The sequence below is a fragment of the Miniopterus natalensis genome, chromosome 7 (assembly GCF_054644295.1).
Source record: "Miniopterus natalensis isolate mMinNat1 chromosome 7, mMinNat1.hap1, whole genome shotgun sequence".
Lineage (NCBI taxonomy): Eukaryota > Metazoa > Chordata > Mammalia > Chiroptera > Miniopteridae > Miniopterus > Miniopterus natalensis.
The window spans coordinates 79494937-79637419 of record NC_142087.1 but is presented as its reverse complement, the minus strand read 5'-3'; the positions used below and the strand labels follow the sequence as shown (position 1 = coordinate 79637419).

The following is a 142483-nucleotide window of genomic DNA, read 5'->3' as shown; positions in this document are numbered from 1 at the left end:
TTTACAGTGGTCAGGGAAGGTTCCCCCTCTGATTGCTAGCACATTGGGTGGCTTCTTGCCACCAGCCTTACTCAGCCTCTTTGCTTTTTCTTTTCCTTACACCCCAACTGGGCTGCTAATTGTCCCCCTCCAGCCCCCCCCTTTGGAATTGCTAAAGCCATGGTCTAGAGACTCCCTACTCACAACTGTCTTCCATACCTGCTCCAGTGTCTAGTCTCTGCTTTATTTGAAAAATCAGTGGACACTAAAAGGAGACTTGCTTTATTTGATGGAGACTTGAAAATATCGCAGATTGTCTGGCTGGGCGTGGCTCAGCGGTTGAGGGTCGACCTAGGATCCAGAAGATCGAGGTTCAATTCCCTGTCAGGGCACATGCCCGGGTTGAGGGCTCGATCTCCAATTACTCTCTCATCATTTGTGTTTCTATCTCTCTCTCCCTGTCCTTTCCTCTCTCTGAAATCAATATAGATATATAAAATATATATATTGCAGGTCATTCTTGTCCTCCCACCCCCCTTCTTTTTCCTCTTTTGTTTGTTTCCCATTTTAAAAACTTCTTGGCAACTGGTTTTGATAGAAAGAGACCTTTTACAAAAGACCAGAAGGCATGTTTGGTGCCCAAAGCCAAGGTGATAAGAACTCCTGAGGTGTTACCCCCTCCACTTCCCCATCTTTATACTGTGCACAGGCACACACCACAGGGCTTTACGATTTACTTAGTGACAAATTTGTGATTCATCCAGTGCACAGAGCCACCCTGGTGCCCAGGGCTTTCTTCTTGGCACTGGAGATTCAACAAAGAACAAGATCACCGAGTGCCCAGACACATGTTGCTGGTGTTTTGGTGGAGAAGTCAGATTATAAAGAAAAAACTAAATACACAGCATGAATTCAGTGTTTTTAAGGATGTGTTACAGGGGAAACGAATCGGTGTTAGGAGAGTGAGTGAGTGGACAGGAAACAGCAAAGAAGATGGCAGAAGTCTGAATAATGAGGAAGGGCCAGCCATGGGATGGGGCCAAGAGCACATGCAAAGGTCCTGAGGAGGGTGTGCTTAGAGAGTTTAAAGATCCAAGAGCAGGCCAGTGCTGCAGAAGGCATGGGTACAACAAGGTGGTCAGAGAGGAGGAGGGCAAGGGCCACACCAGGGCCTATCAGCCAGGGTGGGGAATTGAGACTGTCTTCTAAGGCAGTGGTCCCAGCTGGGGCAATTTTGTCCCCATGGGACACTTGGCAATATTTGGGGACATTTTTGGCTGTCACAACTTGGGGGCAGGGAGAGCTACTGACATCTAGTGGGTGGAGGCCATGACTGTTAAAACCTCTTATCTGTGCACAGGGCAGCTCCACAGCAGAGTGAGCCAATCCCAAATGTTTCCAGTGCCGAGGCTGGGAAAGCCTGATCTAAAGGCAGCAGAGAGTTTGAAGCAAGGAAATGATGTAATCTGTGCTAAGAAAGGAGAATGGATTGCAGGGAGTGAGGATGGAGAAGGCGAGACTGGGAAAAGGAATTGGACTTGTCCAGGTGACAAGGGACTGGGGCACTGTCCTCAAAGCTGCAGAGAAGGCACATATTTTAGGATTTTTTTTATTAAAGTAAGTCATGGTCAGACATGTCTTGGAGATGCTGTATACTACATCAAGATGAGGAATCAAGCGTGAATCTTAGAGCAAGACTAGCTGGGTTCAAATCCTGGCATTTGCCACGTTCTGGCTGTATCATTTTGGGCAAGATTCTCAACCTCTCTATGCCTCAGTTTCTTTGTGAAGTGGGGATACTTCATAGTGTTAGTGTGCAGAGTAAATGAGTTAATATGTGCTGCCTGGCACATTGTGAATACCTAGTAAATGTTATTATCAAAACATGCTCCCCTTAGGATCATTACCACGTATTGCTACAAATTGAAGGCTTGGAGAAGTCCTGCAGCAAACTGATTTCCTTACTGATTTGAACTTGCTTAACCTGCATTCGCCAAACTTATTTTTTCATGAATACTCCTCATAACCACTCAGAAAACGAGAGATCCTTAGAACATATTTTAAAAACAGCTTTATTAAGATGTATTGCACATATAAAATTCACCCTTTTAAATTATACAACTCAGTGGTTTTTAGAGTGATCACAGAGTTATGCAACTATCATCACAATCTAAACTTAGAACACTTCTATCCCCCCAAAGAAACCCTGTACCTATTAGCACTCACTTCTCATTCTCTCCTTCCCTCAGTACCTGTCAACCACCGATCTGCTTTCGGTCTTTATAGATTTCCCTACTGTGGACAATTCATACAAATGAAATCATATGACATGTGACCTTTTGTGACTGCTGACTGCTTTCAATTAGCATCATGTTTTCAAGGTTCATCCACATTGTAGCATGTATCTTTGCTTCATTCCTTTTTATGGCCATGTAATTGTCCACTGTATGGATAGATCGCATTTTATTTATCCATTCATTAGTTGATGGACACTTAGGTTATTTCCGCTTTTATAAATAATGCTGCTGTGAACATTCATGTGTCAATTTTTGGGTGGATATCTGTTTTTACTTCTCTTGGGTATGTACCTGGGAGTGAATTCTGGGTCATGTGTGGCAGCTCTATGTAGCATTTTGCAGGAGAGAGGACCCTTTAAGGTGTGTTGATGTCATTTTGTCTGCTCTGTCATTTTCCTTTTTCCTCCCCCCCACCCTATCATCTGCCCAGGGTGCAGGTGAGAACTGTGCTGCTTCCTAGCTGTGTGATCTTGAGCAAATAATTTGCATGATGCTGAGCCTTCACTTTCACCCCTAAAGTGAGGAGAAAGAGGAGATGAAATTATTTATGTAAAGTGCTTACTTTAGTGTCTGGCAGTCAGTCAATTGATGCTGTGTTATTGCTGGTTGTATCTGTTAGTCTGTATTGTAAGATCCTATTGATAAGAGCATTATATATTGGTAGACGTGGTGTATCCAATTGCAAGCAGCGTGTGACAGGGATTCCTGTGCTTGTCTCCTAGGCAGGACAGAGGACAGGCACATCTTCATTCACTAGATTTTGCCAAAGGAATCTCTAAAGTGTTTGCAGTGATGTGCACTCCCAGGGGAAGTGCACCCATCCTTGCCCACCCTTGATATCACTGTTTTTTACTTTTTGACTATCTGAGGGTGTGAAACGGTGTCATCTTATGGTTCTGATTTGGGTGCCAGACACTTTATCTGGATTATTTCATTTAGCACCTACAGCCACCCTTTGAGATAGGTCCTAATAGTCACCCTGTGTTGTAGCCGAAGACCCAGGCTTTGAGAGGTAAAGGGGCGGGCCACAAGACGTGAACTCGGGCCATCTGGCTCGATGCCTGAACTCTTAGTCTTTACTCTGCCTCCCATGGAGCCCAGGGCTGGCAGATAAACACGAGAAAGACCTCAGGGTGATTGTTTAAGACCATTAAGAAATTTAAGAAACATGTTCATCCTTTCATTCAACAAATATTTATTGAGCATCTACTCTGTGCCAGGCTCTGCAAACAAAATAAAGTCCCTGTCCCTGGGGCTTACAGTCCAGCAGGGGAGACAGAGCTGTCTTCATTTAATCTGTAATAACACATAAACTCTATGGAGAAAAACAAAGCCAGCATAAGGGGCTGGACAGCATTGGGGACGATGTTTCTGTTGGGTGGTCAGTGGAGGCTACTCAAGGACAGGGCAGGGCATTTGTATGGAGACCAGAATGAAGTGAGGGGGTGATTCAGGAGGCCACCTGCAGCCAGAGCTTTCTTGGAGGAGGGAACAGCAAGTACAGGCTTTGAGAGGGATCATGATTGCGGAACAAGGAAGTTGCAGTAGGCAGAATCCTAAAGCTGGCCCCTAAGATGCTCATCCTTTGGTTATTCCCAAATAAATCTAGGTGCTGCTGTGAAGGGACTCTGCATTTGTAATTGAAGTCCCCAGTGAGCTTACCTTACAATGCAGAAATGAGCCAGGTGTGCCTAACCTAGTCAGGTGAGATCTTTAAGAGCAGAGAGTTTTTCTGCCTGGAAGCATGAGAAACATTTGATGTGCTGTTTGCTGGTTGAAGACAGAGGGAGCCATGTGACAAAGTTGTCTCAAGGAGCTGAGAGCTGCCTCCCCTTGCATTGGGCTGAAAGCCATTAAGGAAATGGGCACTATGGTCCTACAACCACAAGGAACTGGATTTTGCCCATTACAGGAATGAGCTCAGAAGAGAGCCCTCAGCTCTGGATAAAAACACAGCTGATTAACACCTTGATTTTAGCCTGAGCAGAGAAGCCAGCCACACCGTGCTGGACCTCTAACCTATAGAACTGTGAGCTAATAAATAGGTGCCGTTTTAAGCTGCTAAATTGGGTAATTTATTATACAGCATAGAATATGGCTATAGAGGCCACGTAACTAGAACAGAGGATGCAAGAGGGAGAAAGAGCAAATGAGGCCTAAGAGGTCATGAGCCAGATCCCACAGGACCATGTTGACTGTGGGGAAGACTTTGCTTTTTATGCTGAGGGACACAAAACCACCACAAGCATGTGACTTGCAGACCTCCTTGCCCTCTGCTCACACACTTGCCTTCTCTCATTCTCCATCCTGCCCAGTGTTTATTGCACCACCCCACCCCACTTCCTTATATCGATCTACTGATGTGTGTATGTGAATAGGTTGGGATGCTGTTGATTGTGAGTGATAGGAAACCACACAAACTACTTGACCCCCACATCCATGGACTTCAGGCTTGGCTGGATCTTGGAGCTCAACTATTACTTTCAGAAATCTGTGCCTTTCTATCTGTCCACTTTACTTTCTTCTGTATTGTCTTTATTCTCATGCAGGCTTCCCCCACATGGTGGCTGAGATGGTCAACAGCAGCTGTGAGCACACATCCTGCCATCTGAGCAATCTAAACCAAGAGACCTCACTTTTTCTGCATTGTTCCCCTAAAAGTCTTGGGATGACCCCCATTGGTCTACTTTGGGTCACATGACTGCTGCAGAGCCAATCATAAAGGCCAGAGGAGGTAGAATAAATTCAGTTGTCAGGGCTCAGCCATGTACCTGTTCCTGGCTGTGGATGCAGGGGTGGGGGCTGGGGAGCAGGTGGCTTCAGGCCTACCTTGAAACTCCTTGAACTGAGAAAGGGGAAGGATGGTCCTTTGGGGCCCCTAAGGGGGTCACTAGGATACTGTGAGCAGCAGAAGAGGAAACAGATGCTGGTGGGACAAAGCCAGCAGATGTCCACTAGAGTGGCCAGCTCTGTCCATTCCTCTGGTGCCATGGGTGCCTGCAGCAAAGATACAGCTTCTGCCTGGAGATTCCAGAGCCTGACACTGTTCCTCTCAGACCCCGGGCCCTTGTTTTGCCCTTGTCATCTCTGCATCCTATTAGATCTTGGCACTGGCAGTGGGAGTTGTGGAAATACCACAGAACCCTGCCTCTGCCCTGGTTGTTTACTGGAGAAATAAATAGAGAAAGAGACTCAGCTGAACAGATGCTTGGATCAGCAGAACAGCCCTGGGAGGCTCATGCAAGAGTCATCTTCATAAACAGACAGACACCGACGAGAGTAGCTTAGAAAGTCTTTCCAAGCCCCAAACAAACGAAGACCTGCAGCCAAATTCAAGGCCAGCTGGAAGGTCCCTAACCGAGGGAGGAGGAGCACCCTGGGGTGGGGGAGGGTGGAACAATGCTCAGCCTACTGCTTGTGTAGAGGATGGGGTGGGTGCCACTGGCTGCACCTTCTCTGCACCTTCTCCTTGTTACTTTTTCTTTCTTTTGTTTCTTTTTTTTAATATTTTTTATTGATTTTAGAGAGAGGAAGGGAGTGAGAGAGAAACATCGATGAACGAGAAACATCAACATCCATTGGCTGCCTCCTGCACGGCCCCCACTGGGGATCAAGTCTGCAACCCAGGCATGTGCCCTGACCAGGAATCGAACTGGTGACCTCTTGGTGCATGGGTCAACACTCAACCACTGAGCCACACTGGCCAGGCTCCCTGTTACTTTTTAAAGGCAATATAGGCCTGAGAGGACAGGTGTGCTGGTTGGTTTGGAGACCCTCCCCTCCCCGCACTCCTATAATCATTGTGCTTGGCCTTACAATGGTCTGCAGGGATATATTATCTGTCTTGTCGCCCCCCCCCCCACCAAATTCCTCTAACTCCATCTCTTAACACCCTCCTGCTGTGGGGGCTGCTCCAGCCACACGGACCTCCTTGCTGTTACTGAAATACACCAATATGCTCACCCCTGTCTCAGGGTCTTTGTACCTGCTGTTCCTCTGCCTGCAGCACTCTTCCCACACATGGAAACTTGTGGCTTACTCCCTCACTTCCTTGGCACCTCTGAGGCAAAGGACTTTTAGAATCAGGCTCATTTATGCTACAGTGACAAACAACTCCAATTCTCTGTGTCTGGGCACAACAAAGGTCCATCTCTCACGCACATGATACGTGTTGTGTCATCGCCAGGCCTCCGATACTAAGAGGCCCAGGCTGACTGAGACTCCATCTCTATCTGTGTTCTCATGATCGCAGTAGTGGTGGCCATGGGAAGGGATGTGGTAAATTACTTAGTGGCTCTGCAGTTCCACTTGGAAGTGACACCTATCACTTCCATTCACATTTTATCTGCTAAACGTTACCACCTTATTTCATGGCATAAGTGGGAGTCGTCCTCCAGCCCCTGTGTGGAGGTAGGAGCAGATGAAGCAGTATCTTCCCTACCTCATGTCCTGTTTTCTTCTGATGACCTTGAAAACCATGCCCACATACCCTGGAACTGTTTTGTTAATCCTGCATATAGAGGTGGTGCTGGAGGCTGGACAGCCCCTTGAAATGAATTATTTCATTGCCATAGCATCCCTGCCCTGTCCTGGGACTGAGGTTTATTCACCAGTGCCTGCTTTACTAACGAGCAAGTGCATTTCATTAAGAAACACTACCATCAATTCAGACCTTCTCAGTTAACTCATTAACATGTTGTCCAGACAAGGTAAATTCGGGAAAGAAAATAAATAGTAGGGTGGCAGGCTGTGGGTCTGGAGTCATCCCAGGTCTGCCACCTGTGATGTTGGGTATGTTGCTGCTTCTCTCTGTGCCTCAATTTGCTCCTTGTAAAGGGTGGGTCAGCGTTTTAGAAAGTGCTATCGACTGCCTCCCTCTCCCAATTCTCCCTGTTGGCAAAGCCCAACTCCCATCATGGAAGGTGAACCTTGCAGCTAATTTCTTGCTATGGAATCATGGGGCTCAGTGGAGGGCTTATGCCCCAGTCCTGGCAGATGACACCCAAGGGCCCGTGCACCGTCATCTTAGGTTAAAGGCATCCCTCCCTAATATAGAGCCAGACGGGAGCAAACACCGTTCACCAGGATGTTGTCACATCTGTGCGGGACACCTGGAGCTGCAGGAGCATCTTGTGACCATGAAGGACAAGCTGGCCTGCAGTAGATGGGGGAGGAAGAAGATGCCTGGGTCCTTGAAGAGGTATCAGGGATACCGATCCTGACTGGGACAGCCTACTGGGAGACATCGAATTTCAGGAGAAAAATCTGTTTTCCACATGGTTCAATCTACTTTTTAAAAAAATTGGTTTAGAGAGAGGAAGGGAGAGAGAGAAGAACGTCTACATGAGAGCAAAACATTCGTTGGTTGCCTCCCACACATGCCCCGACTGGAAATCGAACCCACCACCTTTTGGTGTGCAGGACAACACTCCAGTCAACTGAGCCACACCAGCCAGGCTCAATCCACTTTTAATTGACTTCCCTGTGACCTGCTGTCAGACATATTCTGACACAATAGTAGTCCCTGTGTCATAGGTTTCTGTGAGAATTAAATGAGATAACTATGTTTGTAAAGCACTTGGCACAGAACCTAGTGCCTATGAGCACATGATAAACTTCACCCTCAGCCGCTAGAACATAAAAGCCCTTCAACACAGTAACTGCGTAAGGCTCGCAGTAATGAGAGGCACTCACGGAGCGCTCACTCCATCTAAGGTTCCAGTTAGTATTTGGTGTGCACTGTCTCACTGAGTACTTGTAAAGGTCATTGGAGGTGGGATATTTATTATCTCCAGTTTATGTAGCAGGAAACAGTTGGGAAGAGGTTACAGAACCTGCCCCAGGGTCCCCAGCAAGAAAGTGGTGGACTTGGGACTTGGATACAGGCCTGTCTCCCAAGCTACCGACCCTCTCCCCTGCGCAGCACCACTGCTTCCGGACAGGAGCCCTGCCATTGCACATCCCAGTTGGAAGTGTCAGCAAACTCTACAGAGCAATGCTACCCTCCACCCCTGGAGATCCCAGCTTAGGGCCTTCAGTGATGTCCCTTCTCCCTGTGTCATGGTTGGGCCTGACCCACTTTCCAGGGAGTCAGGGATGAGCCAACATCCCCTCGCCCAGATGCCTCACTAATAAAATGAGAAAGTTCTTGTCAAGATGGATTTCCTCCGGGATGGCCAGGCCAGCCACGTGCTCAGCTGCTAGAGAGAGAGGACAGGCATGATGTGGCATCAGGGACTCAGCCGTGGCAGATGACACTTCTCCTTCATTCCCATGGCACATGAAGAGAAGTGTTATTTGCATGCCAAATCCAAGTTTATTGGGGGAGTTTTGATAACTTTTGATAACTTTGGGCTTCCCTCCCACGTTTCTGTTAATTTCCCCCTTCATCTGAGGCCAATCTCAGTGCAAGACCTGTAGCTGGGACATCACATGGTGCGGTGGCCTGTGCCCTCTGTGGGGGTCTTGTCATCTGGTCAGCCCACGAAGGGGAGAGCGAGGTGCTGTTCTGGTGGGAGTGGCCCTGCTGGTGGTCTTTGCTATCCTGCTTGGCTATCACCCTGCTTAATGGAATTCCACAGACTGTGGGGAAACCCTGGGTCAGAAACTGCTGTTTCTGTTTGCTTTTAAATTCGATCTCTGGCTCTCTCTTTGGATTTCCTTGGCCAACCTCAACCTGGACACTGCACAACTGATTCCCTCTGGAGAACTAGAACTGGACACTAATGAAGTCACCACCGAGTTCCCTGGGGGCTTCAGAGAAGGGAGAGAAGCTGGGAGGCCGCAGCTGAGTTCTGTCAGCCTGCACATCATGCCTCGGGCAGGACACGGCTCGTGCGCCTCTGACTCAGTGTCGGGAGGGGATTGCACACACATCTGTCTTCTTTTTCCTCTCATCCAGTTATCTGCAACTCTGAAATACCCACCCTCTTTCGCATGATTTGCAACCAGGGAAGCTGTCCATATTGTCATGTGCTTGTAAATCCCTGTCTCAATTAGTTTCTCGCTCTGTCCAGATGCTGCAACTGGGGGAGCAACATCTCCATTTTGATCCCGTGAACATTCCATCTTGGGGTTCTAGGTTCTTATGTGCTGATCACAGACAAATGACACTGGATTTTAGATTTGTGCTGATGTTTTTGCCACTCACCCAAGAGTGGGCAAAATACAGGCTTCAAGAGGTCCCTTCCCACATCCGCTAATCAGGCTGGTCAGGTGCTTGTGGGTGGTCTCTGCTGGGGACTGGTCCCTGAAAGCTAGTGTGAGGGGGTCTGGTAGACCCTCAGGCCATCCTCATCAACCATCTCCTTTGCCATTTCAAAGCCCCGATTATAACTTTTACTGCTGCTCTGTGATAGCATTTAATATGATCAAAGTCACAAATATATTGCCTACAGGATTTTCTCACTGCACCTCCCATACTAAAAATTCCACATTTTCAAACAAACTATAAATCATTTCAGCTCTTGCTCAGCTCTTTTGCTTTGAGTTACTTTCTTTTTTCTTTATATCACCCTCTGACATTGTATCCGATGCTATATCTGACCCTCATTTTGCTGCCTGTCTCCTCACACTGGGATGGAGGCACAAGGACAGAGGCCTTGCAGGTCTTCTGGCTGCTTCATTTCCAGTGTCTAGAATAGTATCACGGGACATTGCAGGAACTCAGCCAGTATTTGATCAATTGCATTAACTTACTAAATATTAATGGATGTCCCATGATGTGTGTGGCGTACTGCGGAGGACACAAATAGTGATCAAGTGCTATAATTTATGGACTGCTGGGTGTAGATGCTGTGTCTATTGTGTGTGTGTTCCCTGTTCCACATCTGTTATTGTGTTAACTAGGGAACAGTGGGGCATGTGGTCAGAAAGCTGGGCTGTACTGTCCAACCACCTGGGTTCCATTCTGTCCCCAGCACTTGCTAGATCTGTGACCTTGGACAGATTATTCAGGCCCCTCTGTGTCATTTTCCTCATCTGTAAAATGGGGATAATATTAGTACCTGTCTCATTGGGATGTTGCCCAGATTAAGTGAGGCAATGCATGTACCACACTTTGAAGGATACACTATGAAGGATACAGGCTCAGCGAAGGCAGTGTCACCAATCTTAACAGCAACCCTACTAAGCAGGAACCTTTAGGATCCTCATTTAGCAGACTAGGAAACTAAGCTAGTAAGCAGACAGAACCATACAAGACCCACCCTGCCTTCAAGGAGTTTGTGGTTTAATATTCGGGAGGAGACAACTACACAGAAAACTCTGCTATGCATTGCATTGCACTTAAAAGAACGTCCCACGCCCGCAACATGCTTCATTTCCACCACTTGGATCCCATTCCTTACAGAAGGAATAATTCCAAAGCCTGCACCAGCTCCCAAAACTGTATTTCCTGACTTCCAGAATGCCTTGGAATGACATCCATGTCTTCCCAAGAAAACTCCGTTATGCAAAGACACAAGCTGGGGTGTGACCTCAGTGTCATGTGGTGTACGTGTTTTACACAAATAGCAGGATATTCGAAGAGTGCCCTGTGAGTGGAAAAAGCTGTAGTAATACACATCCGAAGCCAGTAGCACCCCCAGTGATGGTTTAGCGTGGACGTGCTGTTCCAGCTCATTCCCAGGCTACACTCGGCTACGAAGTGTCCCTGTGTCTGTGCCATTCATCGACTGGGTTCCATTTCTGCTTTAGGAGTGCTGAGCCCAGGAACCGAGAAGACAGCATAGTTCCCATGTGCTACTTATTCCTTAGCGGAGGTGAGATGTTCCTTGGGGAAGGCTGTTTGCTGCAGCCTCACTTAAGGGAGACTCCACGCCCTGAGCAGCAAGCTGAAACCTGCCTCAGACTACAGCCCCTGAGGGGTAGTCATTACCTGACCCTGGCCTTTGAATCTTGCCGATGGTGGTATTTATATTCCTAAAACCCGGCTGAGCAGGCAGACGTGTCATTGGAGTCGGCACGTTTGATCTTGGCCACGCTCTGTTGGTTAGAAGCAGTCATAGGCCGCCCACACTCGGGAGGAGGGTTACACAGAGGCTGGGGTGCCAGGCCTCAGGGACCCTTGGGGGCACCTAGAGCTACCATGCACACTTCAGCGTTGAAGGGTTAGGGCAGGCCAAAGGATGGACATCTTGGTAAATATTTTTAATCTCGAGAAATGGGAGGTGAAAGGCTCTTTGGAGGAGGAGTTTAAAAAAAAAAAAAAGCCAGGAAAGGTTTTCACAAGTCCTGTCGCTTCCTGGGCAGGGACTGTGTGCCGAAGGCCCCTCAAGGTCTTCTCTGGCCCTGTGCTCCCTGTTGATCTCAAAAAATAAACTACCAGATACTTCTCCAGGAAAATGTGTTTATTTGGGAACAACAAAGAATTGTGACTCGGAATGTGCAGTCTAATAGCGAACAAAGTGCAAATCCAGAGACACGAAGGAGGAGCTGCCTTGTGGAGGGAGGAAGTTGGGAGGGCCGCGAGGAAGAGCCCCTCTTGTTGGGAACCTACCACCCCTGGGCAAGAGGGCCCCCCCCCCCGCGGCGCCTCCCGGGGAAACGGGGCCCTGTCCACTGGCCCGCGGGCCCAAAGGAGATGGGGGCTGACACCCCAGGATAAGACAGTGCCCGCCTCCGCTGGGGCACCACCCTCCCCACTCCAGGGCCGGGCACGGGATTTACCAGGCCTCCATCAGCACAGCAATGGATTTTCTTCACAGGAAAGTCTGAATCTGGCTTTAGTTGGCCAGATGGAGTTTTTTCATTCTCATTTCATGGGCTCTTTTGAGTCACAAGATAAAAAATAGACTTTATGATGAGTTAGCTTATTAAGAGAGAGAACACTCCTTAAGAGGCTGCTCCATAAGATAGTCCAAACTGTTTCCTTTTTATTATGAAAATTCTCAGATATAGACAAGTGGAAAAATTGTACAGTGGACATGCATATTCCTGTGTTCTAGGTTCTATAATTAGCATTCTGCTAAACTTTGTTTTTCTCAGGCCTGTCTCTCTCCATCCCTCTCTCCATCCATCATTCCATGTAATTTTTTTGGAATTGTTTCAAAGTAAGTTGCAGTCATTAGTATAAGGAAGTCCAAGTTTAAATGTTATTGTAAAAAGTTTTAGATAAATGCTGAAATTTAATAGATTAAGGTTTTATAGGATCAGGGTGGACAGTTCTATCACTCACTCATTTACATGTTTTTATCTTCACCCAAGGATATGCTTATTGCTTTCAGAGAGAGAGAGAGAGAGGGAGAGAGAGAGAGGAAGAGAGAGAGGGAGGAAGAGAAAGGGAGGGAGGGAGGGAGGGAGGGAGGGAGGGAGGGAGGGAGGGAGGGAGGGAGGGAGGGAGGGGGGGAAATATTGATAGGTTGCCTCCTGTATGTGCCTCAACTGGGGATTCAACCTGCAACCAAAGTATGTGCCCTGACTGGAATTGAACTGGAAACCTTTTGCTGTACCTGCCAGGCCACCCAGCCAGGGCTCAGTCATTTACATTTTTGTAAATGTGTTGTCATTTTCTAGGATGAGTCTATCTCCCAGTACATCTAAAGATTACATCTACCAGATTTGGGACCCAGGAATTTTAGAATAACATATCAGCATTAAAGGTATATGGCAAAAATTGCCATTCACATTCATTCCTTCACTCATTCACTCATTCAGAAATACCCATTGAGATCCTTTTAGGTGTCAGGCACTGTTTGAAGTACTAACAAGCGTCTCTAGACTAGAACAGTTGAACAATGTGTCATATGCAGAAGATGCTCAATAAATATGTTTTGGACAACAAAATGAATCTCCAAAGAACTTGCTAGCAATGACATGCTTGAATGTTGGTTGATTTATTGTTTTGTTTTGTGATGGTTTCAGAATCTAATGAGTAGAAATTCCAGCCTTTACAATTTGTAAAAAGAATAACTTGTACAAAAAGATGTGCATGTTACAAATTTGTAAGTTCTGCCATTTATCACTTGTTTGATTTGGGATAAATTATTTAAATATCTGAGCCTCAGGTTCTTGACTATATAAAGGGGGATAGTAACCCAACCTCCAGGCTTGTTCAGGAGATAAAGTGAGCCCTGCAAAGTGCTTAGCACGCAGTGCCTGCCTGTAGAAAGCCCGTGATAACACTCGCTTTAATGATACCTATCCCTGGACAGCTCTGTGCCAGCTCCTGAATTCTGAATGGCCAAGAGAGAAGGCATGTCTGAGGGAGATGGGAAGGAAAGGAAGATTATGACCCCCTATGCCTTCCGTTCCCGTCTGTTATCTCCTCTCCCACCTAGAAGCAGCCACATCCCAAGATGGAAGAACCCTGTCAGCTTGGAGCCCACAGTCTCCCTGGTCTGAGCATCTGGTAGGTCTCCCTAGGTGGCCAGTGGGCTGACACAGGGCACTGCAGGTCCTATTCCTTGCCTGCCTGCACCTCTGAATAGCAAAGTGTCTCCTAGCCCAGCCCACAGATCACCTATGTCAAAGTCACACTTGATGCACTGAGGTTCCTTTCACAAAGTACTGTGACAGCCTTTTCCAGGTCACTGCAGTGGAATTTGACCCCTGGAGCCAGGCTCTCCCCCTTTCCAGAGTGAGACTATCCCAGGGGTCATTCAACTCCCTGTGAGAGCCTCGGTCCACTCTTCCTCTGAGGAGTGCAGCTATGGCTGCTCTCATGCCATGTGTCTGTATTATTATACTGTCGTTTTTACACTACAGAAATCACATATTCTCACTGTAAAAATATTGAGACACAAATGTAGAAAGAAAATCCCTTTTCCCAGAAATGAGCAGTTTATGAAAATTCCTTTAGAAGTTTTTTTGCATATCCTGACAATATTTTTTAAGCAAAAATGGAATAACTTTGTACATATTGTTTAGTCGCTTTTTTTTCTTCTTTAACTTTAGGCACATCTTAAACATGATTCCAAATCAAGTCATTCTAACGCCCGCAAAGACTCTGTTTATAGATGATCTGTAGTACATTTCCCTCCCCTGTGGGTAGATACTTAGGTAGTTTATAATTCTTTGCTATTACAAGTACTTATGCATATATTGTATGACACCTGAGGAATCATAAAACTAAACAATGCAATTAGAAAAGTAGAATCATTGGGACAAATAATAGATATAATATTAATCAAGCACTTACTAGGTTCCAGGCATTGTCTAAAGTGCTTTCCACTTATTAATTCATTTAATCCTTAACAACAATCTATGGAAGTCACTGTTACCCCAGTTTACAGGTAAGGAAACAGAGACACAGAGAGGTGAAGTTATTGAGATCACACAGCAGGTAAAAAGTGTGTTTTAAATTTTGAGCAGTATCCAATACTACCCTCCAGCCAGATGGTATCCAAGTGCGCCCCTTCCTCTCCAACAGCTGGGCGCCGAGGACCAGCCCCCGGCTCCGGAGCGTTCACCCTATTGTAATCTTCACAGCCACCATGCGGTAGGAGCTCTTACTGCCCCACTTTACTGATGGGGAAACCAAGGCCCCATAGAGCTTCAATGCTTGCTTAGGATCACCAGCTGGTACAAGGGGATCTGGAATTTGGACATCTGTTTAATTTTCAAATTAAAGAAAATTTACATGAAAATGGTCTTATGAATTCCAGGGCCACCCAGGGGATTCCTGGACTACTCAGGTGACCTTGTCCCCAGTCATTTTCTTCGTATGTCTTACGTTGTATGTCGAGGTGGATTTGCTGTCATTTGTGGATGGTCCTGATAGTGCCTTTGGAGGTCTCTGGGGTGGCTGAGTATGATCTGGGCGCAGTGCTTGGCAGAGTTCTGTCCACAGAGGGGCAAGACTCCCCAGGGCAAGGCTTTGATGTTCCTTAGCAGGAAGGGGGTGGGGGCAGAGAATCCCTGCAAGGTGAGGAAGTAAGATGGGAGTGGCCCTTCCCCTTCCAGGGACACCATGGGACCCTCCTGGCAGTTTCTAGCACTTCTAGGGCAGCCACCTTTGTGCCCTCCCCATTGCCGGTCCATGTCCCCCCCAGAGGTTGGGACTGCTTCTCTTTGTGGCCTGCAGACATGCACCTCCAGGTGAGGCCTATCAGTAGTTCACATCTTAGTGTCAATTGCTTTACTCAGCCAATTAGATCAGCACCTTGTCTCCCAGATGCCCAGACTTCCCCGGAGGGCTTATCAGGAAGGAGACAGACTAGTTTCTGAGGGAAGGTAGCCCAAGGAGGAGTGGGGGTGACTAAGTGGTGACTGTAGAGACACAGCTGCCTTCTGGGACTCCAGGAGGAAGAGAGTGGGCCTGAACGGTAGGAGGGGGCTGTCTTCTGGTCACTTAGGAAGGCAGTTGAAATGGCTGGGGTGGGAGAAGGGTGGTTTGGAGGAAGGTGCTGGACCTGGGATGGCTTGGGACCCCCAGTGGCCTGCATACTCTCAGGTGAAGGCCTACAGCTGTCCCAGCTAGAATGTGACCCCATCCCCAGGGACAGGCTCTTTTGTGGCTCCTCTTGGGCACATCCTTGCCCACTGCCTGCCTACTCCCTTTCTACTCTCTCGGGGTGAAGGCAGCAAGCTCTGGGGTAAAGGTCCCCCCACCTCCCCTCACCCCCGCGCAATTAAGTGCAAACTGCTTGCTCACAGCCCTTTCCCCCTGTGCCTCCCCTTGAGTCCTCTCACACCCCAGCCTCCAGCTGCACCTGCCGGACCGTATGTTTCCTCCTCTGAACCTTGACACAAACTGTTCCTTCCTCCTGGAATACCTTTTCCCTGGGGATAAAGTAGAGTTACCCCTTCCTGAGGCCACATTCCCTGACTTACCCACTCACTCTGGGTCGAGTGCAGCTGCTGGCCATGGGCACCTTGGTGTGAATTTGTGAAAGATGCCCTGTGCTGTGAGTTAGGGGGAGCTGGGTGAGGGACATACCAGAACTCTCTGTACTGTTTTTGCAACTTTGCCGCAACTCTAAAATTACTTCCACATCAAGACAAGGCACCCATTCCTCCCCCCAGTCCAAGTGGGCTTAAGTTCAGGCCCCACCTGTCCCATGGGCAGGGCAACCTGTGCGACCGGACCTACTGGTCCCGTGGGTCTAGGTGTCTCCGTTGTCAGTCCTCCAGCCCTGTGTGGCCCCCACTAACACAAAGCATGGCCTGATAGAGAAGCTACTCAAAAGACACACAAGTTGATGCGCTGATAACCCCCGGTGTCAGCTTCTCAAAACTTGAACACAATCAGTTTGACCCCTAACCTACTGTTTGAAACCACTTTGCACAATATCTCTGTTAGAGTCCCCCTGCAGCGGACCCGGGGTGCTTGTTCATGAGCCCATGATGTCTGTGTTTACTGAGGACATGTGCCCAGGGCGGCTGGACAGGGGCGGGAGGAAGCCAAGCTTGGCGGTGGCTTCAGGCACAATGCCAGGCTCGGGATCCTGCGGGAGCTCTGGCCTGTGACTGGCACTCAGCGACAGGGGCTGGGCTTTTGGCCATTGGCTAAGGGCTGCTGGGCGTCCACGGCCAGGTGCTTCCTGCTTCCTGCTCCTGCCGGGGAGAAGCAGCGGCCCAGGGCTGTCCCCTGAAGGGAGTGCGGGCCAGGGGTCTCTGCGAGGCGGGGAGAGAGCACAGGGCAGAAAGGGGATCTCAGGAGGCCTGGGCAGCCGCTGGCACTTGGAGTCGAGAGGACAGACAGTCGGGAAGGGAAGTGGATGTAAGGTGGGGGACAGCAGGAATGTGCCTGAACCCGTAAGTCTGAGCTGGAGCCCACTGGGATGGGATGGAGCCTGTGTCCACTCTTGTTCCCTCTGACCATGGTGACAAGGGTCCTGCAGCAGCTGTGTGCTTCACCGCACAGAGCTGAACACAGGCCTGGCTTGGGAGTCTTAGCTGAAGGAGGAGCCAGGGAGAGGGGTCAGTGGCAGGCCCGGTGGTCACTTGGTGCCAGAGATGTCAGCCATGCATGTGGGCCCCAACATTCTGCGGCTTCACCTGCCCTCCAAATCTCACACAAGAATCTCTTTTGCGGGGCCCCCTGTTATGGGTTGAGTCGTGTCCCCCCAAAGGATACGTTGAAGCCCTAACCCCAGATCTCAGAGCATGACCGTTTGGAAACAGGGTTGATGTGGATGCAGTTAGTCAGGTGAAAAGAGGAAGTCACATTAGAGCAGGGTGGCTCGTCCACTAGGATTGGCGGCCTTACAGGGAGAGGGAAGGAAGTTTGGACTGAGACACGTAGAAGGAAGACAAGGGATGTGGAAGTGGAGGCGGAGGTCGGAGTGATGCTCCCAGAAGCCAAGGAGAGGCCGGGCCACCAGAAGCTGGCAGAGGCAGGAGGGGCCTCCCCTACAGGCTTTGGTGGGAGCACAGCCTGCCTGCACCTGATGTTGGACTCCTGGCCTCCAGACTGAGAGAGAATACATTTCTGTCATTTTAAGCCACCTCAGTTTTTGGTACTCTGTTATAGCAACCCTAGGAAATGCAACCCACCGCAGACACCCACAGAGAAGGGGGTTCTGGGAAATGTGGCCTGGCCACACGGGTACAGAGAGCCACCCCAGCCTCCTCGATGAAGGCCCCTCCTCGCAGAGGACCCCTGGGCCAGCCCCTTCCAGGTGCTTCAAGCACTTGCTGTGTCACTGGCCATTATTGTTCTGCTCCCCTGGAAGCCCATTCACTCTGTAGGGATGAATGTGCCACCTGGTTCCTTCTCTGTGGGTGCCCCAGGCCTAGAGAAGTGCCTGCCACATTGTAGGGCTTTTTGTAACTGACAGAAAGGGCAGGGGGTCACAGAGAGAGGGAAGTGCCCAGCCTGGGGTTGGCACTGCAACCAAGGTGGGCAGGAGTGGGGGCCCAGTGGGTGGGAGCTAAGTAGACTGGCACTGGTCCGAGATACCATGGCTCAGAGAAAACCAGCCATTCTCCCTCCCTCCTATGGGACAGGGGCCGAACCCTGGCTTACTGCTCCCCATGTTCATTTATCAGGACGTTAATAACCTCAGGGGTGATCGCTGGTTTGGAGGGACATCAGCCTGTAGTGGTGGAGCTGATAGGCATTTATTACCTACTTAACCATTTAATTCAAACAAAAAAGAAAAGCCTGGTTACACAAAGGTGATGAGTGTGTCTGTTAAAACCCTCTATTAAAATGATTCATTAACATGACAAAGAGCACCTGGGTCTCAGGACTCCACTGAGGTTGCAATATCTCAGGAGACCAGTGCTCTTGGGGGGGCTTCAGGAATTCAGCATTTGCTTCTCTGCTGGGGGGGGGGGGCAGGGGGGCGTGTCTGCACAGGTTGCAGTCGGGCTGCTTGGTGGGATTTGGGTTTTTTTAAAGATCCTGACCCTGTTCACCTCTGACAGCAACGCTGCAGGCTGTATTGTGAAGGGATTGGCAGTCAAAGAACCTCAGAGGTTTCCCCAATGTCTCCTTATTAAATCACTTCTAAACAGCGAAGGGGTCAGGCAAGGATGTCAGGGCTGTGGTGTCCAGTGATGGTGTGGTCACTCAGCTGCAGGCACAGAAGAGTGGATACTAAACCTGTAATGAATAGGAATGGGGAAGGAAGTGACTACAGCAGAGTCACGGACAGCTGGGGCTGGGAAGTGGCGAGGATACTTTGCCCTGGCGTGGGTTTAAATGACCATTTTGCCATGCCCTAGCTGTGTGATCTTGAAGAAATGACTTCTCCTCTCTGAGCCTCAGTTTCCTTATCTGTAAAACTGAACCTATTCCAAGTGTTGTGAAGATTAAGTGAGAGAATCCTAGCAAAGTTCTTGAGTGAGTTCATGGGCAGAGCTTAGCACACTGCCTGGCGCAAAGCAAGTACTGAGTAAAGTAACTCTGGGGCTATCTTTGGGCTGTGTTGCAAAATTTCTGTTTCAGCAAACACACATAGTGCTCTCCAGTATCAGCTAGCCAGCTTGGTACTGTTTTTAAAAAATATATAGATGACATTTATCCAGTACTCCCTTTTCTTTCTCCCTTAATTCTCACCACAGTCCTGTAGGCACACACTGCCATTAGCCCCATTTTCCAGATGAGGAAAGTGAGACTCAGGGTCAAATGACTCACCTAAGATCAGTGACCAACAAACGAGATGAGTGCTTAATTCAAACTCGAATCTGTGTGAATCTTTTTGTCTTCGGCATTTCCAGATGCATTTTGCCAGCTGGGAGAGGCGGGAAATGGGCAAATGTTTCTTAAGGAATCACATGTCCTTTATCTCATTGAATCACTTCAAAGTAGGTATTTTCTTGATCTTGATTTATAACTGCTTGCTCACAGAGTGTTTGTTAGTCTTCTGTACAAGAAGTGACTCTGAGGAGGCAGGCAACTTTGGGGGCAAACCAAGTTTGGATTCAGCTTCACTATGGAGTGTGTGACCCAAGATAAGATACCTAACCTCTCTGTGCCTCAGCTTCCCCCTCAGTAATCCTGACACCGCCTCCTCGGGTGGTTTGCATTTCATGACTTTGTGTCTCCTTGAGAGGCTCATGGTCAGGGCCTGGTACTTGTTTTCCCTGATTATTTGGCAGCAGGGGGCTGGAGTCTGGCAACGCCGATCTCTCTGCCATTGCTCAGTGGATTGCAATGGTCCACTGGAAACTGTCCACGCTGCTGACCCCACTGATAACTACTCCCTACAGCACACCTCCCTAGTTCTCTTTTATATGAAGATGAAATTCATACTTCTACTATCTATTCTAGGTGTGTCTGAGAGCAAAAATTAAAAAAAAAAAAAAAGTAATTTAAAAGCTTGGAATTCAAAACCCTCCAACCTTTGAAGCTACAGCCAGCTGAAAAAATTGTAGTCAACCGTAGTCAGTCCTGTTTATCAGGGGGAGAAAATAGGTTTGTTCCAAACAAAGCCGCTGACCAGGGAGAGGGAAAATATGATAAGTATTTGGTCAACACTTCATTTGCTCCCGCGCCTGCCTCTGAGCTGCTTAACCAGCAAGGCATCTCACCCACTGGGGCTCTGGCTCTCCCCCCACCCCAGCAAGCTATTAAGTTGAAAATAATTAAGGTTGCTAAGCGATTTCACCCCTTGAGAAACTGCTAGAAAGGAATTCTGTCATTGTTTAATTAAAAAATGAAGAAGAGAGAGAAGGGGGGGAGGGAGGGAAGGAGAGAAGGGAGGGAGAGAGGGAGGGAAGGAGGAAGGAAGGAAGGAAAGAAGGGAAGAGGGAAGGAGGGAGGAAGGAAGGAAAGGGGGAAGGGAAGAAAGGAAAACTTGTGATATGCTTAGAGGATGGCTTCTCCTGGGGGCTGGGTAGGAACCTATCTTCTTATCACAAAATGAGTTCATTTCCTGCTGAGCTGGAAAGTGGTTCCTGCCATGACCCTCCCCTGCTGCCCCACCTCTTGCTGGCACCTCTGTTTTGGCAGATGCCTCCTTCCTGCACCCAGGGGAGAACAAAGGGATTCTGCAGTTCTCTTGGCATCATATGCCAACTTCTCTACGGGCCGAAGTATCCCAGTTAGAACACTGCGCAGAAGTTCTGGACTCAAGACTGGCTCCAGTGTTTCCTGGTTGTGTGGCCTGGGGAGGCCCCTGGCTTTGCTTGACCGCAGTTTTACCTCCGTGCAAGATCGGTGGTATGCTTGTCATGCCTACCCATTTAGACTGGACCCTATGAACTGCCACTTTAGTAGGTAAGAAATGGTTGAGAATCATAATTCCATAAGGTTCCTCTACTCGAATCAGTTAAAGGAAAGATCATGGGAGTGTATTTAAGATGAGTAAGTGCTGTGCTACTTAAAGGCATTAGCTCAGCCCACAAGGACTCGCTGTCTGCAGGGCGCCCGCCCTGGGTACGCTGCCAGGTAACGTAGATACTGCTTCATTCTTGCGGTAGCAGCGAGGATGGCTACAACTGCTCCTCACTTTGTAGATAAGAACAGGGAGGCTCACGTGGCCGAAATGGCACACCCTAGTCAAATTGCATTTGACTAGAATGCACAGCCTCAGGATTGAAACCCAGGCAGTCTGGCTTCAGAACCCAGGCTCTTCACCATTAATTAATCAATCATCAATTATTTAAATTAATCCATTCACTCGATAAGTACTTTTTGAGTTTAGTTTTAAATGGGCCACACACTCTCCTAGGCATTAGGAATATAGTGATAAGGGAGATAAAGTCCCTGCTCCCATTGAAAGAGAAAGATAGCACCCAGCAGATGAGTAAAAAGTATCACAGATAACGGCGTTATCAGGAGGGAAGATGAGGGGCGGTGATGGAAAGGCTGTAATATAATGAGAAATATATATATGGTCTTTATCCCTGGTTCCTGGCACAGAGCTCCTAAAACCTTTGGAATTTCCTGAGGAATAGGGGTGATAGAAGCATCTTTTGTTCTAATATTTGGTCTTTGCCTCTGGTTCCTGACACAGAGCTCCTAAATCCTTCGGAATTTTGTGAGTGATAGGAGATTCTTCTAACCGGAGAACTCTTGGCAGATTCCTAAATAGCTTCGTGGTGGGGGCTGGTCACAGGAAAGACCAAATCTTGATTAGAAGCTTGGAACTTTCGGTCCCATCCCCCAGTCTTGGAGGGGTGGGGATGAGAGGACCAGAGATTGAGTTAATAATTGATCATACCTATGTGATGAAACCTCCATAAAAACCCCTAAATGATGATGTTTGGGGAGCTTCCAGGTTGGCAAACACATCCGCATGCTGGGGCGGTGATACTCCCCAACTTTACAGAAAAGAAGCTTCTCATTTAGGTACCTTCTCTATGTACCTCTTCATCTGGCTGTTCATTTGTATTTTTTACAATATCATTTATAATAAACCAGTGAATGTGAATAGTTCTTTCCCTGAGTTCTGTGAGCCATTCAAGGAAATTATTGAACCTGAGGAAAGGGGTTCATTAGAACCCCCAATTAATAGCTAGTTGTTCAGAAGTGCTAGAGGCCCAGGACTTGCAGTTGACATCTGAAGTTGGGGTGGTCTTTAGGGATGGAGCTCTTAACCTGTGGAATGTCCGTTAGCTCCAGATAGTTAGTGTCAGAATTGAATTGAATTGAATTGTAGGACACCAGTTGGTGTCCAGAGAGTTGGAGAATTGATTGGTGTAAGATAAAACCCACACATGTTTGGAGTAGAAACAGATCATAGTTGGTGTCAGAAGTGGGATTTGTTAGAACAGCCCTGTCTCATAGAAGCATGTGGCTTGAGAAGAGAAAGGATGAAAGGGCAGGACATGAGGGACTCTTGATTCCTGGGTGGCCATGTGGTCACCCATGGTCTGGAGCAGCAGCTGTGCTGTGATCAACTACAAAAGTAAAAGTTACCAATGGGATTCAGAGTTGCATCCAACTCCTGGGGAGCTGGTTTACTGGATGCATAAGGGATTGCAAATAATAAGGAAAAAAAAGCATAATATATAATCACTTGGTCATTGTCATCTGTAATAGCTGATGCGATATTAAAAGAGAATGCTGGATTGGACCTTGATGTTGAACAAAGCTCAGATTTCAGTCAGTCTGAGGCTGGCCACTAGCCTCAAAGCAACCCATAAAGGGAAAAGTAATGGAACAACAGAGAGTACCCCGAAGACCTCTGATCACCAAGAAGCTAGACCATGTGAGGGGAGGGCAAAGCCAAGAACCTGTTGAAACCAAGGGGTATTATATGAAGGAGTGATCTCATTTTGTGGAGTGCTATCATCAGCTTCCTGAAGAGCCTTTACTAAAACCGATTTTGAGAGTGACTAACTTGGGGGCAGTGTCCTTGGTTTGTAATGCTGCAGAGTAGAAGAGGCTATTTTGATAGGGTGGTCTGGGTGGTGATGTTTGAGGAAGAGGTCAGGGTGGCTGGAACTTCGGGGTAAGGGTTGCCAGAAGGGGGGAAGTTGTGGACTGTGGCATGGGCTTCAGGGGAGGCCAGGGAGTGGGCCTGGCCACCATCCAGGCAGAGGTGAGGGTGGCCTGGATTCAGGTGCAGGTGGGAGAACTGAGTAGAGTTTGACTCCACCTTGAAGGTACAGGTGGCGGGACCTGCTGATACATTAGGTGTGCAGAAGGGAAAGAGAAGGCTGTTGTCTTTGTTACTCCAAGTCCACAGCTAGGAAGTTGTAGCGAAAGGACTAGAAGTCCTGGCTCTTAACATCGATCAGCTGCTCTCTTTGCCATTCATTCATTTCATAAGCATGTACTGAGTGCTAACTGTGTACCTATGCCAGGCACTGAGATGGACCTGCTCTGTACTCGTGGAGCTTACATTCTCAAGGGGAAGATAGGTTTGTGATCACAAATGTCATAAAAGCCGGTATAATTACATGGGTGTAGAGAATCAGTGTGCCCCAAGAACACATGGCAGGGGGACCTCATTATTCTAGGCTTCCCAGAACCTGCAGAGGGACAAAGCTGGACCATAAAGATAGTCAGCATCTCCTGACCACTTCCCAGGGCTGGGGAGTGACTGAGTGAGCAGTTTACATCCATGATTGCATTTCAGTCTTGGTAAGAATCCTAGGAGGAAGGAACTGTAATTATTTCCCTTTTACAGATGAGTCAACCCAAGGTTCAGAGAAGGGAGTCAGGTTACCCAAGATCACAGAGCTGGCAGAGCCAACACTCAAACCCTGGGACTTGGATTCTAACTCTCTCCCCCTTCTTCTCTGTTCAAAGTTCTCTATCAGCCCCTTCTCATTACTTCTCGGAGGGAAAGAAACATGACTAATAAATCAATATGTCAAATAATAAGCACACTCTGCCTCCAGACAGTCCCCTGTGATAGAAGCAGGTGTGTTTTTTGGGAGGAGGTGAGCAAGAGGGAAACGTGATGAAAGTCCACAATTTTCCCTGTGAAGTCCCCATGACCTTTAATTACTTACAGATTTAATAGAATATCATTCCACATGATTTATTCCACTGAAAGATTGATTAGTAATACAACTTGAATTGTATTCCATTTCCCATGCAATTTAAGATGATTTAGTGCCAAATAAAGACTAACTCAAAGCCCTTCTTCAAAGACCCGCAGTCCCCTTGCTGTTGTGATGCATGGCGAAGGGAGAAACTGGGCCTCCACCAGTCAGAAAGCAACTGCTAACCTACTGCTAATCTTCCCTAACCTTCAGCCGAATGGGCGCCCGGTTCCTTCTCATCGTGGCGATGGGGTGCAGGCTCTCCTGGGTTCCCAGCCTCGGCACTATGGACATTTGGGTTGGATCCTTCTCTGTCCTGTGCATTGTAGGAGGTTGATCAGCATCCCTGGCTTCTACCCTCTAGGTGCCAATAGCACCCCCCTCCCGAGTTGTGACAGCTAAAAATGTGCCAGATATTGACACAGGTTTCCTGGCCCAATTGCTCCTGGCTGAGGACCTGTGAAGTAGACTTCACTAATATGGGGGAACCAAAGTGTGTTCTTTGGAAAAGAACAAATTAGCATGTTTAAGAATCTTACTTGCATGTGTACAGCTAAAAGTGGGGGGACTTTCTCCAAAGGAAAAATCACAGCCTTTGCTTGCTTGTCTCTTGGTCCCTAGACAACATCCTTCAGGTGCCACCCGGGAGATCCTCATAGGATGGACACTGTGGACCTTGGGTTTTAGCAGAGGTGCTGAGCGGGCAGCCTGTTGTGCCTTGTGACTGGCTGGTACATTTCGTTTCGTTTCTCCCTTCTGTGTTCTGGGTTCTGTTCTTACCAAGGGACTCCTGAGACTTCCAGATGAAAAGCAAAGTGGTCAAAAATGTGGGTTCCTTAATGCAGTCCGAGTTCTCGGGCCAGGGGAACAGATGTTGTTCCATTTAGTGGATTTGCTTTACCAGCTTCTGGGTTTTCAGATTTTAGGAACCCCTGTCCCTTCAGGATGACTGGCGTTTGATGTTACTCTGTATGTGTGTGTGTGTGTGTGTGTCTAACACTTTGTGGGCGCTAATTATGGAAATTTGTGGGACAGTCCCCTCTCACCAACCCCCTCCCCTTTTCTATCTCAGACAACAAATAAAATAGCCCAGTTCTCCTTTGCGGCAGGACCACCAAGGCTGAGCAAAGGGCCGCCAGCCCCTCCCAAGGGCTCCCTCGGCTCTGCTCTACTTGGCTCTTTCAAGGACGTCTCAATGAGTGGCCTTGTTGAGACTTCCACTAAGGCCCGGCCTAGAAGGGACCATTAAAAACAGTTTAATCCAAACAAAAGAAGTTCTGTTCTTATTGTCCCCCTGATTGCCGGTTGGATGCAGCAGCTGAAAATCTATCTGCACCAAGCAGCAGATCTGGGCTGGCCGTACTGTGGAGCTCACCCTCACAGAGATTCTGGATGGATCCTTGGAGCAGATAATTTACAGCTGAAGCAAAACACAAGGAGAGGCCTTTCTATTTGGCACAAATGTTTCCTATTAAAAGCCTTCGGAAGCCCCTGGTAACTGGAGCTCTCTTCTTCCTGCACAACTCAAGGTGATCGTGTTTACGCACACAGAGCCCCTTAAAAGAACTCCTGGTCTGGGTGCTGATCCTGTCTGTGAGGAACAATGCGATTAGACTATGAGAAAGTGCACGGAGGCAGAAGCATGTGAGAGAGGAGTGTCTTTGGGTTGATTTTAAATGCCTGCCCTGGAAGCTTTGCGGTTGGTGATTTTCTGCTGCTGAGAAGCTCCAAACAGGCAGGGGCATTTGTGGTAAACCTCCAGAACCTTCCAGAAACAGAGAGAACCACCCCAAAGTGGAGTTGTTTGTGTGTCATGGAGGATGGGACTTTTGTGGCCAGCTTTCTGGGACATCAGATGAATTCAGTGCCACCGATTCTTAGAAAAGACCACCAAAAAGAAGTTATTTTAAAATTTTTGGTTTTTTAAAATCAGATTTTAATTTTATTTTTTTTAATGTATTGCAAAGGTGAAATTTCTAGGGATGCCTAAGTTCAGAAGATCCTCTTGTTGGACCTCTGGAGTCCGCATCCAGATTTCCAGAATGGTTGGCCCATGGGGCTGTGGGCTATAGTTGTGCAGGGCCTAATGCATCTCGGGACCATTTTCATTCATATCAGGAGTAGATCTAAACAGAAGCAGTTGAAGGAACAGGTCTTACTCTTTTGGACTCAGCTTGGGGGAAAATGTGCCTGCTGAGGTCTGAGGAGGACCCTCACACACCTGAGAAACAGCCAGAAAGCTCTGTGGGAACAATTAGATAGAAGCCTTGCTGTGTTATATCAAATAAAAGCCCCAGAGAGAATTCAGCACCAGACTGAGACTGATGTCCCCAGTGTTTCTCTCCTGGTTGCTGGAGAGAACAGGAGCCTGTCTTTGTCTTCAGAGGACTTCATAAGTGCCCTCCTGGGGGAACGAAGATCGTGAGGCTCACATGAAGACCAACACCAGAGATCCGTTACCATTTCTTAAGGAATTATCACATGTCAGGCACTTCCCACGGATTATCTCCTTGATTCTTCCTGGCAACACGAGGGAGATAAATTAGAGAAATAGTTTTGTCTGTTTTACAGGGGAGAAAATGGAGACTAGGGAAGGTTCTGTAGGTCGTGCACCCTCACGCAGTTAAGTCGCAGGCTCCGCTAAACACAACTGCTGGGCCTAAGATCCTGCTCCCGGTGACACTGCTGCTGCTGATCCACCCACCACACACCAGTAGCAAGGACTTAATGCCGGAGCCAGTAAAACATTTGCTGTAAAGAGTCAGATTGTAAATAGTTTTGACTCTGCAGACTCTACGTTTGCTGTCGTAGCTACTCAACTCTGCCGTTGCGGAACGAAAGCAGCTCTAGGTAATATGGAAACAAACAGCTGTAGCTATGTTTCAATAAAACTTTATGAACTAAAATAGGTGACTGAATGTGGCCAGTGGGCTGTAATTTGCTGAGCCCTGACCTAGTGGATACAAACTCTCCATATCTCACAAGGACATTGGGAAGATGGATTGAATTAAGCCTGTGATGTGCTGAGGCAGATGCTGCCGGTTGCGGACTCAGTATCCATCCCCCCCCTCCTTCCTTCCTACCGGAATCAACATTATTCCAGTTAGAAATTCTCACTGGTTAGCCTTCCTTTCCCCTAAGGGTGTCTGTGTGATCCTAAGACAAAGAGGCTGATGAGATGTGAGAATGAGATGTGTTGATATTAGTTAGGAGAGGCTGTTGTTTCCCCTGTCCTTCCTCTTCTCATTCACCCTGCCTAGAAGGCTGATGTGATGCCTGGAGCTGGAGTAGCCACACTGCAACCAGGAGGAAGCAACCCACAGGCTAGGGGCAGCAGAGCGGGAAGCTCAAGGGGAGGGAGGTACTTGCTTTCTTTTCTGAGAAGCTGCATTAGCCTTGGGCTCCCTACCTAGATACACTTCCCACATGGGAAAAACGCCCCCTCCCCTTTTTGGTCAAGCTATTATGGGCAGGTTTCTGTTATGTTACAGCCAAATGCTATTCTACCAATTCCAATACTGAGTCCCGTGCTGGGCACATAGTGAGTCCCTACCTAATAAGTGATCATTACTCAGTGTTAGAAATGTCAGAAGGGAAATCTTTGACCTTCTTTGGCATCTTGAATGATGGGTAGGGTGGCAAGGTGACATGCTTTGGCATGGAATCAATTTTAATGCCTGTTTTCCCCCTTTAATTCAATGAGCAGTTAGGAGGCCGGGCAAGGGTGAAAAGAGCAGAGCCTTAGTATTTTTCTACCATAGTATTTTTCACACTGTCATAATTGTGACTGTCTCTCTCCTTCCCCCAAAGACATAGATAACCTCTGAATTGTCCTGTGCCCCTGGGTACTGGGACCTGAAACTCACCCACCACATGCTCGGAGAGGTTGGGATGTAGCCTTCTCACTCCCTGTAATGGTTAATTTTATGTCATTTTTGCCATATTCTGTTGGTTGGAAGTAAGTCACAGGTCTCTCCCCTGTGCCCAAGGGGAAAGGATGACACAAGGTGTGAACATCAGGAGGTGGGAAAATTAGGGGCATCATAGAGTCTCCGCCACAATAGCATTCAAGGCCCTCCCTGATGTGGCTGCTGATTAAATCTCTGAGCTAAGCTCCTAACTCTCCAGCTCTTCCCTAATGCTCCAAGCTCGGGACCTCAGGCTGTTCCTTAAACACACAAGCATGTCCTGCTTCAGGGCCTTTGCTCTTCTTGGTCTGGTAACCTAGAATGCTTTCTCCAGTGGTGAGCAGCTCCCTCCCCACTGCCTGCAGGGGTCTCTGCTCAGACACATCTCCTCCAAGAGGCTTTACCTGATTACAGTGGCTAAAGCAGCACCATTGTCCCTCTGAACCCCTGCCCTGCTTCATTGGGTCCCTTCTCTGACAGTTACATTAGGATAGAAGCTCCACAAGTCAGGAATTTTATGTAGCCCGTGTTGTTTGCTCCTGCATCCGCCACTCTCAGAACAGTGTCTGGAGCATAGTGATGCTCAGTCCATACCTGTGGAGTAAAGACAGGGTGAGCCCCCAGCAGGAGGGGCCCTTCCTCTTGAAGACATGGGTTTAAGATGAAGGGTAGGAACAAAGACAGGGAAAAGCAAACCAAGACACAAGCAAAAACCTCTGGCAAGTGACATCCATTCCCTGATTCACTTCCTACTCCGTGCCAGGTGCTGTTGTGGCTGAACAAGGCAGGTGTGACTCTGCCTGTCAGCAGGCAGCCTTTTGCCGGGAGCTGGAGAGGAAGCCAGGAACAGCCCTGAAGTGACATGAGTTAGGCTGTGAGAGGAGACATGTGGCTCTGCAAACTCCTCTGTCAGTCAGGGATTTATTGGGCACTGGCTGTGCAGAGTCCCAACACAGAAAGCATAGAACAAAGGTACAGAGGGTGCCCTCTGGGACCTCACAAACAATGAGCATGTGGCATCCAGTGCTGAGGATCTACCCACAGCCAAGCAAGGGCTGAATTTGGGGGATGGAGTGGCCACTTTTCAGTAATAAGTGCTAGTTCCCAGGGCATCTGTTGCAGAGCCCCCGCTCAGCTGGATGCTTGATCAGATCTGGTGCTGGCATCTGCTGGTTTGCCCACCGAGCATTCCCTTCCCTGCTTTTTTCTGGTGACAGCAACACCCCCCCCCCCCCGGCTTTGGAGGGACTGTTCCTGCCCACAGCGTGATTCTCAGGTGAGGCTGAAGGCTGACTCAGGGATGGTCAGGTTGCCTATCCAGAAATCCAGGTTCCATCCCCTGGTCCAAGAAGTGAGCCAAGACCTGGATGTCCTCTCCTGGGAGGGAGAGAAAGCGAGAAGCTCACCATCTCCCCCAGGGTCACACCCTGACACTGTACTCCTTCTGGAGCAATCAGTCCCTGAGTCCCCCCTGCCCTGCAGAGGAAGCCTGTCTGTGGTAGGAAATAATGAAGCCAACATTCAAACAGATGCCAGATTGAAAGATAGAGCCCCAGAGTCAGGGAGACAGGTCACCCTGTGAACCCCTGGGCCCAGCACTGCCCAGGCCTGACCTCCCTACTAGAGGCACCACGCTGACTGAGGCCTGTGTCGCTCGCACCCCATAGGCCCTGGCTTACTGTAGCAGCTCAGGGAAACACTGCGCTCTAATTAGAGACTGAGAAGCCCTGCAGGGGAGAAACCTGTTTAACCTTCTGGAACTCATCACTTCTTAAACCTACTGGACCAGGAAGCCCTTTTTCTGTGCAAACAGCTTAATGACCAGGGAGAAAGAGAAAGGGCGGTCCAGGTGATGGCTCAGCACAGGCGTGAAGGTGATACTTGCAACACCAAACTCATCTAGAAAATGGGGCTTCAAGGGGGCTGTTTGAAACCAGGCAGAGAAGGACCCAAATCCCCAGACCTTCCTGTCCGTCGGAGGGCTCAGCTCCTGAGGGACAGCTGAGTCCACGCGGGGCCAGTTGCACAAATGACTTCGAGTCACGTCCTGTTGTTTTATCTATAAAAATTCTGCCTTGGAGACAGATCCACTTTTTAAACACAGGATGGTTTTATCTGCTTGGCCTGTTTACTGCTTCATGCCAAGAAGGCTTTCTAAAGTCCCAGATGCCTTGAACTAACCCCAAGGAAGGGGGACTCAGGGTGGCCACACTCAGTGGATTTTTTTCTTCTCCTTCAAAAATGGAAATGAAAGAACCAAATTAAATTTGGTTCTGCAAATTAAATTTTCTGGTTATAAAGAGGCTTTTGAACCCCTGTAAGTCATCGTTTTGTTTTTCTGGTTCCCACCTCCCACCCCCAGCAATTCCCACAGGGCATTTGAGAATCAAAGAATATTACCCCATAAAAACAAAACCAGGGGCCATAGTGCCAGAGATGTGCAGGGACATGGGGGCCACAGATTGTGGCATTAGGGTGGGAGTGGGGGGAAGGGCGGCTTGAGGTGGCATTGGTAGCGTCTACCCTTCATTGGAGCCTAAGGAAAAAGCCTCGGACTTGGTATCTACAGAGCAGCTGCAGGAAGAGGCCTGGGCCTAAGGTGACCGCAACCTTTGCAACCTCTTTGATGTCTGGGAACATTACGCTTCCTGGTTTTGCAACTGCAGATAATTTACTGGGAGCACACTCTTCAGAGCTGGCGGGGAAGGGTCTGGCTGATGCGGACGCTGAGCTTCCAGCCAGGAGAAGTGGATCAGCACCCAGCGACACCCATGCCTGCACTCCGCTCGGGGACGGGGCCCAGGCGGGAAGTTCTGGCAGTGAGAATTAGGTACGTCGTCAAGCCTCCCCAAGAAATGTGGTATCATAAAGACACCTGCGCCCTGGGATCTGGGCACAGGGAACCACCAAGTCTCAGGAAAAAGTGGAGTTAGGCCAAGTAGCCCAGATGACCTTGGGATTCGCCTCAGGGCCTTTGCACTTGCCAATGCCTTCACTAAGGACGCCCTTTCCCTGTCACATGACTGGCTGCTTCTCAGACATCACCTTCCCCGAGACGCGCCCCCACCTGCTGCGCTCAGCCCCTCTTGGCTTCCTTTTCCTCTGTGGCACTTGCTACTCATTGTTGTTTCTCATCTGTCCCCCCAAAAAGGATATCAGGGATTTGGGGCGTCTTTCCGCTGCTCCCACCTCAGGGCCTGACAGAGGGTTACACAGTAGGAACTAAATAAATATATGTGAGTGAACCACTGAACAAGCCAAATCCCAGTGCTGCCAGGTACGAGGGTCACCTCTCAAGCCTGTGGTCGGAGGGGTGACCCGGGGCTGCACCCCAGACATGGGCCCTGAGCTGCTTATCACGCGCACTCGCTCATATCAGTCATGGCCATGTGGGCTGCACTTTCTATTTCTTTTTTTTAAAAAATATGGTTTTATTAATTTCAGAGAGAGAAAGGAGAGGGAGAGAGACAAACATCAGTGATGAGAGAGTCATTGATCAGCTGCCCCCGGCACACCCCTCACTGGGGATCGAGCCCACAACCCGGGCATGTGCCCTGACCGGGAATCCAACCGGGCCTCCTGGTTCATAGTGCGATGCTCAACCCCTACACCACACTAGCCAGGCAATGCACTTTCTACCTCTTGACCCAGCTCTACTCCCATTTTCTCAGAATTTTCTACTTCAGACTCCCAAGAGAATGACTCTGACAAGTCTGGCTAGTTGTCTTGCTCTAAGCCATGTCATGGATCACTCTGGCCAGCTTGAAATGGTGGCCCTCAGGTGACCTTCTCTAGCATAATTATCTCTGTCCCAGGAGGGGACTAGGTTGCTTATGGGGGGAACCCATGTTCATCGCCTGCCCTGCCCAAGCCTACATGAGTACTTCACACAAGACCCCAGCAAGGCAGCACTACTGTTACGCCTGTTTCCCAGGTGAGGAAATGACTTGGAGACTGACATCATGCCGTCTGCATTCATATTTGACTTCATTACTTTCTTGTAGTGCAACCTTGGAAAAATTGCTTACTCTCTCTGAACCTCAGTTGCCTCATCTGTAAAATGGGTACGACAATAATGACTTCAAAAGAATTGTGAAGATTAAATGGGGTCATGAAGACAACATGCCTGGAGACCTAGAGTATTAGCTATGTTGATGATAATGTCTGCAAGTGTGTTTTCCTTCACAGAAAAAGTGCTTGACATCGCAGCTTGCACACACACTAAGCAGTAGGTAAAATGGGAAAAGTTGGCTTTTAGGGTTTGTGTCCCTGGGACTCATGGTCTGGAAGCATGAACCCTTGAGGGAGAAAAGGAAACCACACTTGAATACTTGAACATGTGGCCTTTCTAGTCTCTATCCAACTGTCAAGGCCGCTTTGTCACTTGATCTCCCCAGTGAGGTGGGGCTGCGTGATGAGCCATCACTCAGCACCTTGGTGACAGGGTGCCAGTGACAATCCCAGCTCCTGATTCTGAGTCAGACAGAAACCAAGACGTCTGTCAGGGAGTTCACTCAGCGAGTATTTGTTGAGTGTCTACTGAATACTAGATACTATTCTGGGCTCTGTTTATAGCAGTGAACAAGCAGACCAAGATCTGTGCCCACGTTGCAGAGGGGGAGAGCCAGTAAACAATAAACATGGAGCTAGATGACATTTCAGGTGGTGAAATGTGTTACAGACAAAAGGAGAACATGAGGGCCAGGAGGATAGGAAAGGCAGGCTGGGGAGACAGAGATTTTTGGTAGGGTGGCCAAAGAAGGCTGCAATGGTGAAATGATATTTGAGCAGAGACTTGCAGGAGATAAAGGGGGGAGCCATGTGGATATAGGCAGATGAACCTTCCAGGCAGCTGGAACAGCAAGTGCAAAGGCCCTGAGGTGGGTATTTAACTACAAGGCAGAAACTAGGACCAAGGTGATGCTTCTTGCTTTACCCAGAAGAGTCCTTTTGTGTAGAATTGTCAGATATAAAATACAGGATGCCCAGTTAAATTCTAATTTCAGATAAACAATGACTAATTTGTAAATATAAGTATATCCCAAATTGCGTGGGACATACTTATCCCCAAAATTAGTCATTGTTTATCTGAAATTCCAATTTAACTGGGTGCCCTATATTTTTATTTGCTAATTCTGGCAACCTTACTCAGTGGTCATCATGTGAGCTCTGGAAATCAAAGCTGCTGGCCAGCTTTATGGAGAGGTGTGGCTGGAAGGAGCAAGGGACTCAGAATCAGGTTGCCCAGGCTCTGAAGGCTGGGGCTCCCTCCCTTGGCTATGTGTCTTTGCCATGTTCTTTGACCTCTGTGCATCCATCTCTCCTTCTGTGAAATGGGAGACATAGCATCTAATATTGGGACTGCTAGATCATTCAAGATAACCTGCAGCGACTCTGCATCAGTTAGTTGTGTCATTCCTGCTACTGCTTATCAATCTTCCCATCCTGTGTCAGATGAGCTCAAATCTGTTCTTCCCAAATCCTTTTTTTTACATGAGTACAGACTGACCTATATAGTGAGGGTGTCCAAAGGTGGAGGCAATAAAGATAAAACCCGAAGTAGAAGAAAGATAAAGATAATACCCTTTTCTTTTCCAAAGAAAAGGGTATTAACACAGAGAGGCAAGAGAAGAGAGGGCCCGATTTTGTGGGCTCTGGTAGGCTGTCTTCTCAACCCTCACTCAGTGGTCCTTGAATAGTGAATTAAGTGGAAATTCATGAAGGGCACCAACCTTGGTGCTTTTTTGGTTCGGGTCAGGGTAGGCAGGAATCCTCCAAACCCAGCAAAGCCCTCCATAAGGCCAGGGAAAACCAGTTTCGTGGAATCTGACTGGTAGATGAGTTTCCTTTGGTCTAAGGGTTCAAAAACAAATTGAGTTATTTGCCAACAAATACACATTGAAAGCTGTCAGGCACCAACCCAGATTTCCAGCTTCTCTTAAAAATTAGAACTATCAGGTGACATTGGCATCAAATTCCTGGAGGGCAGCACCCATGGGCAGTGGTATCCAGTCCACCCTGGTCCCTACCTCTATCTTCTCTGGGCCTCCTGTCCCTCGCCACCTGTCATTGTGTCAGTGCTCATGGTCCCTATTAGTGGAATTAGGAAGGAGGTAAATATTCATTGGGCCTCCCATCATGGGCCCTGCATCTCTGTATTTATGTTACCTGACTGGTGCCTGTAGGTACTTTAAGTGTATAAAGAAGGAATTGAAGAGGAGCTCAGAGGTACTCCAGGCATTTATCAATGCTGATGAGGCACCCATTCTGTGTGCTAGGCCTCTGCTGGGCCTGGGAAATACAGACAGGACCAAGACAAACTCTCCCTTTTGGTGTAGCCCAGGCCATAAGGACTCAGGCCCTTGGACCAGACAGCCTGCCTTAGAGTTCTGATTTCACCACGCAGTCACCTACACTGGCTGTGAGCAGGCTCTCTCAAGTGTGTGTGTCTCAGTTTCCTTATCTGTAAAATGGGGATCATAATAATGAGCATCTTATAGGGCCGTCACTTGAAATAGCTGGCAGATAGCTAAGGTTCCTTTGGAGCCTCAAACAATTGGCTGTTAATTCAGGAATGTAGAGCCTTGCCCTTCCACAGCCGGTCCTCAGATCAGCAGCGTCTGCACCCCTGGACCTGGGGAAAAGTGCAGAATTGCAGACCCCTCTCAACCAGCTGTCTGTGTGGGAAGCTGCATTCTGATAGCTCCCAGGAATTTACCTGCATAGTTAGGATGGAGAAGTGTTGCCTTAGGATCAAGCAAATGGGAAAAGGTCTTCTCCCAGATCACTAAACTAGCAGATGGTTACGAGCCTGGGCTGTGACTTGGAATAATGGTTTCATCACAGATGAGTTGTGTGACTTTGAGCAAGTCACTCTCAGAACCGCAGTCTCCTTTTCTGTGGCCTGAGAAGCAGAACAGGCTCCTTCATGTTGGAGAGTGATGTGGGCTGAGGCGGTGCGGGGCTTCGCAGGTGCCTGGTGGACAGGAAATGCTTCAGACTTGTCAGCCATTCTCATTCATGCCTGGGAAGGGGGAAAGGGCTCCCCCCAAAGCTGAACCAAGAGTAGTGATGCTCGAAATCAAGACAGATTTCCTCCAGTCAAGGAAGAAATAACAGTAGTAAACAAAACTGCAGCTTCTCCAAGCTGTATGGGAGACCCTGCAAATCCTGCCTTGGCCATTAGCTTGCTCTGGAGTGTGTGTGTGTCCGTCTATCTGTGTTTTCCATATGGAACTGTGGCTACTGCCACGTGTAATTAAGACTGATAGAAGCTGTTTAGTATCTTACTCCTCTGTTTAAAAAATTGTGCAAAGAAAGCCCCAGAGTGAGCAAGTGATGAGTCTGTATCTCCAGTACAAGGGAAGATTTGCCTGGAGAGCAACATTTCATTACAGGTATGCTAAAACGATTTCCTCTCCAGGGTGCATCTCTGCAGGCAAGGATTTTAAAGTCTGTGCATGAGAAGGCTCTTGGCCTCCTCTTCCCTGCTGGGGTCTGAGGCCCAGGTCATCAGGCCTTGGCCAGGTGGGTGGACAGGGAACAGCCCTCAGGCCGCCTCAGCTGTGTGTCATGGCCCTGGGGAGCCCCAGGCCAGCCGAGCTTCCTCCAGGCAGATGGTAGAAGAGTTCTGCCGATGAAGATGAGGTCCCTACCTCGCGCTGAATGTGCATGTCAGCAGAATTCTTTCCTTCTTTTTATTGCCTTTGAGACATATGCTGACTTGGTCAAAATCGCTTAGGCAAGATGTGACTGATGATGTATGAAATGAAAACTCCTTGCCCAGTGCCGGGAGGCCAGTGAGCGAGGGGTGCGGACACTCTGCCAGGGCGGGCCAGACACAATAACACCCCTCACATTTCCAGGCCATCATTCATCCAGGGGAGCGGGCCCCAGGTGTGGAGCAGACTGGGGCAGATCCGGTTACGGCCTAGGAGTCCAGCGCTGGGTGCCTGGGCTTGGGGAACCACAACTGGGGGGTGGGTGGGTGGGTGGGAGGCTGGCTGCTGGGGGAAATGGGATAGGCCCTGGGGAGTTCCTGGGCCCTGGATGGCATGGGGGAGGAGTGGCTGGGGGGACAATGAGAGCATGGAATATAAGGATTTTCCTTTCACTCTCAATACCACTCTCTGCTCTGCTTGCTTGTGTGCTGGATCTCTCAGTCAGGATAAATTTGCTTTTCTTTGCTTGGCCAAAAAGAAGACCATCATGAAACTTCTGTTGTTGTTTTTAAACTTAGGAGGCTTTCCTGTTAACATATTTTCCTTTTCATCCAGATGGTAACTAACATTTATCAAGTGCTTTCTCTGGGCCACAGGCACCTTGCAAAGTCCTTACGTGAATTGAATTAACTTCTGAATACTCCTGGCAACCCTACGAGAGAGGCAGTATTAGGGCCCCACTTATACACAGAGGTTAAATCCTTGGTACACAATTGTAAGTGGCATGGCTGGAGTGTGAAACCAGGAGGGCAGGCTGCTGCTTCCCACCCTAGACTTTCGCTAAACAATCGTGAAGCCTTTGCTGGTGGCCTCAGCTCTCAGAGCAGCATCTGATGTAATCCCCGCCAGATATTTCCTGCCTGCATGTTTGCATTCATTCATTCATTTATTCAGCAAGCAAGCAAGCAAGCAAGCAAGCATTCACTGAGGGCCTGGTGTTGTCTTGGGGACTCCTTTGGGGGAGAAAGCAGGAAAAATAAAGAACCCAACCCTCCCCCAGCATGGATCACAGGAAAGGTAAGGTCAAAGAGGGGGCTGTGGGAGTTCAGAAGGAACCTTCTCTCTTCCAGGTCTTGGGTATGGAAAGCATGTTGCCTCTTCATCTTGCATGAGAAAAGACGGCCTCCAGAGGAAGGATGGTGGGACAGGGGTCTGGGAGATGCCTTAGCCTGACACCTGTACAGCCAGCCCTCATCCACCGTGCTCCTAGGTATTGGCTCTGCTTACTACTGTTCATTCAGCAGGTACTTATGAGCACCTGCTGTGTGCCAGGCTCCGGTGGGCTCCGTGAGATGCCCGGAGGGGTAGACTATTACCCTTCCTTCAGGGCCTTCCCAGGACCAAGGGGGGGGGGCAGGACAGATGCTGACCAATCAGCTGTCATATGCAAATTGGCAGCACTAGTACCTGCCCCTCCCACCCCAGCCTCATTTGCTCCTTAAAATCTCCCCCAGAGATTTGAGAGTAGATTCAAAATCAGAGGAGGCTGCTGCAGGGGAGTAGCGTTTTAGGCTTTGAGAGAAGCAAGCGCCTTCACCCCAGCTGGAGCTGGAGGTGGCCGGGCAGTGGCAGCAGCTTTGCCCCTGGAAGGCCAGCCATGGGAGGCACTGGCAGCTCCCCGCAGCCCAGTTTCTGCCGCTCCCTCTGCAGGGCTGTGCACTTGCTGGTTACTCTGCCTGGGATGCCTTCCCTGGGAAAGCTTTCTCTTTCTCATTCCCCCAGGACTCAGGCCAGTGGCATCTCTTCCAGGAGATCCTGTTGCCACCTCCCGCCATGTCACCTTGTTTATTTCATGCTGTCACTTATCACAGGCTGAAATGGTCTGGGCTGCACACTCTACAGTGGACACCGACGCCAGCCAGCACTCCTCCGCCTGCCTCAGTAGGCCCCCCAGTACACACTGCCTTTCCCTCTGGTCTTTCCCCCTTGACCCTCCTGCATGTCCCGCTCCCCTGGCTCCAGCAGTTAAGCACACCGCACCCTTCCCTGAGAGAATCCATGGACAAGCACAGCCTCCTGTCCTACCCCAAACTGCACTTGAAGTCCCTACTTTGTGTTCCTGGCCTGAAAGCCAGCTCTGTGAGGAGGCCACTGTGTGGGCTCACTCACTGCTGCACCCTGCAGCCAAGCACTGTGCCTGGCACCAGGATGGTCCACATGACTTTCAGGGTCCAGTACAAAATGAAAGCGGGAGCCCTTTGTTCATAGATTATTAAGGCCCGGCCGGGCGTGGCCTAGGATCCAGGTGATCAGGGTTCGATTCCCAGTCAGGGCACATGCCTGGGTTGCGGGCTGCAGCCGATCAATGACTCTCTCATCATTGATGTTTCTATCTCTCTCTCTCCCTCTCCTTTCCTCTCTCTGAAATCAATAAAGATATATTAAAAAAAAAAAAATTGTGATATGGCAATAGCAGAGCATAAAGTTCAGTGTGGGGCCCTTCTGAGTTTGGGGTCTGGGCACCTACACAGGTTGTACAGTCACAAAGCCCGCCATGCTTGTCACCCAGGAAGTACTCAACAAACCTGTGCTGAGGGAAAGAGTGAATGGATGAAGGGCAGGTGGAGGGGCTTTCAGAGTGCCTTGACTGACAGGTGGGCCAAAGCCCAGCCCTGGGCACTGGATTCAGGGTCCCTTCTCAGTCTGGGCAGGCCTGTGCAACAGAGCCTGCCTGTGTGATATGAATGGCTAGGACCTGCAGCCTTGAATTCTTGCCTGGCTTCTGGCCTCTCCTGTGTCCATCCATGTGGGCCCTCAGGCTGCCATCTTTTCCAAAAGTCCCAAAGGGATTCCTGGCAGAAGCACCTATGCTCCAGAAAAGCTAGAAGACCAGGTTCCTTTGCACCAGCTCTTGGAGCTTTCTCCTGCCCCAAAGTGAGGCTTAGCCAGACCACCCTCCCAAAGGAAAGCCCATCTTCAAATTCAGCCCTTCGCCTTTCATCCCAGTGCCCCAACCCGACACTGGTTTGTGGGTTTGTTTCTGTGGGGCAGCCCCAGGAGGGAAGGAGGCATAGAGAAACATCCACCCCATGTGTCTTACTGCCACTCTGGGCAGTTATTTTGATCCTATATTTATAGATGAAGAAGCCAAGGCTCTGAAGAGCAGTAATTCACTTACGGTCCCACAGCAGGTTCCGAGTTGTCTGGGGAGCTTGTACCCATGCCCCGTGTGTACTGGGCTCTGAGTGGGTGGATCTCTATATTGTTTGTGGGATGAACAAATGAGGGGAGGGAAGAAGGGAGGCGAGGAGCTGCTGTCTGTCCAGTGAGGTCCGAGGTGAACTAGATGCAAACTGGCTGCCAGGCAGGGGCGGATGGGGAAGGTCACAGTGATGGGCTGGGGTACCTGTCTCAGGCTGAGGAGTGGCTGGAAATAAACAGAGCCCAAAGTGGGAGGAGGTGGGAGGAATTCTCCAGCTCACACGATTTCATTTATTCACTTAACAAACAATTGTGCAGCCACAGTGGCTACCAGGCCCTAGGTTCAAGGTACTGTGGGTACAGGGCAACCAAGGAAAGTGCAGCCTGGGCCCCAGAGTGGTTCATTTCCAGTGGGGGAGACAAGACAAAGAAAGCATGAATAACTCAGTAACTGCAGCTACTGAGAGGAGTGAAAATAGAACAAGTGTGTGGGAATGAGGTGGGGAAGTGACCTATGCTGGTCTCTGGGAGGGGTGGGCTCCTGAGTGGCACCTGGAGGTGGAGGAGGGCTGGCCAGCCTCATACTTCTGAAGGTAGTGCAAAGGCAAACTGGTGACAAGTTGGAGAAACACCGAGGGGTCAGAGTGGCTGGAGTACATGGGGGCAGAGCGTCAAAGGGGCTGTGGGTCCCCTCCTTCGGGGAGCCTTCTCAGATTCCCGCGCAATTTCCACACTCCCCCAGCTTCTTCCACACGGTCCGAGTCCCACCGGTCCCTCTCAGGCCACCTTCCTGTCCGGACTGCCAGTGCGGGGAGGGGAGGGCCCGCGTGGATTCTTTCCTCCGCACCCTGGTGGCGCCCGGCCGGGCGCTGGGCACCCCGTGGGCACTCGGTAAATATTTGTAGAGCGCTCAAGAAGGAATGAATGAACCCATTGGGCGCAGCTGGGGGGAGGGCGGGGCCGAGGGCAGGTGGGAGGCCGCGGGCGCGGGAGGGGCCCCTGGAAGCCCGTCCTCCTCCTCCTCCCAGGCCCCAGCGCGTACCGCTCTGGGCTCCCGAGGCGGCCTTTCGTGCGACCAAGGGCACGCAGGCCCTGGAAAGAGACCGGGGGCCCCTGCTCTCGACGCTGGAGTTCGAAAAAGGGTAGTTCGCCGCCGCCCGAGGGCCAGAGCGCGAGAGGAGCGGGAAAAGGAGCGCTCGCCTGCGCGCCGCCCGCCGCCTCCCCGCCTCGCCAGCCGCCCCGCCGCCTCGCTCTGCGCTCCTAGGGTTGCTGGCTGCTCCTCCCACCCGCGTCCTCCTCCTTGCTCGCTCGGTCGCTCGCTCGAGCTGGTTTCTTAGCCCTGCGGTGCGTCCGGGCGATTACGGGGCGAGGGGCCCCGGGGCCAGCGCCGAGCCGGGGGTGGGCGTCCGGGCAGAGAGCAGCGGGCCGGGGAGAGGCCATGTCCGGCGCGGGCGCCGCGGGGCCCGTCTGCAGCAAGTGACCCGGCGGCGTGCACCGCCGCCTGCCCCCCTCCGCCACCTGGGGCGGCGCGGGCCCGGGTGCCGGGTGCCAGGAGCCCGCGTTGCGCGTAGAGCCGGCGCGATGCACGTGCGCTCGCTGCGCGCCGCGGCGCCCCACAGCTTCGTGGCGCTCTGGGCGCCCCTGTTCCTGCTGCGCTCCGCCCTGGCCGACTTCAGCCTGGACAACGAGGTGCACTCGAGCTTCATCCACAGGAGCCTCCGCAGCCAGGAGCGGCGGGAGATGCAGCGCGAGATCCTCTCCATCTTGGGCTTGCCCCATCGCCCGCGCCCCCACCTCCAGGGCAAGCACAACTCGGCGCCCATGTTCATGCTGGACCTGTACAATGCCATGGCGGTGGAGGAGGGCGGCGGGCCCGACGGCCAGGGCTTCTCCTACCCCTACAAGGCGGTCTTCAGCACCCAGGGCCCCCCTCTGGCCAGCCTACAAGATAGCCACTTCCTCACCGACGCCGACATGGTTATGAGCTTCGTCAACCTCGGTGAGTGAGGGCAGGAGGGAGGGGGTGACCGTCTCGGTCAGAAGGCGCTTCGGAACAGGGAGGAGGGGGCCGCTTCTTACATCCAGTCCACCCATCGTCCCACTCGGGCCGTTTGCAAAACCGTAGTGCCTGGCCAAGGCTCTCCTACCCCCAGGTCCTTGAGGACCCCACGCTGTGCGCGCCCCAGGTAGGGCGAGCCAGGCTCATTTGGCCTGTGGGAGCTTTGGGGAGGGAAGGACTAGTCCTGAGACCCCTCCGGGTTAAGTTGGCGGCCGCCCCTCTGGGGCTGGAGGCGCCGGGCCGGCCGCGGCTCAGTTCAAAGCGCGGGGCTCGGTCATGTGAGCCGTGCCGGGCCGGCGCGTCCCGCGCTACCTGGATTTAAAGGGCCCGGCTCCGCGAAGCTGCCTTCCCGCCCTTTCTGGGCTCCGCTCAGCCCTACCTGGCCCTGGCATCGCGGGCGTCGCGCCCCCGTCCCCGCCTGGGCTAGCACTACCCTACCTGTCCGTTCGCGGTGCGCCCGCCCTAGCGTGCCGCGCGCCCCGAGCGCCTCGGGGGGCCCCCCTCCCGGCTGCCGGGCGCCCCCTCGCTCTCAGCTCTCCGGACTGGAGCTGGGGAAGAAACGTTGCCATTGCGAGCTTTCTATTTTAAATATTTAATGATAGGTCCCGGGCGGGCAGAATCCATTTTCAGCGTTTATCACATGTGGCGTGCAAACCACGGCTTTTGGCGATTGGGTGGCGCGGGATGGATCTCGGAGCAGACGCCGCCCGGGGCGGCTCGGGCGCTGCTCGGAGCCGGAGCCCCGAGGCCGCTGCGGGGCGCCGCCTCCTCCCTCTGCACGCAGACTCACCAGACTTACTCAAACTAACCCCCGGCAGCGCTCTGTAGGCTGACGGTCAAATATTTGGTTTCCGAGATAACACGCCCCGATAGCGCTGTTTCCTGCGCGGCTTTCATTCTGCATGTGTAACTTGCTGCGAAAATCCGAACCAAGTCAGGACAGCAAACTCACGCCCACGGGCGCCGTGTCAGCCTGGAAACAGTGATACTCAAGCGCCCCCCCGGCACTGGGGGCGTGGATGGAGGGCGCAGGGAGGCAAGGATCAGCCTTAATGCTTCCCCCTTTAGATAAGGTACCGGGGTTCCCCGGATGCCATTGTCTGCCCTTAATCATAGCCAAAAATCAAACAGTGAAACGAGTGTCAGCGAGCAAGGGGTGGGAGGTTTAGATGCCAAAATAACTTCAAGAAAGTTTAAGTTATACTAAGCAGCCTGTTAGAATGAGGCAGCTCCATATGTCCTGATTTAGGACAATCTCCAAGATGTATGAGGTGGAAAAAAGCAAGGTGCAGATCAACGAGGTTACATATGTGCTTGTATATCATCCCTTCCCACTGGAAGAAGACACCAGGAGCTGGAAATGGACTTTACTGGGGGCTGGATGGGCAAGGCTGGGGCTGGGGCTGGGGCTGGAGCTGGGGCTTAGGGAGTGGAAGCTGGAGTCTGATCTTTCATTGCCTGCACTTTTGTCTTTGTGATTTTTTTTTTTTAAACAATGTGTATTTATGATCTATCCCAGAAACTAAAGAAGAAATTCCAAATAGATGTAAATAAGTAAATTAAAGCAGAACTCTGTAGCTGTTCTGAAGCTGGGGTTAACCAGGGCCATTTCTCTGGCTGGGATTTATGACATCCCTTTCTGTTGGGTACCCATGACTCCCAGTGAATGCAGCAGGTCCCAGTAGCTGCCTTCAGAGTCTGGCTAGGGTCATTAAAAAGGTATTTGTAAGATCTGGCTTTGCAAATCCCAGGCAAAAAGTACCCAGTAGCAGGGCCAGACCTGGGTGCCCCTCCCCCTTAACTGAGAAAGACTAGGTTGCCAACTGGGTGCCCCTCAGGATGTGGGGCAGGGCTGTTCGCTCCCCTTGATGGTGGGAGCAAGCTGGGACTTGTTTGGGAAGGCCACAACTGGGTGGTTTTCCTCCTCTGGCTGTACACACACCTTTCAACCCCGTTAGTCCCATTTCTTTCATCTTGAAAGGACAAAGACCGACTTGTCTGAGCCTCTTAATCAGTCAGGCTGGCTTTGGGCTTTGTGGGACAGTCCTGACTTTCTCAGGTCTTGCTTTCTGGAACATCACTCCAAATTAGATGGCAGAGTGGCTTTTTAACAGAGTGCACTGACCTTGTTTTCTTTCTCTGTCCCTAAAACTTGAGGTAATTAGTTGGGTGAAGACCTGTACTACAGTTTGGCAGGACTCTTCTGTCGATGTTTCTAAGGCTGACCTATTTCTGCTCGGCACTGGAATAAACTGCCTGTCCCCTCCATTCTGTTGTGGTCCTGGAATTCCTACCCAGGAGGGGCTTGGGGGTATCAGTGGGGTTGGGGTGGGGGTGGAGGGACATGCAGGAAACTTGCCTGGAAGCTGAGTTTGCTGAGAGAGCACGTGATTTTCCCTTGGATTGCAAATCATATTGATCTGTAACCTACAAAGTTTTCTAAAGGTGTGTTTAGTCTCACACTTTACCTAAGCATGAGAAAATGTCACTTGTCCATATCAAACCATTGCTGGTTGTCTTGAAGGGGACCTGGGGGGCACTTTGGGGAGCTGTTGATGGAGATCTTGAGGGGAGGCTGACTTTCTCCATGGTCCCTCCTCCCTGCACCGCACACCACGCCATCCTGCAGGGCTTGGGAGACCTCTGCCTGAAGGCTTTTGCAGACCTGGTGCATTTGTTCTTCCATCTGCAGCCAAACTGGTTTTTGTTCCTATAAGTCCTTGGAATTCAAGCTCTTTGCCAGGCTGAGCGAGATCTAAACTAGAGAGGGAACTAGAGGAGAATTTATGACAAAACCAGGTGCTGAGAATGAGGACTTCAGACCGCACCTTATGACAAAGACCAGCCTGTACGATAAACCCAAACTGAGACTCCCATCTTCCCAACTTGGGCCCCTTAAGTTCAAAGGTGAGATTTGTAAACTGGTTTGGATTAACAAGCCCCGACTCCTCTGTGTCGACTTAATTTTTGGAATTCAAAACAGGCTACCCTCTCTTAAATAGTCCCCAGGCAATGTGAATTCTATAGGAATCCAAGACCCCCCCCCCCCCATTCTTTCTTTGGAGAAATCCAGCAGCTTCTTTTGGAATCTTTTAAAGAAGCTGGCTGGCATGAGGGGGTGCAGTGCGTGTTTATCTCTGGTTCCAGCCTATGAAGGGACCAACTTTGGTTAATCCTCAAAGCTAAATTAAAAAAAGAGAAAGTTGGAAACCTATCATTATTGGACTGCGGGTATAAAAGTGGCTTTTGTGAATGCAGCTGAAGAGCAGCAAGAGGCCTTGCTGTTGGACTTTTCCTTTATACCATCTGGCTATCCTTTTTGTTGACAAGTGTTTGGCATTAAGATCTCTCCTTTTGCCCCTTAAGAACAGGCCCTACCACTGTAGAGTATTAGAAAAAGATTCTGTTACAGTTTAAAAATTTCCTTCAGGGAGTGCTTGGGGAAGGGAGCATGGGCTGCAGGCATTTGCAGCTGTAACCTGGCTTGTGTTAAGATTTGGAAGGGGCTGTTCCACATTCCAGCACTCGGAGCGCCGGCCCTCACTGGGAAGCAGCCAGAGGTTAATATAGATGTCACCCAGGCTTTCCCTTCCTTCTTTCTTTCTTTCTGCAGCGCCTTCGCTCGAGGAGTGCACCAACAGCTGTGTTTTTAGTGACCCTTTCAAAAATCACTTCTTTTAAACCTCATTTCCCTGCTTCTATAAATCAAAGATCCCCCCCCTCCCTTCTCCCAAGGATATGTGTGACCCAGATTTGAACTTTTTTGATCTTCTTTGTATTTCTCTTCTGGAACTGAAGCAGGTTAGGGCTGAGCCCTGGATGCCAGCTTGGGTGGCTATTTTTAGTTTTTATTCCAGGCTTGTCATTCGGTTGGGGAGTGGCCCATGGAAGGGGTAAGGGAGGTGGCCCAGATACAGATCAATTTCAGGGCAGCCGAGGGACTGTTCTCTGAATGCTTGGAGAGGAGAAACTGCTCTGGGATACAGCTCCTGCCAGCCCCGGCTCGGGGCCTTATGTCGGGGAGCAGGCTCTCAAGCCTCTGCGAGATAAACACAGCTGGTGCGTGAGCCCTGACCACCGGAATGCCTGCGATGTGAGCGCGCATCACATGGCCGTGAACTCAGACAAGTGATGACTTCATTGCAGGGAGAGTCCGTTTGAGTTGATTGATCACCCCTATCACTTTAATATTTTTTTCCCTATTGGGTAAGGTCATATTTGGCCCATGGCAAGAATCAGAGTGTCCTAACACTCCCCCAGTCCCCGCCCTTCGTCAGCCTGCCCATCCCTTTAACCAGCTGAATATTTTGAATGGAGAGTCCTTTGCACCAGAGGGCTGGCCAAGTTCATTTTTTCGCAATCATTCTTCAGACCTGGCTGGGGGCTGTCGACACACTAGTTTTTGTTTTGTTTTGTTTTGTTCTGTTGCAAGTCTCTGCGATGCTTTGCCTTAATGCACTCTGGCAGTGTCACCGGGGTTAGGGCACAGGCAGGGATGTGTGGGACCCGTCATATATTGTCAGAAGGCATTCAAGGATTAGCCTTTAAAGCATGGTAGTGGGAGAGCCCTGCAGCTGTGTACACTTATTATAAAAGATTTAAGTCCCACTGGTAAAATCAATATATTGAATTGCATGACCCTCTGCTTTTAATTAGGTTAAATCAAACGCTCCAGTGTCATTTGCCTCCTCTCGCCTTCATGGGGTGAGGAAATATCAATATTTACATAGAAACTGTTAATGTGTGGTGAAAATGATAACACATTTAGCTTTACACACCCAAATTGCCCCTATTTGATGGATCCCAGATCAATGTGGAGTTGCGGGGTGATGTCACTGGGGTGAGGGAGGAGGGCAGTGGGCAACATCAGTGATGTTGGTCCCTTAGACCCTGGATGCCGGACTCAGGCGGGCATAGCTGTGGGCGAAGCACCTGCGGATGCTGGTCTTCCAAGAAACTAGCTGATTCTTTCATCGCCAGCCAGAAACCTTGAGATTCACTCACATCGCATCTGAAATCTCTTACCTAAGCATTCTCGCAAAATTGGGAAGTGGGCACTCGCCTCCCTGGCCGTTTTGAGTGTCCTCCCAGCGTGCTGGGTCCTTTGCACGGCAGCTCCAGGCGCAGCACTTCATTTCCGAGCTTCAGGCGCTTTTCTTTCCAGTCGCTGGGACGGTTCATAGAGGAAGGGCTCCCGCACTGCATGCCGCGTGCGACCGCGGCAGTGACCTGAACCATCCAGTCTGAGCCTCAGCTGCAGTTGAATTCTGGGTTTTGCAGCAAATGACATTTGACAAATAATATCTGACAAAAATGCGACTTGGTATTTCTTAATATGGAACAGATATTTCATAGCTAACCTTCCCCGGTGAAGAGCTGCGTGGACCCAATGGGAAATGGCAGTGCCGATGAACACCAGGGCTGCCGCGGCGAATTCTCCCCTCCCCAGCGCAGAGTGTTTATGATTTGGGGGGACATTAGGAGCTCATGAAGTTTGACACTCACTTATGTGAAACCCGGAGTAGCATGTGCGATGCCGTCCTTTCAACATTTGTGTTGGGAGGCATTGTTGGGAGCCGCGCAAAGCCTTTGCTGATCCGCGTGGAGTGGATTGAATTAATGACAACTCAGAGAGCACCAGTTTTAGGGTAATTGCTTTATTGTTTTGGAGCCAGGGTGCTTATAATCCGGTTCCTGTACAAACATGTTTAACGTGTGTTAATGCATTTCCAAACCAGAGCCTCTCAGCACAACCCTGCTTTTCATTAATTGATGTCGGTAGCATGGTACAGTATTTCAAAGGGCTGGCCAAGTATAAACTGTGTTTCCAATTTCCTTCCTTTCCTGTGTTTGGAATGCCAATGTTAATTTGTTCCCATGCAGGAGCGGGACTGCCAACTGCGGCTTTCTATAAAGGGCTTCACAGTGAAGGCTTCCAGCCCTCGCTGATGCTGGGGGCTGCCTGGCCAAGTTTCCTGACACTTTGCAGCTAATTCTGGATGATATATGGAGTGGGGGGTTGGGGGGCTTTACTGCCGTGTAACGGAAGTTCTCGGTGACAGCAGAGGGTGTGACTTGGCAGAGGAGAATGGCACGGCATCCACAGTGATTCTCTTTAGACACAGCTTAAACCCATGTGTCTGTTTCCACCAGGGTTGCATGTTAGCTGTGTGACCTTGAGCAAGTTACTCAACATCTCTGAGTTTGTTTCCTAATTTTATAAAGCTGGATAACAACTCCCTCCTCCATAGGTCCTCATGAAGACAAAAGCCGTATCATGTATGTGTAGAGTCTGGCACACAGTAGGTGCTCAATAAATGGTAGCTCTTGTTTTTATTGTGGTGGCCAGATCACTATTCACTTTGGTATATTAGTCCAAATTTCAGTTTTTAAGTACTTAATCTTATAATAAATACTGAGATCAAGCCACGCATGTTATTTTAAAGATGTTAAGAAAATGGCCCCAAAGCTGTGTGTGTATTTGCATTTCCCGCCTCTTTCAGAGACCAGCAAAGTCTGAATGAGAGCACCAAACCTGCATGAGGATAGGAGAGGATAATGCTGACTCTCTCGCTTTTAGCATCTATAGCTATTTAAAATTTTTACTACTTGAGAAACTGAAACTTGAGTGAGGGCTGGCTATAGAGGAACTCTTTGTACTGTCTTGCAACTTTTCTCTAAATCAAAAATTATTCTAAAATAAAAAGCTTTAATTTCAAAAAACCACATTACTGAAGTATTTCTTCCCACCCCTTTCTGGAAGATGGTCAAAGTACAAATTGTCTTTTCCTTCAAGGGAGTGACAAGCCCAAAGCATTCATTAACAGAACAGCACAACTTCCCCACTTTTTATGGGAGCAGGTGCAAGGCTGCCCCCTCCCCCAGCTGCTGTCAGGCTGTGACAAAGCCCTGGATGGGTTCAGTGCCTTTAGACGCCTCTGGAGACCAGAGGATGGAGAGCCCGCCTCCAGGACCGAGAGAAGGGGTGGGCTTTCTCACTCTCGGCTTCCCATAAATTCCCTCTGGCTCCTTCTATACTGTTTGAAAAATCTGACTTAGCGAGTGTTAGGTTTCGCTGCATCTTTGAGGTCACGAGTTATTCTTTCACATCTCTATCTCCCCAGAGAAGCTTTCAAGTTTCCATCTTTTGTTGTCGGGCTTAATTAAATTTGGCTGTGAATAAAAACTTGCACCGTTTCCAAAATTGAGGACTTGCATGTTTTTAAGCATTGGAGCTAGGCCTGTACTGTCTTGTAACACCAGCCTCTCTCTTGCTTTCATGTAGTTTGAAAAAAAAATCTAAGCACGTAGCATGACAGGCAGCCTTGGATGGTCCTATAATGGTCCCCGTGCTCATCTGCCTAGCAATTTAACAGCACACACAAAGGCAGGCGAGCTCTTCTGTGGTTTCCATGACTTGTGTTTTGGCCTTTGATAAAGGACTTTCTTCTTGACTGTTTTCACGTTGTTACCCGCCTGCTCTAGCACTGCCTCGCAGAATTCTCATGGATAGGAGGTGCCCAGACAGTGGCTGCATGTGTATATGAATGAGGTGAAGATGTTCTAAGACAGGCTTGCTAAATATTTTTAACTTTGCATCCCCACTAATTTTAAAAAAATTAAAATATAATTTACTTAAAATTGATTGATTGACTTTAGAAGGAGGGAAAGAGAGAGAGAGAAAGAGAGAGAGAAACATCGATTTGTTGTTCCACTTACTCATGCATTCATTGGTTGATTCTGGTGCCCTGACTGGGGATTGAACCCTCAAACTTGGCTTATTGGGATGACACTCCAACCAGCTGAGCTACCCAGCCAGGGCCTCACTAATAAATTTTTGAGTACCTACCCTAAATAGGAATAGATCGTGTAACTATTGTTTTAAGATAGTTTTTACTATATAAAATGAAATAAAAACTGAAACAGAAATTTAACTAGGAGGCACTGAAGATAAAAACAATCCAAAATTCTTTTTTCAAAATTGAATTTGTTGGGGTGACACTGGCTAACAAAATTATACAGGTTTCAGGTGCACAATTCTAGAACACGTCACCTGTACACTGTATTATGTGTTCAGCACCCCAAGGCGAGTCTCCATCCATCACCATTTATCCCCGCATTCCCTCCTCCACCTCCTCTACCCTCCTCCCCCTCCCCCGTAATCCGAAATTCTAATGTTACCTAATATACATTTTAACTAATTGATCATTAATTAGTACAAAGATTTAAATTTTGATTGAGACAAATTTAGCCAGTTTTGCTATTACTAAAATTTTCAATGTGATGCAATTTGATCTTTTAAACTAATGGTTCAACAGTTTGCCATAAGTGAGCTAAAGGTCTGGTCCTAAATTTTGATCATTTTGATCATTTGTCTGGTTAACATGTTGTAACAAAGAATCCCACAGTCTCAGCAGTTTAAAACTCATAGGTGTGTTGTTCTCTCATAGTAAGTTATAGCTCCATCGTGGGTCGGGAGAGTGCTCAGCTCCTCAGTATGATGGACCTGTCACCTTCTGAATGTCGCTATATTGTACCAGAGGAGAAAGAATGTGAATTGTGCGTGGGCTTTTAAAATCTCCACCTGGAAGTAACCCAACACTTGTGCTCACATTTCACTGGTCAGAGCTAGTCACATGGTCAACCCTGACCCAAGGTGGTAGGCGGTTACAATTCCACCCCGTGCTTCGAAGGGGAACCCCAGAAAGAACCTGGGAAATGGCCCGAGTGGCCACCAGACTGTCCTAGGCGAAGGCATATAGATAAAGAGGTGGAAATGGAACAAGTGAGTTGTTGGCTGAGTTACAGAAACAAGATCCTTACTTTTTAATCTCATCCCCCACTTATACAGAGATTGTTGAAGCTCAGCTACATTTCCATCTTCCACGATGCCCGTCAGTTCTTGAAATTTACTCAGTTGCAATTGTAATCTTTCCCTGTCTCCTGATGGACCCCTCCTGCCCCTGCCCCAAGTGCTTGCACCCCATTTTGGAGACCAGTGTTTGTAGAAGCCTCCGCGTCACTGAGGTGTTCACGTGGTTCAGCAAGAATAACCACTTCTCTCCAGCCGCACTTGTAAAATGACTCGCCTCTTTAGGACTTGTCTTTCAGCAAAAGCAAGCTTGAGCTTTGGTTCGCCCGGCTCACTACCCAGAGAAGTACGGGCACTTTCTTCCTTGGACCCAGAGGCCTTCCCGGTGCGGGCCCTTGCGCGGCTGAGTCTGGAAACTGAAGTCAGAGGCGGCTTGGCCGTGCAAGTGCAAGTGCGTCGCTGGAATAAGTCCGTGATAACGTGGGAGGGTTGAGTTGAGAGCTTTCTGTAGCAGCGATGGATTCCTGATGGCTTTCCTTGTCGGGCTTCTCATTTAATTCTCCTTGTATCCTGTAGAGCAAGTAGTGTTCCCATTTCAGGACGAGGGAACGGTAGGGCCCAGACTCGCAGAGCTAGGGAGTGGTGGCCGTGGCATTTTCGCCCAGCTCTTGCTGAATGGAAAGCCATCGGCTCTTTCCTCCTGGCCCGTGGGGGTTGTGAATGGACTAGGGACCACGCAGAGTAGTCTTGAGCCCACCCAGACAGACGCTGAGCCCTTGATCTTGACTTTGTGGTTTGGAGCTCTGAAGAGTAAGATGAAGACAAGCGGCTGGGACCTTTTCCTTTCATTATTCACCTGCTTATGGTAACCGCCCTCTCCTTTGTCTCCGTGGCTTCAACATCCTGGTCAGGGAAGAGGGCCCGAGTGCCACGCGCTGGGGCTCCTGCGTGGGGGAGCTCCAGAGGCAGCCAGAGATGGATATTTTAGCAGCAGTACCCCAAGACACTGTCTAGAAAAGCCCATGGGGATGGTGTTTACGTTACCAGAATAAATATTGCATATTGTTTGTAATAGCATAAAATCACCAGCAGTCCACCAACGAGCAGGGGATTGGAGAAATAAATTTGTGTAATAAATGTACTTACCCATTTGTAATAAACCAGAAGGGAATGCGAGGACTTCTTTTTAATGTATTCACGTAGACTCAAACAGAATGTCCAGAGGGAGAAAGCCAGCTGCCGAAGGATGTTTAGGCAGTAACCATTGCCATTGTGTCAGAACACACGCACAGGGGCCCCAAATAATACTGGGTATGGTTTGTGGGTTCCTACAGATGTGGTGACACCATGGAAACGTGGGCAGCAGGAGTCACCCCAGCTGCCTCTGGGGAGGCAGGAAAGAGATAGGGTTGGGGAGGCATTTGAAATGTCTCTCCAGCTGTTCCTGACAGGTTTTCTTTCTTTAGGAAGTGCAGTGTGGGAACCCTGGATTGGATCTTGTGGGACAAGAACATCAGTGGAACACCTGGGGCAATCCGAAAAAATCTAGACTTTGGTTAATAGTGACACACGAATGTAAATTTCTTAGTTTTGACAAGTCTCCCCTAGTTAGTTATGGAAGGTGTTAAATTGGGGAAAGCTGGGCAAGGGTGAACTCTGTACTTTCTTTGTAATTTTCCTGTAAATCTGAAGTTACTCTAAAATAAAAGGTTTATTTATTTTTTAAAAAAAGCACCCACTGTATTAACGTTCGTTCATTCTTAGTTGTGGGTGTTTGTTACATTTTTCTCTGCATCCTTTGTGATTGCATTTCCCAAGCCCCACCGAACCAGAAAACCCGCCTGTTGGCGACGAGGGGAGGTGGCTGTTGGTGGTGCCCCTGTTTCCAAAGCTTGGATGCTGGAAGCCGGTCTTAGAGTGTGTTCAGGGGACCACACCCTAAAGGCCAGTAACCCACAGACCCACTAACCCAAGGCGGCCCGCGGCCAACCCCTCGCAGCGCCCCGAGCCCTTTGAAACCCTGCCTGGCTCAGGAGGAGCCCCGTGGAGAGCAGTCACTGGTTTATGAGCACGGAGGGGGGGGCGTTTAGTTCTTTCAGTTTTCCTCTTGGTCCTGAACTTCATAAAATGCCCCCCACCGCCTTCCCGCTTCTCAGGTTCCATTTTCTGACTGACTTGACCTAACATTTGTTGAGAGAAAAGCCCTTAAAAATGGCAGTGGGGCTCCGAACCTTCCAGGGCTAGTAAATGTTTATGGGGGAGGCACCGATCGGCCATTTCCTTCAGGAGGAAACAGTAAATGAAGCTACTCGCTTATACCTCCTGAAACGCAGAGCGCCTCGGGGCGGGGGAGGGACCCAGAAATCTCTGGGTGTCTTGTGACTCAAACACCCTGGGCGCTTGGAAGCGCCCTTTCAGGGAGGCTTAGCACAGGGGTTCCCAGCGCGGCGCTGCGGACGCTTTAGGCCACACAGTTCTGTTGTGGGCCTTCTGGGCGTTTCTGGACGTTGGGCAGGATCCTGGCCCCTGCGCACAGGATGGCCGTGGTGCCCTCTCGCAAACTGTGACAGCCAAAATGTTGCCAGACATGGCCAGATGTCCCCTGGGGGGCCCGATCGCCCCCAGTGGAGAGCCACAGGTTTAGGGTAACATCCCTCCAACTTGGAAACTGCTTTGAGGGCCTTCGCTTCGGGCCCACTGGCCCATGGCAGTGAGTGGGGGGAGCGGCATCGCTAGACTGATGGGTTATTTTCCGGTTGAGAGGAGCCCAGATTGCAATCAAAACGTGAGCCCGCTCCCAGGAACAGAGCCCTGCCCGCGTGCGAAACTCCCTGGAGACGAAACCGGAGGGCAGATGGCTAGAGAGCGGCCATCAGCTCCTGGGAGCCGAAGATTGTCACAGCGCCTTTCGCCCGAGATGCCAAGCACCCTCTTCGAACCGGGCCTTCTTTTTTCCCTCCCCCAACATTCCTCAGGCGGAAATAGGGCAAAAACCTTTCTCTTACCTGTTCCCCTCTCTGGGCAGGTAACTTGTTGGGCGGCGGGGGGAGTTGGGCAGAGAAGCTGCGTTTTCCGCGTCTCACCTGCAGCTCAGACGCTGCTCAGAGCCGGGCAGCTGGGGCCCCAGCCAGCCCGCCGTCTGCTTTCGGACAGCCTGCGAGCACAAAGCGTTTTCATATTTTTTGAAGGGCGATACATAATCAAAAGAAAAATAGTATTTCCCAACACGTGAAAATGAGATGAAATTCCAGTTCCAGGGTCTGTACAGCTTTATTGGACACGCTTATCGTTCGTGTAGCGTCCAGGTGCTCGTATGGTCAAGGACAGGTGAGTCGTTGCCATGGAGACTGTATGTCCCAAAGGCTAGATTATTCAGTATGTGGCCCAGTATAGAAGTTGGCTGACCCCTGCTTTCCACAGTCTATACCGTCTACCTCAAGGGTAAAACATTTTTATTTTATTTATTTTATTTATTTTTTATTTTTGAAATATATCTTTATTGATTTCAGAGAGAGGAAAGGAGAGGGAGAGAGAGAGACAGAAACATCAATGATGAGAGAGGCATTGATCGAGCCCGCAACCCGGGCATGTGCGCTGACCGGGAATCGAACCCCGATCGCCTGGATCCCAGGTCGACGCTCAACCGCTGAGGCACGCCCGGCCGGGCGGGCAAAACATTTTTAAAAGCCTCGGTTTCATCTGCCCCTTTGTCCCTCTGCAGTGACCCTCTCTCCTCCTGGATGTCCAGAGGGGCTTCCAGGCTGAGGAAACGGGCTTTCACAGAAGCCGCCTCTGAAGCCGTCCCGGCGTCTTTAACGTGGGGCGTGCTCTGAATCGCGCAGGGCCCACGGAGCACTTTGTGCGGCTGGCGCTTCCTCAGCTTGCTTCGCCCCAGCACCCCCCACTCATGTTGTGTTTGCAAAATGTTCTCCCGAAACATCTCAGGTGGCAGTTAAGACTGGCTCTGGGGTCAGACCATGTGAGTCTAAACCCCACCTCTGCTACTTGTTAGCTTCGTGACCTTGGGCAGGTCACTGAACTCTGGCTGCCATTGCCTCCTCCTGGGGCTGCCTGGATTTCGGTGCCTGCCTCCTGGGCTTCTGGGAGGATCCCCCGGGGAGAGGCAGGAGAGCTGAGCACGGTGCCCGCATGGCACCAGGCGCCCGGAACGTTAGCTGCTGGCAGACGCTGTCACTTGCCAGGCCCAAACGTGGGCCGCTGGAGTTGGCCTGCCCGTGGGGGTCCCTAGGGCAGCTCTGGCATCCAGGGGAGTGGGAAGCGCTTTCTGCTCACGCCAGGACGAGAGCAGGGATTTGGTCAGGCCGATGCCCCTGCTGAAGCAAGAGGCCCAGCTATATTGACTGGGCTCAAGACAAAGCAGGAAGCTGGTTTTCTTATTACGAATCCTCTGTTCTAGAACACTGCCTCACGCTGATGAACTCCGGTGTTTATGGACGCAGGGGTTAAGGAAACAGCGACCCGTCAGGACCTATGTGTGCTGCCAGCTCAGGGCACAGACACCCGCAGATTTAGACACTTGACTGTAGGTTGGCCTACTTTTCAAATCAACCAATCCATCAATCAATCACAGTGAATTGATTGATTCACAGTTCAGCTGATGGATTCGATCATAGTTCTCTGTCTTTCCTGAACTCTATCTGACTTAGTAGGGTAGCATTTCCACTGCCCTTCCCCCACCCCCCGTTTTGACATGGACAACTGACATTTCTACATCTTAAGTGAGGACCCACCCATGCCATCATCCATCAAATAGCATGAGTCCCACATTTGTTTTTATGTGTGAGGAAACTGAGACTCAGGGATGACATGTCACTTGCCCAGTTGTGTGGACTTTAAGTCTGGCTTTGAGTCCCAGGTCATTGTGTGTGACCCCAGGCCAGTCACTGCAGGTACCAAAGCGCTCTGGGCCTCAGTGTTGGTCAGGTCAGGCCACCATAACAATACACCCTCGCCTGGGTGGCCTAAACTACAGACATTTATTTCTCACCGTTCTGGAGGCTGGAACGAGATCAGGGTCCCAGCAGTCAATTCTGTTTCTCTCCCTGGCCTGCAGTTGCCTTCTTGCTGTGTCCTCACATGGGAGAGAGAGGGCTCTAATCTCTCCCTCTTCTTATAAGAGAACTAGTTCCATCATGGAGGCTCCACACTCATGACCTCATCTCAACCTAGCAGTATCCCCCGAAGGTCTCATCTACGAATGCCATCATGTTGGGAGGTAGGGCTTTAGCACATGAATTTTGGGGCGACATAGTTCAGTCCATAGCAGTTTCCCTCAAATGTGGGGTGGCTCACGGATCAGGGCAGCTGGGATTAAATGAGAGGCCACTCTTATTTACAAGAGGCCACTCCATTTACAAGAGGCCACTCTTGTAAATGGAGGCCACTCCTAGGGCTCCCTTTGGGGCCTCATCTGGCTGCAGAGTCTCTTCTAGGCCCTTCTGTGACCATGACAGTGACTCTCACCTGATGTCCTGATCAGTGTGCCAGTTGCAAGTCATTGGGGATGCCTATAAGTTCCTCTCCAGTCCAGTCTGGGCTCTCGTATTCAAGACTACGCATTTCCCTAAGTAGCTTCCCATTAAAAAATTACGTTTATGTTATTTACTCAGATAGATTTTGACAAGACTCCTGGGAACTTGAAAAAAACACACGAGCATGATGTGCAGTTGTCCCTTCCGTGGGGCTAGGCTGAAGGCAGGGGGTAGAACAGAAAGTGGGCACAGTGAAAATTGCCTTTGACATCCCTTGGTTAGCTGTCATGTTGGATATAGACACAGTCTGTTTCTGATGGTAAGTCCTTGTTGCTGTTTTTCCTTTGAGCACTGGGGCAAATTACCACCTCTTCCACTGCACATGAGATGAAATAATCGGCTTAAGTTATGGCCCATATTGTTCCAAAATACTTATCTTTAAATACTAGCACCACTCTCAGGGACAGGAGACGCTGTGAGACTTTTCCTCCTAGAGCTTACTCCCTGCTTCTGTGGAGAGGAGTGATGTCTCATTTAGGACTTGTTCTAAGTCACAGAACACCTGCCTAACCACTAAAAACATGTCATCTCCCACAATAGCAAGTCTTCAGGGAGGTGGCTCCAAGTTGGGATAGCAGCCCCAGTGATACCATCCAGATATCCATGATCTTTCCCTTTTCCCTCCATCAGCCTGAAATTCCTTGTGCCTGTTACCTCATGGTTGCAAGGTGGCTGCCACAGCCCCAGACATCGCTTTCTCATACAGTCTCACATTTAAGGCAGGAGAAAGGGGAAGGGTCCAAAGACCTCTCCTTGCTTGTCTATCTCTTTGGTTTCCTAGAAGTTCTTTAGAAGACTTCTCCTTATGTCCCATGGGCCAGACTGGTTCATAAAGCCAGGTGCTGCTGTAAGGAAGGATGGGAAGGTTTGAAACTGGCCTCTGGCCACCACAGTGGGAGGTGGGTGAGGGAGTATGTTGGGAGTGGTTGCTGGGCAGCCACATTCAAATGATACATTGTTCCTCTCTCCCTCTTTGTCATTGTCCCCTCTGTGGTCTGTAGTTGGCTTTATAAAAGTTATTTGCACATGTGATTTGGCTCAACTATATGCCCAGATAGAGACCCTACTCTAGTTTACAAAGCGTCCAGATAACTGTTCCACTGTGAATATGTGCAGAATGTTGGCGTGTTGACATTATTTCAACCAGGTCCTCTGCAGCCCCTGGAGAGACTTTAGTTTCTCTTTAAACTCAAACCTGTAAGAAGGTACAACTTTAATCCTAACTTTGAAGTGTGCGTGGGACTCCAGCCAACGGCCAATTGTTTGCTGAAAACAAACTATTTTATCTACAGAACCCTCCTGATCTCCTTAAGTAAGAGGCTGAAGTTCTTGGAAATGACCCGAGCAAATCAGGAATCATTGTCCCCTGGGAGGACGCAGAGGCCGGGGTGGGGCTTGGTCCAAGTTCTGCTTGTGGGACTGGTGGCTCCTTTTTCCGGGTGGATAGAAGATGAACTGATCGAGATACTCAAGGCATTTTAAGAATCTGTGTCATTGTTTGCTCACCAAGGGTGGAGAGCTGCTTGGCAGAAAGGCCTGCTTGGTAGCGCCTTGTAGGTACAGTGAGAGCGTGGAAGAACTTTTCCAGTAAGTGGGTCCTGGGCACCTGGGTTGCCTGTGCTTGTTTGCAAGAGACACTGAAGTGGGAGTGTCTGCTGTATCCGTAGGGCCACTCATTGGAAGAGATGGTCTGGGGGAAGGGGGGAGAAGCTATTCTCAGCGGTTGTTTTTGGGCAGAGTTTGGTGTGAACCAAATTACATGTAACAGAATTCTTTTGTTTTAGGCAAAAGAAATATGTTCAAGCTAGTTTAAGGAGGAAAAACAAAAGGAAAGGAAATCAATGCATTCCCAAGCCTTGGGGAAGGACTCACCAGCAACTAGAAGGTCCTCAGAGAATCCAGGGGTTACTCTCTACACCCCTCAACTCTGTACTGAGCAGCTTTCCTCTTGCCTCTCTGCCGAACTTGATTCCTCCACTCCCCTGCCTGTTGGGAGAAAGCTGGCTATTCATACCCACTAGTAGTTACAACTACCTGGCTACCCACACACTTGCTTTCCCAGCCTCCCTAGCAGGTTGAAATGGTCACAGATGCAGTTCTAACCAGTGAGACATGGGAGGGAGTCCGCTAGGGGTAGAAAGGGGTGGGAGGTGGTTGTGAAAAATATTTTGCTTCCTGATGAGTGACAGCTGAGTAAACAGAACTCTCTATCCATTCCCCCCTTTTCCTGCCTTGAATGTGGTTCTGTGATGTTTGGAGCCACGGCTGGCATCTTGTGACCATGAGGCAACAAGCCTAAGGGTTAAATGTCAATGTGCAGACAGTAGCAGAGCCAAAAGGCAGAAGAAACTTGAGTTCTTGATGACATGGTTGAGCTGCTGCACCCAACTAAAATTCCTGGGGAGAGACTCAGGCAGCGCCAATCACACATTCACTCATGAGTCAGCTGGGTCCAGAAGGCAGGTCATGCTACATAAACAGGGTTGCTGGGAGTCAGCCTCTGACCCCTTCCAGCTTGGTTGAGGGGTTGGGGGTATGCCCACTATTATAGCTGTGTTAGCCATTTTAATGATATTTAATAATAATTTCCATGATGACCATTCAGGTGGGGTTCTATTATTTTATAGACCAGAAAAGTGAGCACAGAGCCATGAGAAGCTGGCCCAGGATAGCCAGGGAGTATATTTGAATTTGGAGGTTTAGTTACTGATCCCTCCCTCTTAGCCTTGATCCTGAACTACTTCTCAGTGAAGAATGGGTTTGGAACAGGTTAGTAAACTGCCTTCTAATGGGAGGGTCATGTGTGAGGGCAGTAGGAAGCCTCATTAAGGTTTTATAGCTGTGTGCTTTAGGCATAATATCCCATTTCTTTGATTATCAGTGTTTCTGAAACCAAGATGTCTTAAAATTGATAAAGGTGGTGGTATCTCTCCCCAAAGAGCTGTCATTCAATTGCTTGCACCTCCTTTGATAGAGGAACGATGGTGACAAATACTCCTTGAGTACTGCACCTGGAGAAAGCCAGCCAACGTTTATCGTTAATAAAACTGTTTATTAACGTGTGATGTGTGTGCAGAGCCGAGCACAAATCAAGAACAGTTAGGGGTTTTTGCAGAGAGAACACATCTGGGTAACCAATGCCCAGAGCAAGAAACAGAACGTGATCAACTCCCAGAATCCCCTCACAAGCTCGCCCAGGGTGACCACTGTCCGGTCTTCTAGTGGCATAGGTCAGTCTCGCCTGTTTTAAAGCTTTATGTACATTTCATCGTACAGGAATTCTCTTAAATCACTAATCACTTCCAATGATTTGGAAAGATGACCTCATTTAGAACCGGAAGCCTGTTTGCAACTGTACTGGCGACATTCAGCTGGGGACCCAAAATGTAATTTCAAAACCAATCTTTGGCTTGATCTCGGGTTCTCCTTCCTGTACCAGAAGTAGGTTCGAAGGACAACAGTGCGGTTTTGAGGGTGTTCTGATAGTTCAGCTTGGGGATTCGAGCGCAGGTTGTGAAAATGTGAACACGAAAGAGGCTCTTGAAGACTCTTATTTTGAAAGGGAGACGGGAGCTGGCATGAAGGAAACGCAGAACAGTCTCCTCGCTGCACCTGCACCGCCAGGGCCTAATGAGTTTAGGTTGATGGAACCCAGACCCCAGGAAGGATTATAAATTCTCATTTGATTTGATTTGCTTCTAAAGTACCTGAAACCAGCTGTGCCTGCCCAGCTGACCGAGGCCTCTCTGGCTGCCTTGGGGGAAGGTCTGGGCAGGCACCCTCCTGTCCTCCTCTCCCCACCCCGGCTGCTCCCAGGGCCCCATGATTGATAGCCTCTGTCTTCTTGAATTCTCACAATAGCCCCATTACCTGGGGCCTATTCATGCCCCCATTTTATAGAGGGGGGAGCTGAGCCTCCCAAAGGTGGGTTACCTGGTCCTGAGTCACTGGCGGGGATTGGCGGGGCCTGCGTTTAGACCTGGGCGGTAGGTCCCCCGGCCCATCTCTGCGCCAGTCCCTGCTGCTTCCCGAGCTGAGTGAGGCCAAGATGGGGGTTTTGTCCTGAGGGAGCCTGGGGGGCATGTTTCCAAAGTATCTTCACTGAGGCACTTGATAGCCTGCCCAGGGCCAGGCCAGGAGCGGGTAGATGGTGGAGGGAGGGCACAGTGGTAACAGTTACCAGCGCTCCCCACCTTGCCATGTGCCCTGCTCCGCAGGCGCTCCTATGCCAGCAGCTCTGCAAGCAGGGCCCCGGCCTGGCCTCCCGCACCTCCTGGACTGAAAACGCAGGGACACCACCCACTAGTCAGTATTGTTATCATCAGCCTCCCATTTTACAGGTGAGGAGGGACTTGCTAGCACCCATGGGCGCTTAAGTGGGTTCCCATACCCCAGCCTCGCCCCACGGTGGATGCCTATGTTTGTGTCTACCCTCAGGTCTCACTCTCTTGGAGTTAAAACCTAGAAGACAGTTAAAACTCAGGTCAACAGGCCAATCAATAAAATAATGAGAGTGGTTAAGTTCTAGGAAGGAAACGAACGGGGCTGGGAGGGATGGGTGGCCGTGGGGCTCAGCCCAGGGGGAGGGGCCGAGGGGCCAGTGTCCTGGAGCAAAGCCCCTGCCCCTGTGCTTGAACTTGGTGTCTCTGATGATTACCCAATATGATGTGATTCACCAAGTGACAAGCTCCCACGTGGCCCTGTGGCTGAACAGAGTCGTCCCTCCTGTTTGATAGACAGAACCGAGAGCCAGGGAGCCACCAGTGTCCATCCCGGACCTCTCGCACGATCTAGAATTAAATTCTCCCTTCTTCCATAGAATTTCTCTCTGAGGAAAAAGCTTCTCGTCTGTCTCTGAGAACATCCTTCCAGATGCTCGTTGGCAACAAGGCCTTTATGTCATTGCATTGCTTCCTGTCATCTTTATGTCAGTGCGCTGACGCTGTAGTGTAGCGGGTGCTGTGAGACAGAACTCTCTGTGGCTCCAAAAGTGCTCTGTGCCTGTGCTGTCCAGGACAGGAGCCACTGGCCACATGCGGCGACTTCGACTTAAATTAATTACACTGAAATAAATGTAAATGTCGAGTTCCCGGCCACACTGGCCACATTTCAAGTGCTCAGTAGACGCATGTGGTTAGTGGCTGCCATGGTGGACAGCACAGATGTAGGATTCAAATTTAGAAGTATTTGGTTGAACCAAATGTAGGTCAAAATTGGTAGAATGTTGGCAACTTTGTAGGGTACAACCTAATAGAAGAGAAAGGGACTTCAGGCCAATTCAATCCATCCCTTTGATACAGAGGGAAAAGCTGAGGTCCAGGGAGGTCCTGGGGTCCCACCCCGCTGGCTGAGAGCCCAGACCCCAGGTTTCCTGACCCCCTGTGGTTTGCCGGTGAGCTCAGGTGCCCCCTCGGCATGGCTGGCAGTGGGCCTGCCTGTGCATTGCGTGATGTTTAGCACTGTCCCTGGCCTCTGCCCACCGGAAGCCAGTAGCGCCTACGGAATGAATCCAGGCATTGCTCCATGTCCCCTAGTGGGGGCGAGGAAGACACAATTGCCCCTGGTTGACAATTGCTGGTTTAGCTGAAAATAGTGACTAGTTTCCATTCCTTTCCCTCATTTTCAGTTAGCCAAGGGTGGGATTGGGACCCAGAGATCCCTGGGGGCTGAGTTCCTCCCTCTGAGGAGACAGGGCGTGAAGGGTGGCTGCCTCGGTTTACATCGGAAATATTGACATACACTTACAGCCCGTTTTTCTTTTCAGCTCTACAGCGTCTGGGTCTTTTTAGGCAAACAACTGGCTTCAGCCCTGGAGATAATTAAACCCATCTTTCCTCCCTCTCCCCACCCATCCCCTAAACCCTTTGGTCCATTCAATTCACAATGATAACATTGTTTGAGCAACACTGCACACATGTTGACACTGAAGTGTTTAATCTTGCGGTACAGTAATTCTCTCCCCCCCACCCCACCCCCACCCCTACCCCCACATCTGTGCGGCCTGCAACGCTGATGACAAAGAGCCAGGCTGCCAGAGGTCTTGCCTACACACCTGCGTCTCAGGACACAGCCCCCGCATCTAACAAGGACGCAGTGTCTCTGAAGACCCTCTCGGAGCCCGGCACTGCAACTCCAGGTGGTCTTGCTGGCAGCCCAAGCATTTGGTGGAAAGTTCGAGAGTTGAAGCGGCACTTCAGGGGCCGGGGAGACAATGCCTCTTGTGTGCCTTTTGCCAGGCAGGGCCCTGGCCCCCGATTTGGGGGGACTAGGGAGGGATGGAGGGAGACAGGTTAATGCTACAAAATCTTCAGGCTCTGAGCCTCGATCAAGGGTGACTCTGGCATTTGGGTGGGAGCAAAACTTACGAACCAGAGAGGGACCTGAGTGGGATGCAGTCTTCGGACTCTGAGTTCAGTTTTTAAGGAGATTAATGTTGTGACCACATCCTGTGTGCCAAGCGCTTGGTATACTTCAGAGCTGTCCTTATTTAATCGTTTTCATAGCTACAAGATCGGGTGGTTCACGGTTTGGGGGGGAGAGTGTGGCCAAGTGCTAAAGACCATACAGGTATTCACACCAGTTGTATGGCCATGGGCAAGAGACTTTACCTCTCTGAACCTCATTGTCTTCATTTGTAAATTGGACACGATGTGTGTGCTGCCTCTGAGCAGGAGTGTTACAAGGATTCAATGAGATGATATGTGTGACATGGGATATGGCATCCCGGCCAGTGGGAAAGCTTTTATAGTGGTGGCTATCCATCTCCCACCCATTAGGATGGCTGCTATCAAAACAAAACATCAGAAATGACAAGTGTTGGCCAGGGTTGGAGCAGTTGGAACCCTTGTGTGCTGTTGGTGGGAATATAAAATGGTGCAGCCTCTGTGGAAAACAGTGTGATAGTTCCTCAAAACTTAAACAGAGAATTACCATGTAATCCAACAATCCCACTTCTGGATCTATATCCACAAGAATTAGAAGCAGGGTTTCAAGGAGCTATTTGTACACCCATGTTCATAGCAGCATTATTCGCAGCCAAAAGGTGGAAGCACCCCAAGTGTCCATGGATGGATGGATGGATAAACAAAATGCGATCTGTCCATACAGTAGAATATTACTCAGCTTTGGAAAGAAATTCTGACACATGCTACAGCATGGATGAACCTTGAAGACATTATACTGAGGGAAATAATCAACCACAGAAGACAAATACTGTGTGATTCCATATACATGGGGCACCCAGAGTAGTCAAGCCCATAGAGACAGAAAGGAGAATGGCGGGGGCCAGGGCCTGCGGTGGCGGGGGTGGGGACTTGTCCGATGGGTACCGACTTGCAGTTCTGCGAGGTGAAAGAGCTCCGGGTGTTGGTTGCATCGCGCCGAGAATGGACTCCACACTACTGACCTGTATGCTTAAGAACGGTCACGATGGTTACTTTTGTGTTATGTGGCCGCTACCTGGTTCGGGGGTTAGGTAGGTGACACCGCAGCCTAACCCGGCTTTTTACCGGCTTCTGCCCTCCCGCAGGCCAACAGCAGTGGGGCGCTCCAGAAAGACCTGCTGGGTGAGCACACCGGGCGCAAGGAGACACGGGGTGTTGGCTTGGCGCGGCCGGCGGCTTAGGCTTGTGTGCGATGTCCCTTCCTCTGGGCTCGGCCCCCGTCCCTTCTGCAGGAGCCGCGTGCAGCGCGGAGCATGCGCCCCTGTCGTGGGCAGAGGTGTCCCTGCGCCAGTAGCTGCCTCTGCTCCGCTTCGAGGGCGGCTGGTCTCTGGCGGGCCCCTGGGGCCTTGCGCGCGCCTTCACCTGCCGTGTGAGTCTTTGAGCGGGTGAAGAGCCATCATCGAATTTCACATCCTGAGGCTGCGGGTGTATGTCACCTCCCCACGGCAGCCCTGGTGGCGTCAGCTCCAGTGAATTCCGCCAGAACCTTCTGGATGAATTGTATTCCTGTAGGAGGAAGGGAGGGGTCCGGTGGGATGTGTCAGAGCTGAATTGGGGTGGGGGATTCTCGGCAGTCAAGGGTCCTTGAAAACTCATTTCCAGCTTCTGGTTATATTGTGGACTCTGGTCGGTTTCTTCTCCCTCAGGGGGTTCAGGGGTGTGTCCCGCCGTAACTGGGGCTCCCCTGTCCAGTCTGAGCTTATGGAGGCCAGGCTCCTAACGCTGGGCTTGCAGGTGTGACCTGGAAAGCGTGCCTTTGCTCATAAAATATTTGGTCCCATCTCAGCTTAGTGGCATCTTTGGGGGCAGATCACATGGTCTGAAGCTTAACCAGTGTTTTCTGAAAACCACACAGTTTTGGAAGGAGCTGCTGGGCGATTAAGTTGGTTATTTAACCATTTATTGGCTCTTCCTCGCCTGGGCCAGGAGAGCGTCTTGAGGAGGAAGTGAAGACGGCTTTGTATGGCTGACAGTTCCCCTCCCACAATGCGAATGTGTCATCGGCAAGTGGCCGCTATCTTGCCCCTCAGGTTTCTTTTCTGCCTGGATGTCCCCATGAGAGCTGCTTACTGAGGTCTGTGAGCTGCTGATGACCAAATCCAGTGAATGGTCTCCCGGTCCCTTTATATCTGAATCTGGCCACCATCGGTCATCTTATTTTGCCTGTCCTCAGTCCTGCTCCTTCCCCGGGGCCAGGTTCTTCTGGTGGCCATGTTCTCCATCTCCCACGCAGCCCCTGATGTCAGTCCAAGGCTGTGCTTGTCCTTCTCATTGTCTGTGTATTTTCCCCACAAAACTATCCTAAGCTCAGTTCAATAGCCCCAAACTTGAACTTTCTTGCCAGGGTTTCAGACCTCTCTTCTTTCAACTTCAATCAAGTTTTTTACTTGGGTTGCCCAGAGGTCACCTCAAGTGTAGCCTGTCCGCAACAACCTGCATTCTTTCCTCCTACCTGACCTGCAGAGCTATGCCTACAATATTTACATCTGCTGGTGGCATTATTGCCTATCATGCATTCCTAGCTGGCCGAGGACATCCCCTCTCTGGCCCTCTCCCTTCAAATGCTTTCATTTGATCAGTGTTGACTTCTGTCCATTCTCCTAGCTTCATTTCCTGTCCATTCTATCTCTTCTGTAGTCCGTAGCTGGGGTGGGAAATACAGTCATTTCTCAGGCAGCCAGGATTGGTAGTGGCTGCCCGAGTGCCAGGTTGAAGCAAAGAGTGTGTGATTGTTTAGTGATGCCTGCCCTGGTACAGGAAGGGAGAAAGGGGGCACGTGTGCTGGATATGCATCATCCCTGCCCCAGACCCTCCTCTGCTCTCCCTGTCTCTGTTCTCACAGTATTGCCAGTCCTCTAGCTAAAACAGGTTTGACCAAGGCACCATCCAGCCTAACAATGGACCAAACCAACCATGGTTGATGGTGTCAGTGATTGACCCCCTATCATGGCATCCACGAACCTTCTCAATGAGGAACTAACCGCCCTTTTCTTGTTATTTCCAACAGACTTCTTACCACTCACCAACATGCTCTGTCTCTCAGGCTTTCAGTCATGCTGTTCCCTCTGCCTGCCGTGGCCTTCCCTGTCCCCAGGGCTGGTCAACCCCAATTCTTCCTTAACTTCCTGAACATTCTTCCATTCCACCCCTTTCTGTGAAGAGCTCCCACCGCCCTCACACCTAAACAAATGCACCAGGGTATATTAAAATAAACTAACAGGAGCTCTTTCTTTAGGGGTGATGTCTCATTTGGCTCCATACCCTGTTACCCCCAAATTTCTAACACAGAAACAGTGAGATGTACATATTAAAGCCGAGCACCAGCCCTTTGACCGGCAATCACGGCGTCCACCCAGTAGAAATGTGTTCACCAAAAGGCCCAAGCACGAATATTCATCATGGCGCAACTCGTAACAGTCCCAAACTGGAAACTGCCCATCAAAAAAAATGGACTGTGGGCTATCCGTACAATGGAGCCCTCTCCAGCAGTGGAAATGAATGAGCTACCACTACAAGCAGCCACATGGGGTGGGGGGTAGGTGAGTGGAGGCAGCAGATGCAGAAGGGAAGCGCCAAGCAGGCAAAGTGAGCCTGTGGTGTTGCATGTTAGGGAGGCTGTCACCTCTGGGGAGAAGGGGCTGGTGTTTGGGAGGGGCCTTTTGGGGATGTCCTTGCTGCTAGTGATGAACTTCTGTGTCCTGCTCTGGTGTTTACACTGAGGAAGTTCATCAAGCTTCAGGACCACTTCTGATCTGTACGCTTCACTGGATGTACATTATGAATATAACTGCTCACTTAAAGACTAGACGGGAATTACACCAAGAGAGATGTATTCAATCCAATAGATGTATGGAGCCCTCCTAACTTTCAGGCTGTGCTGGACACTGGACTTCAGGATGGAGATAGTCATTGTCCCTGTTTCTAGGGTCCAAGGGGTCATCTGATATTTGGAAGTTATCCAAGTCTAAATACAGCATCTTTCATGCCAAATGGTCACCTGGAGATGACCACTATTACCTGGGTGTGTTTCCTGCCCGTCCCTCTCCGGGCATGTATATAATGGGCTCATGATTGCTTTTCTCAGAGCTGCCTTGGTTGCAAAGGGAGCAACCTGACTCCGGCTTAAAGGGGACTTGTCTGAAGGGCGTCCACATAACTCACAGGTTGGAAGAACTGGGGCACAGACTGGACTTGCATGTGGGGCAGAGGTCGTCCCTGAATGTTAAGGGATCATGAGAGCTGACACCCAGTGTGTGGCTTCCTGTCCCACCTGCCTCTACCCTTTATTGACGCTCTGCTGCCCAGAATTCCCCCTCCCAGGGCCAGCTTTAGGGTTATTATTTGAGGCTTTTATGAAAGGACACTAGGATCAGCTTTGGGGACAGTCACAGGGCTGGTCGCTGTCAGGATGGTGCTTTCCAGAATCCACGTTCTTTGGACTTATCCTTTGGTCTTGGGGATTTGGGCCCTTTAATCTTTTCAAGATGAAAGTCTTTGTTAATGCCTGTGAGCTCTTGGAGCTGCTGGGGTGCTGGAATGTAAAGAGCAGTGGGGGAAAAGCTGCATTTCCAGGCTCTGGATTTTCTTAGGAAGCCCATATTCATAAAGTTTTTTTATGGGCACAGGGAGACATCAACACTGGACACTTATTTTAAAGTGCAAGTCTTGGGTAATCAGTCTGGTAGTTTAAGAAGACAGTGTTAAGAAGTGCTTTTCCCCTAAAAGGGCACATGTGCTTCCATCTATACCTTTGAGGTGCTGATTAAACTTGATTCCTGAAGGAAATGCTGTGGAGTCCATGCTGTGGAGTGGCTCCCACATAGAGTTGAACCCTTGGGAAGACCAAACTTGGAATTTGGGCTGTACTTGGAATTACTCACTGTTCTTTTTAAAAAATGACTATTCTTTCTTTGGTAAATCACAAAATTATTTTCAGAACAATTGATGATGTGGGTTTCAGGAAGAACAGGCGATGTGGCTCATGCCTCTTTGTTGTCTTAAAATAATTAAAGAAGAAAATTCACTCCAAGCCATCCCAAAGGGCCTGCAAGTGTGGCAAGAAGTTCACTTGGACACTTTATTCATTTATCTTTTTAAAAAAAGAAATTTTATAACCCTGCTATCTTAACTGTCTGATAGCTTCTGTGTCTTAACAGTTAAGATGCATTTATCTTATATGCTAAAACAGCTACACGGACACCTGCTGCAATAAACTTTATATTTGTGATTATGTATCAATGTTTTCTTTCTTCACTGGGTGTGTGGCTTTAGCAGTTGTACCTGTGTCAATGTCATGCTTATTCAAACGTTTCTGTATTGTTTGCTCTATTGCACTTTTTCCCCAAATAAAGTTATCTTGGCTGAACTATGTAAATACCCACACGCACACATGAATTCTTCTGCACTGGTGGACGTTCTCTGGGCTCATTGTTTTAGAGGCCCTGTAACAAAGGCCAACACGAATTGCTTTCCATTTGCCAAGCTCTGTTGTAAGTGCCAGCTCCTGTGGTCTTCCCAACAACTCTATGCAAAAGGGCCTTTATTATTATCCTGGAGGAAGGGGACACACACAGAGGTTAAGCTGGCCAAGGCCACACAGCTAGTGCACAGCTGAGACTGGAACTCAGGCCACCTGGCTCCAAAGAATGTAAAGGTCAAGAGTGTGGGTTTTGGCCCAGCCGACGTGGCTCAGCGGTTGAGCATCAACCTAGGACCCAGTCAGGGCACATGCCCAGGTCGTGGGCTTGATCCTCAGGTGGGGGAGGTGCAGGAGGCAGCCGATCAATGACTCTCTCATCATTGATGTTTCTGTCTCTCTCTCCCCCTCTCCCTGAAATCAATAAAGATATATATATTTTTTGAAAAGTGTGGGTATTAGAGTTCAGCCACTCACCTAACTTGTGATTTTGTGCAAGTTTACCTGGCTCCCTGAGCCTCAGTTTCCTTATCTGTAAAATAGGGATCCATCCTGCCTCACCGGGTCCATCAGATTGGCAGACTTCCATGTGGGACCCATCACAGAGCAGGCACTCATAAGCACACTTTTTTTTTTTTGCACTTCTGGATTCTTCATCCAACTTTATTGTAAACCGACCAGGGTTCCCAACCCCCATTCTCTGTTCTGTTGGTCGCTGTATTTACCGGTAGGAGCTGTTTGAGGTGTGGTCTATCCTGGCACTGGGAGCAGGGAAACTGAGGTTTGTTGGAGTCTGACTGTGCTCCAGGCATCCTGCTGGAGCTCCTCTGTGTGATCACAGGAGCAGCGCTCTTTGCTGAATGTTGGAGCATCGTGGGCCTTTCTGGCCTTCAGAGGGTTGGCTCTGCTGGGGGAGGAGAAGGGGAGATGGCTGGAAATGGAGACTTTATCTGTGCCATCTGTCAGCATGGGGGCGGGCCTGGCCTGTGGAATGCTGTCCTGATCTCCGCAGCTCCATGTTAACTCCCGTAAATGGGAATGTCTAAGGGCATGTTTCCAGGAGTGGCCGGAGTGGTGGGCTGGGGGCAACGTGAATGCTCACAGCTCAGGGAGCCACAGGGAGGCGAGATTCTTGAAGGGGGGAGGGCCGAGCTGAATGCTGCTGCATGGAGGTCCAGCAAGAGGATAACCGTGGGCGTCCTTTCCGTTTAGTTACAGGATGGTCTTTGGTGACCTCGGAGTGAGCGGGGTGGTGGGACCAGGGCCACTGTGGGACACGTTCCCTGGGAGCTCCCTCACTGGAGGCCCAGGGGTGGGTGCTGCGTGGGTGCACCTGACTGCTCGCTGCGAGTACAGGATTCTTTCCAGGAGTTGTTGCCTCACTGCCCCCTCCCGCCCCCTGAAGAGAAGCACTGAGGAGGCCACCTGTCATCCCCAGGCTCTGCCCATCTTCCTAGATAGACTGTCCCCTCCTGGCACCCTCTTAGCAATCTCTCGGGTACAGTTCTGGGAGAACAGCTTGGCGATATTACCACAGCTGAACATACTCAGGTCCACTTCTCGGTAAGCGTGCCAGGCTCGCCAAAGTGCAGGTGCCCGAGCGGTCATCGAGCACTGCCGTCAGCCCGGATCACAGACCCCCCGTGCCGTGGACTGTAGCAGGGCTCCCCGAGGGCTGGACAGTCAGGCTGTGGACTGTTCCACAGCAGTGAGTGTGGGGCCGAATCACGCCAGCCCTGGTGAGGGAGGCAGCCAGGCACAGAGGAAGGCGCTTTATCAGCCCTGCTTGGAATGTGCAGAAGCAAGCACAGCGCACCTGCGGCCGGAGACTGGGGGAGAGGAAGGGAACACTGGGCATGTTCCGTCTCTCCATCTGGGGAGTTTCCATGGGTGGGTTCCCTCTGTGACAGTCGCAGAGCTGCACACATCTGGTTGTGTACATATTGTACAAATGCTGTAATACGATGGAAAAGTTCTGACAAACCAGCAGGGAACTCCCCTTCCCAGCTGTCAGCACCGCCACTGAGATGTGTGCTGAGGCCTCTGGGGGGGTGGCACCTGGGTCTGAGTCCCCGCTCTCTGTCTCTGGCCAGGCTACTCGGCACCTCTCTGGTGTCAGGTGTATTCCCTCCTGGTGTACAGGGTAACTGAGCTCGAGGGTGGCAGAGTCCAGGCTGCTTGTCACACCCCTGCCCCCCTGAGGCTCCTGATGCCCAGTGGTCTGCACTTCCTAGAAGCCGCCACAAAAGCCCCCTCCCGCCCTCTCTGCCTTCATAAACCAGAGTCCCCATGGCCCTGTTTGCCATCAAGTTCAGCTGTCCCTTTTTCTTGGATCGGGTCGGGAGAGAAGTGCTCCTTGTGGGATAAAGTGGGTGTGTGTGAGGACAGTCTGGTTTCTGGAGAGCACTTTCCACTGGCCAGCTCTCCCCATAGAGCCCAGATTCCAGAGGCCGTGGTCCAGAGGCAGGGCCACTCCTGTGCCCAGCCAGAGTCCCCTGGCCTTGAGGATGTCACCTGCCCCCTCCGCCCAGGAGGGAAGAGCCTAATGAGCAAGATCACTCCCCAGCGCCTCCTGCCCTTACCCCCCCCCCCATATCTTTTCCCTGGAGACCTGTAGGAAGGGCCCTGGGGCTGCCACTTCTGGGGCCGTGTGCCTCTGTCCTGCTCCAGCCCCCACCCAGCCTGAGAGCTTGGGCTCGTTAAGCTGAAGCATGCTGGGCATGTTTCTCCTCGCCTCTGGTCAAGCTGGCTCCCTCCCCCAGGCGGGAAGGGCAGCTGGGGCTGTGTCTCCCAGGAGATGAAAGGGTCTGTAGATGCTCAGAACCCTCCGGGGCCTGGCCGTTCTGCATCTTCCCACACTTGATGACGCCCAGCTTCATCCCTCCTCTGTTCGGATCCAGAGGATGCATGAGCCTTGGGAGCCCCAGATCCACTTCCAGAAACCTGGCCTTGGGCTCATACCCATCTCGGTGTTTATCACCTGTGAAATGGGCACGATGTCTTAGTCCAGTCTCACTGCCTGTGTCAGGGAGAAGCACTGAGGCCCTTCACTTTATTTTGTCCTGAAGTCATTTTCCAAAGGCCCCTCCCCCCAACAGTGCCATGTCTTTTCTGCATTTAGTCTAAGTTTGCAGTTGTAAACCTGGCTGCTATGAGAAACAGCCGGGTGCTCTAAAAATCACGGGGCTCTGAACCCTCCCAGCGACACTGATGCAGTTGGTTTGGAGCGGGGTGAGAACAGCAGCTTCTGGCACCCCACCTCCACTTGGGGAAGTTGAGATCTGCCGAGATGGAAGTGGCCAACATGACAGACAGGCTCCCAGAGAGCCAGTGGGCCAGGACACCCAGTATTTTTTCAAAGCTCCCACGGTGATTCTCACATGCAGCCAGGGCTGACCTTGGGCCTAAGGTACCTTGGTAGGCAGAGCGAGGTTGATGCTGACTAATAATAGCTCGCAGTTATCTAGCCCTACCAGAGGTAAGCTACATATGTGAATTAGATCGCTTACCTCTGACAACAACTGCAGGAGGATTATTCTCCCCGGCTGGTGTACTCAGTGGTTAGAACATTGGCTCTCAAACCAAAGGGTTTCGGGTTTGATTCCCAATGAAGGGCACATACCTGGGTTGCAGGTTCGATCCCACCACGTGCAGGAGGCAACTAATCGATGTGTCTCTCTCACATCGATGCTCCTTTCTCTCTCTCCCTCCCTCCATCTCTCCCTTTCACTGTCTCTAAAATTCAATGGAAAAAATATCCTCCGGTAAGGATTAACAAAACAAAACAAAAAAAAGAATTATCCTCCCCATTTTTTAGGTGAGGGAATTGAGGTTACTTGGTACCTTGTCCAGGCCATTCCGCTAGTTAGTGGCTGAGCCTGGATTCAAGCCCAAGCCTGATCTCCCAGAACCCGAGCCCGTCCAGGGCCCCTGGGACAGCTGTGGTCAGCCACCTCTTCCCAGCAGGTTGCATGGCGAGCTGTTGCCCCCATTTTCCAAGGTGACCATAGGGTCTGAGCCTGCGATGCTTTAGTCTGCAGCAGGTCATGGACAGAGCCGTTATCACCAGGGGTCGCCAGCAGTGGGCATGTCCAGCTTAGGCCAGATGCTTGGACTCAGAGCCTGGAGAGTGAAATCCAGTTACTAACGGGCTTTTGGTGCTGGTGTGTGTTTCTTCCCTTTCCAGTGGAACATGACAAAGAGTTTTTCCACCCGCGCTACCACCATCGAGAGTTCCGATTCGATCTTTCCAAGATCCCTGAAGGGGAAGCCGTCACCGCAGCCGAATTCCGCATCTACAAGGACTACATCCGGGAACGCTTTGACAATGAGACGTTCCGCATCAGCGTCTACCAGGTGCTGCAGGAGCACTTGGGCAGGTGGGTGCTGTGCTGATACCTGGGAGGGCTGCTGAGCTTCCTCTAGCTGCAGAGGAAGGACAGGCCTGGCTGCTTCTACCCTGGAGCACCCACCTGTGCCAGGCCCTGGACTGAGTATCTTTTTAAAAGAGGGTGTATATGTATGTCATTGTTTCTTTTTTTGTGTGTGTGTTTATTTTTGTTTAAAATATTACAGCTGTCCCTTTTTCTCCCCAATGACCCATTCCACCCCTTCCCACCCCCCTCCCTAGTCCCTCTTCCCACCATTGTCTGTGTCCTTGGGTTGTGCATATATGCATATGAATTCTTTGGTTAATCTCTCCCCTTTCACCCACCCTCCCACTTCCATCCCTCTGAGATCCCTCAGTCTGATCCATGTTTCCATGTCATTGAAGCTATTCTGTTCATCAATTGATTAAGTTCTTTAGATTCCACATATAAGCAAGATCATGTGATGTTTGTCTTTCTCTGCCTGGCTTTCACTTAGCATAATATTCTCCAGGTCCCTCCAGGCTGTCCCACAGGGTATGAGATCCTTCTTTACAGCTGCGTAGTATTCCCTGGTATAAATGTCCCACAGCTTTTTTATCCACTCATCTACTGATGGGCACTTGGCCTGTTTCCAGATCTTAGCTATTGTAAACTGCGCTGCTATGAGCATCAGGGTGCATATATTCTTTCTGATTAGTGTTTCAGGATTCTTAGGATACATTCCTAGGAGTGGAATCACTGGGTCAAAAGGCAGCTCCATTTTTAATTTTTTAAGGAACCTCCATACTGTTTTCCACAGTGGCTGCACCAGTCTGCACTCCCACCAGCAGTGTATGTCACTGTTTCTTAAAACTATCACCATCCATGAATCCTGCTAGGAATAGGGGATGGCCAGTGAGCCTGGATTGTGTGGCCTCGCGTGGGTATTTATGGGTGATCTGGGCCTGGCACGTGTTTAGGGGCATGGAAGGGGGGGATGGGGAAGAGGGAGAAACGTTTTTGAAGGTCTGCCTCTCCCCCATTCATCACTGTGAAACCCTCACGTGATGTCAGGCAACCAACCAAAGTGGCCATTTGTAATCATCTTAGAGGACAGAAACCCCCAAACCAAAAATAAACAGGCAGAGAACTCTCAGCCTTCCAAATTCGGGATGTCAGGAACCAAATGCTAGTGTTTTAAGACTTTAATTTCTTGAGACCCTTTAGTTTTAAGGTCTCCTGAGAGGTAAGAGGTTAAGAGAACTGACTGGAACACATGACAAGTCCAGTCCGCAGTCCTGAGGTGCCCAAGACCATGTCGTCCTACCCATGGGCTGAGTTTCTGGATGTCTCAGGTATCAGACTTTTACCCACTCCCCACATACTGTTCCTTGGTAATTAATGGAAGGAAGGTGGGTGGGCAGCTTCTTCGGATGGGCAGTCAAGCATCTTCAGTTGGAATGGGGACCTGTTACCACACTGGGGACACAGGGACCATTACCTCCTTGTTTGTCAAGCACCTTCATTTTGGGAGTAATCTTAAATACTGAGAAAACCAGACTGTTGAGTGTTTCCGATGCCTTGCACTCATTATTTCATTTTATACTCACACTAGCCCCCTAAAGTGCACACACATAGTGACTTGGCAGATTTTAACTGCTGCGTGTGAAGCTTGTATCAGCTTATACCAGGACAGGCAAAAGTAGGTTTACAGTTGTAATACAAATAAGTAACACAAGAATTAAAAATAATAATACAAGAATAAACTGTACTCGCAGCTGTAAACCTCCTTTTGATGACCCCAGTCTTCCCAGCAGCCACACTAAGGATGCCTGTTTCCCCTGTGCTCACCAACATGGTCTCGTATCAGACTGTTCTGGTCTTTGTTGGTCTGATGGGTGACAAATGGTATCTCGGTGTGGACTGAATTTGCATTTTAGGGCCCTCATTCAAATGCAGTGCCCTATGGTACCTGAACATGGGCATGGTGCAGGGGAGGTGGCTCTGAATCTTACCAAAGGTGCTCAGGTGCCCAGCTTCCCCTGGTGGGCTGTGCGCTGGCCCAGGCCCAGTTATAAGAAGCATTGAGTTCCTTCCTGGGGACATATATGTTTGCTCTGTACGCTGACAAGTCCCTGGGACTCTTGAACAAGATCACATGACTTTTCTCATGAAGGCACAGTAATTGGGGGTGAGGCAGGTGCCCAGCGGCTATTGGTCAAGAGCACTCCATTGCCCCACTTGTACAAACCCTGGGCCCCGCTCACACCTGGGCCTCCTGCAGGCTCCCTGAACCTACCTCAGAAATCTCAGGGATGTAGCTGTCCCGAGTGGGCTTGGCTGAACAGAACTGGGAGGGTGGCTGGTGTCACCGGCATGGCTCTTCCTGCAAGTTTTCTGGGTGGGAATGTGTCCCCTGCCCGTCGGTGTCGCTGGGGTCTCTGGGGTCGGCCAGGATGCCGCTGTGCCGCCCTCATCGCTGAGCAGGAGTGTGCTTCGAGACTGCCAGCGCCCGCGGGCACCGCTCTGGATGGGACGGTGCCCCACTCGTCGGTCCTGTGCCTACTGTGCACACCCAGTCTGTCCCACACCCTGGGAAGAGCACTCGGACCCGGAGACGGGCTAGACGGGCATGAGGGAAGCCAGAGACCACTGCATTTGGAGATAAACGTGGGGGCCTGGTGACTCGTTTATTCAGCCACCACTGAGCACTCATGCGGCGCTGGCCTCGTCACTGGACTGTGGGCGCCAGCCAGCTCGGGTTATGAGAGTGGGGACCTTGCCTAAACATTAGCTGAGGGGTGCACTAGTTTCCCAGGGCTGCCCCAACGAAGGACCACAGACTGGGTTGCTTAAAACAGTACAAATTTCTCTCCCAGTTCTGGAGCCCAGAGGTCTGAAATCAGTGTTGGCAGGGTCATGTTCCCTTTGCCACCTGCATTCTTTCTGTGTGCCTCTCCTCTTCTTATAAGGATACCAGTCATCTTGGATTGGGATTCCACCCTACTCCAGTGTGGCCTCATCTTACTTAATTACATTTGCAAAGACCCTGTTTTCCAATGTCACATTCACTGGTACTAGGGGTGGGACTTGAGCATATCTTTATAGGAGACAGTTCAACCTGTGACAGGGAGTGAGGAAGACAGGCAGTAAGCAGGCAAGCAAGCAGGTAGACCAACTGGCCTGATAAGGTAATTGGGTCGTCACTGATGGCCTTGTTGAATGGGTGACATTTGAATGACAAGAAAGATCTGGCATTGGGGGTGGGGATTATCTTGGGGGAGCTTCAAGGTATAAGGCAGAGATGGGCCATTGACTGTGGGTTGCAGGTAGGACAGAAGGGAGGCGATGATACGGGGCATGGTGAGTCACTTAGTCCTTGCTTAGATGAAACAGGAGCCTTTGGCTTCCCCACCAGGCTGCCAGCAGCTGCTTGTCTTTCTGCCTGTGTCAACCTGCTGACATTGTGGGCACCTGGTCCTTTCATGGTTTGAGGTGGCTGCCTCCTCGACCCTGCCTTATATCCATGGGTAGATCTGAAGGCCCCAGGGGAGAGGAGAGAGCCTGAGTCACTGTGGTTGGAAGAGGGACAGGTGGGACAGCTGTCCATGGTTCCTTGGCAGGTGGCCAAGGCAGGTGTACCAGGTTGCCCTAACAAGCAGCTTGGCCACAGGTAACCTCTGGGGATGCCCAGCCTACCTTTGGGTTCCTGCCTCTGAGGGCTTTTGGCTTGCTGGGAGGCCAAGTCCCTTGTCAACAAATGTTTGAGCACCTGCTGTGTGTCCTGCACCAGTGGAAATTAGCAGACCCAAGTCTTTGCCCTCTAGGAGCTCACGTTCAAGCAGAGGAGGTGACATGACAGGTGTAGAGTACAAAGTAGGGCAGGGGGTAGAGTGAGAGGCAGTGAGAGGGGAGGAAGGGCTGCTTTCTTTAGATTTCTAAATTTCCTTTCTGCACCTGAAAGAAGGAAGCTAGTCTCTCATTCTCCAGAAGTTAAAATGTAAAATTTTTTAAAATTACTGTTTTTTTTTCTGGGTGGGTTATTTTGTTTTTTAATGCGGAAGCAAGACGATCCTATTATGTAATTCCCCAGGTGGGATAACCAGGCTATTAAGATTTGAATCCCAATGTGGTCTTGGGAAGTAGTAACCCCTTGGCGCCTCAGTTTCCTCCTCTATACAAAGGGGCTCATGATTGCATGTACCTCTCAGAGTTGTGGTGAGGGTAAAGGAGGTTAATATATTTACTTGTAACATAGTAAGTGCTCAGTAAAATTTATCAATATTGGTATCATCACCACATCATCACCACCATCACCATCACCACCATCACCATCAACACCATCACCTTTAGCACCATCTTCACAACCACCATCATCATCACCATCACCTTTAGCACCATCATCACCACCATCACCTTTATCACCATCGTCACCACCATCATCACCATCACCATCACCATCACCTTCATCACCATCGTCACCACCATCATCATCATCACCATCACCTTCATCACCATCGTCACCACCATCATCATCATCACCATCACCTTCATCACCATCACCACCATCCTCCTCCTCCTCCTCACCATCATCACAGGGAATGCAGAGCCTTCTTAGGAAAATGGAGGGCTCCAGGTTTGGCTGTGGCAGTGCTTTTGCCTCTCTGCTAAATCTCTGAGTTGTTCAGCCTTTGATGGGGATAAAAGCCTGAGCTTGCGTGGAGGTGGAGCCTGGTTTGCATTTCCTCAGTCTGGGGTCAGGCGTTTTCTTTAAGCTGAAGGCCTGTGACTGATCTGATTCCCTGAGAGGAGCCCAGATCCTGCCCCGCCACCCTGCTGTGTGGCCGGCCTGCTCCCCCTAAGGGAGCCATGGCCTCATTGCTGCCGGCCGGCTGCTCAGCTGTGCGGGGCTGGGACATCTGGCTCTCTGGCGAGCCTCTGCCTGAGCTTCAGGAAAGCCCTGGGGGTGCCGGGGATTAGCTGGCTTTGGTTGGCCTCAGTGTCTCTCCCCTTGTGACAGCCACTTTCCACCCAGGCCTCTTGATCTCTTGGAATCCAGATTAAATTCCGATAATGAGCCCAGCTGGAGGTCTTCCACGGCCTCAGGCCCTGCTCGCAGTATGGCCCCAGACAGCTGGAAAGGCATGCTGGAGCCACCCCTGCAGGCTGGGGGCCAAGTGGGGGCTGAGGGGCAGGTCTGGGGTCAGTGGCCTTGGCTCCAGTGGCCTTGCTGGGGGTAGTGGGGACCAGGGCATCTGAGTCTTGCCCTCCTTTTCTGGACCCCAAACCCAGGGCCTGATCAGCTGAGGCCCAGCTTCCTGGAGCTGGACTCACGTCTGTCCCATTGGCTCAAACTCCTTTTCCAGCTGCAGGTGAGGGTGTTTGGGGGTGGAGGTCACATTAGTTAACGGGTTTCATTCGTGGAAACTAGACTGAGCATTTCCCATCCCCCCCCACCCCCCGGCCCTGCAGGTCCCAGTGCTGCCTACGTGTAGGGGATGTGGGTGCTCTGTGAGATACCCCTTGGGGGTTGCAGGCCTGAGAATCCGCTCAAAGGGCATCAGACACTGTCCAGGTCTAGGTGATGTTGGCAGCTGGATGAAAAATGTTCCTTGGTCCATTTCAGGGACTTTGGCTGCCAGGAGGGTGACCTCACAGTGGTCTCCGGGGCCAAGGTTGGATCAGTGGCAGCCTGAGTCACTCTGAGGAAGAGGGAGCTGTCCCTGCAATGGGCTGGAGAGGGAGGCTGAGGAGTGGCTTACCAGCTCCCTTCAACCCAAGGCAACCCCCAGGCGATGGGGAGGGAGGAGGCCAGCCCTGTGCCCCCAGCAGCCTTCCCCGGGGCTCCCCAGGTTCTCAGCTTCCCATAGGAGGAGGTGTCTCTGGTGTCCTCAGCAGTGCCCCCAACTCTCCAGGCACCCATGCACCTACCTCGGCCTTACCTTTTCTTTTTTTTTTTTTTTTAAATACCTTTATTGATTTCAGAGAGAGGAAAGGAGAGGAAGAGAGAGAGATAGAAACATCAATGAGAGAGTCATTGATCGAGCCCGCAACCCGGGCATGTGCCCTGACTGGGAATCGAACCCCGATCGCCTGGATCCTAGGTCTACGCTCAACCGCTGAGCCATGCCCGGCCAGGCAGCCTTACCTTTTCTTCAGAGAAGGGTGTGTCCTTCAGAGCTCCCTGACCCTGGCCCAGTGGCATCCTTGCCCCTTAACAGCTCAGCTCAGCCCAGCGGCTCTGGGGGATCAGGTGAAAATACAGTGCAGGGTCAGCTGGCTGGGGTGGTGCCTTAGCCTCTGCATTTCTGACCCACCCCAGGGGACGTCCTTATGCTTAGGTCCAAGGAGAAGGTGCGTGGGTGCTGGATGTAGAGGACATCTTGCTGGGAGAGCACTGTAGTCCCCGCACCCCAGTGTGGGAGATTAGACGCTTCCTGTCTTCATCGTGCTACGTAGGACTTGGTAGCAAGACTCTGGCTTTTTCTGACTTGAATCACCATGAGCACATCTGGTCAGAGGGACACGGTCACCAGCCAGAGCACACCCCACCACCTGCTCCAGGCTTGTCATCACTGTTGTGCGGGACACTTCACCTTGGTTGTGTACCTTGTCAATGATCCTAGGAAGACTTGTCATCCCCATTCACAGGTGCAGAGACTGCTCAGAGAGGGCAAGTAACTCACCTGAGATCATACAGCGAGAAAGTGGCCGAGTTCTTAGATTCTGGGCTCATGCTCTTGGCCGTGCCAGCGACATGGTGCTTTCTGCTTGTACAGATTTCCTCGCCTGGGGTTAGACAGGGCGATATGCATCTGAGCTGTGGTTCTCAGCCTTGGTCACGCATGAGAATCACGGGGGCTTTCACAAGCCGGACACAGCAGAGGCTGAGGTGGGACTGTGTGTTCGTGTGGTTTCCTGTGTAGCCAGGGCTGTGGACGGGTGGCTAAGCTCTCTCTTCTCGCTCTTCTGTGAGCTGTCTTATGGCCTCAAGATGGAAGGGGAGAGATTTCTCCTAATACAGGCCCCCGGGGCCCTTTTGCCTGGTCCTCAAGGGTGACTGTTTTTCCTCCATAGGACTGAACCCCAAGTGAAGTCCAGGCCCTGATTGACAGTCTGAAGGAGGCGGGGAGGTGTCTGGCTGAGGGTGCACATTGCTTCGGGCTCTGGTTCTAGAGGTTTCTGGAAGCTTCTGGAGCCTTCTTTCTGCTCCTGAAGGCCTACGTGCCTGGTTCCATGTCTCCTGGCTTCCCTCTCTAGACACTACACCTCAGCCCCAGGGCGTGAGCTCTGGTTTGGAGCCACTGTCTCAGGAGTTTCCGGTTCAGCTCCCCAGTAGCCTTTTCAAGGGCAAGGAGGGAGCAGCCGGCTGCCAGGGCCCCTCTGGCACGTCCTGGAAGGTCAGAGGGGAGCACAGCAGGGAGCAGCCTGGTCAAGGTGCCCCAGTGCTCTTCCTTGCCTTGCCACCGTCCTCTAGACCCCAGCTTGGAGGGAGCAGCTGGAGCAGGAGACCAGGGCCAGTACGTCTCTTGGTTCCCCTTGGGGTCCTCCCGTGTATGTAGGGGCATCACTCTGGGAAAGCCTGCATTCTCTGACACCTCGCTGGCACAGATGGAAACGCTGTGCCCAGTCCAGTTAGTGCTGGTCATAGACGCAGCCGGCCTGCCCTGCTTGGCATCCTGGAGCCAAATGGCCTAGGGCTTCCTGTCCTGCGGGCTGAGGCCATCTGGTGGGCCTTGGTGTGTTTTTTTAAATCTTTGTGCCTTTTATTTCCTCCCATAATCCATCCCAAGCCTAGCATCATGGGTGGAATATGGGTGGTGGGTGGAGTCAGTGGCAACAGATCTCATTTGTTGTGTGCTTGCGACGGATCAGGCTGGTGCGTGGCAGGTGGCACACGTCCTGTCTTACTCCTCACAGGGACCTTGAGAGGTCTGTTTTCTCCCATTTTGTGGAGAAGGTCACTGGGGCACAGAACAATCAGATGGCCCTCCCGAGGCCACACACTAGAGGTCTAATTCAAAACCAGGTAATAGATAAAATTCAGGGTGCTGGGGCCCCACCTTCAGAATGCTCATGGCACCTGGGCACTGAGGATTTTTCAAGTTCCCCAGTGGACTTGCTCCCTGCTCTGTTCTGTTCCATTGAGGATCTGGGACTTTGGATGAGTCACTGCACCCTTTTAATGGGGTGGAGATGCCCATCCTGCCCCCTCCCAGGAGTGTGCAGGCCGTGGACAGTGCTGGGGAGGAGCAGCCAGGATTCTCCAGGTGAGCGGATGGGGGTCCAGATGTCTTTCTGGGAAAGGAGAGCACACGTGATGACACCAAAGGCGTTTACAGACACTTCCTCTGTCTGCTCTGTTCACGTCCCTCCGCGTGGATGTAACACTTGACCATGAAGGTCAAGATGAGCACATGGCCGCATGAAGCTGTCCCCTTGCAGACCTGCCTGTGGGAAATGGCTGCTCCTTTTACATCTCAGTTGATTTGGCTGTTGCCTCCCAAATTCGCCATGTAATCTTTGCCCCCTCTTTTTCGACAACATCTCCCTGGACGGGGAGAAGAGATGGCTGCCCTCATGAACAGTGATGATGACAAAGGTGATTGTAGTGAGCACTTACTATGCAGCAGACACGCCTTAGCCCTTCCATCACAGCCCCCGAGGGAGGCAGCTTCACCGGCCCCGTTTCTCAGACAAGAAAATTGAGGCACGGTACCACATTACGGGTCAAGGACAGGAAGCCTGCCCCTTTCCTCAGTCCCATTTGCTTGTCTCCCTTGGCTAGGGACACACATTTTTCGTTCCCTTCACGGCAATCTTAGGAATTGATTATGGTGGGGAGATGTGTTTTCTACCCAAGGAAGCTGAGGCAGAGAAGATAAAAGACCTGTCCAGTCGGCTGGGTGTGGCTCAGTGGTCGAGCATCGACCTAGCATCCAGGAGATCGTGTTTCAATTCCCAGTCAGGGCACATGCCCAAGCTGGGGGCTCCACCCCCAGCCGGGGGTGTGCAGGAAGCAGCCGATCAGTGATGACTCTCTCATCATTGATGTTTCTATATCTCTCTCTCCCTCTCCCTTCCTCTCTCTGTAATCAATAGATATATTTAAAAAAAAAAAAAAAAAAAAAGGCCTGCCCAACTTGTTCCAGCAGTACCAACGCATCTTTTGTCCCTGGAGCATGACACATAGTAGGCACTGAGCAAAATGTGCACAAATGGATGAAAGAAGGAGCTGGTCTTCGAAGGCATGGGGTCCTGACTTGACAGGCGACTCCGCACAGAGGCTTCCAGCACCTAGCGCCGTGCCCGGCACGGGATGCATGGGGAGGTGCACGATACGTACCTGTTGGCTGAGCAAGTGCCCGTCCAGGGGCGCTCGTGCCTGCCCTTAGCCCCCCCCCCGGCATCTCGGCATCTCGGCATCTCCAGCCGTGGCCTGTCCGTCCAGCAAACTTCCCACGTGTTCTCGCCTGCAGAACTGAAACCCGAGAACGCCCTGTTTGCAGTCTCTCTCCAGCATCTGAGCCCAATTTCCAAAAAGTGAAAATTGCCCGTAATTATAATACTTTTCGATCTCAGGGCACTTTCCCCATGGTGATTATAATCATATTATTTAGAGCTTATGTGCCAGCGGGTACCCAAGGGTGGATTGGTTCTCGTCTGAAAACGGGGCATGTTGTGTGCGCCATGGCCCTGGTTCCCTGTGCAGAATGGATTTCGGGGGAACAGGCGTCAGTATTGAGGGCTGGCTGTAGAACTGGACCCGGGCTTTAATTCCAAAAGCACTTCATACTTGGACCTCTGCTCGCCTATAGGAGCCTATTTTCCAAATGTATTAACATCTGTGTTTCATATCAGGGCCTGTAATTCCTTTAGCCTTTTTGGCAGGAGACAAAGAGAATTAATATTTTTCAATTTGGTCATGAGCGGTCATCTGTAGCTGGGAAGAAAAATGCCTGCTCGACTGTGACCTTAGTAGGGACAGGAGTGAAGAGATGTTTCTAAGTCAGCCACAGCCGAGGAGGTCCTTGGTTACTTCACATTCAGGGTAGAAGTGGGCCTGGGATGAGCACTTGAGGCTCCTCCAGACACCGGCTCTGCCTTCAGCTTCTCACTGCCAGCCCTCGCCAGAGCCATTTTTTCCCTCCACGGTACCCATGGCATTCCACTTGCCCTCTAAGGATGGCGGGAGGAAAGCTGACGCCTGGCCTGCTTTCTGGCACACAAGCCATCACTTCCATCTGGGACCCGAGGCAGGCATCACTCATGGATTGCAGCACCCCTTCCTGCCAAACCTGGAGGAGGCCTGAACCCCAGTGCAGCCCCCCCGCCCCGGGCAAGGCAGCCGTGCTTGGCAAGTGACGTTGCTGGCCCCTGGCCTCTTGTCGGGTTTCCCTGAAGATGACCCTGAGATGAGCATTGTGTGTGAAAATGATCAGAATGTGTTTCCAGATACGGTCAGAGCATGGGGAAGTGTGCCTGGAAAGGCAGACAGCCAGGCAAGGGGGGTGTGCCATGCAGAGCCCCCGGAGGGTGACTAGACTCCCTCCTCCTGCAGCGGCTTCTGGAGACAGAGTTGCACGTGTCACCCCAGCCAGTGTCAAGGATCTGAAGTGTATATAACTCCACGTCCATCAGTATTGGAGGCCGGGTTCTCAGCTTCGGCACTGCCCACGTTTGGAGTAGATCATTTTGGGGGCATCCTGAGCACTGTAGGGTATTTGGCAGCATCCCTGGCCTCCACCCACAAGACGATACCTCCTGTTTTGACAACTCAAAATGTCTCCAGACATTGTCAAATGCCCCCTGGGGGGCAGAACCGCCCGGGCTTGAGAAGCACTGGGGCGGAGGAAGGGGTGTGGATCCCTGGATGCTCACAGGTGAAGTGGGGCTGGCAGCCAGGAGCCAGGTAGAAGAATCTGAGATGCTGCCCTTCTGGGCGAGCCCCGGGGAGGCTGCTGCCCTGCCCGTGTTCACTTTCCGTCCTCCTCCCTGTTCGTATTGCTCGCCACCCTCTACCCCCTAAAACGCCGCGCCGTGCAGCCCTGCCCCTGCTGGCGGGCTTCTGGGTGTCCTGTGGTCTGGGGTGGTAGGGCTTCCTTAGTGAAAAGTGGATCACAAGTACCTTTTGAGGGCCAGGATCTTTTTCTGGCTCTTCCTCAGGGTGGTTGGGGACCCTTTAAAGAACTTGGATCCACAGGAGGCTTCTTTATCTCTTAATGTTGTGGGTTCAGGATGTGCGCCCACCCTTCGTTTCTGGGAGGGGCCCATAGCTTGGGGGAGCGGGCTGGAGGCCAGGTGGTTTGCGAGTCAGCTTTGCATATGGGACTGAGTTAGAAAGAGGAGCCCCCTGATCTCCCAGGGGAGGGACCTGGGAGGCCCAGAGTTGTGATTCCTGGGCAGTTGAAGAACCCCTGTTCCCTTCCACACTGTCTTCTTTCGCAAGCACCACCCACAGGTGACCTTGGGCAAGGCCCCTGCGCCATATGTAGGCAGCTGTCCCTCCTCCAGCATGTGTCCTCGCTCCCAGAAGCACCACGCTGAGCTGTGCTCAAGCAGCAGAGGGGGACTGGTGGGTCCCAGATGCCCACAGCTCCTGTTTTCTCTTTTTTCCATCCCTGCCCCCTTCAGGTGGTTCTTTGGGTCACTTCTCAGACAAACTACTTACATTGAAGTCCTTGACTCAGGATGTGTCCCTGGGGGGTCTCCGAAATACGGCGGAAAATGAGTATCCACCTGGAACTGTGGCGGGTCAGTGGCCTTGAGGCATGTTTGGCACTTGGCATAGTTTGCTGAGTGGGCCGTGTCCTCAGCACCCCCTTCCTTGCCAGCACTCTGGTTTAAGGACCCACAGTCACAGTGACTGTTAGATGCCGCTCTCACTCTGCGTCGAGTTGTTCTGATCTGTCCTTTGCTCTTAGAAACCTTGGGTCTGGTCATCGGGACACATGCTTCTGCCTGCAAGCTCCACGGTTAAGTTCATTTCCTCTTGCCCTCGCCTGCCTGCTGCGCATCACTTTTCTGAAAGCCTCTGGTTTGGAGTCTTAAAACAGCCTGTGGTTCTTTAAAAAAAAGGTAGGAAAGATGACCCGGCGCGATGGCTGTGTTTGTGTTGGTTTGTTTATTTCTTGCATGTGCGTGAAGAGGCTGAGTTTACCTAGTTTTGTTTTGGTCTGGAGCTGGAGCTGGAGGAAATGAGGCAACCAGGGAGTCTCGGAAGATGCGTCTCTGTCCCGTCCTGTGTCCTGGGCGTCTCACCACCCCCCCTCCTCCACTGTGCCAGCCGCACACAGCTGCCCAGCAGCGTGGGATTCCTGGGGCTGTCTCAGAAGCTCCCCACAAGGCCTGGTTTTCCCGGGGGACCCCAGAGGTCTTTATGTGTCACCACAGATCTGTCTCTGAGCACTGCCGTCACCGGCGTGACTCACCTCTCATCACTTGGGAGGCTGGAGAGAATGACAGGGCCTCCGGTTCCCGGAAACCCTGGGACCCAAACCCTGGGGTTCTGAGCAAGGGGGACAAACATCGGGTTCAAAAGTAGACCTGAGATTGGCTTTCTTCCCAGCTGTGGCTCCTTGTTTGTCCCTTTTGGTTTCTTCTGACCAGTGCGGATGAAGGAGCTGGCCCTGGTGAAGGGAGGACATGAAAATGGCCAAGGCGAGCCCCAAATAACCCTCAGCTTCCAACTGGGGGTGTGCGGGGGGTCATTTGGCAGCCTCCGGGTTACACAGGCAGGCCAGTCGAAGGGTGTGGAGGTGCCTGGGGGCTGACCAGTGGACACAGGGTGGGCAGTGGACTGAGGCCCCAGGGAATTGGAGGCAAGTCCATTTCTGGAGACACCTGAGTAATTTGGAAAAAATTCATTCTGCCTCTTTCATAAACACAAACTATAGAAAGCAACACCAGAAAACCTCCTTGGCTGATCAGAACACTCTGAGGATGCCAGCATATCCGTTCAAGGTATATTTGAGACCCACTATGGGCTGTGCTGTTTGCTGGGTGCTGGGCTATGACAGTGGTGAGCAAAGTAGGACTGGTTCTTGCCCACGAGGCGCTTAAAATCTGGTGGGGAAAGAGGAAAACCGAGAGAGCTGGGTGAGCAAATTTAAACACAGCCTGAGTGCTAGAAAGGAGGGTCTTAGAGAGTCCAATGAGGCTTCCCCTGATGGGCATTGGCGGAAACTTCCCCGGGGAGCTGAAGGATAGACAGGTGTGACAGAGGTAAAAGGTTAAGGAACAGTGTTCCAGGTAGCAGGAACAGCATGTGCGAAGGCTGGAGTCTGGGACAGATCAGATGACAGCCTGAAAGGAAGCTGGAGCACTGTGGGCTGGGTGAGAGGAGAGGGGATGAGAGGGGGTGTCAGGGGGACGGACCACCCAAGGCCTTATAGGTAGGTAAGGTGACTATGCGCCCCTGTGTGCCCTTCTGGAATTATAGTAGTGCCTCCCTTCTCTCCCCAAAGTTCCCCAGTTTGACCCTTCAGTTACACATTCTCCTGTACTGTGGAAGACGTTAGGGGATTTGGGCTTTTTACCGTAAGAGCTAAGAGAGGGTTAAGGCAGGGCAGTTATCTGTTTGGACTTGAGGTTCTGAAAGCCTGTGCAGGCTGCTGGGGACGGGCAGGGTGGCTGCTCTCCCTCCATCGGGGGAACATTTGCAGGCTTCCCTGAACCTCAGTCTCCCCCGTGACGGGATCACAGCACCTCCCTCCCAGGTACCGGGAGCCTCAGCGAGCTCTCCGTGTCCTGGAGCCAGTCCTGTTCTAAGGTGTCGTATCTTGACGAGGGTTGGAACAATGCGGTTGTGAGCTCCTTGCTTTAGGACTGGGGAGCTTAGATTCAGTGGGAGAGGTTCACAGTGACATTGAGGTCGGCTCCTTCCCGGAGCCCTGAGCCTCTGGCTCTGTGCTGGCCTCTTGACTATAGCATCCCATTTTATCAACAATGCTCACTGGCATCTCCACTTGACAAAGCAAAGAACCCCAAGGACAGAGCTTGACTTGCCCAGAATCACTCCTCTTGGGTTGTACTATAACTTCCCGAGGACCCAAAGCCTTGTGCTGTAATGCCTACGTCGCCTACATCCCTGACCACCCAAAGTGTGGGCCGAGGACCACCCTGGGGATTCATCACAAAGAGGATCTTGTGCTCCACTCAGACCTCTTGACTGTTTTCTCGTGCTGGTAGGTGCATCCCTGGTGGGGGAGAACCTTCCATTTCTAGCTGTGCTCCTCCTCCCTCTCCACCTCCAGCCCCTGTGATCTGCGTGTACACACAAGTTCAAGAGCCTCTTTATCACGCGCTGTTGCTGGAGTAGATGTTTCTTTGCATCAGGACTTCTCAGAGCCTTTAGAGAGCTGATGTGCATTATAAAGTCTCTAAGGAGCAATAATTGTGTGGTACTTCCCAACCTTATTGAAATAGAGCTTTTTAAAAATGTTCATCTCATTCTCCTCTCTCGGATATCCTATTAATGGGAGGCAGTTTTCGAGACCTTGATGAACTCCAAACCCTTCATTGCAGATGAAGAAACTGAAACCCAGACCTTCTGGCTACTGACTTGTTTCCTGACTTTGACCACAGAGCTTCCTGGACTCAGGACAGGAGTGTATGCCCAGGTGCGGGGGTGGGAGAAAGGAGGAGACAGACAGACAGACAGACAGAAGGTCATGGGGCAGGGAGGCCGTGGGCTGGGGACTCGTGACCTGGCTCCTCCATGGGAGGAGGGTACCATGCTTCTTTGTGTATTTTTCCACCTTTCTCCCAAATGACTTAATTTTAGTCTTCCTGGATGTGCAGTCTTAAAGTGTGCTTAAAAAAAGCTTCGGACCTCCCTGACTTCATCTTCCCGCCCCAGGGACGCCAGGGGCTGTTTGGTGACTTGGTAGAAAGGCAGGGCACTCCCTGAAGCCTGAGGTGGGGTGCTGGGACTAGGGCTGGGTCCCCTCCAGCCTGAGGCTCAGGAGGGGCAGCCCCTGGCCCGGAGCCTCAGAGCCCGGGAGCCACACCCGACTTCCTCCCTCCCGCTTCCTTTGATCTCCCTCCCGCTTCGCTGCAGGCTGGTGTTTGCGTGCTGGTCCCACTCCAGGTGCGGCGCTGGCTTCCCAGCCTGACTCATCCTTAGCAGCCACATGCCTGCTGTCCTCCGTGACATCACGTTAGCCCGGGAGCGCTCCGGCTCTGGCTGCTCCATCGCTTTCGCTCTCTGTCTCCTGAGGAATGTTCTCCAGGCCCGCAGCAGTTCACAACAGGCAGGGCTTGAAAATCCTGGCCTCGCGGTGTCCAGAGAGCCAGCCACAGGCGAGGGCGAGGGCGAGGGCGAGGGCGAGGGCGAGGGCGAGGGCGAGGGCGAGGGGCAGAGCAGAGGTGAGGGAGAGTCTGCTGGTGACCGCTGGTGGTGAAGCTGATGACTCCCAGCCCCTGCCCGATGCTCTCCCAGCCTCCTGGTTCTCTTAGGACCAGACCTTCCAGGGGCCGGGCCTTGGAGGCTTGGCCACCGCCTACTTGCCTGCTCTCCACACACCTGCCTCCTCTCCTAGCCACCCCCTCTCACACTTTGAGCACCCTGTCCCCTATGCCAGAAGGCCCTCCTGCCCTCCTGCCCTCCTGGCTGCATCGGCCCTGCCCGTCCCTGGGACCTCCGTCCCAAGACACTCCCCAAGGAATGTTCTCCCTGACCGTCCTCACTGCCCACATCAGTTCGTTGCTCCCTCTGCTTGCCCAGAGGACTCCTCTCCCTCCTTCCTGCCCCCCAATCAGGGCTTCCTGACCCTCACTGTGATGTGCTCGCAGCCATGGTACCCAGCTCTGGCCGAGCACCTGAGACACAGGAGGCATTCAGGGGGTTTCAGGAGTGAAAACCCATTAGTCCCCTCTGGCTGCTGTAATAAATTATCACAAACTTAGTGGCTTCAGACAATCCAAGTGGACTCTGACAGTTCTGGAGGTCAGGAATCCTCAGTGGATCCTACCCAGCTAATATCAAGCCTTCCTCCTGGAGGCCCCAGGGAGAAGCTGTTCCCGTGTCTTTCCAGCTTCTGGAAGTGCCTGCATTCCTTGGCTCCTGGCCCCTGCCAGCAGTCTCATCACTGACTCTGTTGCTGTCCTCACGTCTCCTTCTCTGCCTTCCTGTCTCCCCGTGATCACCTGGGTAGTGCAGGATCAGCTTCCGTCTCAGAAGTCCTCACCTGAATCACCCCTCCGAGTCCCTTTGCTGTGGAAAGCGACAAACCCACAGGTTCTGGGATTAAGACGTGGACATCTTGGGCCGGGGTTGTTATTCTGCCTGACGCAGAATCTGAAGTTCATTTCCCTTTCTTTGATGGGGGCCACTTAGCACTGGGCCAGTCGCATTCTCTGTTGGGTTCCCTCTGTCTCTAACCCTGGGGAGAGTTCCTGGCTGGGGGCACCCAGGGGGCAGGTTGCTCCATGTGCCTCCTGTCACTTTCTGTCTGGGCGTCCTGCTCACTAGCTGAGGATGCCTTAACTCCATTGCCTCATCTGTAAAGTGGGCCTTGTGACCGCATGCAGCTCGGTGGAAAAGGGTTCGGTGAAAGAAGGTCACTCAAGGCTTGCTGCACAGTAGGTTCCAGGATGTGGCGCCGGGTGCCACAGCCCTAGCCACCAGCCTCTGGGAGTGCCCTTGGTTGACTCCGAACATGGCCCTTCCAAAGTCTGGCTGTCATTGCCCCTAAAGGTGACAGGCTGTGTCTGAGGGACCCCGGGTTTGCAGGGGAGTCAAGCCGGGCCTGGGGCTTGAGGGCAGGAGTGTTTCCACCACACCACACTAGGTGGAACCCAGAACTGGGTCCTGATTTTCATGTGGCCACCAGCAGCCTGTGGGCAAGGTCGAATCTCTGGTCTCTCCAGCTTAAAAGCAGCTAGAGCTGATTTCTGAGGTCCTGTGTGGCCAGGAAGACCTAGAGCACGAGGGCCTGCTGGCAGGCCAAAGGTGCCATCCCCACAGTCCTGCAAGGGAGGAGGGAAGAAGAGTGAAACTGGGTCCTGAGATGACAGGGTCTGTCCCAGGTGTGAGGCAGTGGGCACTGGGTGACCCAGGTGCAGTTGTGTTTCCTGTGGCCCCTGCTCCCGCCTGGCATGCCTCAGACCAGAGGAATCCTCCGATTTCCCATCTCAGCGCCGCTCTGCCAGCTTCAGGGCTGGCTTCCCTGGACTGCGTGTGTCCAGGGGCGACATCCTGCCATCCTGCCTCCCACATGGGGATCTTACTGCCACTGGAGTGGACCGTGGGTGAAGGCCCCTGAGATCACAGTCTCTAAATAGCCTCTAAAGAACCAGAGGGCCAAAAATAAAAGGACTTTCCACCTTCCCACGTTGGAGATTTTAAAATACCCACTTTTCCATCGTGGTAGAACTTTCCAGGGGAAGGTGGGCTGAGAGATGCTGAGTGGAAACCAGCACTGGTGGTGTGTGTGGCTCCTCCTTCTCCCTGCGGGTGAGATTTTGCCAGTCCCCATGGGTGTCCCTGGGAGGAGGAGCCCGCAAGCCCCAGCAACACTCTCTCCCCAGGCTGGTGGTTAAATATTAACACCCCCAGCCCCATAGAGTTGGGGTCACTGGTGGTTCATGCCTCACAGAGAGCAGGGCTTTGGAGGAACCTGGGTTTCAGGCAGCAAGAAGTTGACCTTTGGGGTGTTCATTCTGTCTGTTTCTTCCATTGGAAGCTGTGTAAGAAGGAGGCAGGAGCGCCAGGTTTGCACCCCAGCTCGCTGCCTCTCTGTTTGCCTGGTGGAAGGGCAAGAGCCAAGCCACCTGCCTGGCCCAGGTTTGTCCTGCAGATCCAGCAGGACATGGAAATTTGTTGCCCCCAATGGATCTTGCTCTTGCAGAAATAGAACTGTGCTTGCTAAATTGAGACAATGTTGACATACATGTATAGAGGGGAGCAACTTCAGAGTGAATTTTTGCTGAAACTCTGGAGTTAAGGGCATATGTGCTTTTCATGCATAGGTGTGTAAACCTTCAAAATATTATTAGTGTAATGACATTGGGCTATACTTTGGACTTATGTTGTCTTTGTCCATTTTTTAAAATAGCTTTATTGAGATATATACTTATAAAGTATACAGTTTGGTAGTTTTTAGTATATTCAGAGTTGTGCAACAAATGCCACTATTCAATGTTAGAACATTTCCATCATCCCAAAAGGAAACTCTATACCCACTAACAACGACCCTCCCCCATTTCCCTCTCCCCCACCTGTTGGCAGCTATTAATCTTTCTGTGTGGAGCTGCCTCTCTGGACACTTCATATAAATGGCATCATACAATATGTGGTCCTTTGTGTCTTCTTTCACTTAAAAGATTTCAGAGTTCATGCGGGTTGCAGGATGTGTCAGTACTTCGTTTCTTTTTATAACCAAATAATATTCCACTGTAGGGATTTGCCATATTTTGTTTATCTGTTCATCAGGTGGTGGCTATTTGAGTTCTTGGACTATTATAATGCTGCTATGAACATTTGTGGATAGGATTTTTATTTCTCATGGGTAGTAAAATTATTGGGTCATATGGCAACTCCACATTTCACCTTTTGAAAAACTGCTGTACTGTTTTCCAAACTAGCTGCACCATTTTATATTCCTCCCACAGGGTATGAGGGTTCCAGTTTCTCCCCATCCTTGTCAACACTTGATACTGTCTGTTTCTGGTTTAAGCCGTGCTAGTGGGTGTGAAGTGCTGTCCTACTGTGGCTTTGATCTGCATTTCCCTGAGATGTTGATTATCTTTTCATGACCTCACTGACTGTTTGTACATCTTTAGAGAAATGTCTGTTCAAGTTGGTTTTATCCAGTTTTGGAATCAATAGCATGCTAACTTTACAATACTAGCTTTGCAATTGGCCCTCTTCCATTTTCTTGATCAATTTGTATAAGACAAAATTATCTGTTGATAATTTGATTTAAAAACTACAGTATAAAACCATCTGCAGGGATTGGAAAAGCCTTTTATTCCTTTTCAGTTCTTTAATGTATATTGGATGACTCAAAATTTCAATACCTTTTTTCACCATTTTTAGCATTTTGCATTTTCCCAGAAATGTACATTCTGCACGTGCTGTTTTATAACACCTGCTTGCTTCATTCCGTATTTCCCCCTTGCCAGGAAGTACAGATTTACAGAGACCTTTGGTGCAGCTGTGTAGCACTTGTATGCACATAATGTTTGTACCAGTCCCTCTTTGTAGATGGTTTTCAGTTTTTCTGTTATAAACAGTGGGACTGTTGCTTGGTTCCATGTCTGTCGGAGACAAACCACCCACAATGCAGTGGCTAAAACAACAGTTACCTTATTGCTCAGGAATTCAGGCAGAGCTCCGCCGGGCGGTTCTACTCTGTAGTGTCTGCTGCATCACTGATGAAGCTGGGGCTGGAACACCCACGATGGCACCTAGTCCAGGGGCTGATTTCTCTCATAGACCTGACTCCTCCATGGCCTCCACCTCCTTCCCCTTCCTGCAATCTCTTTCTTTAGCAGGATAGTCAGACTTCTTGATCCAGTGGCCGGCTTCTCAGGGAGAACTGCTAAGCCTCTTCCATTCTAGCCCTGGACATGGTGGGACCTCCCTCCCACTGGTCCTGTATGGTCAGCCCAGACTTCAGAGGAGGGACACACTACACCAATGTGTGGTAGAGCTGCATGTGGGTACAGTGATAGGAGGAATTGTTAGTGGTCGTATTTCCAGAAAATCTAGAGATGTGAACATATGGATACTTTTCTGATGAATTTTGGAATCAAATGACCATCCTTTGGGTGAATGGATGGATGGATGGATGGTCAATTGACATGTGGATCTTTGGAAGTCACATAACGCCTGGGGCCAAGACCGATAAAGTCCCCAGCATTTCCTGCAGTCTCTCAGGGAGTGGATGCCAGCACCCAAATGACTTATAGTAACTGCAGAGACACCCCAGGGACCTTGACAGTTTTATCCCAGGTTGGGCTTCACTGGGCTCTCACCAGTCACTGAAGAAGGTGGCATTGTCTTGACTTGACGGAGGAGGAAACTGTGGCTCAAGATTTAGCTGGCCTGACCTACTTGCCTTCTCCCTCCCCCACCACCTCAATCTCATGCCTCTAGAATTTTCTCTGCCTCATGCAATGTTGTGACAATAACACCTGCAGGATTCAGCAGCTTCCTGTGTCTCTTGTCTCAGGTTAGAGGGTGAGTTATGGAGGTGATTGGCTTCAGTGCTCGAGTTTGAGATCACTTATAAGGTCTATCAATGCGGACAATTGGCTTCACTTCTGAACCTCACTTCGCTCATTTGTAAAATGGGAACAGTAATCTTACTGTTGGGGAGATTAATAGAACCCGAGCAAGGAAAGCCCCAGAGTTTCTACAGTGGGAGAGTGGCAGGTTTCCCTGGGGCCCTTCACCCTGAGCCTTTCCCACCTCTGCTCTCACCTGGGCTGGGCTGGGGAGGCCAATATGTTCAAGGTAAATAAATATGTCACAAAGGACTTGTTCAGTTCCTCCTGGTTGTGAGAGCCATTGTGTTCTAATAAGATGCCCCAGGTGGCAGCTAGGAATTCCCACTTTCCCACCTGGCTGGCTGGGCTTGGCTGTCAAGCTTTCTTCATGGTCATGTTCATGTGGGCGGCCTCATGCCTGGGCCTTCCGTCTAAAAGCAGGGCCTGTGTTAGGATCTCACTTGCCCCACCTTGACACGGGTCTCCTGTCCCGATGCCATCACACAAAGGCCGGCTCTTCCCAGCGTGCCTGGAACAAAGTGCAGACTGTGGCTTGGAGGAGGGGAGCCAAGCGTTCACTGGACTCATGGATGAGTCAGCGCTGGCCTGCAACATCTGGCCCTCGGAGTCACGGCCTGTAATAAGAGAATGCTTAGTATCGTTTGGCAAGGCCGTTGCTCATCAAAGGCCCGCTTCCGTTTCTTCAGTCACTATTTGTTGTTCTGCTGCCCATAAGGGCCTATTCAGATCGCTGGTCACATTTTCCTACAAAGCACAGTTTCCCAGCACAGCACCACCCAGGTCTGTGACTTCTGTGCTGTGGTGGGTGTTCCTACAGGGGCCTGGGCCTGTCTCAGTTGGGGGCCTGTTTTGTTCAGAGCAGTGTGTCTTCTCTCATCGCATTGCTGAGGACTATCAAAGACTCAAAATATTGAAACTGAATCCTTATAATTAAAAAGAGATGTTATGATACTTTAGATACTAGAATTCTACTATCTAGGAATGTAAAATTCATCCACCCATCTACTCACTCATCCATCCATCCACCCATCCACCTATCATCCATCCATCCACCCACCCATCTATCATCCATCCATCCATCCACCCATCCACCTATCATCCATCCATCCAACCACCCATCTATCATCCATCCATCCATCCATCCATCCACTCATCCATCTATCATCCATCCATCCATCCACCCATCCATCTATCATCCATCCATCCACCCACCCATCCACCTATCATCCATCCACCCACCCATCCATCATCCATCCATCCACCCACCCATCTATTATCCATCCATCCATCCACCCATCCATCATCCATCTATCCACCCACCCATCACCGTCCATCCATCCACCCATTCATCTATCATCCATCCACTCATCCATCATCCATCCATCCACCTATCCACTCACTCATCCACCCATCCATCCACCCATCCGTCATCCACCCACCCACCCATCTATTATCCATCCATCCACTCATCCATCATCCATCCATCCACCCATCCACCTATCATCCATCCATCCACCCATCTGTCATCCATCTATCCATCCACCCATCTATCATCCATCCCTTTATCCATCCTCTGTCCCCTACGAGGTCAGTTGTGGTCTTACCCATTTTGCTATTGCATCATGGGAGGAAGAGAGAATTAAAGGGCTTAATAACATCAGTCTAGGAGTTCACCTCCTAACACCTATGGGCTTGGGAAGACGTTGCATGGCCTGGAAATGAAGAGTGTCTGTGCTGGGGCCTAATTGCCTGGTCTTGAGCCCCAACTTGGCAACTTCTGGCTAAATGACCTGGGGCAAGTCATGGTTTTACCACGTATGCAATGGAGATGATAATATCCCCACAACTTAGGGTTGGGAGAACTGAATGAGACAATGTGTGTAGAACCCTTGGGACAATGCCTGGCAATTGGCGAGTAATCAGCAAGTGTGAACTACTGCTCCCCAGGATGTCCAGCACCATGGGGTTGTATCACTTCTGTACCACTGGCATCCCTCTAACAAATTTGAAGGGCGAGCTTGCCTCCTAGCAGCGCCCTGTCTCCTGTGTTATCTCTTTACACCGTTCCTGCAATCCCTGTTCTCACAGCTACTAAGGGGTCTCTGTGCCTGGATCTTGGTCTGATACACTCACTTTTGGGGACCAGCAGACCTCCTCCCACCTCCCCCACCCCACATGGACCTCGTCTCCATCAGTGTCTGTTGGATCACTGGGTGGCTGAGCCTGTGTCTCCTCCTCTCTTGTAGGGAGTCGGACCTGTTCCTGCTTGACAGCCGCACCCTCTGGGCGTCGGAGGAGGGCTGGCTGGTGTTCGACATCACGGCCACCAGCAACCACTGGGTGGTCAACCCACGGCACAACCTGGGCCTGCAGCTCTCTGTGGAGACCTTGGATGGTAAGTCCCAGCCCCCTCCCAGGCGATTCTGATGCAACTTGTACTCCTGGACTTATGTGGGCCTCCACTATGCTCCTGCTTGTTTCCCCCAAGAAAAGGCTTCCCCTGCCTCCTCCCCAACCAGCCCTCTGTGTCCAGCCTTGGATCTGAACCGAAAGCAGCCACTAGCCCCTTTGCACGGGATGATTACACAGGCGGCTGCTGTGTCGGGTAAGGCCTCTTTGAGTGGCACCTTAGCACCAGGGACAGAAACGTGGACTCTGGCCCATCTCAGGGCTGCTGCGTCAGAACCTGCACTTTGATGAGCCCCAGGGGATGGCTGAGCACATAACAGTCTGAGACGTCCTGCTGTGCCTCCTGCACCCCAGGCCACGGGACATTCTGGGCTGTCCTGGGCATTGTGGGATGTTTGACAGCACCCTGGCCTCTGTCCACCCGGTGCCTGTGGCCTTTCCCAGTTGTAACATCCAAAAATGTCTCCAGATATTTCCAAATGTCCCTGCAGGGCACAATTGCCCCTGGTTAAGAACCACTGCCCTGGTTGAGGCAAAGACAACTTATCTTGGAGGTTGGTCCTTTCAGTGATTTCCTCATTTGTTTAAAGGCTGTTGTGTTTGTGTTTGTTTGTGTTTGTGTTTCTGTGGAGTGAGTGTATCTCTGCCTCTTACTGGCTGTGTGACTCAACTTCAGAGTCTCAGCTTCTCCCCTCCAGCAGGCAGGTAATGAGAGGGCCCGGGGCCATTGGGCTGTTCTGAGATTAAATGAGTTAATACGGAAAGAGTTAAAATAGTGCCTTAACATGCACCCGAACCCCCTGGGCATCTTGTTAAAATGGACATTCTGATTCTGGGGTGGACGCTGGGAGTCTGCTCTTCTAACCAGCCTCCAAGTGATGGAGAGGCTGCTGGTCCCTGGGTGGGGCTTTAAGCTGTTATTATTATTGTTGTTGTTATTGCTACCAAAGGTGACTTACCCAGTCTCCTTGGGAGGGACGTCTAGGTTTTTGGTCTTTGGCTTTTACAAACAGGGCTGCAGTGGAAAACCTCAGTGTAAACGTCATTGTCCCCATGAATGAGTGTAGGTCTGGGATAAATGCCCGCAGTCACGCTATTTGTGGATTTGACAGATATTGTTAACTTACCCTCCATAGGGGCCCCTCCTTCGGCACCCCACCAGCAGTTCCCGAGGGCACCTGCTTTCCCATCTTAGCCGGCACAAGTTCCCAAACTCATCCTTTCTTGCTAATCCCACAGATGACGGACGGGATCCTGGAGCTGGGATCCTCCTCGGGTGTGCCCTGTGCACCGTCTCGGCACATCCTCTGCCCACTGTTCTCACCAGGTGTTAGTCGTTCTCTTCTTTATATTTTAGAGACGTTTGGCCCCTTGTGATTGAGCTGCAGATAGTTTCCCAGTCTGTATTTTCCCTCTTACTGTGGTTAATGCTGGGTTTTGCCAAGTGGATTTAGACAGCGTAGCTGAATTTTATAACCTTTTCCTCGATTGCTCCTGGGCTTTGCCTCTTTTCCATCCTATCAGAGGCCGCTGCTTTGGTCTGGAATTACTGGCCTAATGAGCCACATGGGAAGGGGGCCACAGAGTTGAGGACCACACTTATCTTGTTTTCAGGCCAGTCTTCTTCCTATGGACGGTCTCCCGACCTTTCCTGACCTCCTTCCCCTGTCCACACCCCTGACACTTAAAAGTGGGTCATCAAAGATGCCGGATTTCCCATCTTTTTATATTGGGGGTCCGCAAACTTTGTCTGTGGGTCAGATTCGGCCTATAGTTTGTTTTTGTGTGGCCTGTGAGCTAAGGATTGTTTTCACATTTTTAAATGGTTGAGAAAAGTCAAAAGGAGGCTATTTTGTGACATGTAAAATCACACGAAACTTCCACTTCGTTGTCCATAAATAGACTCATTGGCACACAGCCACGTTCCTTGGTTCATGGATTGTCTAGGATTGTTTTTGTCCTGTAACGGCAGAGGTGAGTAGTTATAATAGAGCCTCCATGGCCCACAAAGCTGAAAATATTTATTATTTTCAGAAATAATACTGAGAGAAAAAGTCTGCAGCCCTTGCTGAGGATCACGGTCAATTATGTGTGAGAAATGCTAGGTTGGAGAAACGAAACAGATTTCCCTGCAGAACTTAACAGAGCTTTTATGTTGCTGATGTCCATTGTGAATCTCCCTCCTGATGGGGCATATAGCACTTTTTCAACTTCTCTTTTTCCTGAAAAGCCCCTGCAGAACTTAATGGAGATGAGGTAAAAGTGAGGCGAAGGTAGATTTGATTTCTCTCTTCAGGGTGACCATTTCCCTGGACTTGCAGATATTGGCTAGACCTTCCAACTGGACCTCAGTGGGTCCTGTGCTTCCAGGTTTGGTTTTTCTCTTAAGTGACACTCAGTTCAGTGCCCCCTCCTGTCAGGTGTGCCATCCTCCTTTTCCCCCAAAGTCAGGGTCTTTGTGGCCCTTTGTCTCCAGCTTCTGCTCCCCCTAGGCCGTGGATAAGGCTCAGCACTATCAAGGTGGCACAGCCTGATGGTTGGAGTGTGGGCTCCAGAGCTGGCCAGACTCCCCAGGTTCAAATCCCAGCTCTGCTGTTTCTACCACATGACCCAGGGTGAGTCACTCCATGTCCCTCATCTGAAAAGTAGGGTTCATAATAGTTTCCACCTCCCAGGGAGGTTGTGAAGGATTAGGTGAGCTCACGCAGGTGAAAAGCCTAATTACTCAGCCTGTGGAGCTCCTCTGCTCAGCACAAAGTAAGCGCTTTATGTCCTTCATTGTCTCCCGTAATCCTCAGCAAGCCTGGTGAGCTCGACACTGCCATTACCATCCACAGTCCAGTGCAGAGACTGACACCCCTGAGAGGCGGCAGGCTCCACATTCCAGCAGCCGCCAGGACCCCTCTCCATCCATGGGGAGTTTAGCGTAGTGGTCACAAATGCCACCTAGAGTTAGAGCGTGGATTGGATGCTGTACCCCTGACTCGGTGCCCCATCTCCTCCCCTCCCAGATGAGCACTGGGGGGTGGGCAAGGGTGCCCTGGGGCTCAGCCTGTGCAGGCTCTGTGCATGCCATTTGGTGTGGTTGCCTGGGTCAGGGAAGAGGCAAAGTTTGCCAGCTGGCCAACTTGACCAATTAGGCATGTGCATTTTTGGACCTTTTGAGAGTGAGATAGGACACAAGTGAGCCCAGCATTTCGCAGACCACAGGCTCCTGGCTGTGAGATTCTTTTTTCCCTGCCATGGAGTTTGTTCAGCATGGTGCTCATCAGAATTCCTGGGGAGGCACGGAGAGTACAAATTCCTGGGCTCCACCCCAGACCCCTGGTGGCCAGTCCCTGAGGGCGGGCCCGGGAATATGCCTTTTCTTGGAAGCTCCTTGGGTAACTTGGAGCTTGGGTCGGTAATAACACTCTGGGCAGAGTTGTGCCCTCTGTTTTGGGGTGCCCCGTTAATAAGATGGTACCCAGCTGATTGGCTTCCTTCAGGGTCCAGGACTAAGCCTTTTCCTGATAGATGTCAACACTGGTGAAAGACCAGCAGGGCCTGCTGGGGAGTCTGTGGATTCTGGGGTTCATTTGCTGGGCAGCCTGATGCCCACCTCTGTGTGCCAGCCTGAGCTGCCTGTAGTGACAGCCTGGTCCCTGCCCGGAGACTTCCCACCAGCATTAACATAACTCCGTGAGCACCGCTGCCTCCAACAGCACCTGGATAAGCTGAGTCCCTGGGTGGTGGCACCCATGCCCAGCTCCTGGTCCCCATCACAGAGAGGAGGAGATGGGACACCGAGCCAGGGGTGCAGCATCTAATCCTTGTCCAGACCTAGACAGCATCTTGCAGCCACTAGGCAGCTGCTAGAATACAGAGCCCTGTCACCTGTCAGGGCCTCAGTTTCCTCACCCTTACAATGGGCATGTTGTTGATAGTGATACAAGCAAGCTTGCTTCCATTCTAAGGAGGAACACACATCACAGGCCTTTTTTCAGAAGCTTTTTGTTTTGTATGAGGTGAGCCCCCTGCCCACCTGGCCTCCAAATGCCGCCCGAGACCACCCAGGCAGCCTGTGCCTGTTCCCTCTTCCTCTAGCTGTCACCCTCCTGTTACCACTCCTTGGGATGGCACAGCTGGGCCTCTGCTCTGCGGGGTGTGCCTGGGCGGGGGAGAAGCCTATAAACTCCCGGGCACCTGTGGCTCATCGGGAGCCAACTGGGAGCATCCTCTCATCTCCAGGACAGGATGCCACAGGAGGGAGGCTGGCGTCTGCTTGGCTTTTCCCTTGTATGGAAGAGGAGAGGCAGCCCCCCCCCGTCCCCAGCACACGGGGGGGTGGGAGAGGAGGGGGGGCACGCTGAGTGGAGGGAACCTGTGAGCAGCTAGCCCCTGAGAAGAGGGCTGTCTAGGTGGGGCTGGGGAGAGCTGAGCCCTCACTGCAGGCCAGGCCCATGCCGGGTTCCTGTGCAGAAGTGGGACAGCCTGGCGGCTCCTATGCAGTCACCAGGGCTCCTCCAGGCAGCCTCCTGGCATCTTGGGCAGCTAACCTAGCCTTTCGGTGCCTGGTCCCTTCATCTGTCCCATGGGTTTAATAACGATTGGGAGGAAGACAAGAGTGAATTCATGCAAAATGCTGAGCCCTGGCCCGACATCCTGTCTGTGCTCATGAGTATCAGATATTACTATTATTATCGTTATTGTTAATATGTTTAATTCTCACAATGACCCTGCCCAGGTTATTGCCAGCATCTTACAGATGAGGGACAGACTGAGAAGGCCAAGAAATTTGACCAAAGTCACTCAGCTCTAGGTACACTTGTGTCACCATGGAGTCTGACTTGCTCTTTGCTGGAAAGCCTTCTGAGGAAGTGTTCACCAGGGACCAGACTGGGGGCCCTATGTGATCAGTGAGCCCCTCTTGGGCACACGACTAGGCTGCAGATAGAGAGCCCAGGACACTGCAGTATCTGGCTCCTGCCTGGTTGTTCTCGGCACACCTCCTTCCTGGGAAGGAGAGAGTTTGAAAAGAACCCAGAGATAGTGGGCTTTTCTGTAGGACTAACTGAAGGAACCTCAGCACAGAGGTGGCCAGGCTGCACCTGACTTCTGTGGGCTCCTCCTTCCATAAAAAAATATATTAAAAATTATGTTTTATGATCATGTTAGTATAAAGACGAATGCAATCCTGGCTGGATTAAAAATTAAAACATGTTCTCTGACCCTGAACAGTTCATGTTTTGTCTTATGATTTTAAGAGACATTAAAACATTTTCATGGGCCCCTAAAAATGTCCTGGGCCCGGGCACTGTGCCTGAAGGACACGTTGGCCCTGGGCAGCGTATCCCAGGCCTGGGAGTGATGTCGAGCTCTCCCCACCTCAGCACCTGCCTGTTAAAATCAGCTTCCTACAGTCAACAGCCTTTTCACCTGCATAGGAAGCACGTTTGTTCACTCAACAAACGCTTGTACCTATGATGTGCCAGGGACTGTTATAGGCGCTGGGCTAAGGCCCAGACAGAGCGAGCCTTTTGCTGTTGTGTGGCTCCCATCCTTGTAGGAAGAGGCGGGTGTGAAGGGACCATCTGCTGGAGTCAGGGACGAGGCCCTGAGGACGGGGCCTGAGTTCTGAGGATGGCGCGGGCGGACTCTGGCTGCTTTCCAGATCAGCACACTTGGTGTTTTTTCCCCTTGCTGCCTTCCATCTGTCGGAAAGCTGCGGGGAGATGAAGGCGGCTGTGGGCTGGGGACTCTTTCCTCTTTGCAGACGTGGAATCATCTGGTCATTTGTTCCCAAGATGAGGACTCCAGCATCTTGTCCTAGCCCATGGGGGTCCCCTCCTCTCCCTTGGCCACAAAAGAAATAACTTGGAGGCTTGGGAGGGCAGTGTGGATCAGCCTTGCCTCTGATCCAGAAGATGACCTGGCTGCCTCGTTTCCCCAACTCACACTTCCTCCTGGTGGTCCTCCCGCTGCTGCCCAATGTGCCCTGAGCTCCAGGACCAGGAGGCCCCTTTTGCTCCCCCCAGCCTGTCCCTGCCTCCTGGACTCAGCTACGTGGACATTCTGGTATCTGCGTGCAGAGCCCCAGGCTCCTCTCAGGCGCAGGACCTCTTCCTGATTGTCCCACGTGGCATCGGATGGGATTGCATGGCATTTAAGGGACTGAGGGCATACGCTCGATGCTCAGGCCGCAGCTGCTGGGATGGCGTGGAAGGCGAGCCATTCACCCACGGCGGCCACGGAGCCTGAGCCCCGCAAAGCCAAGGTTGGCGAGCAACCCGCCCCTGCGCAGCTGCCTCGAGGCGCCCGTGCCCTTGTGATTGCTTCACATCCTGTTTGTCCAGAAGCTGGAGTGAGAGAGGAAAGGAGGCCTTGATGGCCCACAGGCTGGGATGGGTCCTCCCAGGGCTGGGCGGGCAGTGGTGGCAGGGACGGGATTGGGTAATTGGGGCCAAGCAGATGTCACAAGTGTTAATGATGGTCTTGCTTGTCACTTGGGCCTCAGTCCGTCCAGAGAAATAGCTGGAATTAATGTGTTTTGCACAATTAATAGGAACATTCTTATGCTCTGGGTCTCCTTGGGGCAGCTGATGGCCCTGGACCTGGGAAACAAAGACACCACAAGAAAACCAAGATGCTGCTCTGTCTGTTGGCAGATTGCGTCCCCTTCTTTCCCAAGAGGCCCTATTTGTGCTCTATGCCTACTCCTGGGGCTCTTCCTCTGGGCTGGACCTGCTGATTCTGCTCTTGCCACTGGTCCCTGTCCCCAACTCAGAGTCCTGCATCCAGCCCCCCCCCCGGCTTGCCTCTTGGGAGGCCTTACTCCCTGTGCCTCAGGGAGCCCTTCCTATCCTCGGAGGCCTCACAGGTGGCCCAACCCATGCCCAGGAGAGCTCTCTTTTCTGCATTTTCCCAGACGCCCACCTGGACTCAGTGGCGAGTCAGCTGGACCGGGGTGTGGACTCTGTCTCTGTCCTCCATGGCAGTGGGTCCAGGGTAGATGGCTTCATGCCTGTGACCTCACTTGACTCATCTGTAAATACGAGATCAAGAGTCCTGCCCATGGAATGGGCTCAGCACAGTGCCGGGCTCAGAGCAAATGGTCAGAAATGGTTGTTTCTTGTCTTTGCTGAGGACAGTAATGGAGAGAACCAGCTCTCTCAGGATACTGCAATTGGCAAATAATAGGCACTGGGATGTCTCATCTCATGGGGACATTTGTGGTGTTCTTGACAAGTCTGGAAGGAAGTGGAACTGGGGTTGGTTAGAGCAGAGGCCGACAGACTTTCTGTCAAGTACCAGCTAGTGGACATTCTGGTATCTGTGTGCAGAGGCTTTGCGGGTGGGTCAGACCTTTTCTGTCGTGGGCTCAGCTCTGTGTGAGTGCGAAAGCAGACGGACAGCGTGCGGATGGAGGCCCGCAGCTGCGTTCCTGTGAAGCCGTCTGTGAGAACAGCCGGTGGCACCACGCCCCGAGCAGGTGGGCCCGACAAAGGACGTGCCCTTCTCGTGCCTGCCTTTGTGGGGAGGAAGACATTCCCGAGGAGCCTGCAGCCATCCCAGAAGGAGCTGCAGGGAGGCTGGGAAGGGTCAGACTGGCACCTCCTCGGGTGGAGGAGCACCAGGGAAGGGGGCCGGGCAGGGCCGCGGGGTCTGCACCCTGCAGCCCCTGCCTCGCTGAGCCATCCTGGGGTTGGGCAGCCTCTACTCAGCCCTGCTGTGGGAGTGGAGCCCGCTTGGCCAGCTTCCCTGCCCTCTTCAGGAAGCAGGCGTCATGGTGGAGTGAACGGGCACCCAGACTGCACAGAGACTGGGAAGTGGGCCCCACGACGTACTCCACTCTGCTTCAGTCACCGAAATGAAAACAGAGGCCTCGCAAAATTCTCTGCCGGATGCTTTTCATGATATTCATGGAAGCCCCCGATGTCCCGCGCCAGGTGCACCGGCCAGCAGCCTGCGTGCACCCACGCTGCGGGACACTGCTCAGCAGCAAAGGGATGAACGGCTGACACCTGCGACCCTTGGGTGAACCTCAGACATGCAGATTGAAATAAACGCAGAAGACTGAGAGTCCATTTATGTGAAATGGCTGCAAAATGCAAAGCTAGAGGGGTGAGAACAGTCCATTAGTTGCCAGAGTCTGGGGGTGGGGAGAAGGCCTGACTGGCAGAGTTTGTCCCCGCAGCACTGCTGGCATTTTGGACCTGATCTTCCTCTGTTGTGGTGACCACTGTGCACTGGAGGGCGATGAACAGCATCCCCAGCCTACGACACGGGGGAACTACAAATGTCTCCAGACACGGCCTCCTGTCCTGGGGAGCAGAACAGCCTCTGGGTTGCACACACTGAGATGAAACGCAGCAGAAGGGAGTTATTTTGGGGGTGCTGGGGCTGGTCTGTACTGTTAGAAGTGGTGATTACATGGAACCATATGGGTTAAAATTGACAATCTGCACAAAAAAGTGTCAATTTTACTATATGTTAATTTAAAAATGAAAAAAATTAAAAAGCCAAAAAACAAAACAAAACAAGCAAAACACACCAGAGAGAGGCAAGCTGTGAGATCTACTAAAGAAGAAATCAGCAAATTTATTGGCTTGGGCCCTCTTACCTGCCTGTGGGGTGGGCCAGACACCTCCCCATCACTTCCTTTTGCTTGCAGGGGATCTGCTGTGATCGTACATCTGGTAAACCTTTCCTTCCTAACTTAAGGATCACCTCTTGGCAGATAAAATACAAGACCCCCAGTTAAACTTGGATTTCAGGTAAACATCTAGTAATTGCTTAATATAAGTATGTCCCACATATTGCAAACACATTATTCATTTATCTGAAGTTCAAATTTAACAGGGCACCCTGTATTTTTATTTGCATATAGGACAACCCTATTCTTGGAAAAATCTTTACGGTGTGTGTTTTTTTTAATCTATTAACCCTTGGCTACAACTTTCCTAAAGATATAGACCTATGTTAAAATAGTATGTATATCTTTTCCCCCCCATTTATTCAGCCACCTCAATCCCTCTGCCTAATATATTCGGCCCGACTTATTCAATATGACTTGCCTTGGACATTTAAATACAAATAAAGTGAACTCTTGCATGTGCTAAGAAAAGGCTGTAACCGTAACACCATGAAATGGAACAGATTCCCTCTCCCAGCCAACCCTCATGTCCTCTCCCCATAGAATCTGTCCCAGCCTTTTTGGGGGTATTAAAATAAAAATGGACTTTACATATGAACACACCCACACGTGTTTGTCTAGGCTTTAAATTTCTTTTCCCCCACTTGTAGTCACACTGGATCGCGTTGGTCCTCTCACTCCGGGGCTGATCTCAGGGGCCTTTCCCTCTGTGTGCCCGACGAGAGCCTGGGCCAGCCTTGTTCCCAGTGCACCCTACAGAGCAACACTGGCCTAGATACTGCAATGCCTTGTTGAGGTGGCTTGTCACTACTTCATGCCATGCCCCCAAATTTAATTATCTTGTCTGATAACATCCCATGGTCTCTCAGGTTTTGCAGTTAAAGGCTGCAGTGACTTGTCTGTGTGTTACTGTCTCGCTCCGGGGTAGGTGTATGTCAGGCCCCGGCTCTCCATCTGGGGCATTTTGCCTCTCAGGAGACACTTGGACATGTTTTTGGGAGCATCCTGGGATGCTCCTACACACCCTACAACACCCACACAGCCCCCGAAACCCATGTGCCAGGTGGAGGAGCCGCTGTGTCTTCAGTGGTGTGTTTGGTGGACGGGTCTGGGCCCAGCATGCAGCTTCACCTGTCTGTCCCATGCAGGCTGGTCAGCGGCAGATGCGGGTGCAGAGACCCTCTTCTTCCCGCTCCGTCGCCCATTTCCCAGCTAAGGCTTTGGGTCCCTGGCCCTGGGAGTCATGACAGTGGAGGAGCAGCCTGCCCTCCACCCCATGGGAAGTGTAGGGTTACTGTATCTGGGCCGCATCGTGTTTTCAGGCATTTTTATTTTGCCCTTAAAAGCCTTCCAGGGGGGAACGCAAATCCTAGCGGCTCAGCTTTAATGGTTCCTTTTACAGAACCGCTCCAATTATAGATGGGTGAACTCAGGGAAACCCCGCTAAAGAATGCAGGAGAGAGAACGTTAAAGGGGTTAATTTAGAGAAAAATAGTGGCGGTCGGGGAGTTTGGTCTTTGAAACGCTCTCGTTGTTAAAAAACCAAAGTGAACCCCTGGTGCTGGCCTGGTCCTTGGGAGGCGGGTTTCCTGACTTCGGCCCGTCTGGGGGGCTCCAGGTGAAGTTAATTCCAGATGTGGATGGGCCCAGTGCTCCAGGAGCGCCGATTCTGCTGGCCTCTGACCCGTCACCTAATGTGGAGGTCACGCAGCCTGACCTGAGTTCAGGGTTTGCCCCTTTGCTCCCAAGCTCTCCTCCAGCAGGTTATTCGGTCTTATGATAGGCTTTCTTTGTCCCATCCCTTGCTTTATCTGTCTTTGGAACCCTATTTACCACCGGACATGACATTATATCCATGTTGGCCAATGGCCTCATTGTTGCCATCACGCTCGACCTATTGGCAGAGCACAGGACATGGCTATTGCTCCATCCGCTTTGTCCCCTCGATCCCCAGGATCCCATATCCTCTTTTTGCCCTTCCTCCTGTCCAGGCCTCCAGATCCTTCCAGATCCTTCCTCACTGGGCGCTCCGGTGCAGCCTGTGCCCCGTGCCCTGATCACTCAGTGGTGGAGATGGGCACCTGCACGTGGAGTGCCCAGCTGCACACTGTCCCCGGGTGCGCTCATCCAGTCCCCATGCGGACCCTGACCACTGCCCTGAGCCAGCACTTACCGGGCACTTTTGAGGTGCGAAGCTCTGCTCTGAGGGGCAGCTGCGTGCTGAGTGGCGGAGACAGGACCTGAACCTAGGAAGGCTGGCCCTGGGCCAGAGCCGGTCTTGATCAGAAGCCGAACCCAGGCTGCGATGTTCCCCTGCCACCTGCCACCCTCCCCTCCAGGCTTGTTCTCCATCTCCCCCCACCCCTGCCATGGTTTCCTCACCTCAGTGAACAGTCCTTCCCTTCTCCTTGGTGACTTCCAGGTGCTCAGGCCCAGATGCAGAAGTTACCTGTGACTTCTCACTTTCTCATCTTTTATATCCAATCCCTCAGCAGTTTCCCTCAGTTTCTCTCAAAACAGAGCCTGGGTTGGTCATTTCCCAAGTTGAGATATTATACTCTAGTTATGGGACCATTAGGTGAAACGGGGTGAAAGGACATGGGGCCTCCTGGAAGGCTTTTATTTTTCAACTTCCTGTTAGTCAGTAGTTATTTCTAAATAAGACATTACAAATAAAACAAATTCTAAAGGTGGACTTAAAAATAAACTTCTGAAGATATGACCATTTCTGGCCAATGCCACTCCATGGCCCAGGCCCACCCAGGTCCACCTCCCCCTGGGCTCTGGCTGCCATCCTCCCCCACCCAGTGCAGTCTCCAGGGTCTTTGCAAACAACTCAGTTGCCCAATCCTCAGCTCTCCAACAGGCATGGTTTCCACTTCATGCAGACTGTATGAGTGTCCTGGGGCTGCAGTAACAAAGTACCACAAACTGGAGGGCTTAGAAAACAGAACTTTATCCTCTCAGCCTGGAAGCTGCAAGTCCAAAATCAAAGTGTCCCAGGGCTGCACTTCGTCCTAAGGCTCTGGGGAAGGGTCCTGCCCTGCCTCTCCTGACTCTGGTGGCTCCTGGCGTTCTTTAGTGTTCCTTGGCCATGTTGTGTGTGTGTGTGTGTCTGTCTGTCTATCTGTCTGTCTGTCTCCACTTGGCCTTCTTCTGAGGACACCAGTCGTTGAATTAGGGCCCTTAACTGATTTCATCTGCATAGATGCTATTTCCAAATAAGGTTACATCCTGAGATCTGGGGGACATGAATTTGGGGGGCACACTATTCAACTCAGTAAACAGAGTAAGATAGAGTGATTGCTGATGCCTTACTGTCCCCCACTACTTATCCCTCTGAACCCCCTTCTACCCCTCTAACCCCATTCTCTGCTCCAACCAGGCTGCCAGTCTCCTTGAACATGCCCACCTGACTCCACTCTCCGGGCATTTGCCTTTGCAGGGCCCTCTACCTGTAATGCCCTCTCCCCAGTATCCACATGGCTCCCCTTCTCGCTGTTACCCAGCTCTCTGCACAAGTGGCCCCTCTGTGCAGATGGGGTAGACATTAGGGCTGCTTGCAACTGTTACCACCTTCCCTGTCATCATGCAGGATTGCCCCAACCTCTTGAAATTAGGTGGATCGTGTGACCTGCTTCGCCCAAGGAAATATGAGTGGAGCTTCCTCTAGCCTGAGACCTTGTGCAAACCTCAGCCCAGCTCTGCCCCTCCCCTGCTTCGTGTTTTCACCCTGGGATACCTGCCATCTGTGTTTCCTGCCCAGCATGCCTGCCCAGGGGACAGGGAGTTTTCTCTGTGTGGTTCCCCACTGTGTTCTAAGCTCCTAACACGCCTGGCCTAGAGCCAGTGCTGAATAAATACAGGCCGGATGGACAGATAGGAATTCGAGAGTGAGCTGTGAGGCTCAAATGACAACCCCGCTAACCACCTCCCCTGTAACCACCTTCTATGCATGTGTCTGCTTCCGATCTAGGGCAGAGCATCAACCCCAAGTTGGCGGGCCTGATCGGGCGGCACGGGCCCCAGAACAAGCAGCCCTTCATGGTGGCCTTCTTTAAGGCCACCGAGGTCCACCTTCGCAGCACCCGCTCCACAGGGAGCCGGCAGCGCGGCCAGAACCGCTCCAAGACGCCCAAGAACCAGGAAGCCCTGCGGATGGCCAACGTCGCAGGTACGCCCAGGGCGGGAGGGTCCAAACACAGACCCAGGGCCCCACGGGGCCCAGCGAAACTCGAAGGCCATTCATGCGCTCCACCGATTGTTCTGGAGCCAACGGAGCAGGCAGACAACCCACAGACTCCCCTCATGACCGGTGTCCAAGTCACACATTCACTCAGAAGTGCAAGTCCCCAAACATGAGTATAGCAGGATGCCAGTCAGGTAAGTCTCTCAGTGGACAAAACAATGGCTACAGATAAATGAAGGAAAACTGTGAGAGCCTGTGTGGGAGGACGCCCCACCCACTGCCCAGGGAGGCTGCTGCCAGGGTGGGGGGAGGGCTCAAAGTGGGGGACTTTGCGGCAACCTTAATTTTATTTCTTAAAGTGAAGAATACTTGAAACTCCTGGCAAATTTGAATACTTGTTAAATATGGGTTTTCCCTGTCAGGAGTCCCTCTCCCAGCACTCTGGGTTGGTCGTGAGGCAGGGACCAGCCTCTGGCCTCGCTTGTCTGGAGCTCGCAGCAGAGCTCACCTACTGTCCCGGCTCCTGGGCCTGGGGGTGGTCTCAGGAAACACAGAGGGGGACATGGGGTATTTAGAATATGCAAAGCAGACCACACCCCCAAATCAAGCTTATCTTGTCAACAGCTTCTTTTTCCTTTTCGAGGGAGAAGGGAAGTAGGTTGCTGAGGTTGCTGAGGTTTTGAGGTGCGGGCTTGCTGAGCCCCAGCGAGGGGTGTGGATGGCTCCGGAGTTTGCTCGCAGGTTTTGTAGGGCGTCTTTTCTGCCAGGTGCATCCATCTTTTCTCAAAGGGGTCTCTGATTCCCACATTAAAAACCAACCAGACCCTGAATTTGTGTTGGAAGCCTGCTCCATGCTGAGCTCTAGAGGCTGGGGTTCAACGGTGAAAGCCAGCCATGGCCTGCCCTGGGGATTCCAGACTGCAGGAGGTGGCTGTCATTCACAGCCACACTAACAACTAATAACAGGCCTGAGAGTTGAGGACAGCGACTAGGGACTCACCCCTGGGGGCAGGGTTCAGGAAAGACTTACCAGCTGGGAGCCCCGGTCAGGGCAGGTGCCCACCAGGCCAGGCTGGGTCAGCTCCGCTCCGGGCTCCAGGCAGCGGGACCTGCAGGTGCGGAGGCCTGTGGTGGGAGGTTGCATGGCACCTACGAGGGGAGAGGGTGAGGATGTGGTGGCTGGGACGGGGGAGAGGGGAGGGCTGGTGACGTGAGCGCATCTTGAGCTTGAACTTCATCCAAAGCAAATTAGGAGGCCTTTGCAGAGTTTCAGCTATGGTGAGGGGTGGGGGTGGATTAGACGATCCTTCGATCCTTTGGCTGCTCTGAAAATGGTGGGGAGCAGGCAGGGAGGGATAGTCAGTGTAGGGAGACCTGTCTGAGGCCTGTTTGAGGTAGGAAATACTGGCTAATTCCATCCCAGCAAAGACTCCATGTCTTGGAGCCCTACCTGCGGTACCTCAAAGTCTCAGAATTCCACACTCAGTTTCCCCCACCACATTCCTGGCTATTCTCCATTTACATAACCCCCAGGATGAGGCTCTCACTACCTCACGTGGCAGCTATTCTTTCTTGCCTGGAATCTGCCTCCTTCCTGTGGATTCTACTTCCTGGCCCTGTTGGAAGTTCAGTTAAACCCTGCCTGGAAGTTTGATAAGGAAAGAAATACTGAGGCCTGGACCCCACCGCAGGCTCAGTAAACCAGAAGCTGTGTGTGTGTGTACACGTGTGTGTGTGCGTGCATGCTCATGCCCATTTGAAGTGCTTTACCCCAGATGACAGACTCGGAGTCCTGCTGTAGGGCCGCACGAGCCAGCTCCTCTCTCAGGGCAGCCCTGTGCGTTGGAAGGAGACGTGCTCCAGCGTGCTGCCGCCAGGAAGCTCTTTCCTGCAGGCTAACCCACCCCCGGCCTTCCACTGCTCTTCACAGGCTGTGGTTTGGGATGAGAGACTGGGGTCACTGCCTTCCCTCCACACCCTTCTCCCCACCCACGTTTGGACCCAACTCCCTGGTAGTTAGCCATTCTCAGCAGATGACCCTGAGGAGTGGGAGCTGAGCCTCAGCACCAGTTGTAACTTGTTAGTTGCTCAGGGGGCTCCTGGAGGCGGAGAAGCAGCTCGCCTCCTGCTGGCCTCCTGCTCGCCTGCTGGCGCTTGGGGCTGGAGGGGCAGGACTGGAGTGAAGGCAGCGGGGCTGGGGCCTGCTTCTCGATCATCCCTTTCCTTCCCTTTCTGCACCAACATTGCCGGCTGCTTGGTGCTGACACCAAGAAAAGAAGGATCTGAAGCTAGGTGAGGGCTCAGTGAGGGGAAAGTGCCACGATTGATTAGCAATGTCTGCTGTGAGCAGAGGAAGAGCAAGTAGTGGCTTGGTTGCCACTTTCCAACCCCGCCTTAAAGCACAGCAATGACACTTGGCTTCATGTTGAAGCCCAAGGCCCAATAGACCAAGGCCACAAGCAGCTCAAGGAGCTAGTTGTGGACAGGCAGCTGCAGGGTATGTGCACGTGTGTGTGTGAGACAGAGACAGAGATCTCTCCGTGTTTACAAATGCTTAATCCCTAACCCACATGCCTGCAAGCCTCACGTACTTCTGGAAAACCCCAGTGCATCATTTCACTCCTCAGAGAAACCTCAGTGGTGTGTTTTTCTGGAAGGTCAGTGGGATTTGACTTTCTGCCTCTTGTTTCTTCTTGGTGGTGGTGGTGATAGGGACTTTGTCCCAGACCTTGTCTGTACCCCTCTTGCCCCCTCCCACAGCGAGATTGGTCGGAAGTAGAGCCCTCAGGCAGCCTCCTGTAGCCGGTGTGGGATGTGGATGGGTTTTGATTCCCTTATGGAATCCGGGCAGATGTCAGCATCTAAACCACACGTGGGTATAAAAGAAACCAGTGTCCGCAGAAGGATCCAGAGTATGTTGTGAGCTCCGACTGTGAGAGCAGGATGGGGTTTGGCACCTCCCTTGTGGGACTGTCTGCTGGGGGGTGGAAATGCTTTTGAAGGCTACGGGCTCTCAAACAGTGTTTGTGTCAGAAAAGCCACCCTCTGGCTTTACACCACTGCCTTAGGCTGAGGAACTAACGAGTGTGTTTCCTGTCTCTCCGCATCCGGCTCGTCCCGCAGAGAACAGCAGCACTGACCAGAGGCAGGCCTGCAAGAAGCATGAGCTGTACGTCAGCTTCCGCGACCTGGGCTGGCAGGTAAGGGGCAGACCCTGTGCACCCCCAAGGCTGCAGGCTGTGCCCCACGTGTGCAGTGAGTCATGTTTCTCCTCTACATCAGCTAAGACCCCGTTATCAAGTGTCCTGACCAGGGTAGAGGATTTAGGGTGCCTCATGAAACCCAAGAGCAGAAATGTGGCTGAGACTCAAGCTGGAACCAGGAACCCAGACACTTTGGACTCTGAACCTCGTTCTGCGCATGAACCCTGTTTCCATTCCTGCACTGGCTGCTCCTCTCAAACTTGTGCTAGAATCCAGCTGCCTGGAGAGCGGCTCCCTCCCTCTGCCCTGTCTGCCCCCGCCCCCATGATCCAAATTCCCAGTGAAGGAACCGATTGGCCCAGCTCCGGTCAGGTGCTTGTTACTGAACCAATGAGCTGTGTTAGGGGTGGGATCATGTTATAGGAACATGACTGCTCCCTCTGGAACCATTTGGATGGAGTGAGGTGAAGGGCAGGGGATGAATCCTAGAAGAGGAGTGAGGGTCATGCAGACTTATAACTAGGAATCTCTGTGACATCCTGGGCCCTCTTCTAGGTCCTGAAGGTGTAGCCCTGAGCGTGACAATGTTCCTGTCCTCATGGAGCTCAGATATCCTGAGTGGGGTGCTGTCAGAAGATCACCAGGTCAATGGGATAGTCCAGATGCTTCCCTGGGGCTCATGCCCCTATATACAGCCAGGCACTTGTGCGCACAGCCAGCGCAAACCCCTCCTTGATTCTGTCCTCATGCTCATGACAACACCCCATGATCTGAGGGGGGCCAGGTCCTGCTTGAGTTCTGTGCTGGAACAGAGCCCCAAACTCCAGTCTCTGCTGGAAGGTTCCACGGACTTGAGTCAATTAGGGGTGCATTTATCGATAGAACAGTCTTTCTGCACTAACCCGACCTTAAAGAAAGCATGGCCATGGGCATTCTTGTCTGAGCCACACATGGGTGCCAGGCACTATGCTGGGCCCTCCGCACTGTCGTTTCATTCTCCCCGTGATGAGCTATGTGTCTCCCTCCCAGGTAGGGGAGCTGCGTGCCGTGTGGAGGTTATGTTTATGCAAATAGCCAGTGTGTTACCACCTAGTAGAGGTAAAAGTGATGCCACCCTGGCCACCCGTCTCTGTGCTACTTCCCATAAAGCCACACGTGTCTGTTCTGGGCTCAGCCCAGCCCCCTCGGTGGTCTCTTCTTCATTTTGCATTCTGTTGGGACCATGAGAGGTTGCCACCCATGTCTCCTGCCTCTGCAGGACCCACAGCTGCTCAGGAGGGTGTCCTTGACCTTGGGAGTACTGGAGTCTGGCCCACAGGAGGAGGGTTTTGACCTGGAGGGTGGGGCCCTGGGTGCAGCCCTCACAGCCGCACGCTCTCCTCTTCCCTAGGACTGGATCATCGCACCCGAGGGCTATGCCGCCTACTACTGCGAGGGGGAGTGTGCCTTCCCTCTGAACTCCTACATGAACGCCACCAACCACGCCATCGTGCAGACGCTGGTGAGTGGCCCGCATGCCACTGGGGTGCGGTCAGCCTGGGGGAGCAGGGCCCCCAGATCCTGCCTCAGGCTCCTCAAAGCTGGGCCCAGAGTAGATCTCTGCCTAAGGCCACGTCATGACTTTCAAGCCCCTTTCCCTATAAAAAGAAAGGTTAAAAATTATATTTTTCTACTGTGCTGACATAAAGATGTGTTTAATTTTTTACCCTAAAGTTGATTTATTTCTCCTGATTTTAATATAAATGAGAAGTTTCATGGGTTCTTAAAGGTATCGTGGGCAATAGTCACTGTGCCTGGTGGAGATGTGGCCGGGCCATGGCACTGCCTCTGTCCCGGGGCCACAGTTCGTGGCCGTCAGCATGTCTGCTCCACATCTATAGACCTGCCACGCCCCCCCCCCCCCCCCCAGTGTCTGGTCTTCCCCTGGGTTGGGGGCTTGAGAGCTCACCCCCTCCCACACCTCACATCTCCACCTCCTGGCCTTGAACTTCACAGTTCAGTCACTCAGGGTATTTATTATGTTTGTTGAGGGTCTACTGTTTGTAGACCCTGCGTGGGGAGGTGGGGGCACCGCAGGGGCCAGCACAGACGTGGGCCCTGCCCTCAGGGCCTCGTTTTCCAGGGGAGGAAATGATTAGTAAACAAATGAGGAAACTTCAGAGACTGAGGAAGTGACAGGAAAATGATCCAACAGGATATTAGGATCCTGAGATGGGGGGTATGGGGCTCTTCTGGGTTGACCTTCCATGGGCATCATTGGAGGAGTCAGTGTGATGAGATTAAAGCTTTTAACTGGGTGCCCAGAACTGACAACACAAAACAGACGTTACTTTTACTATGCTCCCAGCAACAGCAACAGCAACAGCAGTAGTAGTTAAGGACTTGGTTCATTAGCTTGGAGTCTGGCGTTCAAGGACCTTGGTTACCTAGCTCCCTGCCATGAGCACTGCCTGGCCCTTTCCTTACAACTGGTCATCCTCCCTGGCTTGAATGCTTCTAATGACAGACAGCTCACTACCCAGGGCCACCCCTCTGTCCCACAGTTCTGTTTGTCATGGAGCTTTTGTGCTTCTTTTTAGTAATCCACCTCCGTCCCTTGTCCCTGGCCCATGTGTTCCATCTTGGAGGAAAAGCTCCTCTGTTCCTTTCTCTGGACCAGGCTCTGTCTGTAGAGGGAAGCCTCTTTTTTGGGCATTGCTTTTCCAGGGCCCCTCCCCCAACAGCAAACTTCGAGGCCTACTTAGGATTGAACATCCCTGCGCTGGAGATGCACAGTCCCCCAGCCTGCTCGGTGGCCTGGACTTGCTCCCCTGTCCCCCCGAGGACCCTGGGAATTGTCCCAGGTTGCCAGAGGCACACCTCTACCCTCAGACCCTGCTTCGTGGCCCTGTGAAACACCGCTCTGTGTTTCACTAGAGACCTCCAGGCTCAGACCAAACCCTCCAGTTATTCTGAAATGAAGGTCATGCTTTCAAAGGGGGTGAATCCCTGTCTTCCAGGGAGTCCCAGTGAAATACAAATGTGATGAGCTGACCTCTGGGACTTGCTTTAAAATAATTCCTGGGCAAAAAAGCTGGGGGAAGGTTTAGATTTTAAGGTTTGAAATTGTCCGTAATAAGTTTAGAAAGTGTGCTGGTCTGTGTCGGGGGTCACAGACCGGAGGCCAGTGAGCAGAGGGTCGTCTGCAGTGCTTTCCCTGGGCACATACAGTGTGTTGGAAACCTGGAAATTTCACCAAAAAACAGAACAGAGCTGAATCTTGGCCTGTCCTGCACAGCTGGCACATCTGCTCGCATGGGCTTTGGGTGTAGCAGTGCTTGTGGCCCGAGAAGAGAGACCTTTAGGTTGCCCGTCCTTACTCCTGGCCTCATTCACGCGTCGGTGACACTCATGTGGCCCCTATAGGCATTTGATTTGTCTGCCACCTGACCCTTGTCCTCTGCAAGGCACATGGAAGCCCATGAGTGAGAAGGGGCAGTAAACCTGAGCGACTGACCCATTCTTTCTTCATTTCTTCCATCTGGACTCTGCTTTCCTGTTGATGTCCATCCACCCAAGTGTTGCCCGAATTCGTTGCCCCTTATTTTTATTGCTCAAGAAGTGAAATGGTCCAGTATGGCCCAGACCTGTACTATCCAGGATGGTTACATTTGCATGTGGCTCTTGAGCACGCGACATGTGCTCAGTCCGAATCAAGATATTTTATAAACATAGAATACACTGGGTTTTGAAGACTTAGCACAAAAAAAGTCAAATATCTCATTAATGACTTTTTAATGTTAAGTATATATTGAAATAATATTTTTTAAATACCGGATTAGATTAAATACATTATTTAAATTAATTTTATGTGTGTGGCTTGCATTATGTTTTTCTTAAACAGGACAGGTCTAGCTCAGAGGTCAGCAACCTTTTTCTGAAAAGGGCCAGATAGTAAATATTTTTTACTTTAAGAGTCTTAATTTGCAGCTGCTCAGCTCCACCCTCCTCATAAGAAGGCAGCCTTAGACGCTATGTAAATGAATGGGTGGGGCTGGTGCCAATAAAACTTTATTCACAAAACCAGGCTGCGGGGCAGGATTTGGCCTGTAGGCTGACCCTGGGCCAGCTCAGTGGTTCTCAGCTCGGGGCAGTTTTGCCCCCCCAGAATATTTGCCGTCTAGCAACATTTTTGGATGTCATGATTGGGGGGTAGGGAGCTTCTGACCTTGGAGCCCAGGAGTGCTGTTAAACATCCAGCCCCACAACGGAGAGAGATGTGCCCCACGCGTCTGATCTGGCCACTGACTTCCCAACTGTGTGCTCCCAGCTCTATACGGGCACCTGGGTTCCCTCCTCTGTGAAGCAGGGATAATCGCAGAACCGAGTTAGTGACACGTGGCGTGCTCAGAACTGGTCACACTCAAGAGTGTCACCTCAGTCATTTCGCCCAAGCAGCACATGCGCTTACAGAGAGAAGGGACTGACCACTTCTGATCATGTTTCGGTGTGTGTTCCAGGTCCACTTCATCAACCCAGACACGGTGCCCAAGCCTTGCTGCGCCCCGACCCAGCTCAATGCCATCTCTGTCCTCTACTTCGACGACAGCTCCAACGTCATCCTGAAGAAATACAGAAACATGGTTGTCCGGGCCTGTGGCTGCCACTAGCCCCTCCTAGAAGTCAGACCCTTTGGGCGACCTCTTTCTGGATCCTATGACTCACCGCCCAGCGTGTCCCACTGCCCGCCTTGTCAAGGAGCCAGCAGACCGGTCGGCCACCTTTTGCGAGACCTCCCTGCCCCCTCCCCAACTTTAACGGTGTAGGAGCATTCAGGAATTTGAGAGGCAAATGGCTTTTGGTCAGTTTTTCGTTGTCATCCTATGGACAAGATCCTACGGACAAGATCCTACAAGCTGCTGTAAGCAAAACCTAACAGGCAGAAAAGTCCATCAGGAGAAGCTGCCCGGCCCCGATCACGCTGCAGGGCCTCGGCCTTGCGCTGACTCGCTCGGGGTGACTGGGAGCGGCCCCCGCCAGGCCCCGGCGGGAGGAAGGGGCGCGGCCGGGGTGGGCACGTCTGTGTCTGTGCTGAAGGAACGGTGCGGAACTTCCTGTAATAAATGTCCCAATAAAACAAATGAATGAAAATAGTTAGGATGTTACAGATATATTTTCCTAAACAATTTATCCCCATTTCTTGGTTTACTTTGATTTCATAAACAGAAGCTGTGTCTGGCGGAGGGAGGGGGGCACCCTCTCTATTCCATTTGGGCTTTGTCTGAGGTTTCCAGAGACCCAGGGTTTACGGAGACTTGCCCAAATCCAAGATTTGGCTGGGAGGGGAAAGGGCAAATTTCTGCTTGGAGGAAGGGGCGTGTTGGTCTTTCAGCTGGACGTGTGATGGCAGAAATTAAAATAGGCACTGAAGCCCCAGCACATGTCTGCAGGTTCTTCTTCAGTTCCCCTCCACGCTAGGATCTGTGTAAAGGGGAGTGGAGGGCGATGGCATTAGGACAGAACCTGCAACTTGACCCTGAGCTCTGGCCGGCACGGCCCTGTTTATAGAAGCACCAAGGAAGCCCAGCTCTCCATAGGGCTACCACCTGTCTCCTAAGTAGGTTGTCCGTTATTCACTGATAGCTGTTTTCTGAAGTCTGGGTTCAGACTGGGCCTCCGTGGGCCCCCCTTTTCGTTGGCAGACCCTTATCGAGGGCTCCTTGAAGCATAGTGGGGGTTCTGCTGGGTGTAGGGTTTGCTGGGCGTGGATCCCAAATGCAAGGACCTAGAAGCCTTTTGAGAATGACTTCCTGATCAAGTGACCAGATTTGAAAGTGCCATTTTCTGACATGGCTCTTGGTGAGAGCCTTCCTCACCCTGGCCGGTGGGTCCCCTAAATGCCATGCACCCCACCTCCAGCTGCGGCACAGGGCTTGGGGAGCACGGAGCTCTCTGAACAGAGAACAGGGTTACCCAGAAGACCCCTGGGATCTGCTGTAGGGGGAACTGTTTCTCCATTGTGATTAAGTTGGTTGCTGGAAACTGTGGGAAAACTTTGTTTTTTACTTTCTTTTGTTTTTCCTTCTTCAGTAGCTTGGGCTGCAGCCCTCACTCTGTCTGGTCCACAGGGAAGAGTTGCTGTTATTGTTACATTTTGTTTTGTCTGTTGGCAGATCTGGGGATTCTTGTGTGATCCCCTCTTGGTGCAAGTTTCCTCACCAGTTAAGCCCAGACGGCCTCTGGTTAGCTTCATTTGTACATTGAAACATGTAAATAGTTGTTACAAAACAAAGAAATTATTTATGTCCATCAGAAATCTTTTTAGACCCTCTTCCAATCGCTCGTTTGGGACAATAAGCTCGCTTCCCTCCAACCTGCTTGATTTCTTATTTAAGACTATTTATTAACAGTCGGACCAATGTACCTTCAGCTGTTGCGTAGAGCAGTCCTCAGCGAAAATTCTGTATAAATAGACAAAATAAAAAGCGTTTTGACTTTGCAATAAAAGGAGACATTTGGTTCTGGTTCTTGGGCCTGTATGTGTCTGTGTGTTGTTGTGTTTTTTCTCTCAACTCCGGACACTGGCATCCTCTTGGTCTGCTGAGAGCTCTCTGCCTGGCCTCCAGCATTCGCATGCTGTTTATCATCCAGGCCCTGGGGAGAAAGGGGCACTCGTCAATATTTGGTGCAGCTGCGTGGGGCTCCGGGCAGGAGAGATGGAGCCCAGCAACAAATGTGAATTTGGTAGGCTCGACTACAAAGATCCTGCGCGGAGTTACATGTAGTGCAGCTGTCAGCAGCTGTTTCAGAGAGGCAGGGGGTAAATTAGCTGTGTTTACTGCTAACATAGTTGAAAGGTTTAGTCATCCCAATAAAATAGAGGCACAAGAAAGAAAAAAAAAAGGTGGGAGGGGAGTGTACACCCAAAAGTTTTAAGCAGCACAGGCCCCAGGGCCGACATTGTCCAGTTCAAATTATTTCAGTGGTTTGGGGGCTGCTGCTGGTTCCAGGCCCCAGCTGGGGATGGCCCACCGCAGGCCGAGTGAAGCAGCCAGGGGCGTGGGACAGCCTCTTGGGTTTCTTTTCACTTTGAAGTGCACACGAAGGTCACCCGTTGGATGTTAGAATCCTAGCCATCATTTGGCCAGACTGCTCTCTCTTCCCTCGGTGCCTCAAATAAGTGACCGCTTTTAACAAGTTCCAGCCCCTGTGATTTCCAAACCCTCCTGTCATTGTCCTGATACGCAATTTAGCTTTTGTTCTGTTTCCAGGCTCGAGACCAGAGCCACAAATCAGAGGGCCAGATGCAGCCTGCAGACGTGTCTTGTTCCCCCTGCGTGGTGTTTATACTTTTTTTTTTTAAAGTGACTTCATTCCAACATGTTTTAGGAAATCAGAAGATTTGGGTGAGGAAAAAAAATCCCAAATTCTGGCTTCTCTTGAGAAATTAGCAGATCTGGCCATACTGGGCGTCATTCCTGTGTGGAAGCTCTTGGCTGGAGGCAAAAAACAGTTATTGCCACAGTCTCCACTACTCCCTATTGCCTCTCTCACAAAGATGCAAATGTCAGTTGCTGTGTTAAAAATTGTATATATCTATTTGTCTCTATTAAGAGTAGGAAAATAAAAGCAATACCGAGAGAGCCACACGCTTCAAGAAGAGCAGACGACAAAACTTTTGTTCATCCCTGGCTCTTTCCCCATTTTACACCCAGTCAAGCTACCATAGGCTGATGTGTTTGTGGCTGCAGCACCAGAAATAGCCTCATCTTCTGCCCCCACCCTTTCCCCATCCTGGTTTCCATCTCTCTTGCTCATTTCTACCTTAGAGCATTTTTCAAGTTGCTTCTTCCAATCCTGCTCATGGAGCACCTACGTCAAGTAACACTGCTCCCACCACTCCACCTGACATCACCATGGGTCATGCTGAGAGGGTGCCAAGAAGTGAAGGAATTGACTCGAAGTGGCAGCTAATAATTGCTAGATCCTGGAATTTGAAATTTGAACCCAAAGCCTGGGCTTAAACAGAAGAAAAGTTTATTTCTCTCTCATTTAAAAGAAGTCTGATCCAAGACCTGGATGGCAGCTTCACTGTGCCATTTGGGATCTAGTCCCTTCCCATCTTTCTGTTCTGTTAACCTAATTCATGGCTTCCATCCTCACAATTCACCTCAGGGTCCAACATAGCTGCTGGAGCTCCAGTCATCATATCTATATTCCACCCTGTATGTGCCCTTTAAGCAGCCATCCCAAAGGGTAGACACAAAATATCTACTCACTCCTCATTAACAGAATATACCACACCTAGCTGCAGGGGAGACTGGGAATGATAATCTTTATTCTGGGTGGCAATGTACGTAGTCAAAAATCAGCAGTCAGGGTCCTATTACTATGTGAAGTTTATGAATGCTAGACATTAACAATTAACTATCTGTACTATTTTTCTATAGCTGCATAACAATCACTGCAAACTAGGTGGCTTAAATCATCAACCGTTTATTATCTTACACCTTCCGTGGATCAGAAATTTGGGCAAAGTTAGCTGGGTTTTCTGCTTATGGTCTCACAAGGCTCAAATGAAGGTGTCAGCAGCTGCATTGTCACCTGGATCTTGGGTCCTCTTTCAAGCCCATTCCTGTTGTTGGCCAAATTCAGTTCCTTGCAGGTATAGGACTAAGGTCCCCAATTTCTTGCTGGCTATCAGCCACAGGCCACTGTTAGCTTCTCTAGAGGGCATTCTCACATCCTTTCCACGTGGTCCTCCTACAACATGGCAGCTTGAGTATCCAAAGCCAGCAGGAGAATCTCCTACTTCTTCTAAGGTTCACCTAATTAGATCAGACCCACCCAGGACAATCTCCCTTTGATTGACTCAACGTCAATTCATTAGGGGCCTTAATTACATCTGTGAAATCCCTTCACCTTTGGGATTGATAATTAGATATTGGGCAGAAATCTTCGAATTCTGCTTGCATAGTAGCTAAGTTGCATTACACAACTCAGGCTAGAGAAGGCATTCGTGACAATACATATGGAAAGTACCTGGCATAGAGCAGGCACACATCTGATAGTGCCTGCAGCTGAATACAGGTCTTCCCACTAGGAATCTCCCTACCCACCAAATCAGTTGAACAATTTGAATTGTGACCATTATGTGTCTGGAATCATTACCTGTAGTCCCCAAATTCTTTATAAAGTCACTCGTCACCCCAGCTATTCTCATGTGCACTTGGGAAGGATGAGGGCATGACAGGTTTGGATCTTTGCAAACGATGGTACATGCTTCTGGGTGCTCCCTCTTGGCCAGGCCCCACCCAAAGCACATCAAGTGCCTGACGCTAGCTCACTGACCCCTCCGGATAAGCCCGGGAGCTCCATACTCTCACGTCCTTCCCATGGCAGACAAAAGAAGGCGCAGGGAGGTGGGAATGGCGCCACTGAATGATCGCTGCATGTTTGTGGACTGGGCCCTGCACACCTCCAGGGGGTGCTCTTCACCCAGGCGTCAGGGAAAACGGCACCCGCCAGGGTGGGGCAATGCAGAGGCAGCCTGCTCCAGCTCTGAGTCGGGGTCTCTGGTGGAGAGAGGAACTTGTGTCCTGCCCCGACCCTGCCTGCAGGTAGGAGCACATCCATCCCCTCTGAGGATCTCCACAGTGACCTCGTGCAGACATCTTCCCCCGCCTGTGGCCGATTCCTCCTGGCTCAGGCCCCTTCAGAACTCTGGCACTAGCCTCTCTTGGTCTGAGATTTGAGGAAATGAAAATAGAAGAGGGAAAACACAGCCCTGTCCCAAGCCGTTGGAGCTGCGACAGCTGTTTGGACGGAGCACTGTGCACCTGGGTGGGAGCACAGCGCTTCCTCCATGGCTGCAGCCCTGCCGCCCCGCCCCGTCTCAGACAGCCTCCTGAAGGCAGAGGAGGGCCAAGCGGGCAGGTCTGAAGCCCCCCGTCCACGATGCGAGGCCGGGAGCCGGACCTGCTCTGAGCATGCGCTCTGGGCACGGTCATGGTCACAACACAGCGCCAGTGACCAGGGCTACAGGACGGAACCAACGAGCCCCGGGCAGGGCCGGCTTCCCAGGCAGCCTAAGTGTCACACAGGGTGCGGGGCTCCGAGTGGCCCTGAGTTTGGGTAACACTTGCTGCTGCCAGCCTGAGACTCCGAACCTTTAGAACAAGGCCCCGCAGCTTCATTCTGCTCTGGGCCCCTCAATTCTGTGTGGGTCCTGTGCCCGGTGGACAGAGCAAAAGACTTTGGTATCAGGCCCAGGGGCCGAGTGGGCCTCTGCCACATGCACCATTCAACCCGTGCGTTTTGGGACCCGCACACTGCAGACAGTATTCTGGGAGCAGAGGACAAGACCGAGGGGGAGGGGGAGGCCTGCCGTCTTGGACGCATGTCCACCCGCAGGCAGAGCAGGTGCAAGCAAGCAGTCAGGAGAGGCGGGACCCCGCGGAGCTGGGCCTAGGAGACGGAGGGCATCCCAGTCGGGACGGGCCGAGGAGGGTGTCGGGAAGGAGCGAGGTGCTCAGTACACAGAGTCCCCTGTGCAATGCCCAAGCCGCAGGGCCGAGGGCAGAAGCCTGGGGGACGGTCTCCGACTCTGCCTGCTCCGCAGCTAAGCTGCACTGCACAGCTGGGGTTACGGAAAGTTAGCAACAATACACGCATAGAAAGTGCCCGACACAGAGCAGGGACGTGTCAAGGCCGGCAGGGGACCTGCAACCAGCAAAGGGGGATCAGTTAAAGGGGTTCTCACACGTGACACTTTGACATTTGGGGCCAGAAAAATCTCTGTTACAAGGAGCGCCCTGTACATTGTAGGGTGTACAGCCTCCCTGGCCTCTACCCACGCGATGCCAGTAGCATTGAGTTGGGATAACCTTCTGTTGTGATAACCACTCATGTCCCCAGACCTTGCCCCATGTCCCCTGGGGGGCACAGTCACTCTCAGGTGAGAACCACCAAATTAGACTGAACTCAAGCAAATGAGGCATTCACCCTCCCGCACACTCTGCTCCAGCGACACCCCCTTCTTGCTGTTCACCCCAGGTGCCCTCCTGCCTCAGGGCCTTTGCATTGCTCTGCCCCGCACCAGGAGAGCTGTTCCTCCAGACAGCTGCAGGCCATTCTCTAAGCAATGTCAGATCTTTTCCCCGTGTCTTCTGACTCCTGTTGATCAGAGCAGTCTCTACCCGGCCCTTCCTGTCCTTTCCCTCTTCTCTCCATAATGCCCATCGCCACCCAGAAAGCTCAATGTTTTACTTATTTGTGTAAAACACAAATCTAGTCACTGTGGTGTTCCCGGTGCCCAGCCCAGGGCTTGGCACACGACAGAGCTTCCTCGACAAGTTTGATGAATAAATGTCATTACTGTTATTAACAGGCCCAGAATCAGGACACTTGGGCCCTGACCCCAGTAGCTGAACGACCTTGGAGAGGGCCTTCACCCCCTGTGCCTCCCCGTCTCTGGTCAAGGCCAGAGCCAGGGGCTCTCTGTTGGCCCCTCTGGGCAGTGCTTTGGCAGCTGGGTAACACTGGGGTTCACCAGTGACATGCTTTCCCAGGAGCTCCCAGGACCATCTCCAACGCGGCAGTCAGCTCACTACTGGCTTTCAACCCAAACCCTGAAGCTGTTCTCTAATGCCAGAGCCAGCCACCGAGTAACACACTAACTCCCAGGGAAAGCTGTGTGTGTGTCGGGGTGGGGGGTGAGGGTGGCTGTGGGCAGGGTCTGGAGACCTTGGCAGCCCTTTGCTCAGAGGCCACACCCTTGTACATGACCCTCCAGGTGAATAGCCTAATTAAGTTATAGCATTTCTGAATAAAAATGGTTTCAATTGCTAAGGCCAGCAGAGAAATTACATATTTGAGCTCTGACCCTTTCTAAGCAAATCCAGACTCAAGATCTGCCTAGTTTAGGAGGTTTTAGCAGAAGTTGTGTTACCCACTCCCCCGAGCCCAGAGCTGGAGGGTAGCTGCTTTGCCCCTTCACCTGGCACCACACCTTGCCCACGGGGCCCTGAGGGGGATGGGAATAGTGGCTCTGAGCACACTCCTTCCCAGCCACCTTTGGGGAGGGTGGTTTTCCGGCCCAATGGGGCCTCTCCAGCCCCCCATGCGAGCACTGGTCTTCATTTGACCCTCGTTGAGCACGTTGATGAAGGAAAGGTTGACAGATGACCTGGGCCCCCACCCCATCCGTTCTTCTGAGTGGTCCCTAAAATAATACCATTAGCGAGGCCAAGCGCCTTGATTAGTGGAGGCTCAGTGATGATAACGATGTCACATTATCTTTGGAGTTGGCCTGCTGATAGCGCTGAGCCAGTCCTCAAGAAGCCTTGGGCGAGACCCGGCGGCCACTGCAAGGGCCTTTGCTTCCCATCAGCCCGGTGACATTCTGGGGGTATAAATAGTCTGGCGGCTCAAAGGCTGGTGGGCCGTGTGACATCCGCAGTGGAGCCTGGGTGCCTGGCCCTCGACACCCCCTGAAGCTCAGGTGCACAGAGACCTGCCACTGCCCCCGTGTCCTCAGCCTGAGCGGGCTCGTGAGCAGAAGGGAGCCCAGGTGGGCTCACCCCGACATTTCTTCCCAGCCCTTGCCCTCTGTGACTAGAGGTGCTAAGCCTTTGTCTGGCTGCCTATGGCTCATGGCCCGAAGGCTGCTCTGGTTAACACTGACCATTCCTGGTCCTAGATTTGGAAATAAGGAACAGCAAGCACACAGGAAAAGGTCAAGAAGTCCAGAAATCCAAGCTTGTCCCCTGGCCAGATGTCAAACACCACACACATGAACACGGCTGTGTCCCATTGATAAACGGCTGCCTGGTCCTTCCAGCACTCACTCGGACTGTGCCCAGTGCTGCTCCGGAATAGGGCACCCGGCAGGGACAAGATGGACAAGCTCCTGCTCTCCTACACTCCGGCAGGACACCCTGGTCTCAATCAACCAACAGGCCCAAGCATGCAAGCAACACCCACCCAGCAGAGAACATGGTGCCCAGGAGAGACAGCAGGTGGGGACAGGGGAGGGTCACCGAGGGCATGGCGGTGCTGGGGGCTGATTTGAGATAGGTCTCCAGAGACGGCGCTTCTGAGGTGACATTTCAGCTGAGACAGGATGACAAGGGGCGTCCCCGACAGTCCAGCCCCCATAGCCCCTTGGACGAGAGAAACGTGATCATGACTGTGTGACTATTTGTTTTTCGTTTTCTGCTGAGTTCTGACATGCGGGCAGGAAGGACACACCTGGAAGAGTGGACATCCACAAAGTGAATTCAGAATGACGGTCTCTGCACCTGGGATAAACCAAGAAACAAAAAGAAACAGCCTCACAGTCCCCAGAGGTCCCCTGCGCCCCCTTCAGGGCAGCCACGGCCCTGAATTCTCACTGTGGATTTTGTTTTCTGTCTTAGAAAGCTGTGCGACCCACACGAGCTGGACACTGTTCCTCAACATTATATTCATGAGATTGTCCCCTCTGGTTGTGTCTAACTGTACTTTGCTCATTTTCGTTGCTGTATAATATTCCGTTGCGTAAACGTAGAGAATCTGTGCTCCATTCTCTACTGGTGCGCCTTCAGTAGTTTCCAGGTCCTGGCCAGGGGGAAACGCTGCTGTGCACACCCGAGTACGTGACTTGGTGAAAACATAACTGTGCCTCCGTCGAGTCCACTCCTAGGAACGGCACAGGGCTGGTGAGCTGTCCACTCCAGGCGACTCTGTCAAACTGCTTTGCCAGGCGGTCGAACCCAACACCCTCACAGTACAAGGGAGTCCCATTTGCCCCACATTTTCTCCAGGCCTTGGTACTGTCTTTTTTCTTATACATCCTGGTGAGTTATTCAATTTTGAATTGAATTTAATTTCTTTGAGGGGGAACCACAACCACACAAAATTATTTTGGGACAAGGTCAAGACCAGAGGTAGAAAAGAGGAGAGAGCTCTCTGCCTGTTCCTGGTCTCTGCAGCAACCTCCCTGGGCCGGGTGCTGCTCGGGGCGTCTCCATCCTGGGACTGGCGTCCAAGCTCTGTGAGAGCTGCACTTACCAGGCCACCCCTTTCCCACTCACACAGAGGCACTGGGCAGCTTAGAGGTGGGCCCAGAGAGAGCTCCCTGCTAGGAGCAGGCATTGGAAGCGGGTTCCTCCCACTCCAACCCTGCTGCTATCCCTGGGGCTATCTCACCCACCAGGGCGCTCCTCCTGCCAAGTCAGGAGACACCGAGATGACTCTACCGCCGCAGACCAACGGCTGTTTCTTGTTTTCTTGGTGTCTGCCCCAAGCCCTGAACATCACCGAGGTGGGCGCCCACCATCTGAGAACCTGAGCTGGAACCCGGGCAAACAGCTTCTTGCCCAAACCTGTATGTGGGTGAATTAAAACAAACACAAGTGAGCACATTGGTCATCTACCGAGCACAGCCTGAAGACAGGACTTAGCAATGGCCCTGCTCACTGCCGCTCCAGCCGAGCCAGCCCGGCCCGACCCAGGTTCCGTGGTCCTGACTCACAGGGCGCCGGCAGCTCCCCTCCAACTGCACCAGCACCAGGACAGCTGTGGGAAGGACAGTGACATATTTATGTGTTTAGGATTTATAGACCACTGCTTCCCAAAAAAGGTTTTGTGGGAGATTTAACAAAAAACTTAAACACACGATAAACAGGAAGATTAAAAATAAAATTGGAGCAAGAGATTTTTTTAAAAGAATCAGGCGAAGGCAACAGTGGCTGTTACCTAGATTGGGACAACTACACACACGTCCCAGGGGCTGCTTAGGGGATCTGAGTACCATGCTGACACCACAGAAGGCAGAGCAGAGAGACAGAAAAACTCGTCCCTTGCTAGGGGGACCAACCATCCCGGTTTGCCTGGGACTGAGGTCTCCTCCGCATGCACACATTTCTTTGCTAACACTGAGAAAGTCCTGGGCAACCTGGGTCCAGCTGGCCACCCTCGACCTTGGTGACATCACTGAGCTGCTGAATCCAGCTGAAAGTAGGCCACGCCTGCAGAGCTGCAGACGCGTATACCAATGAATTCCTTTTATTATTATACCAATGAACTGCTTTTATTACTTTTTTCCCCATAGAAAACTGTCCTTTTGTTACCTTTTAATTTAATTTTTATTTGTGCAGAGGTAAATAAAAAGTTAAACTGTAATACAAGATTTATAGGAAAAAGCAGCTGTGCTCGGCCCTCTCTCCAGCACCGGCGCCAACCCCCAGTTGGGGTCCAGATTGGTACCGGTCATTCTGAAACTTATTGTCCTGGGCACTTGATGGGCACTTAAATCTGGATATTAGGCCTTCTAGAAGAAACCACTTGTCTTTTCACCTCTTTAGTACTTTTTTCTATTTCTAAATAACATGTTCATGTGGTCCTTTCTTGATTGCCTGCTTTAGACACTATTCATAGACCTCTCATATGGAAAATGAGGGTTGGAAACCTTGTACCACCTCCGTGTATAGCTTGTCCTCCCACCAGCTCTGAATCTATTGGTCCTGATTTGTGGTGACATTACTATTCAGGGTTCACATAATGATGGCCACATGAGGGTTGGTTATGTCTCCATCCTGTAGTATCTACAGTGGCATCATTTCCTTTCTTGTGAGACCTTTTGTTTTTCCTGGAGTTTGTAATTGCCTTTAGAAAATATTCCACTTAGTTTTCTCTGTATTTATCACTGTCTTTGTCCAATTCTCAAAAAAAGTCCTAAAATTTTTCTCGGCACAAACGCATTAGGTAAGCCAGTGGGTGAATTTGGGGTTGTTTTGGATGGTGTTTAAGTTACTGCTCCTGGTTCCGTCAGTGGCTTCCAGGCCTGCTGCACCGTGGGCAGCCCCCTCAGCCCTCCTGGAAGATGCCCTTGCCTCCCCCCTCTAATGGGTCCCAGTTCCTGGGCCCCACGCCTTCCTCTCTCTGTTGTGTGGCTGGAACGAGGTCCAGGAGCTGCCTGGGACGAGATACACGGGAGGCAACCTCGTGAAACTTCTAATATCTGAAAACATCATCGTCGTAGCTCCCGCCTTGAGTGGTTAGCCCAGTAGAGACTTCGAGTCAGAATAATTTTCCTGCCCCCGGCCCCATGCCTGTCGTAGCTGCAGTGTTTCCAGTGCTGCTGTTACGAAGCCCTGATTCCTGCTCGTGCGTGTGACCTTCCCCGCCTGTCTCTCTGAAAACTTGGAGTGTCTTTGTTATCTCCAGTTTTCTGTAAGGTTTTGAAAGCTGTGCGAAGTGCTCCCTCCATTTGATTTCCTCTTTCGAAAATGCCTGCCAGTTGGGAGCTGGTGTCCCAGGATGGGACCTCTAGTTTCCTTATCTCTCCTTTCTGTTTTTTCATCTCCAGGTTTTTATGCCAAGTGTGGGGATATTTCTTCACCTTTATCGCAAATATGCTGCTGGCTCTCTCATTACAGTTCTATAGAGGTACATTCTTGCTTCTTGATGGCTCCCTTTTTTAAAAAAAAGTATTGCATTTTCTTCTTGTTTCACAAATTTAATCTTTTGTCTCTGTGAGGCTATTAACCATGTTTTTGTTTGTGTTTTTCCTCCGTATGTGTCTTCTCTCTGCTCCATCTTTGTTCCCTGTGTTCTGTGGTTTTCTGCCTGGTGTTTTGGTTTCTGGCTTGGACGTGGAGGCGGTCCCCACGATGGAACGAGGGTGAGGCCTCCCAGCGCCCTTGGACGTAAGAGTCCCGTCCTCACAACAGGGCTGGCATCCCAGCTCCCGAGCGGCTCAGGTTGCATGGCCGTGCGGGGCAGGCCTCCCGGCTCCTGGGGGCGGCGATGCAGTGAGGCGCCCAGTTTTCGGGCCTGCTGCGGCCCCCATGCTTCCTAACGGCCCCTGCCTGCCGGGCTCAGGGGATTTCCATCCATTTCATTCCCCCCTCACGTCGGTGGTGGCTGGGTGCCCTTCCCCTGCTGTGTCCCCTCCTCTGTTCCTGTTGTTCTTGGGTTTATACTTTACTGTCCACTTGGTTCCTCTTTATAAGCATGTCCGGATGGAGCAAAGAGAAACGCCCACCTCCCATCCCCCAGGTTCACCAGGAATAGAGGGACCAACTCGTCCTGGTGTGTCCAGGACTTTCTTGGCTTTAACTGGAAGTCCTGCGTCCCAGGAAACCCTCGGTCCTGGCAAACCCTGCTGTCACTTCTCAGCCTCCTTCGCCCATTGACCGCTGAACCCACCTGAGTTCAGAGTCCCCCGCACAGCCACTGAGTGGTCCCCGGAGCGAGTCCCCACGGCCCTGGAGAGTGACGCAGACCCAGTCACTCCTGTCACAGTCACTCGAGTGTCTGGAAAACTGCCTGTATTTCTGGAAACCCCGAGGATAAACAACCTGCATGACTGTCATTACTGAAATTGCCGGCTGCAACAGACGTGTGTGTCCGACGGCCTCCGGGCCGGGCAGCCCCCGCCTGCACAACCTCTGTAATTATAAGAAAGCATTTTAAATGGTTCCAGTCCAAACAAGACCTGAACATGCAGGGAGCAGGCTGGTCGTTAGGGCTGGAGAGGAACAGCTGCCATGGAAGAGCCTGGAAGGACTTGCTCACAGCCAAGGGCAGGGCTGCAACGGGGGTTCTAGAGGGAAGGAGAGTCGCAGGCCGCTCTGAGCGCCCCCAGCCGGCCCCACGGGAATGGGCATATGGGAGGTGCCCTTTGATTTGACTGCCATTTCTCTACATTCCCCCAGTTAGGTGTGCACCTGGATGAACCAACACTTAAAATAAAAAGGCAGATATCTGTAGGATGAGCTCAGCTCAGCAGTCACTCACATGTTAGAATAAATTAATTTCCACCAAGGGGGAGGAGAGCCCAGTACAAGGCAGTCGCTAGAGGGCAGGGGGGAGGGGTCAGCACAGGAGGAGCCTGCACCTGACACTGCCCCTGTGGTTAAGCCCCAGCTCCACTCATTTATTGCTTGTGTCATTTGGCCTCCCTGAGCCTCAATTTCCTTATCAGCAAAGTGGGTATAATTATAGCACCTACTTTGTAGGGCTGTTGTGAAGAGTAACAAGAAAAAGAAATAGCATGTGCTTAGCATATTATGATAACCTGGAACTTAGCAAGTACACAATGACTGTTATTATTGCTGTTATAATCTTATAATCATCAGGCTTGCTTTGCCCTTTTTCAAGGGACCCACCTGACTGCCGGTGGAAAGGATCCCCACCCTGACATGGGTGGCCACCTCCTGCGTTGAAAGGCACCAGAGAGAGCAGACCTGTAGTCAACGCCAGCCAAGGGAACCCACACTTTATCAGAACTCAGCTGACCAGCCTGCCCGTGTAACCCGGCCCTGCTCCCCCAGCGCTGACTCCTCCACACCCCACGGCAAGTGGGGAGCAAGCAAGGACCTGCCCAGCCGGGGGGAGGCGGGGCTGGCCGGCCCGGCAGCTTCCCACCCGCCCCGGTCCTGGTGCTGGGGGAAGCCAGCCGGGCTTCGTGGGTCCTGACCGTGGAGGGGAGCCCCACCGCGGGGTCACAGCGCGAGTCCAACGCCCAGGGTTGCGGAGGAAGGCGATCGGGAGCGTTCGCTGTCTCCACCTCCTCTGGCCCAGAGACCGGATCAGCTGAGCTGTTCCCAGCCAGGCCTTTCCCCTCGATGCCTCCTGGGGCAGCCCCTGCAGGACCGCGTCCTGGAGGGACCCAGGAGCTCACAGCCTCAGGGGGAGACTGACAAGTACAGGCAGTCACACCGCAGTCTCAGGAGCCCCCTAGTTGTCCTTGAAATGAGGAAGGGAATCAATGGGGAGCAAGAGCGTGAATGAATGAATGATGGGTGAATGGACTAAACCACTGACACGGCGGGGTGAGCGCAGGTTGGGTGGAAGCCTGCGGGGCTGAGACAGCCGCGCCCTCTCCCTCCTGCGCCTCCTGCTCACCAGGCCCTCTTCGCCATCAGTTCTCCCCCTTCTCTTTCGCAAAGTCCCGGGACACCTGGCATTTTCAGAGCACGGGAGGGGGGAGAACGTTAAACAGGGGAGCTATAAAATCCTCTTTAGCGGCGGTGGCTCTGGAGTAGGTAGGTAAAGGGAGGAGCGTTCAAACTATCGATTTGTGTCTCTGTCACGAATGCCTGGAAAAATACTTTGAGGCACTGATTAATGTTCCTTCTGCCTTTCCTGCTTGTCCGGAATGTGGGTGTGATGTCTGGAGGTGCAGCCGCCGTCTTGCAACCATGAAGTGATAAACATGAGCATAAAGGGAGAAACAAGGAGAGAGACGGAGAGAGCCAGAGGGTCAGAAAGGGACACACGCAGCACTGAGGTGGAGAGAGGGAAGGGAGAGAAAGGAGGAGGGGGTGACCCTACCTTTGTTCTGCAAATTTTTTTAAGTGCCATCAGGGCACCACTGTCCTGAGCCCCCTGTCATCAGCCTCCTGAACCAAGGCAAGGAAGGGGGAGGCTCTTAACTTCCAGGCCAGATCAGAAAGCTGTCCCTGCCCTGGGGAGGGCCAGGGGGTCAGGGCACACCATAGCTGTCCCACCAGGGACTCCTCCTGACCTCTGTTTCTGTTTTGGAATGCGGGATGGAGTAAGTGCAGGAAGGAGGGGTTCCTCCTGGCTGGTGTATTTATTCAGGGCCTCTCCCCAGAGGACTTGGCAGAGGTTGTGTTTTCCCAAAGATGAAGAATAAACACGGAGAATCCAGTGTGCTGTGATACCACAGCCTCTGTCTAGCACCTTGAAATTTGCAAAGCCCCTTTCAAAAATATAACATCCATACAACTCACCCACTTAAGGGATACAACTCAGTGTTTTTTGTATGTTCCCAGAGTTGTGCAACCATCACTATGGTCACTTTTTAAAAAATAAGTTTTTATTGATTTTAGAGAGGAAGAGATAGGGAGAGAGAGAGAAGCATCAATGTGAGAGAGAAACATCAATCAGTTGTCTCCAGTACACACCCCAACCGGGGACCAAACCCAAAACCTGGGCATATGCCCTGACTGGGAATCGAACCGGTGACCTTTTGGTGCATGGGACAATGCCCAACCAACTGAGCCACCTGCCTAGGGCACCACAGTCACTTTTAGAACATTTCTATCACCCCCAAAAGAAACCTCGTACTCATTAGCAATCATTCCTCACCCCATCCCAGCTCCTGGCAACCACTAATCTACTTTCTGTGTCTGTGGATTTGCCCATTCTGGACATTTTATGTAAGTAGAATCATACACTATGTGGTCTATGCCTGGCTTCTTTCACTCAGCATCATGTTTTCGAGGTTCACCCTGGTTGTAGCATGAGTCAGTACTCCATTCCTTTTCATGGCTGAATAATATTCCACTGCATGGACAGACCATGTTTCATTCATTCACCAATTGATAGGCATTTGGGTTGCTTCCACTTTGGGCTATTGTGAGCAATGTTGCTCTAAATATTTGGGGACAAGTTTTGTGTGGACATGCCCTTGCGTTTCTCTTGGGTACATACTGAGCAGAAGTCCTGGGTCATATAGCAATGCTATGTTTTAACCCTTGAGGACCGGCCAGACTTTTGCAAGCGGGTGCACCATTATACATCCTCCCAGCGGCCTACATGGTTCTGATTTCTCCACACCTCGCCAACACTCGTTATACTCTGCCTTTTTTATTCTGGCCTTTGTAGCAGATGCAAGTTGCTCTCTTACCGTGGTTTTGATTTTGCATTTTTCTGGCGACTAATGATGTCAGGCATCTTTTCATGTGCTTATTGACCATTTGTACACCTTTTTGGAGAAAGATCTATTCCGATCCTTTGCCTGTGCTTTAATTGGTTCTTTGTCTTTTTATTATCAAAGCACTTTTATTGGCACACACCCTGCTGCCCCATCCCTGCTGCCGGCCAGGTGAGAGCATCCTGCGTTGTCATCCCATCTCACAGATGAGGATAGCGAGGCCCAGACAGGCCTCACCAATGGCTGCATGATGTACAGGGCCCCGTGCACAGTGGAAACGAGGGCCCTTTGTTCAGAGCATGAAGAAGGTCAAGACCGACGGCAGAGCAAACCAGGTGAGGGCACCTGTGTGACCAGCCAGCTCTCTCGCCCGGAGCGCCACCCAGTCTAAATGACCGTAGGAATAACTAACCTTTGGTTCTATGTGCAGGGCCTATGCTAGACCCCTGACCTTCGGAACGTGCTGAGGCTGACAGTGAACTCGAGGTGGCTGCCGTCACTGTACAGGTGAGGAGTGGAGCCTTGGGGACCGTGCGTGGACAGTGGTGCTGAGATGGGAGGGGGAGCAGCCAACAGAGGGACCGCTCTGAGCCTCTGTTTGGTGGCGACCCTTGGGGACAGTGTGGAGCTGGCACTTCAGAGAGCCGAGGACTTTTATCCACCAGCTTTGTCCAGCACAGAGGGGCTCTGGGGTGTTAACTCCCGGGACACTCAGTATGTGCCGCACATTGTACTAAACACACTGGATCCTCCCCACCCTGAAGGTAGGTACCATTAATTATGGTGAGGAAGCTGAGGTCTGGGAGGCTTAAGAACTTGCATGAGGTTATAGCCCTCATGACTGGTTGAGCTGCGATTCGAACCCAGGCCCTCTGGGTCCAGCACCCATGCCCCTAACCACGGCATGGCACTGGAGCTATGCCCGGCTGGCTGACGGCCCAAGTTCTCTGCTCTAGATGCAGGGAACCCAAGTTCTCAGCACCATCCCGGACCTGGGCCTGCTGGGTCCACAGCTGCCCCTCCCTGGCCCAGGGCCCTGCCTGTGGAGCATGGTGGCTCTGTGGGGCCTGGGTTTTTATCACCGTGCTGTGCACTTCCTCGGTCCCCTCCCACCCTGGCCTGGGCGCCGCCACTTTGATGTGGTTCCCGCTTCCCGTCCTGCATCTGGCCTGCACATGGAGGGCGGGCATCTGAGCCTCCCCCACCCCCTGTCCCCTCTGCTGTTCCCCACAGCTGCTGTGATCCCAACATCTTCCAGATTCTGTGTTCCCACTCGGGGCTCTGCCTTTGGAGGGGTTGGGAATCAGGGCTCAGAGGCAGCTCCCGAGGGAACTCCAGCACCAGCCTGCTCTCCAGGGAAAGAACAGGACCAATGCTCGCTGTGGCTGTAGGGAAAAGCTGCAAGGCGGCAAACTGTGCTGCTTTGAGCCCTCTCAGTGCCCCATCCAGTGCCCCAGATGCTCCCCCACTGCCCCCAGTCCAGCATCTAACGGGGCAGCATCCACACAGTGGGAACCACCAGCGCCCCGCTCCAACTCTGTGTAGTTACATATTTTGGAAAGCACCCTGCAAATGTGGGGGTGGGATGGGGGACATGAGTCTCTAGGGACAAGTCAGGCTCACATCTGGGCATCCACAGATCATAGCCAGCAGCCCAGCCCTCTGGCCATCTCACGTGGCCAGTGGTGGAGGCACTCAGAGCTCCCACAGAGGGCTGGACGAGCGTCAGTCAGTGAGTGGTCCATGTGGGTGCCTTCTAGATGTTCGAGTGTCTGGTTTGAATCCAGACCTGACTCTCAGGGCTGTGCGATAGAACCCCTGAGCCTTCCGCTCTGAATGTGCCCAGAGCAGTGACGGCCTCACAGGACTGCTTGAAGGTTAAGTTCAACATATGTTCCCAGTGCTGCCTTAGTGCCCAGACATAGTCAGCACTCAAAAAATGTAGTATTACATATAAATTTAAAACAAACAGGGGCTCCAGGCTGATTTGTGACCTACTTTTTAAACTGAACTCGTGGAATTTTCCAAATGGCTTCGATTGCAAATTCTAGCCTTGGCAATTGGGAGCTGTGTGACCTCGGGCAAGTCACCTAGCCTCTCTGTGCCTCAGTCTTTACATCTATGAAATGGGAATACAAACCAGTACCTACCTAGATCAATGGGTTGTTGTGAGAATTAAATTACTTAATATGTAGACAGTGTTTTGCCAAGTTTCTGGCATAAAATATGCTCTTTGGAAGAGCTTATTATTTTCTTCATTATTCCTCCATGGAACAGATATGCAATTTATTTAGTTCAATTTCTCATTAAGCAGCTTGCCCAGAGCTGGGATTTGAAACCAAGGCCTGTTTGTATGACACCAAAGCCCAGCCAGCTAATCAAGGTGGAAGCCAGGAAGCTTTTACGATTGGGATGGGCAGGCATGTCACAGACACCTGAATTTCTAGTACTCAAGAGCACTCAGGATGTGGCACCTGAGTTCCAGCCTGGCTCCACCTTTAGCCAAATTGTGGGTTTTTTTGGTTTTTTTATGTAATCGCTTTAAAAAATCATTTGGCATGCTGCCATGAGCACACGTTACTTTTATAATGAAATAAAATTTAAGCTGAGAAAATATATATAAAAGGAATGTGATTGTGGACAAGTTTACCCAGTGACTCAGTTTTCTCATCTGTAAAGTGGGCTGGAAATGCTAAGATAGTTACCCTGTGACCCAGAGATGCCCCTCCTGGATAATACACCCAAGAGAACTAAAAGTGTTCAAACAAAAACATGTATACAAACGTTCATAGCAGCATTAGTCACAATAGCCATAGTTGGAACAGCCTGAACATCGTTACAGATGGATAGACAAAACGTGATCCATCCACACAATGGAATATTATTCAGCCAGAAAAACAAATGGAGCTCTGACACCTGCAACATGGACAAACCTGGAAAGCGTGATGCTCAGTGAAAGAAGCCAGGCACAGAAGGCCACATATCATATGAATCCATTTATAGGAAATGTCCAGAACTGGCAAATCCATGGAGACAGAAAATAAATGAGAGGTTCTCAGGGGCTGGGGGGAGGGGGTATGGGGGTGACTATTAACGGGTATGAGGGATTTTTTCTTTTGAGAGGCAAAAATATTCTGGAGTCAGACAGTGGTGATGGTGGCACATTGCGAATGCATTAAAAGCCACTGCAATGCGCACTTGAAAATGGTTGAAGTGGTGAATTTTGTTCTACGGATTTTATCTGAACAAAACACAAAAATGAACAATATCTCCCCCCGAGGAGTTGGGCCTGGCGTGTAACAGGAGGCAGCGGGAAGGGCGCGGGAGGCTTGCGGGGCCTAGGACGCAGCCGGCCCAGCCTGAGCGTCCCGCTCGGGGCGCGCTGCGCGGCCGGGCCGAGGCCTCCCTGTGAACTCCGGCCGGCTTACGGGCACCGGGGCCGACGGAAATGAAGGCCCGCAGGGAGCCGGCAGGGGAAGGACCTGCAGTAAAGGGGGAGCCCCCTTTGCTCGTGAGGACCAACTCGGGGAGAATAAAAGTCACGTGAGACATTTTTCCCCCATTTAATGATGAAAATCGTTAAAGTGTGTCCCACAGAAAGCATAGAATCCTACAATGTAGAGCACATACTGTGAGGGAGCGTAGGCTTGGGAACCGATAGCCTGGGGTCAAATCCTCCCCCATTTTCATCATTAAATGGGGGGAAAATGTCTCACGTGACTTTTATTTTCCCCGAGTTGGTCCTCATGAGCAAAGGGGGCGCCCGCTGCTCCCGGCTCCCCCTTTACTGCAGGTCCTTCAAATGGGGGAAGTCCATTTATCAGGTGAAGAAACTGATCCCCAATTCTCCCCAAGGCTCTGAATAAGTTCGCTCCAAGCTCTACTGTGGGGGAGCCCCTTGTTCCGGTTGGCCACTGGGATGTTCTCTCTGAAGGCTCCTGTCCCCCATCACTTGGCTCCGCACCCTCAATCTGGCTGTGATTACTGGTGGCTGCCACCCACCCGCAGTCTAGCAAACATGGAACAGCTGTGCCGCAGGAAATCGCCTCCAGCTCAACCCCGATGCCGTGGGGATGTCTTTCGTTAACGTCAATAGGCTTTTAATATCCATTTTTTTCTCTTTGTGCAAAATACCTATCATTAATTCTGACTTGCGAGATCAAACAGTTAACAACGTGTTGATCCCAGCTTGCTTTCAAGTGATGTATTGTACCATTTTGGAGACTTATGGGCGGTTGCTACTTTTTTTGACAAACACATCCAAGTCCACGAGAGGGGCGCACCAGCATCCCAGGGAAGGAAGCAATTAACAGCCCCACGCCAAGGGGTCTGAGCACCATTGCGTCATACGTTTTATTGAACACTGCCTTTTTCTTGTACGTTCTGGTGGGTTTGTGTTTTTTCCCAACCAAAGGAAATGAGCCTCTCTAATCCATCACTCCGAGCAGATCAGAGGAATAGTGGAAAAATCAAAAGGCTCCATTGAGCATCATTGAGCTTTGCCCTCCCCTCCCCGTTGCCATGACTCTGCGAGGCTGTTTTGTGAATGGGCTTTTCTTTCTTTCTGTTGTGGCCCCTCTGTCTTTCCAGGGAGGAACCTGTGGCTTTCCAGCACTTCGTACGCCAAACAGCAACCTTCCATGTCAAGGACTCATTCTCAATGCCTCCAGGGTCCGCATGAGATTATAAGCCAGTGACATAGTCAGGTATAAGACACGAAGGAGTCCTGGCTGGTGTGGTTCATTGGTTGGAGAGACATTCTGTGCATCGAAGAGTTGCAGGTTCAACCCCTGTGAGGCATCCTATTGATGTTTCTCTTTCTCTCTCTCTCATCAATGAAAAACATATCTTTGAGTGAGGGTTTTTTAAAAAAAAAACACGCACCAAGGAGTAGTGGGGACTGTGGCAAACTGCAGAACTCATGCCCAGCCTGCAGGGGCTGCCACTACTTAGAGCCACACAATGGCTATTTTAGGACCATTTTCAAGAGAACCTGGAAGTGTGTGGTGTGTGTGGGGTGTGTGTGTGTGTGTGTGAGGGAGAGAAAACAAAAATACTACACAGGCCAAACGGTCACCAGTTTACAAGCCCTGCTATCTGGCTAAGACTCCTAAACCAGAGCATATTTAACCTCTAGAACAAATAAGTGGGTGAAGGGGTCGATAAAGCCCCAGAAAAAATGAGGAAATGTTAGTTTTATTAGAAGTTTTTTGGGGAGAAAGTTTGTGGAATTTCACTGATAGGCCATTAAAAACATCATTTTTTACATTAAAACCAATCGAGATACAGAGCAGAGTATAAAAAAACAAATCAACAAAAAATCCCAGAACTTGAAAGAAATATTGCTTTTGCAGCAGGTGGATTTAGAAAGCGCCCCCCCTCCCCCCCAACACACACAAACATACACCAAGTCCTGAGCTCACATACTCCTTTTAGTTTATGATCAGGAGCATTTTGATGGAAAAAGTTGAGACACCTGAGAGGCTTGTTTTTCTCATCTGTGAGTTGGGGATCGTGATTGCACCTACCTTGCGAGATCATTTTGAAGAATAAATGAGGTAATAAGTATGTGGAGTCTGGTCTCCCCAACCCGCCATCCTTCCTTCTAAGCCTCCCTCTGAAGGTGCCACTCTGTCCTGTCACTGTCCCCATTCTACCCCCCACAAGCATAGCAGAAGATGCCACTCAAAGCTTGTCCTGGATTTGATCTTCTGTCTCCATGAGAAATTGTGGATTTAAACGGCCTCGGGACAAACAGGCGCTTGTCCTGTGTCTCACAATAAGCAGGCACCCCTCCTGTCTCACAACCTTCGTGGCCAATTTCCTGTATCTCTCAACATCTTCTGCTTCCAGCTGTTGCAACTCTGGTTTCCTCTGGGATGTAGAGACACTACTGGCCGTGGCTCCCCTCGGTTCCTTCCAGGGCTAGGTGTAGGCTGACACACAGTAGGAGCTCCTCGAAATTTGGTGGAAATGAAAGCATGCCAAATGAGCTCCCCAAACGGGCCATCTGCTTCAGTGAAATCATTTCTGGCAGGGTTTTGATGAGATTTGAGGATGTTGAGTGATTTATGGAGTTGTTAAACATACCCTAAATCAATCTCGCTCTTTTTTTTAAAGGGTGGGGGTGGAGAAGTGACATCCTTTGGGGAAAAATAAAGCCTCTGAGCTCAAATTTGCAACCTGGGGCCTGACATTGCACAGAAAACGGCCAGGGCTGTGAGGCGAAGCCAGCCAGTCGATTGGAGTATGACAGTTTTAATGTTCCCCAAACCTTGCAAAATGTGCATCCAATTAACCACTACTGAAGGGCCTTATTTATGAAATAATACTTTTGTGGTCAGGTTGCACTTCTTCCATTCATTCCTGGTGCGCGGGCTCAGGTTGCAGCCTCCTGTGATTAACACTGGGTTCCTGCTGCAGCCGCGGCGCTGGGTGCGGTCGGGCCCGGCAGACTTCCACGTGGAACCCAAACTTGAAGGCTTCTCTTCTCGTGGTGGCCTGTGGGCGACACACTCGGGTAAGAGGGGTTGTGGGAAGTGCTTGGGCGGGGGCTGGCGGGAGGAAGAGGTAAAGTCGTTTTTCTTGGGCAGGAATGAATGGGCGCAGTGCTGCGTGATCCCGCTGGCGCATTGGAGGGGACGTCTGAAGAATTTTGTGGTGTGTGGGAAACGGCTCCCTGGCCCACTCAAGGGTTTGGTTTCCTTTCATAAGGCCCACTTTATTCCTGTTAATATGTGTGCATCGTTATGATAGTGGCAGCGAGTCCAGTAGGTGGGGAGTTAGAATCTGGAGCCGGTAAGAAAATCAGGGCTGGTCTGGAGCAGGCGTTGACAAGCTTTTTCTGCAAAGGCCCAGGTTATAAATATTTTCACCTTTGCGGGCCAGACCATCTCTCTTGACTCTACTCCATCCTGCCTTTGTAGCTGTGGACTACTTGTAAACAAACAGGCGTGGCTGTGTGCCAATAAAGCTTTATTTATACAAACGGGGAGGTGGGTCTGATTAGGCCCCTGGGCCTGTATTTGCCAATCCTGGTTCAGCCCACTGGGAAACGAGACACACAAAATTGAAGCAAGCTGACCGCTCTGCCCAGGGACTAAAGAAATGCCCTGTCGTGGGCATGAACTGTGGTCTCCTGTCTGTGGTGTGCAGGGACTGCAACTCCAGCTGAAGTCAGTTTCCCTTTCAAGCCCTCTGAGCCAGGTAACAAAAACCTAATTTTAGGAGTCTGGGCTCACGCTTTCCCAGGAGCATTGGGGAGCCCTTATAGCCCAAGGTGGGCGAGTGGTACATGGTTCAGGCTGTCCCCAGGTGTCCTGGCCATGTGCCTTGCCATGTCCCTCTGCCCTGGCCCTCAGTTCTCACCAGCCACACCTGTGCCCTCTGTATCTTGGGAGCAGAGCCTCTCCAGGGTGACGGGGCCCTCACCACACCTGGCAGGGCAGCCGGAGGGCCCATGGGAAGCTTTCTTTGGACACTGTAGGGTTTTCAGCTGAGGCTTCGAGGCACCCCAGACGGCGGCCTCCATGCATCCCGGGAGAGCATGCGGGCAGGCTAGCTCTCTGAGTCCTCCTCTGCAATGGGGGGTAGGTTTTCTGTGCTCTTGGACCCCGAGACATTGCCTGACGGCCCCCCCGGGATGGGGCACTGCAGCAGCCTTCAAAGCGTCTGCATGCGTGCTCTGGCTTGGCTCTGGTGCCCAGGGATCCGCCACGAGAAGAATATGCCCAGATCAGCCCTGAGACCAAGCCCAGCAGAGCCAGCCTGGGTCAGCGGAGCCGCAGTCCGCCCTTCCTGTCGCTGGAGAGCACAGAGCTGCGGACATGTTACTCGGCATGATCGTGTCGTAGCCGCTCCCTGGCGCACCTGGGCTGAGTCGGCAGGTGCGGGCATTGGAGCTGCTGGCAGCTCTTTCCCAGGAAGTGTGAAGGCCAAGGGGTGCAGGGGGCCAGCAGCACTTGCTGGAGTCTTCATTAGTCCTTCCACCACCTCCCTTTGGACACAAACAGTTTTCTAGATTAGTGAATACTTGGTCTTACCACCCATTTACATGGCTGCAGAGTGGCCCCGCGAAGGCTGAGAGCCTTGCCGTTCAATGTGTACCTCCCTTTTTTCTGTGTTATAGAGATTTTGCAATAATAGCTTTTCTAGAGCCATACTTTACAGATTTCTGGAAGTTCCTAGCCGCTCACAAAGCAATGTTCCATTCTCCCCATGCCCGGCCCTCCCTGCTTCTCTGGCTCCTGTGAGTGGAGCCTGCGTGGAAACCAAGCACCGCAGGGCAGGGCAGCCTGTGGGGACAGGAGGCCTGCTGCGGCTGGGAAGGACAGCTCATGGGCCAAGAACCTCTCTGTCTGGGGCAGAGGGGAGGCCTATGTAGAGATTCCCCAAAGCACAATGAGAGGCGTTTGTTTTATTTTCTGGTGGGAGTGAAATTGACCCCATAAAACTGACAGTTTCTCTTCAGCCTTGTCATATGTGTGACTCTAGAGAGAGGGTCAAAGAAGAGTGTTTGAGGGGAATAAAGAGGCCTTCAGGGTCACCGGTTAGCACCAGCCTTCCTGTGACAGCGTCATTAAGCGTCCTTGATCAGGGAGTGGAGCTGCCGTCTCCCTGTGAGAACACCCTGCGTGCGCTCCGCCTTGAGCCTCCCAGGACAAAATCCTGGCCCTCCCTCTCTCTCCCCCCCTGCTCTGCACAGCGCCCCTCTAGCTCCAGAGAAAGAGTAGCTAAGGCCCCTAGAAGTTCGTCTCCACATGCTGCTGTCACCAAAAGACCACAAACACCCGGCAGGATGACCCTTCCTTCCACTAGTCCCAAATTTCCATGATGTCAAGTTCACGGCTGATCCTGGGTGTCCCAAGTCCAAGGTCGAAGCTGTTTTGCCCACTCGTTTATTCATACAGTCAAGGCTGGTTGTTGGTGGGTGAGGTACTGCGTGCCAACGTCTGGCGAGCTGTGGGCTGCAGAGTAGAGCAGAGTCGACTGCAAGTGGCACCAACTTCCTGGGAGAGGAGACAGAGAACAAACAGAATCCACTTCCAAGCTCAACGGTGAAGGCTCTGCAGCCACTAGGACGGTGGGGTCCAGACAGTGACCAGGAGGAAGCGCGGTCAGCCTGGGAGGGAGCAGGGAGAACCACCCACCCGACGCCCTCCTTCAGCCTCACGTGCTCTCTGAGCAGCTACGCTGTGCCAGCACCCTTAGGTCGAGCAAGGTGCCCCGCGGAGAGCCCTGCCGGCTTGGAGCACACACTCTAGGACAGGGTTCTCAACCCTGCCACGGCTGACGCCCGCCAGGTGATTCCCTGCTGTGGGCTGTCCTGGGCATTGTGGGGTGTTCAGCAGCACCCCTGGCCTCTACCCACTATAGGCAACAGCAGCATCTGCCTCTGGGCTCCGACAACCAAAATGTTGGCGAACATTACCGCCTGCGCCCTGGGGAGATAATGCCCCCAGGCTGATCACCCCTGCTCTGGACCGTGATGACCCTGCTCAAACTCGCACAGCCAGGTTTCTGAGAGGGAGATCTGCCTGCAGGAGCTCGCCCGGGAGAGGCCCTGGGACACCATGTGTGGGCAGCGAGGGCAGCGGGGTGGGGCGGAGGACCCCAGTGGCGATGTGGTGGCAACAGGGACTCATGGAGACCCATGGGGCTCTGGATCCAGGATGCTCCTGCAGGTTGTCCCACCTTGAGCAAGGGAACTTGCTTCTAAGCCCCCACTAACCTGTCCAGTGGACGCATGGCTGCTGTCCTGAGCTGGGGGGTGATGTTGGGGATATGACTGTCTTCATCCAAGGACAAGTCCCAGAGAGAGACCCAGTGGAGAGCTGAGGCCACCAATTCCTCCAGCAGCTGGGGGGACGAAGGCTGGGCCCCTGGACGAGGGGACCGGTGTGAGCCACAGCATCTGGACAGACAGCGCCCGTCTGCACTGACTGACGTGTGGGTCTTGGCTGGGCACAGGAAGGCCCTTCGTGTGCAGGCAGAGCAGGAGAGGCTTCCCACTGCATCTCAGGGTGCCTGCCGGGCGTCCTGGCCTCAAACACACCCTGAGCTTTCTACATTGGAGAGGAATTTTTTTTAATTCACATAACATAAATGAACCATTACAAAACCATTAAAAAAATTTTTTTTGAATTAATTTTAGAAAGAGAGGAAGGGAGGGGGGAAAGAAACATTGGTTGCCTCCTACAAGTACCCTGACCGGGGATCGAACCCGCAACCCAGGTATGTGCCCAGACCAGGAATATGACCCTCGACCTTTCGGTGTACAGGACTATACTCCAACCAGCTGAGCCTCCGGCCAGGGCTAAATGAACTGTGTTAAAGTGTGTGATTCAGTGGCACTTAGTAGATTAACAATGCTGTGCAAACATCACCTCTATCAAGTCCAAACACTCGCATCACCCCAAAAGGAAACCGTGCACCCTGAAACAGACTTGCCCCCTTTGTCTGCCCCAGCCCCTGGCAGCCACTGATCTACTTCCTGTCTCGGTGGACCTGCCATTGTGAACATTTCATGTGGATGGGATCACACACCATGTCACCTTTGTGTGTGGCTTCGTGCACTGATACGAATGTAAGTGCTCCCAGGGTGGCAACGCAGTGTCCTACGGAGCGGCATTGGGCCTTTTCTGGAGAGCAGGTATTCCATCCCCAACACCTTCCCTTCCAATGGAGCCCGGCTGGCTGCAGAACCAGCTTCCTGAAGGCAGACGCCCAGCATCTCTGGTTTTCCTCATGTGCAACTCTGAGAATGCCCTCGAGCTAAGAAATTTTGAAAATTGTTTTTATTTTGTAGCCCATCATCTAATTTAACACTTTATTTTTTTGCATTCGCTGAAACCACGATTTTTTGAGCTACCCAATCCTGGCAGGAGGAAGGTCCCCCAGGTAGTGGAATTTCAGACCAGTTCTCCCAACAGTGAGAGCTACTCAGCTTCAAACCCAGACCCGCCTGAAGGCCCCAGGCAGGGACCTTGGGAGTGAGGCCCTCCCACTTGCAGACCAGCTTCTAAATGACAGGTTTCAAGTTTCCCTTCCTCTGCTTGGGGATGGGGGAGGGCTAGTCACTTTTACAACTGTGGAAAACAATATTTCTCTTGGAGAATTTTTCATTCCCAAGGCCATTTCCCTGAGATCCAAGTTCAAAGAGTTGTGTTTCCTAAACCCACAGAGCCCACTTAATGCTCACTCTCGCCCGAGGGCTCCCACGTTTGTTCTTCCCTCCGCACCCCTTGGCCACTGCAGTCTCCCTGTGTCCCTCGTTTCTCTCTTTAGATCATCACAGCTAAATGGATTCTCAATGGAAAACTGGTCCTTCCTCTCTCGGGTGTCTGGGCGCCGTTGAAACATTTTTGTCTGTATTTTTCTCTGCATTTGCTGCAACCCTGGGAGTGTTTTACAAAGTTCTGATATTTGAATGTCCGTGATTTGTTTGAAAGTCATATTATTAAAAACAGCGTTAGCTGATCATCAGATCCTACTTACATAGTTGACATTTCTGAAGTCTAAATCAAATTACATGATAGCGTCTATTTCAGGCACAGCTCTAGGGGCAGGTGTCAGCTGAATGACCTTGGGTAAGTAATTTAATCTTCCTGAGCCTCAAATTCATCCAAAAATGAGGATAATAATAGTACCTA

General features: G+C 51.4%; 1 protein-coding gene across 1 annotated transcript; it reads left to right on the top strand.

Moving 5' to 3' along the window:
• The first annotated feature begins 40339 nt into the window (after positions 1-40339).
• Positions 40340-116671, top strand: BMP7 (bone morphogenetic protein 7). The gene is made up of 7 exons (XM_016203170.2): positions 40340-40876; positions 71346-71538; positions 93993-94141; positions 106767-106964; positions 110103-110179; positions 111573-111683; positions 114682-116671. Exons 1-7 carry the CDS (start codon positions 40459-40461, stop codon positions 114829-114831), a joined length of 1296 nt encoding a protein of 431 aa, XP_016058656.2. The 5' UTR covers positions 40340-40458; the 3' UTR covers positions 114832-116671.
• The last annotated feature ends 25812 nt before the right edge of the window (positions 116672-142483 follow it).

Bases quoted from the DNA above. Each gene is read 5' to 3' on its own strand.
- BMP7 (XM_016203170.2), top strand. From the start codon at position 40,459: ATGCACGTGCGCTCGCTGCGCGCCGCGGCGCCCCACAGCTTCGTGGCG. The intron at 71,539-93,992 runs GTGGGTGCTGTG...CCTCTCTTGTAG, and splicing joins CTGCAGGAGCACTTGGGCAG to GGAGTCGGACCTGTTCCTGC. The intron at 111,684-114,681 runs GTGAGTGGCCCG...TGTGTGTTCCAG, and splicing joins ACGCCATCGTGCAGACGCTG to GTCCACTTCATCAACCCAGA.